At 31.0% G+C, this 144,179-nt stretch overlaps 11 protein-coding genes, 1 non-coding gene and 1 pseudogene across 14 annotated transcripts; 9 read left to right on the top strand and 4 right to left on the bottom strand.

The window, feature by feature from the left end:
• Positions 1 to 768: 768 nt before the first annotated feature.
• On the bottom strand, positions 769 to 5,614 carry LOC114756692 (L-galactose dehydrogenase). Of its 2 annotated transcripts, XM_028945632.1 has the most exons (6): positions 5,223 to 5,614; positions 4,103 to 4,334; positions 3,691 to 3,990; positions 2,728 to 2,856; positions 1,254 to 1,322; positions 769 to 1,115 (listed from the first exon to the last, which is right to left on the bottom strand). In XM_028945632.1, exons 1-6 carry the CDS (start codon positions 5,402 to 5,404, stop codon positions 1,053 to 1,055), a joined length of 975 nt encoding a protein of 324 aa, XP_028801465.1. In that variant the 5' UTR covers positions 5,405 to 5,614; the 3' UTR covers positions 769 to 1,052. The 2 variants fall into 2 exon arrangements, with proteins under 2 accessions (XP_028801465.1, XP_028801466.1); XM_028945633.1 differs by lacking the exon at positions 769 to 1,115 and having other exon boundaries at positions 1,315 to 1,339.
• A 23,939-nt stretch (positions 5,615 to 29,553) lies between these two features.
• LOC114756696 (transcription factor bHLH18-like) lies at positions 29,554 to 33,759 on the top strand. The gene is made up of 5 exons (XM_028945637.1): positions 29,554 to 29,643; positions 29,828 to 29,904; positions 30,330 to 30,977; positions 32,173 to 32,568; positions 33,196 to 33,759. Exons 2-5 carry the CDS (start codon positions 29,866 to 29,868, stop codon positions 33,268 to 33,270), a joined length of 1,158 nt encoding a protein of 385 aa, XP_028801470.1. The 5' UTR covers positions 29,554 to 29,643; positions 29,828 to 29,865; the 3' UTR covers positions 33,271 to 33,759.
• A 9,091-nt stretch (positions 33,760 to 42,850) lies between these two features.
• TRNAV-AAC (transfer RNA valine (anticodon AAC)) lies at positions 42,851 to 42,924 on the top strand. Its single transcript has one exon. It is a non-coding gene; the product is annotated as a tRNA-Val (tRNA).
• Positions 42,925 to 43,790: 866 nt separating this feature from the next.
• On the top strand, positions 43,791 to 46,576 carry LOC114756687 (uncharacterized). Its single transcript, XM_028945627.1, has 3 exons — positions 43,791 to 44,000; positions 44,324 to 44,671; positions 45,525 to 46,576. Exons 1-3 carry the CDS (start codon positions 43,884 to 43,886, stop codon positions 46,254 to 46,256), a joined length of 1,197 nt encoding a protein of 398 aa, XP_028801460.1. The 5' UTR covers positions 43,791 to 43,883; the 3' UTR covers positions 46,257 to 46,576.
• Positions 46,577 to 46,866: 290 nt separating this feature from the next.
• LOC114756689 (malate dehydrogenase 2, peroxisomal) lies at positions 46,867 to 50,156 on the bottom strand. Its single transcript, XM_028945628.1, has 9 exons — positions 50,003 to 50,156; positions 49,521 to 49,736; positions 48,681 to 48,995; positions 48,500 to 48,589; positions 48,333 to 48,416; positions 47,689 to 47,724; positions 47,478 to 47,567; positions 47,298 to 47,392; positions 46,867 to 47,204 (listed from the first exon to the last, which is right to left on the bottom strand). Exons 1-9 carry the CDS (start codon positions 50,072 to 50,074, stop codon positions 47,132 to 47,134), a joined length of 1,071 nt encoding a protein of 356 aa, XP_028801461.1. The 5' UTR covers positions 50,075 to 50,156; the 3' UTR covers positions 46,867 to 47,131.
• Positions 50,157 to 64,519: 14,363 nt separating this feature from the next.
• Positions 64,520 to 68,510, top strand: LOC114756698 (receptor-like protein kinase 7). Of its 2 annotated transcripts, none has more exons than XM_028945640.1 (3): positions 64,520 to 67,376; positions 67,890 to 68,273; positions 68,311 to 68,510. In XM_028945640.1, the coding sequence occupies exons 1-2, from the start codon at positions 64,814 to 64,816 to the stop codon at positions 68,237 to 68,239; spliced, it is 2,913 nt and encodes a 970-aa protein (XP_028801473.1). In that variant the 5' UTR covers positions 64,520 to 64,813; the 3' UTR covers positions 68,240 to 68,273; positions 68,311 to 68,510. The 2 variants fall into 2 exon arrangements, with proteins under 2 accessions (XP_028801473.1, XP_028801472.1); XM_028945639.1 differs by having other exon boundaries at positions 67,890 to 68,276; positions 68,314 to 68,510.
• A 4,587-nt stretch (positions 68,511 to 73,097) lies between these two features.
• LOC114756681 (transcription repressor MYB5-like) lies at positions 73,098 to 74,547 on the bottom strand. The gene is made up of 3 exons (XM_028945623.1): positions 74,379 to 74,547; positions 74,100 to 74,229; positions 73,098 to 73,431 (listed from the first exon to the last, which is right to left on the bottom strand). The coding sequence occupies exons 1-3, from the start codon at positions 74,545 to 74,547 to the stop codon at positions 73,098 to 73,100; spliced, it is 633 nt and encodes a 210-aa protein (XP_028801456.1).
• Positions 74,548 to 78,012: 3,465 nt separating this feature from the next.
• On the top strand, positions 78,013 to 80,173 carry LOC114756680 (transcription factor MYB114-like). Its single transcript, XM_028945622.1, has 3 exons — positions 78,013 to 78,184; positions 78,493 to 78,622; positions 79,888 to 80,173. The coding sequence occupies exons 1-3, from the start codon at positions 78,013 to 78,015 to the stop codon at positions 80,171 to 80,173; spliced, it is 588 nt and encodes a 195-aa protein (XP_028801455.1).
• A 1,654-nt stretch (positions 80,174 to 81,827) lies between these two features.
• LOC114756690 (proline iminopeptidase) lies at positions 81,828 to 89,089 on the top strand. Its single transcript, XM_028945629.1, has 11 exons — positions 81,828 to 81,972; positions 82,284 to 82,486; positions 83,280 to 83,378; positions 83,449 to 83,559; positions 83,642 to 83,704; positions 83,807 to 83,900; positions 84,303 to 84,400; positions 84,734 to 84,835; positions 85,728 to 85,841; positions 87,636 to 87,710; positions 88,567 to 89,089. The coding sequence occupies exons 1-11, from the start codon at positions 81,843 to 81,845 to the stop codon at positions 88,666 to 88,668; spliced, it is 1,191 nt and encodes a 396-aa protein (XP_028801462.1). The 5' UTR covers positions 81,828 to 81,842; the 3' UTR covers positions 88,669 to 89,089.
• Positions 89,090 to 89,511: 422 nt separating this feature from the next.
• LOC114756693 (uncharacterized) lies at positions 89,512 to 94,624 on the bottom strand. The gene is made up of 10 exons (XM_028945634.1): positions 94,459 to 94,624; positions 94,168 to 94,232; positions 94,010 to 94,071; positions 93,084 to 93,914; positions 92,931 to 92,997; positions 92,631 to 92,723; positions 92,412 to 92,522; positions 90,926 to 90,997; positions 90,608 to 90,819; positions 89,512 to 90,191 (listed from the first exon to the last, which is right to left on the bottom strand). Exons 1-10 carry the CDS (start codon positions 94,610 to 94,612, stop codon positions 89,930 to 89,932), a joined length of 1,929 nt encoding a protein of 642 aa, XP_028801467.1. The 5' UTR covers positions 94,613 to 94,624; the 3' UTR covers positions 89,512 to 89,929.
• A 7,342-nt stretch (positions 94,625 to 101,966) lies between these two features.
• LOC114756654 (squalene monooxygenase) lies at positions 101,967 to 108,854 on the top strand. Its single transcript, XM_028945609.1, has 8 exons — positions 101,967 to 102,334; positions 103,934 to 104,045; positions 104,710 to 104,884; positions 105,523 to 105,691; positions 106,042 to 106,260; positions 106,679 to 106,954; positions 107,577 to 107,855; positions 108,518 to 108,854. The coding sequence occupies exons 1-8, from the start codon at positions 102,101 to 102,103 to the stop codon at positions 108,623 to 108,625; spliced, it is 1,572 nt and encodes a 523-aa protein (XP_028801442.1). The 5' UTR covers positions 101,967 to 102,100; the 3' UTR covers positions 108,626 to 108,854.
• A 12,073-nt stretch (positions 108,855 to 120,927) lies between these two features.
• LOC114756679 (germin-like protein subfamily 1 member 17) lies at positions 120,928 to 123,047 on the top strand (annotated as a pseudogene).
• An 11,593-nt stretch (positions 123,048 to 134,640) lies between these two features.
• LOC114756691 (germin-like protein subfamily 1 member 18) lies at positions 134,641 to 135,841 on the top strand. Its single transcript, XM_028945630.1, has 2 exons — positions 134,641 to 135,005; positions 135,093 to 135,841. Exons 1-2 carry the CDS (start codon positions 134,879 to 134,881, stop codon positions 135,638 to 135,640), a joined length of 675 nt encoding a protein of 224 aa, XP_028801463.1. The 5' UTR covers positions 134,641 to 134,878; the 3' UTR covers positions 135,641 to 135,841.
• Positions 135,842 to 144,179: the final 8,338 nt, after the last annotated feature.

Below are 144,179 nucleotides of genomic sequence, written 5' to 3'. Positions count from 1 at the left end.
ATCAAGTAGAAGAGGAAGAAGAGATATTAAGAAAGATAATTATAGTGTTTTGGAAAAAAAATATGTTATATTTCTTATAATTAACTAACTTACCTAACTTTTTTAATCTAATCAAATTAGTTAAATGGGTTTTATATTAAATATCGGAGAAGTATTACCTCTTCACAGAAGTAGTACAAATATAGAGTAAAATATATTAATCTCCCTTCTATTTAACCTAAATTATAAAAACATCTTTTTTTATTTTGAAAACCTGTATAAACCTCCTTTAAAATTAAAATATATATTGCATTCACTTTCTTTCTAATTTTAAATTCAACTATCATCTACCCAAACATCAGTTAATCGTTAAATCATAATATTCTCCAATTATTTTGACCAATTAACACAAATACTAAATAATTATAACCTTATCTTTATCTGAAATTTAAAAACAATTTTATTTTAATATTTTTTGTTATACTTCTAAATCCATTACCATATTACAAATTTAATTAACCTTCTAAATATAATCTTTTATTTTCAATGAATTTAAATTTTCAATCTCATTTATTCATTAAAACTTACCTGTGATGTAATCTTTTAAATATATATGTTGGCTGAAAATATTTTACAATTGTATATATGTATTTTTAATTAATAAAATTATAAAATGATATAATTTTGAGATTCCCACATTAATGTGTTATAGTTCACAATTTTTAAATATATTTCATAAAACACATCTTTATTAAAAAAAATTACTCAAAATTTCGACCAAACTTAAAATTTCAGGAAATAAAAATATTGCTTATATTTAGAACCAACTCCAATCCTAGAAGCCTAGCTTGTTAGCAAGTATGTCTATAGGGGCAATGAAATGAGGACCTTTGACACTAAACAAATGGTTGGGGATAAATAATTCAAACGGTAAATTTGCATCTGTTAAAAAGTGTATTCTCATACTGAACAGAAGCAGAGGAACTACAACACAAACAGGGCAACCAGAGGGTCACCTTAATTGAAAATACCAGACAGTAGAAGTTAAGGCAAATTACAAAGCAGCAAGAACATTAGCTCTGCTGGATTCCACTTGGCCATGACTGATTCTTTACTGGCTTTAGAATAGCTTCAACCTCTGCTAAAGCTTCTTCATCAATCCCTGAAGCTGCAAGCAGCAACATTCTCCTCCACCTATTTTGTCAGACATGCTAACGTAGATCAGTTTATTACATTGTCAGCTATGCTCCAAATTGCTTTAGAATAGCTTCAACCTCTGCTAAAGCTTCTTCATCAATCCCTGAAGCTGCAAGTTCTGTCGCAGCAGCAACATTCTCCTCCACCTATTTTGTCAGACATGCTAACGTAGATCAGTTTATTACATTGTCAGCTATGCTCCAAATTGTTCACACACAAATCTTGTGAGCGGTACAGTCCCAGTGATTCATTATTTCTCAATCTTATATTGCTGCTAGTATCAGTATGAAAAACAGATATACTACCTCCAATCCTCAATATAAAAGACAGCTAACAAATTTGCAAATATTAAAAAAATAGTTAAACTAGTTATTTGTAATAAATGGGTACTAGCTTTCCTAAAATACTTATTTTAATCACATGCATTGGTATCACCCTTTGATTTAATATGTGCGATCAATGAGGATATTTTTAGGCAAACATTATAAATTTAGAAAACAAAATGAATTAAAATCTTATATTGAGGACTGAAGTAAACCCCTTACTTAACTCCTATATTAAGTTAAGGGCAAGAAGGAGTATTCCATTACGTCATCAACTGAGGATGCAAAGCAGGAATAGCAGAACCATGTGCAAGTGGTCTGAGTAAAAAGAAGACTGCCAAAGAAATATCCTTGCAGCATAAAAACTGCTCCTAAATTTTTCAAATGGACATAACTTAAAAACTAATCAATATCAACGTTGACATAAAATATGAAATTTATAGCAAGTTGTACTATTCACAAATCATAACCAATGTAACATTCTCCTTAGGTTCTGTGCAATACATGAGAAGTCCACCTAATTTGTTAAAAGTTAAAAGATGCCGCCCACAAAAGCCAAGGGGCTTCTATTGTCTGGCAAGTCATTTAGCACCACAAGCTTCCACCAACACGTGGGATTTCAAATATTATTGCCCGGTGCCATAGATTTATTAAATTTGCTCCTACACTTTTAGGTTTTTGATGTTCATCCGTGACTTTTAGAGCAGAATATGGACAGAGTCTACTGATAGAGTGGGGCAAAAGATATGATCACCAACTCATAAGAATCATAAGGGGTACTGCCATAGTAGAAAGTCACATTCACATTTTTTGTAAAAGAAATATGACCAAATTTCTGAGTAGATCCTGGCAAACTTCTTAATGAGCTCCTAATCGTATAGTGGTTGGTGTATAAAGTTATGGTACTAAAACCATAAATACCGTATCAATCAACAGCATCTTTAATGTGAATGAGATGCTAATTGTGTAGTTAGTAATTTGTTGAACATGGAAATGACAAATGTCAATATTTTCACATTTTCTACCGGGGGAAAACTGTCCAATATCCTTAGAGGGAATAATGCAAAGAGACAATCAATTCATTCTCAGATGAATACGACACATGATAGGTTCACATCAAAGGGAGACCCATTACCCATAAAATCAAATAGATACTAGATTTAAGAAAACAGACAGATGATTATAAATGATTTAAATGTGGCAGTCCAGGAAGATGATGAAACAGAACCTGCTTAACAGACTTCATGCCAACTAGCACTGATGTGATTTCTTTATTTAACAAGCTATACTGCATTGCTAACTTTGCAATACTCTTCCCCTTTTCTTTGCAGTAGGCGGCTGCAGCTTGACATGCAGACTGCAAGTATCCAATACATTAAAGCAATTTAATTAAGATTAAATATCATATGTTACATTGATATTAAGAAAAGTAATCCTAAGCATTTCTAACAGCTTCAACTTTTGAGAAGTAATGATCCTTGATATGGTGTTAGAGCTTCTATAATTAAATTATAAAATTTCATTCTTGGTGTTTCCATTTTCCATTTAAGCGCTAGGTGGACTTGTGCTTTATTCAAGCTTCAATTCCAGAGGGCTTTCACTCAATAGGGAAGATTAATTAGAATGTATTATTAAAACCAATCTTGAGCTTCCCCCCGTAACTTCCAACTTTTGGGATGGAACAGGACTTCCCATAACATAGTACCAAAAGAGACATGCTTATTTGGAAGCACTGGCGATGGTTGAAAAACAGGAAGGAAAAAGATGATTTCCAACTCTGGCAAAGGTATGTTGAAGGTCATCTCTATTCTTTCAATAGTTTATTCAGCAAATGAACCCCCCAATAAAAAATAAGAGGTTGACCATTTTGGTCACACCCATTTTTTTTCTTACTCTATACCCTTTTTTCCGGTTCTTAGTGCCCATCATTGTTATGCACAAGCATTTATAAAAAGTTACAAATTGTGATTGGTATAAGCATTTTTATCTAGTCTCTCTCAGTTTTATTTATTCACCGTGGGAGAAAATTTGTGTGGTTATGACTTCCATTCCAAGGGTCTACTATGATCTTTTTTTGGCAACTAATATGATCTTTGTTAAACTTACATAATCTGATTTAATTTATTACATTCTGATAATTGCAAGTTTGTAAGAGAAACAGAGTTGTTTATTTTTGAGAAACTAAGCACACCTTGAGTTCAGGTGAAGCTGGATGCCATTCTGGAGGGCCGCTCTCAGTGAGAAGCCCCATTGCTAGAGGAGAAGCATTGACAATACCAACACCTTTGCTCTTTAGATATGGTATTATGTCCTCCAGGGTTGAATCATTTATACAGTAATGGCAATATGATAATATTACATCCACTGATCTAGGTGGTACACGATCAAGCACGTAAGTATAAATATGCAAAGGAAGCCCAGTAATACCAATGTAACGAGCTTTCCCAGCTTCCTTTATTTTCTGAAGGGCAGGGATTGTTTCCTTAACAATCTGTGTTCAGAAGAAAGCCAACATGTGTTAGAAATTAAGATTAAGAACAAGAACGCACCAAACCCCACATCGATAAGCTCAAAGATTTGCAAATATTTCAAGAAGAAATCACCTGATCCAAAGAACCAAATTCAATATCATGGCAGTATAGTATGTCAACATACTCCAGCTGCAATCTTTCCAAGCTCTCATCAATACTCCTGGTTACTCTGTCTGCACTGAAATCAAAGCCCTCCTCCTTGTATCGTCCGCATTTTGTTGCAACAACATACTCATTTCTTGGAACACCCAGAGCTTTTAGCGCATTGCCTAGAACTTTCTCTGACAATGTCCCTCCATAATAACTTAAGATCAGAAAATAAAAGATTAAACCAGTTAAAATCAACTCCTTAAAAATGAAGACAATAATTATCCCCTCAACCTGATTTATTACTGCAAATGGATTATCTTCCAAACCCAGAAAAGGCCAAGAAAATATTTCACCAAATTTATGTCAGCTAGAACATTGGATAAAGCTTATCAAATAGGATTAGTTTAGTACAAGAAGTAACTAGTAAACCGTCTAAGAAGATAAAGATATAAGGTAAGGAAAAAAATAAGAACTTGAAATCATCCACCACTCCTTAGTCAAATCCACAATTATATAGTCCAAGTTGATATATTAACCATGTCCTAATCCTGTGGGTCAGATAGAATTTTGTTTTCAACAGCAAAGCATAAAAATAATAAAGCAACCTTATGGAGCATCTTATATAAATTCTAAGTTTCTAACCCAGACTTCACATCTTACTGGAAAGCCAATTTGTTGAGAGATGAGATGACTCTGACGAAACTATCAGGCTCTTTGAATTTTACTCCCCGATAGAAACAACAGCCATCCCCAACTCCGAAAAAATGAGCTAAAAGATACCCATTTCCGATTTTCAGTGAAAAATAAACAGGAAAAAAAAAAAACCAAGACGAAACCTTTCTTGGGGAAAAAATTATGTTCCGGGTCTCAACATCAAACGTTTGAACCCAAAAGTTTCAATTAATCTTATCTGGCTTTTTAACAAAATAGTGTCATATTCAAGTTGTGAGCAGATCAAGAATCATGACGTGAGTGCACACTCTTTTAAGTCATTGTTTCCTTAATTTGCTTTTTTGAACTATCTCTTCTCCGATTCACGCATCATACAACAACATCCAAATAAAGCACAACCACGAGTTGAAAACACAAATCAATCACATACGGAGAAGTGTCAAAGAAGTTAACTCCCAGACGAAAGGCTTCACGGACAGCAGCATTGGCCTCTTCGTCAGAAACGGTGCCGAAGACATTGCCCAGAGGTGACGCTCCAAAACCCACGCAGCTGAGCTTAAGCCCGGTGTTCCCGAGCTCCCTAAGCTCCAATTTGGGGGTCGCAGAAGCCATGGTTTCTCCGGTTTAAGAACAGTGTTTTGGAAGCGAGAAAATGAGGAAGAAGAAGGGGGTGAAAAATACTCGCGAAAATCTACATACTCCGTCTTTGAGAGTAAAAAGACAATGATTAAGTGGCAGGGACGGTGCAGAAGATCGAACAAGAAAGGAAGGTGCTCGCTATAGACGATGTTGGGCTCAGCAACCTCGCAATTCAGGTACAGACAAACGTACCCACACAAAAGTTTTAACTTGCTGGCAAAACGGAATGGAGAAACTGACAAATATGGACCCCAAAAAGCATCAAAACTACTGTTTTAAAATTACTTTTACAGTGTATAAAGTAAACATACAGAGAAATTTATCTCGATTTGCTTCTTATCCAAACAACCTCTGGATCCCAATCAACAACTTCTTCTTTTTTTTTTTTTTTGACTCACAATCAACGACTTCGAATATTGGAAAAATTAATTAATTGTCCCATAATTGACAGCTTTTCAAAAATAGGTCAGTGCAATGAATTAATCCCGTAAATATGAGACACAACTAACCATATCATCTATATTATAGAAAATAATTAACAACTTGATATAGTCATCATCAAGATTATAGAAAATAGTTAACAACTTGATATAGTTGAAATATTATATGTAGTTTTAAAATAAGATTAGTTGAATGTTGGATTTTGTCATAAATATAAAACCTTAATCTACTTTATGTTCTAAATTTATAACACAGCTTCTAAAGTATCACTATAATTAAAGGGAATTAGGTAATTATGATTAAAAAAAATATTTTAGAAAAAATAATTAATATTTGTTACAAATAACCATAACTAATTTTTTTGCCAAAAACTAACATAACTGATTGAAAGGTGAAAAGTGAGTTTCAAACTATATTTAAGTTAGACTAAGATTAAACAATTTATAAAATACGAGAGGTAAGCATGTAAAAAGAGTTTTGTATCGGTTTATACATGTGAAATGTGTTTATAAATTATTTTAATCATGATTCCAAACAGGGCCTAAGACTATTTCTAATTTAAGCTCCTTAGTTATTTGCATATTAATCCCTTAAATTTTAACTCCTTCTTCACCTTTCAGTTTATCAAACTTACACTCATATAAATCAGATACTATAATGGATGGAAAATCATAAAGTATTCCTCAGATGAAAAAAGAGATAAAAGCAAAAATATTTCATAATTAAATTCTAAACATGAAGTCAGTGTATAAAAAGGTAAAATGAAGTTACTCTCAATGATGAAGTTAATCACATCCTATCCTTGATTGGGAAATTTAATCACAATTAAAAACCGAAATCAATATCAAAACAAGGAGTAGTATGATCACATAACAACCAAACGTTGCATTATTATGGAGTGTGGCCCTACAGCTAAGGGAAAGTATTTCTTTATTTTTTTGTGCAAGGGAAAGTATATTAATTGGATTCTTCTTCTTTTTTATCTGATTTTTTTTTCTTTTTCCTGAGCTGCCAGGTATTGAATCAACATGCGTATTATTATGAACATTTTTTTTTTAAAACTCAGCCATAGTTGATACTGTTAGAGTCAGTCACCTAGAGAGATTGAAAAATGAGTTAATACATTTCTGAAATAATTGAAATTAATCAGCCAACTAAGGTAATTAACCATAAGCATAGGGACTAATCAAATGCTTTTGAAGTGTCCAGGTATGTTTGAAAAAATGTGGAAACTATAGGGACTAAATAATTAGTTTTTTGTTACATTTTAAAATACTCAGTATCAATATAAATTATAAGGGATAAAAGTGCATTGAACACCACAATCTTTTTTATGATGTATTCAGAAACTTAATCTAGTTTTTTTTTTGTTATTTTTTTAGTTACATCCAATATCATAATTTTTAGAATGTTAAATGTACCATAAAAAAGATCAGAATATTAAATGTATTTGGGGGGGAAAAACAGATCATGGTGTTGGACCTTTGCTCAATTATACAATATTTAATAAATTGTATCATTCATATGTGTCAGGGTTTTGAATATCAGTATATTTTATTTGGAATCACCTCCAGTGCTTATCACTTTGATGAGTACCTTAAACTTATCAGATCTAGACGATCTAGATTTCACTTGGATGATCTAGATTTAATTTCTTTTTTCTTTTTATTTGTTTGAGATAATTATTTTAATAGGTATAGAATAGAACTAAAAATAATCTCTCAACTATCATTTTTTGGAAAAAATAATTTTTCTATTTAAAAATAATTAATTAAAATTTTAAAATCTGAACCATTCAAATTAGATCTCAATGATCAAGATCTGATAATTTTAGGATGCTCATCAATGTGCTGAGTACTAAGGGGGTGTTTAGCAACCCTCAAAAGTGCTTTTAAGAAGCAATTTTCAGTAAAATGAGGTAAACTTCTCTACATATTTACTTCGTAAACTGTAAAAGTACTTTTAAAACCATAATTTGGTTTCTATCCAAACATCCCCAGAACATATTCCTACTTTGAAGTCTTTTTTTTTCCCCCCTTGGGTACAGTCGAAGTCCATTCATTTCAAAATGCAATAAAGCTTTGTCACAATGGGCCAACTAAAATCCTGAGCCCATTAAATTGAGCGGCCCAAGAAATGATTAATATGTATAATTGATATATATTATCATATCACGAGAACAACTCAATCATTTCAAATTAATTTGATAGTTAGCTCAAGTTTTTTATATTCATTATATCAAAATTCTTTATTCTCACATGGCCATATGTCTCTTTTTTTTCATATGAGTTTATAGTTAAATGCTAGTATTTCAAAAATTGAACACGCAATTATATATGATCAGAGAACTTGATATAATAAATATAAGAATTTGATGTAAATATTATCCTAATTTGAATATGTCATTTCCCATAGCAGACTATAGTATTGTTTACATATATATATGGTTAAAGTATACTTTTAGTTTTTTAACTTTACATAAGGTTTCATTTTAGTCCCTTAACTTAAAAAAAAAAAACTTTTAGTCCTCTAATCCTAAAACCGTTAACAAAAATAATGATATTGAGCTTTTAAATATCGATAAAATATTACTAAATACTAACATATTAAGTTTAATTTTTAAAAGAACCATGATTGTTACAAAACATTATCATTTAAGACTAACAATTTTAGGATTAAAAGACTAATAGTATACTTTTTAAAGTTGAGATCAAACTGCAACCTTATATAAAGTTAAAGGACCAAGTATATACTTTAGCTTATATATGTGTGTGTATATATATAAACCATCTCCAGAGATATGTTCCCTCCCATCCTTTTCGTCCGGTGTCTATTATCGTGGAGGCCTTAGTGATCTGAGCTTCATCGCATGCACGTGGCCGTCCTATAGTTTTGATTATGTGCGTGTTCTATATTACTCCCTCTCATCGTATGTTATATAGAGTATCTTTTAGGCTCTGGCAAAACAGGAAGAGGTATCTTTTAGGCGTTATTGGTCTTTTTCACAAAGCATTTGATAATTTTAGGGAATATGTCATGTACCAGTGTTGCTTTTTCAAGGCCTTCATTGATACTATCCTCCTGTTATTGATATAATAGTTTGTTTGATTTTTATATTAATCTTAAATATAAGACCCCAATCCATTTTGTACATTTTTTTTTTTTAAAAAAATAGTCCTTGTAATAATAGTAATTTTAGCTAATACATTTGATTAGTAATGATATTTTAAGAAAAACAATACTTATTTATTACGAATAATTAACTTAATTGGTTTTTTTAAAATCTACTCAAATTAATCAATTAGCTCTTATAGTAAGGACCTAAGGTAGTCGTTCACTCTTCCTCCATATCCTTTTTCTTGTTCTTTCATTCATCTCCATTGGTAAAGCTAAGCTAGTTTTGCGCCCTGAAACGGATTGATTGACTGTGGATCGTTCCAACTTAAACAGTGTTCTCATGTTTGAGTCCTAGGTGCGCAGCTGTGATAATTACTTCATGGTATCAAGGTTCCTTCATTTTGGGGCTGTATTCTTGTGAACCGGGCTAGTACGTTTTTGTTAGTGTCACAGTGGAGAATCCAAAGATTATTAGTATTTTTTTTGAGTGAAAAGGAATTTATTGAAAAATAACAGCAACAAACTTACAGAGGGAACTTTAGAAAAAGCAAAAACTACCAAGAGATTACATAATGAGCTGTTTACGAAACTCAGCAAATCTTATAATTTGATCAGTCAAAGAAAAACCTTCATTAACTAGTCTTGGAGGCTATGGGTCGCTTCATGATTGAAAAGTCTTCCATTGCGGGCATTCCAGAGTTTCCAACAGAGAAGATCAAACATCACGCACCAATTCAGGTTGTTCTTACTCGTGTCCAGATTCTTCTGCAACCATCTTCCGAAGGGTATACTTAGAAAACGCGGAAGGTGATGCGGGGGGATTACAAGGCTCCAGCAGACCTGAGCCCAATGACAGCTCCTTAAGACATGGTCTAAGTCTTCGACTCCGTGGCCGCATGATTCACATTGGGTGCTATGGGTCATGTGTCGTCGGTAACGTTCAGCATTAGTTAGGAGCTTGTTACTTAAAACTAACCAGAGGAAAGATCTTACTCTCTGTATTCCTGGCCATTTCCGTGCTAATTTCCAAATTGGATTTTCTTCATCCCATTCATTCTCCATAACCAATTGGTAGGCTGATTCAAGGCTGAACCCATGTTGAGAGGTTAGCCTCCAGTAGCAGCTGTCTTTTCCTTCCGTTGGGTTCGGGGGGCGCATCTCTGAAATTTGGCGTAGGATATCTTGCGGGAGGTGTTCAGAGTATTCCTGCCAGTTCCATCTTCCATCCGTAGGATCCAAAGATTATTATTATGTATTCCATCTCCCTTCATATATGTTATTATAGACTAGAGTTAGGAATACGGCCAGGCTACCATATCCACCAATCTCTCAGTTTTTTTTTTTAATTTTCAAATTAATAAATAGTGATCCAAAATTTCAAAAGCAATCATAAGTCTAAATCATGTTTAATCACAATCATAATAGTCAATACATATAAAAAAAAAACAATACATTACAAACATATAATCAACATTCAACATCTTCAAGTGATAAATTTACAATCTTTTCATATGATATTTGATACAAAAAAAACTATCTCTTAAAAAATAAATCAGAAATGCATCTTTTTTTTTTTTAAAGTTCATTCACCATGTTTTTCTTAAATTTTTTCCTTAATAATATTGTCTTATACTTCATTGTAGTTATTAATTTTATTTATAAACATAGTATGCTTATATTTTTTGTTTAGATATGTAACATGAAAGTTGAAATGTAGAAGAGGAAATAAAATTTTTAAATATAATAATATATTATTTATGTGAAAAAAATTTAGAAAAAAAAAGTGACAGGTTAAGCAGACCAACTTAGCAACTCACGAGTTATATGGTGTGGGTTGCAATAGGTGCAGGCTAGCAAAACGCCAACCCCAACCACCCTCTTTATGGCAGGTTAGTGGGCTGGCCCATGAGCCCCAACCTATTTTACCAATTCGAATATAGACAATATTTAATATTAAGGTTATTATATCCATTATGTCAGGTTCTGCAATCGCACATATTCATGTGTTCTGTTTTCAAAATATTATCATTTTAATTATAAACTTGCATGAAAAAAAATATAAAACACATGATAATATGTGATTGAAAAATTTGACTTATGACTATAAGGAATATGATTGCCTAAATTACTTGATGGTATCAAGGTTCCTTCATTATGGGGCTATACTCTTGTGAGTCGGGCTAGTCCGTTTTTGTTAGTGTTAGAGTGGAGAATCCAAAGATTATTATTATGTATTTTGTCTCCCTTCATATATATGTTATTATAGAGTAGAGCTAGGAATAGGAGCCAAGTTGCCACAACCCGTGGGTTAGTGCAGATTGGAAAAATACCCACCCCAACCCACCATGCCCACCAATCCGTCAGTTTTTTTTTTTAATTTTTCAAATTAATAAATAGAATCCAAAATTTTAAAAGCAATCATAAGTCTAAATCATGTTTTATCACAATCATAATAGTCAATACATATATAAAACAATACAGTACAAACATATACTTAACATTCAATATCAACTCCTCAAGTGATAAATTTTACGATCTGTTCATATGATATTTGATACAAAAAACTATCTCTTAAAAAATAAATTAGAAATGCATCTATCTTTTTTTTTTTTAAAGTTCATTCACCATGTTTTTCTAAATATTTTTTCCTTAATAATATTGTCTAATACTTCATTTTAGTTGTTAATTTTATTTATCACATAGTATGCTTATAAATTTTTTTAAATATTTTTTGTTTAAATATGTAACATGAAAGTTGAAATATAGATGAGGAAAGAAAATTTTTAAATATAACATATTATTTATGTGAAAAAAATTTAGAAAAAAGGATGGCGGGTTAGGCAGACCAACTTGGTAGCCTGCGAGTTATGTAGGTTAGTGGGCTGCCCATGGGCCCCAACCCATTTTACCGATTATAATATATAGACAATACTTAACATTAAGTTTATTATATCACCAACAGGGGTTGGGTCTAGCAGAAGAGATTGGTCCATCATAACTTGACGAACCAAGGTTTGAATCTTCATTGGAAGAGACACCCACATTTAGTACCCGATAATATCTCGAATATGATTGCCTCCAATAAGAGAATACCTATGCTTTAGCAAAAAAAAGTTTATTATATCCATTATGTCAAGTTATGCAATCACACATATATTCATGTGTTCTATTTTCAAAATATTATCATTTTAATTATAAACTCACATGAAAAAAATATAGGTCACATGATCATGTGTAATTGGAAAATTTGACTTATGACTATAAGGAGCTTGATTACTGAAATATTTTCCCATGGTTATTGCATATTTTCTTTCCAGTACCAATAATTCTCAAGGCATAACAAGTATTGAACTACTACCTCTGGTTTTAATTATAAAAACTACTTGACTAATTTAAGGAGATTGTGAAAATAAGTTAAGTTAGTTATTTATAATAACTAGGTGTGTTTTTTTAAATATCCTTGCTAATCAATTGTATTGGCTAGAGCTACCATTGTTGGAAGGACTGCCTTGAAAAAAAGATGCACAAATATGAGAGACAAACTGGATTAGAGTCTTATATTTAATATCAAAATAAAAGTCCAGTAAGATCTTATATTAAGTTACGGAGGTAGTATAATTGTGTCATAACTGTTGCAAGTATCAATGATGATTAATGCATATGTACACAAGTGAGGAGTAACGAGATTGGGGTGATTTAAATGAATCATATATCTCAATTTACATATCATAAATTTATGTATTCCCTCCTGTAAAAAAAACTACTTGGAAAGCTATATTTGATCACAAATATAATACCTTAATTCATTTTATTTTTATATTTAGCATATTCGTATTATATAGTTCTTTAATTTTATTTTTGAATCATTGAATTATTATCTCTGATAGTAGTGGAAGAGATTATGATCACTTACCTACAAACTTTTGAGCTTAAGTCCGAAGAAAATATTTTTAAAAAACTTAAAATTTGTTTAGCACTTCGACCTATTTCTTAAAGAGCATTCAACGCCCTAAACTATTTAGTGTTGTAATTATGCTCCCAAAATAATAAAAATATATCAATCAATTCGACCCTAAAACTAATAGTCCATTAACGTTTCCGTTAAGAGTGGACAGGTAAGCAATTTTTTTGAAAGTGATATTAATTAGTCCTCTGGTCAAATTTTTCTTAGATGATGTAATGAAAGTGATATTTAACAAACTTATTTTATGTTATCTTCATTGATGTTAATGTGAAAGTAAATCATCAGCGAGTAGAAAACCTAAGGAAGAAATCAATTAAATACATAATACTGATGAATGAACTGTCAATATTATGGTTACATGTGGACTTAAATTCTTTTAGCCATCCTAATTTTCTAGAAGAATTGAATTAAATAGAGATTGAAGTCAAAGTTTAGACCAATTTACCTGTGGTGACTAGTTAAAGTTGGTAAAACCAGAATAACAAATCTCTGTCACCTTTTAGTGACTGAATGATATGTGTGTGTGTGTGTGAGTAATATAAAAGGTTTTAATTGACCAGAAACAAGTAAAAAGTCTTAAATCTAAATTTTTTTTTTTATTTTCATCTGGCTGTATGTTACCTAACGTAAAGACAAGCAAGCATGGATTTTACTTATGACAAGTAACCAATTAATTTTTTTAATTTAAAGACATAAAGAACTTCGAATATAGTTTTCGAGGAAGGGGTCACCTCATTAAATCCCTTTTTCATAACCAAAAAATGAAGTCTTTACTTTCGCACTATGGCAATATGTACTTAGCTTCTTTAGGTATTTATTATAAGATATATTCTAGAAAATATAAATGATTCTTATTATGAATCATTTAATGAGATAGTAATTAAATTTTTCTAGGAAAATTTTTTTAAGGTCATGTGACCTGATTAGGAGTTTGACAAATTTAATGAGCTAAATAAAAATTTAAATTATTTAAGTATCTCCCATTTAAAGTCATTAATTATAAGAGAAAATGTAATGCAAATTTAATTTTTTTTTATTTAGATATGGGCAAAATTGAAAATTTATTTTATCTTCAGATAATATCAATGGACTTACCACATTTTTTAGTTCTGATAAAGTGGTTAGGCGTGTCCCATAGTAGGGACTAGAAGGAATACATACATATAATTTGATCATATATATTGTAGAAATTGTCTTTTTAAGATGACTATAACTCTGTGATTAAATTATTATATACATAATAATTTAGACAATCTAATGTTAGAAAATTATCGCTATCGCATGATCGTGATTTGAGTAATGAATGGATCTGGGGTCCTTTAACTTGTTGTAAATAAAAACCATAATAATAACATAATAAATATTATTTATATATACAATTTTGTGTATTATTGAAAAAAAAATACTCCTCCGGTTCTTAATATAAGACTCATTTAACCAATTTATTAGATTAAGGAAGTTAGGTAAGTTAGTTAATTATAAGAAATGTGATATATTTTTCCTAAAACACCATAATTATCTTTCTTAATACCCCATCCCCCTCTTCTACTTGATTATGGTTGAGGAAGTATCTCTAGGAATAATTTAGAAAAATTGATAAATATGAAAAATAAGTCTTATATTTAGGACCAAAACCAACTCAAGAATTGGGTCCTATATTGAGGACAGGAAGAGTAATATTTTTTCCACTGATATTGGCTGTTACCAAACAATCCTAGGAGTATTGTCTATGCCTAGCTAGAGTGGCAGGATCTACTAGCAGATAATGTTGAGATTAATTAATCACTAATAACTAATTAGAAACTAGCACAAGCCCGTACTGTAATTAATATATATAATGTTTTAAACTTTGAACGTCAGCTATAGACATCGTAAACTACACTACAATACATTTTTACTTAGTGGTATGTCATGAATCCTCCATTAGGAGGACAATCAAAAAGGGTTACGCGTGGAGAGTTGTAATAGGTTGGACGCTAAGTGCTATAATGTGGAGTTATTGGGACGTCAGCTCTTGAGGGAGTATATTGTCATGATGAGTCCCATATTGAAAGAGTACCTTGCAAGATGGGATTTATAAGGTTTTGGGTTCTTCAGCTCCATCAGTTTGCTTTTGGAGTATGATTTTCTCAAGAACTTGATCTTGTTAATAGTCCTTAAATCTGAATTAAAATGGCACTCCAAGCCAAACCGATCATTAATGAGGTTTGTTTTCATTTTGAAAATCACAAATTAGCCAGTTTGGTTCAGATTTTGGTTTTGAACCTCTACATCCTAAACCAAATTAAATCTATTTTTTAAAATAAAAATACTTATAATTGTCTACTTACAAAATCCTCATATTGTTCTGTCAAACAGGGGGAAAAAGTACAAGTCCTCACACCGAACCACAACTTTTTTAATTTTTAACACAATTTTATGCAAGCCCAAATGACCTTCTTATTTAGATAATTTTACCTACATATAGGAACTTGAGTTTTTTTTTTTTTTTATATTGAGAATGAGTAATATTTTATTATAATCTTCAACCCACAGTATAATGAAATTTAACTCCAGCTACTCGTAAATACATATTCCAGAGTTATTACCAATAAAATTAGACATTTTATTTTGTATATAATGGTATTCAAAATTAAAAAAAAAAAAAGCGGCGTCATTTAACATTAAAACTAATTTATTTGAATTCGATGTTGATGATAACAATATGAAAAATATAATTTCGTTAGTGAAGAAGTGTAAAATCTTTTTAGCATACCATAATTTTAAAAGTGCTTTTATGGTATATGATTTAAATATGTGGAGGAGTCTGTCTTGTTTTGCGGAAAAATATTTCTGAAAAGCACTTTTCCATCTTGCCAAACACCTGATTTTACAGGCTTGAAACCAAATTCAGTGATCACATATAAATTAAGTTCACGACGGAGAAATAAAAAGAAAAAGCCAGGGGAAGGAGGAAAAAATATGCTTAGCATAATATAAGTATATATAAATTTATTGAAACATGATCATGAACCAAACCAACTTTATGAGAAAAAACCGATCAAGTTTCATTCCTGCGTAAAACCAATTGATTTGGTTTGGTTCAGTTTCTGTTTTAAAACCATACCAAACCAAACCAAACCTTACCTTTGAACATCCTTAATTTTACCCATCAATTCTAAAAATGATGCAAAATTTCTCAATCCTTAATAATATAAGATCTATAAAACTATTTGAGGATACTAAAAAAAATTAATTAATTTGGTTATTTGTAACAAATGTGTGCTAACCTTCTCAAACTATTATTTTTAATCATATGCATTGAAATCACCCTTTGGCTAGATGGAAGTCCTTTGCAATTAATAAGGATATTTTGAAAAAAAATTATAAATTTGGCTAACAAAGTAAATTAAAATCTTATATGCAGTAGAGGTATTCACGGGACAAGATCGGATTGGGATGACCCCATCTTGTGTCCCGTCCCATCCCAAAGCCATCTCGATTCCAATTGGGCAAGACGGGACTGAGACGTCCCGCATGATTTTTTTTTAAAGTTTTTCATTCAAAAAAATCATATCACTATTTTGATTTTAATTTTTTTTATACCAAAAGTAATTAACCAAAGTCCTATGCCCTTCGAAATATAGTTTTAAGTATCCAAACAACATGTAATTAAGTAATAGTAGTGAATATTTGATTTAGTTGCCAAAATAATCATGCTATTTTTTAGTTTTGATAAGTAGAAATGTATTACTTAAACTTGTTTTTCTTTTTCACGTTTCAAAATTTTTCAAAGTAAATGTTACATGTGGAGGTCATTATCTGATTCCAATTAAGTCTAAACATATGTTGACAAAAATGCATTCTCATATCATATTGATTGAAGCTTGTTGAAATTACATTTTTAAAAACATTTTTCTCTTTTTTTAAACACCAAAATGAAAAACTTATTAAAGATGTCAATTTTATTTACTTTTTAAAACTTAATATTTATTTTTTTTATTGTTAGAATAGATAAACAAAAATAATCTATGACAAAAATTTTAAAATAATATATATATATCCTGGGACGGGACGAGACGGGATGAGGCCGTTGCACATCCTGTCCTGTCCCGGTCCCATCTTGGTATGAACAGCTTATATACAACTAAATATTATTTTCAACTAACTCTTATATTAGAAATCATATAATTACCATATCTCTGCAATTCTCAATTATTCAATACAATAATATTAATTACTGTCAATGTCATATCATAGTTCAAAGTTCGCAGTCAACTTTACAACACAAACTCATCATACCGTTCAAAATCAAAACACATAAAGTCTGTATTTCATATCTCAACATAAGTATCAAAAACTTTGAAAAGATAAATTCACAGACCTTGGGATAGAATAGAAGCTAAGATTGTGATTGATATGATGTTAAATTATAATTATCTCTAATTATTTTGTTATTGGCTATTGTGGCCCTGTATGGTGCCATGAAGCTCAAGTTACAATTGAAGAAGCAATCAAACAGAAGACCTTTGGACTACCCTTGACATTAACAAAAACCTAGCGTAGATTATGTGTGTATTTTAGGGTGGGGCAGGGAGGGAGCATGCGTGGAAAATAGATGACAAGTTCATGGTCAAAATTCAAAACCCTATATAATCTACATATCTAATAAATTTATATAAAATTTTATAATTCACAACCTAGCTGGGTATACATGGTGTTTCTTGCAATATAAGAAATCACACATACCATCTAGTTGCCTTTAAGTCCTATTTATTATAGGGGATGCGCTGGGATATGGGACACCATTTTAGAGATTATTTATTCAATTTAATGTTAATAAGGATTATTTCTTGTCAGAAATTTAATTTGGATATCTCTAAGATGTATATTTTCCTTTATTTTAGAAGAAAATAAGATTTTAGGATCATCTTATCTAATTATTTTCAGATGTAGTTTATTTACTTATGTTATAAGACAATATAATTAAATTAAATTTTATGAATAAAAATATGGCTTTATATGTGCTTTTTGGGTACGGTGACACTCTTATGTTCTTTTTATTTATATAGGAAAAAAAGGAGAATAATCATTTTAATGTGAACAAATAAAGAAAGAATTAATATTTTCATTAAATTTAATATTATATGTATATAATAATATAAAAAATTACATGTATATAGCTTCAAACAAATTTTAAGGAAAGTATGCTTTGCCAAATATTTTGTCTAAATATAGCTTATGGTTTAAATTTAATAACAAGAGAAGGAAGATTTCTCATGATTAAAACGATATTGTTTTATTTCATTTTTCAATTTCACGATCGATGTGAGGAACTCATAGATTATTTATTATGTGTTTGTAAGGGATATTTGAACCATAAATTTGTTCAAAACCCTATTGAGTTTCTGAATCCAATTCACCAACGTTTTTTTTAAAAATCATTCTACATGCACCAATTCAATCATATATAAAACATTGATATGATGGTTAGGATTACATTACTTGCCAAAAGAAAATACAAAGGAAGAGGTCTTCAAGAACCCTTTTTTAAACTATCCAACCTATTCTTGAAGACCAAAATTAAAATTCAATACCTAATCACTAATGAAATAATTCTAACTTAACAATTCAAATCAATTGATATGTCTGAATTTTCTTATGATCTCTATCATATTGTACGACACAATTATATATAAAGTAGTATTCCAGGAAGAGCATATATATACTAGCCTCGACTTTAACTAATTTTCTAATGAAGAGATTTCCAAATTAAAGCTAGTAATTTAATCATAGTGGTCATATTTTACGCTCAAGTTTGAAAAACTTTTCACACCTCCTACCATATATTATTACTTGATATACTGTCGTCTGTTTCGAATGATCTCTCATGTTAAGAGTAGAAACTTTTGGACTAATTAATCAAGAAGATGATGATAAATAGACTAAATTTCGTGTGTTTATCAAAGTAAAAGGACACATGTTTTTTTATTTAACTAATTTTTTTATCAGAAAATGGGATATATGTCCAGTGGGCTCCCTCAATAGCTCCAACGGATATTAATCATTAAAGCATGATCTAAGTGGTAAATTATCTTAATTTGTTTTTCAAAAATCAATTTGTAATCTCTTAACATCATTAAATATTTAAATCACAACCTGATGATCAATATTCCTTAATAAAGAATCAAGGAACTACTCAGGAATATACATGTCCTGAATTTGGATTTTCTCAAGTGAACTCCTTCAATTTAATTAATTAAGACATATTAGGTACTACCTCTGGTTCTTAATGTGAAAAACTGGTTATTTTGGATAAATTAAAAAGGTCAAATAGGTTAATTATAACAAATGTGATATAATTTCTTTAAAATACTTTTCTATATAATATTAAATTATATATTAATTTATAATTAGATAAATTAGTTCAGAAAAAAAAAAGATAAATATGAGAGATAAATTAAATCAAAGTTTTATATTTAGAAGCAAATTCAACTACTTACAAGCATTTTTTGACCAAAAAAAAAAACAACTACTTACAAGCATTTATATTAAGGATAAGAGTTAATATAATATTAACTATTAGATTATAATCGAATAGTGTTGTGGTAAATTAAATTTGTTTATTTTAAAAAACAAATTTGTAATTCATCTTAATACCATCAGATTATAATATGATAGTTAATATAATTGACGGACCCAAATAAGTCGTGACCCTGGAATATACTCAAGTATCTTTTCTTTTCTTTGTTTTTATTAACAACTAATTTGAATTATTTTAAGTTTTAATTCAACGAGACTCTTAAATAATAATTTTCAAATTGGAACAACTTGGCATATATATAATGTCTCTGCCGACAATCTCACCCCACTTAGCTTGTTTTAAGGGAAGTCGAATATATATATATATATATATATATATATATTTCCAAATGGAGGTCGAAGCATGTTTTAAGGAAAATATGTGGGCCAGGCATTACATGATATTTTAAAAAAAAGTTATCACATAATTATTTTTTTGGCCAAATAATTAATTTATAACTTATAATTGGGTATACTTCCTATGAATGTATACTACTTCTTATTGATTGATATCAGTGGACCGTGATTATGTTTTCTCCACTGTTTGGGGAATTATATTTATATAATGTAATTCAAAAAATATTATTCAAAAGAAGATAAAATTTAAAAATCAATGTAGAATCGTCTTAATTAATTGTAATACGCTCCTTTTTTAATTTTTTAACTTGATTTTGTGAGCTATTGTCCCATGCATTTATATTACTATCTTCGCTTTTATTTATAAGACAAAATTTTCTATAGTGAGTGATTTATTTCTATTTATAAAATAATTATAAAATTGAGATACATTTAATATTTTTCTGATATATTGATTTTTTTAATGTATGAAATGACTTGTTGTAAATGACGTTTAATTTTAAATAAGTGGAGAACTGAAAAAAACGAAAGTAAGTTTAAGACATAAATGAGTTAAATCAGCTTAATTGATATATAAAAATATAATGATGTAATTTGATCGTACAAATAGAGAAGGAAAATAAGATAGTAAGATGTGCTTGTCAGGTCTGAAATGAGGTCCCATTTTCCCTTTTTCCCAATTGAATAATTATTATTATTATTAGTTTTCTTAATGAATGTCCACTAGCTATTTTGATTGTTGTTGGTTAAGTCTTATTGCATTATTTTATTAACTAAAAATATTAAACATTTTATCGATAAAATTATTTTTAAAAAAAACAAAGATATGTTCTCCAATCCTTCTGCCGCCATAGTTTTAATTATTTTTTTATGGGAGTTTTAATTAATTTTATTCACTGAGAGTTGACACTGTATCATTAGTATTGTTATATTATTTATACACACACAGATATATATATATATATATATATAACTGATTGATTGATTTGGTGCCTTAATAAAGCGAGGAGACACTACATGAATTTCTCAAATAAGTTTAGTCATTTTAAACCAATTAATATCTTAAAATAAGCTAACAAATCATAATTAAAACATGTTTTCACGACAAACCGGATTTAATTAATCTTTTGAAAAGCGCGTCAATATTATTCATGACAATAGAATTAATATTAAGAAAATATACTGATTAATGACATGATGATGATTTCAATAAAATGAAATTAAAAATTCTCTGATCAATGGCATGATGGTGATTGCGGCAATAAAGGTATTGAAAAACAATTAGTTATTTTAAAGTTAATTCATTATTTAAAATAAAAGATGTACGTTTAATTGAAAATTGAAATCCTGAATTTAATATATTTTGCTTGTGAAGTTGGAATAAGGTATTAAATATTTATAATATTTTCAATGGCTAAAACAAAAAATGATTTGGTAACTTATCAAGAAAGGTAAGATGACGTAAATTGGTCCGGCACATATTACACGAGAAGAACCAGAATAGGCTGGGAGGTTTTTTCTTCTTCCCAACAACCATAAATCTTTAGTTAAAATTTAATTATATAAAATGAAAAAAATTATACAACTAAAATTAGTATAATAAACTTCAGGAAATGTGGAATTAATAAAATATCAATTTTAAAGAGTGATAGGAAAAAATTGGAGCATGGAATGGAGATTCTTTTTCAATATGCAATTGAAATTAGAATGGACATCACGATTACAACGTAAATTCTTCTTACATGTAATGGTATTGATGTGCGGTTTAGACATATAAAAATATCGAGATAACTTAAATAACTCAATGTAGCATCAATCTCAAACCGAATTTTTTTAAAAGTAGATTCGAAGATCACAGTCTCACCCATCTATATATTTGAAAGCACTTGGTGGTAACAATTATTTTAAATACTAAGCTCAAAAAAGATTAGGCCTTACTTACTTGGTTGCATTATTCTGAAATATGTTAGATTGATAGGCAGAAGCTCTAATTAGCATTTTGTAATTTGTATAGCAGGCAATATATGCTACCTATCATGATGGTAAGTTAGTAACTTAGTAGGTTAGAAGAGTTTTGTTATTAATTAATTATTATTCTTTTTTTTAATGAAACATCAAGGTATCCACCGGCAGACCCGGTAACTAATCCCTTCGCTGGCTTGTAGACACCTCAATAAGTGGGACAGCTGGCTTGTTATTAATTAATTATTATTCTTTTGATATTATTTATAAGTTACTTCTAACAGGTTTGACTAAAATCAAGAAAAACTTTAGATATTATTAATTCTGTCTTAAAATTTAATAAATTTCTAACTTTATTATTTTTATACTTTGCAAGTTTCCTTCCAAACAAACACCATCATCTCTCTCTCACTTCGCGCACTCTCTCTTCCCACCACTATTGTTTTCTTTATCTCCTCTTGCATAACAAACAATGGGGATCTAATAGAAGGAAGAAAAAAACTATAAAAACCTTATCTAAAATTTGGTAAAAGTATAAGGACTGTCAGATTAGTTTCTCAAATAACAATCTATATAATAATAAATGAAGGATAAATTAAAAATTTAATAATGTGACTCACAAATAAAAAATATTTTCTCTCTACTTTATAAATAGGATTAGATGAGTACTAGATACATATATACATTACATCAGTAACTCATATCTTGAGTTCATAGAGTGTCACATATGTTAAGTAGAATTGATATTAAAAAAACTTAATTAACCCTATCATATGACAATATGTGACATATAAAGATGATGTGGTGTGAGTATAATGTTATCCTGAATGAATGAATTAGGTGAATTAAGGTTGAAAAAGTTGAAACAAACTGTGATTTAGTTGTGATATGGATATGGATGGTCAAAGCAATATCTGTATGACATTAAAAAATTCATAATATAAACAAATTATAAATAATATGATTTATTCCTTAACACACACACACACTCCCCACAGGCTCAAAGGCCAAGAAAATTCTTAAAAAGATGCGAATCTATCAAAACTTTTTGAAACGTATTGGTTATATGAAAAAAAATCCGTCCCACATTGCGTTTTGTGCGATTTTAGTTGGTTATTATTATACAATATATATCTCAACAAGCTAAGGCATATTATTTGTTTTTTTTATTAATTTATCATTCATTACTGGCTAGGTTAGCATAGCAACGAGGGCTCACTCTTGGCTTACTTATCACGTTAAAAAAATTTAAAAAAGTTGTTTGATGTCAATCAGATTACAATTCTAAAAATATTAAGTCTATGTTTTGTTACTTATATATTCACCAAACCTTATCCATCTCGTAAGTTCACTAGCTACTTCTCACCATGTCAATTTACACTTGTCTTCCACAACGTCAATATCTATAAAATAAGGAAAACTAAACTTAAGTATCACAAAATATTTCTTAATTAGAAAAATTTTGATATGTGTTTTATTTATAATTTATCTTATAAGCATAACTATATTTTTATTATCTATAAAAATTATATTTTTATTATTAATATTTATTTTAATTTATTTTAAAATTTAAAATTCAGTTTTCATATTTTAATTAAAAATAATACTAAGCATATAAGTTTAAGTATCTAAAGTTTTTCTTACATAAAAATATTTTTAAAAAAACCTAACCTTAAATAGTAATATTTTACTTTGGGAACTGCGATCAAAAGCATGAAATAAAAAACTAATAAAATAAGAACAAACTTTTGAGTTTGAATTTGTATGAATGCTGTAAAAAAAATATTCCAGAACAACTTTCAATTAAACATTATAATATTAAAAAATTAATTTAGTACTAGAAGATAGTATTATATAGTTATGTTAAGTAAAAGGATTAAGACGCAAATCTACTTAAGAAGTATTCACCAAAGCACGCCTAGCATTATAATGTTCACTTAGATACAAAAATGAATATAAAAATTCCCCCAAAAATGCTTAAATGTCAATTCCGTTAATTTAAGTAAACATTCTTTAATATTGAGAACGTGAACAGATGTAGGGCCCATAATTAAAAAATACGGAATATGTGCTTAAATAAATGGCTGTGACATTTTTGCATTTTTTAGAATTTTTATGAGCATTTTGACATCTAAAGTACTTATCCAGTACCAAATGGTTTGATTCTACTTATTAAATAATCCTCTAATTATAAATGTAAAACCCATTTTATAGTGCTGGTATAAAAAACCATTTTATAGTCTAAATTAAACACAAAAGGGGTCTTACATTTATGGAAAAATATTATATGTTTGCAACATATAAATCAAATATATATGCGATATCTTCTTCTCCTTCTGTTGTTGTTTAATATTAATTTTTGGTAATAAATCATAAAACTTTGCATTCTTATGGCATCCAAAAATTCATGTCTTTAGACTTAAAAATTTAAAAGAATATCTGTATTTTATTCATAATTTATTGAGTAACTAACTCTTTCTTCGGTTGACTTTTGGGGTATCATCCGCAATCAATCAGGGCTAACCCCTTGCTTGGGTTGGGAGAAAATTAGCCATGACAGAAAACTAAAAAGAAAAACAAGAATTAATGATTTTTTCCTTACTTAGATGGGAGAAAAAATGTGGGAGGAAGCAAAAGTGGGGGACAAAATAAGGCGGATCCCATGTTTCATTTTCTCTTCAAATTTTATCTTCATATATGGAATGATTTGGGAAAGGAAACAAAAAAGATTTTTGTGATTGCCCCTCATCTCTCTCCCTCTCCTTATTTATTTTCTTTTACTATAGTTAAAAAATAATTCAATTTTTATTTTTTATCTTAAAACAATATTTTCATTAAATTATTTGGTTTTACAATATAATAATATGAAAAAATAAATAAACCAAATAACTTGATTTTAAATTATCTGATGATGCTAATGTTAGTATAATTTTCTTATTGCAATATTTAATTTGATTTAATTTTAAATATGCTATATTTTGATAAAGATATTTTAGTCATTTGGATATTTGTTCATTTTCTTTCCTTCCTATTTTCTCTCACCTATCTAAGCAAGAGGAATGACAACACTTATCTCTATTTTCTCCCATCCTTTTTTTTTCCTACTAACTTTCTTCCCATCCAAGTAGAGTATAAGGATAGTATCAACACTGTTAATTTATTCCAAAACAGAAAATTCACTTGCACTAGTTTAATTAAAAAAGATTAGAATATACTATTAGTTCTTTAATATTATACAAGCTTTGACTTTGGCCTTTTAACTTTAAAAAATATATTTTAAGTCTTTTTAACCCTAAAATCATTAATCTTAAATGATATTTTTTATAACAATTGCAGTTATTTTGAAAATTAAACTTGATATATTAACATTTAATTTGATATCTCAATATCATTATTTTTTGTTAATAGTTTTAGTGTTAAAGGAGAAAAATATACTTTTTATAATTAAAGAACTAAAATAAAATATTGTATAAATTAAAGGAATAAACGCATATTTTAACCATTAAAAAAATACATGAAGTATATAAGGTTAAGTATCTAACTTATTTAGGTAAAACTATGGAGATAAATTGACCTTTCATAACAGTATATCCTTATTGAAGTAAAAAAGCATGAAAACAAAAACTAATAAAATAAATCTAACAAAGAATTTGTACGATTTAATAATTAAATCTCAAGTAGTCATTCTATTCATTATAAATTATTAATTAATTAATTACTATAGGTTTGCATAGCAGCAAGTGGTGATTCTACTATTGGTCTAACAAAATCGTACAACCTATATTCCATTGATACGATGAATACTAATATCCATGCTTTGACCTTAATTAACTTCTCCGATGAAGACCAGATCTGCCAGCATCTTTCCTTTCTTTCATTCCTTTATTATACTTGTTCCATTGATTCTACCTATTAAACAACCTATAATTCTTATATCCACAAATCTATTCCTTCTCATTATACACTGCTACCAAAAAAAAACATTTAACGGCAGTTAAAATGAGCTTTTTACGACGGTTTTGAGAGCGACGTCTATGCCATCGACATAAAATGTAGAGGATTTCACGGCGGTTTAAGAACCGCTGTAGTAAATGACTTTTCACGGCAGTTATATAAATAACTACCATGAAAAATGTTTTTTTTTTCCTTTCAAGTCTACGTTTCACCTTGTTGATTAGGGAACGGGAAAACAAAGCCTCAAAGGAAAGGATCTGAAAATCAATTAACCAATAATCTCTTACCAGTTAAAAGCATTTTGATGGAACAAACGTAGATTCTTTCTTGCCGTAATAACACCATTTAGCTTCACCTTCAGCTACCAGATCAAAGCCACTAAGATTTAATAAAGATAAAATCAAATACTCAAGTCTAATAAAATCAAATACTGAGATCTGATTAAAAATCAGATCTCTTCAAACCCAGATTAAACATCATATTTTTAACCAAAGAAAATAATCATATTAAACTACAAAAACTATGAAATTCACAGAAAGAATGGAGGTGAAAAACTCACAAATAAGAATGAAGAGGATGAGGCGATGGCGATGGCGATGGCAACAGCGACAGTGACAACGACGGTGATGGAAGAACGTGGTGGAGGTGATAGAAGCAAAGGATAAACGCCGACAAAGGTAGGAGGAGGGAGAAAATCGTGTGAAGACGGTAATAGGGGACTATGAGCTCTAACTCTGAAAAGTAAAAACTATCACGCAATGGATTTTAAAATTATGATAGACTTTAATTTTTATGGTGGTTATTTAAAAACTGATGTTAAAAGTATTTTTTACGGCGGTGTATTTTTTATGGCGGTAAAACCGCTGTAAAAAAATACTTTTAACGGGGTTTTTTAAATAACTGTCTTTAAAAGTATACTTATAATTACAGAAATGCCACCGTCATAATTTTTTATAATTTTTTTTCTAATAACCTCCGTAAATTGGCGTCATAAAAACTCTTTTTTATAGTAGTGATAGCCTCTTTTTTGTGATCTTCTTTGTTTTTTTTTAAATAATTTTTTAAAGGATACATTCTCATAAAATTAATCAACTTTTTCTTCATATTCCATTCTTCTTCTCATTTTATTTTATTTTATTTTGCAACTATATATACCAAATGAGCTAATAGTAGTGTATCTTCGTGGAATTTGAAATCCAAGTTTTTATACTGTACAGGTTTGAAAATTGACGACCAAGCCGCGTAATGGACGTGGAAAGTCCAAGGTCACAAGAACATTTAAAGATTTATTTACACTGTTGGAATGATTTGATACGAATATATATATTTGTTGGCATTACAACTCATCATACATAGAATCACAAGTCATTGATCTATGACCAATTTATGTTAAAAATGGATCTCGTTATTGCTTTAAGAAATCCAATCGGAAGATAATTGAATTGATAATACCAATTGGTTTTCAAAAGTTAATATTATTGAGCCAGATTTACTCAGATCCAGTCAAGTTCAACCACATGAATGTAAGATACTGCTAGTGGCATTTTTTTCCATGCACAAGACTCGAACTTAGAACTTCTTTTGTAAACCTTATATGTTTGGATAGAGAGAAAAATAAGAAGGGAAAAGAAACTATAAGAGAAAATAGGAGGGGTAAAAACGATAATACCCTATTTGGATAGCAAGAAAAAATAACAAGGGGAGAATAAAGGAAAATATATATAAGGGCCACATTACATATTTTTCAGAGATTTCAAAGGAAAAAACTTGCTTTTCAGTCAATGAAAATTGGTTTAGTTCACAAGGATGCAACTTAAATGACCTATATCTCAAGGAGACATAAGTATAAATGTTACTGTCGATGGAGAATCTTATTAGTGGTCAAATTATAAGTATTTCTATTAATACTATTTGTGTTTTAAGGTATGTTCTAGTTCTAGTGAGTCGTTGAACTCAACTTACCCCGCCAAACTGTTAAATTTGTAATTAAGGAAAAACTTCCTTTCCAATAAAATCATTCCAAATAACAGAGGAAAGAAGCGTGGGTTCATATTTTATTCATATAAGTATTATTGTCATTATGAAATTAATCACTTTTTTCAGTATATTTTTCATGTTTATCCAAAAAAAGAAGAGAAAACATCTTCTCCTTACTTTTTTCCTCATGTATGTCTTCTTCCTCTCTCATTTTCTTTTTTTTGTTTTTTTGGCTTTTATCCTTATCCAAACAAACTATAACTGGGGGCAAAAATGTATCAGGTCACTTGAACCAACCACTCAGTGGTATGGCAAATGATGATTTCAACATTAGATTAATTAAAGTTGGGCATTTTTTTAAACTAGAATTATTGAGATGAGGCACTTACAATAATGACACCAAAAATTATGATTATTTTACGAAAGACGTTGATCATATATTCATACACGTAGTGTTCTCTGGTTTGCCAAGTAATTTCTTTTTTCCCTCTCTCACCGTATCGTTTGGAAAATTATATAAAATTAGTTAGGAGGTAACATGATTGATTGTATTTTATTTTTCTGAATTGGATGTCACGGTTCACACATGGAGACTTGGAGATCGAGTAAATGCGATCAAGATTTAGTAATCAACAAATTAATATATCAAATGACATATATAACAAATCCTATTATTTATAGTATGAACAATATGTCTAACAAAAGTATGAAATTAACATCTATTTTCTTGCAAAAGCTTTTGTCCCTTGACGGACCCAATAATTTCTCTTAGGTATGTAGAACTATGGATTGATTACACACATATATGTATATATATCTCATGTTAGTAGAGTTTCTTTGAATCCATGAGTAGTTAAATCTATTTGGGTAGTACCCTCTTCGGGTTGTACTCTCTTGATCATATATGTAAGAGTTAGATTATGGGGATATGTTTTTTTCAGTTTTAAATTGAAGATTTCGATACATTGTCTCCGAAATTTTTTTTTTTTTTACAAACTAATCACGTATTAAAGAAAAGTTTTATATGAGATAAATTTCATTGCAAATTATTAAGCTCTATTTCCTAGTTATCTATCTCCTATAGTTAGTACTAGAGGAAGTATTAAATACTATCTCAGATCCTTAATATAATAATTAAATAATTCATTTTAAAATATTTTAAAAAATTAGTTAAGTTAGCTTTTATAAATATATATTGATTTTCTTAAAATACGCTTTTTAATAATGCGTATTGAAACTACTTTTAATAAGAATTTCCTTTAATATGTGAAATAGGATGCTTTGTAAAACGACTATAAATTTGAAAAAAAAAAATGAATTGAGAACATAGTCTAACTCCTATATTATATTTTAGACCCGAGGGAAGAGAAAGTAACGTATGAATGAAGGACCGTAGTGAAAATGAGAAATTAGGCAAATAATATAGCCTTTAGCACGTAGATCAGAGGTGGTGGAGGGAGAGGAACCATAAATCTAAAGAATGAGTCTTTTCATTAGCAAAAAACAATCATTAATTTTCTTTAAAAAAAAAAGAAAAATTGAATGACTGGTTGGTGAAGAACTCCACAAAGTCCTCAAAACGACAAAAGGTGGGGTATTAGAAATTTGTCATCTCAAAAGCGACCCTCAATCATATATACGAAATCGCTATACATCTCTAGTGAATCGCTTTCAAAATACATATCTTGGTAGGCATCTTTGCTTCCCTAAGCCCTTTCACATCACCCCCCACATAATTCTCACTGTTCAAAGTTGGAATTCAATTCAGGTATATGACATATAAGAAGGTCTCAGACCAAAACGAGAGGTTGAATTAAGCATCTGCACAGCGCAGCTTCTGAGAGGACGTACGTCGGACAGCTTCGATTTCGTTTAACGAGTAAGCCAATTATCTTCTGTACCTCTCGCAGCATACTTCTAATATCTGGGAATGGTTGAATGTGCATGTGGGTGCTTTTAGTCTTCCACGGGCTTGTGTTTATGTTTGTTTGAAAGGTATATTTTGAGAACCACAGAACGAGCTGATGGCCTGTGTTCTGTTGATTCTTGACTTCTTTCTGCAGGAAATTATTCTCTTTTAATTGCATAAAGGAGTTCGAAGATGGAGATTTCACCCATTAGAGGGTTACCTGATCAAATGGTAAGATTTTTAGCTTCTCTACTTATAATGGATGGTTTGAAACTTGGTGTTTAGTTGGAAAACAAGGCAAAAACTCCAAGAGATAAACTATTGGACGATCCTATATATGTTGCTCACAAATAAATACAAGTAACCGATCAACTCAAATATCTGTTGACAGGACTTTTTCAAGTTTCTAACAAAGAAGAAGTTTCAATTACAAAAGAATTAACAGAGATATGTTATTTTGGTGAAACCATCAATATCGATATAAAATGTGAAAAAGTCTATAAAGTTTTACTATTCATAACACAACAGTTTTTCCTTTTCCTAATGCACAGATCCCCATATCTACTTTTCATGTATTTCGAAGCCGCAGAAGTTCTGGCTCCAGTTTAGACGACTCCGTACAATTAATTAATGTGATTTCTTTTTCCTGTTTGCAGGGAATAACAATGGAGGATCCTAGTTATCTTCATGAATGGCACTTGAACGCTTATGAGGATCCAACCTTACTACCCATAACCACTTCTGCTTTTGGAGAGACCTTATTACAGCAACATTCTTACTGTAATAATATGAACTCAGACCTTAATCCCAAAATCAGTTGCATGCAAAATTCTTCCTTTAATGAAAGACCCACAAAGCAGATCAAAACCAGCAACACTTCATCATGTTGGAGTCCCAATACTCATGAGAGTCCAGATCATCAGACATCATCAGACCAGCTGCAATTTGCTTCTTCGTGTCCAAACCATCTTTCCTTTGTGAACCAGGACTACATAAATCACATGGGATTCATGGGGAAGACCGATAACAATAAGGATGAGACAATATTATTGTCTCCAGAAGTCAATGGCGCCAATAATGTTGCTGATCATGTTTTGATGTCTCAACAATCCTTGGGGAATCCGAACTATGGGTTCAAGACGACAAGCCAATTAGATCAGGCCAGGAAGATTGGGGCCATGATTCCTAATAATAGTAGAGTTTCTCAACCAGTGCAGGACCACATCATTGCTGAGAGGAAACGAAGAGAGAAGCTTAGCCAGAGGTTCATTGCTTTGTCTGCCCTTGTTCCTGGTCTTAAGAAGGTAAAAACATCCCTAATCTGATGATTTTTGAATTTTTTATAACCTGATATATGTTCTGCACCAAAAACTTTCAACAGATCTGCAAAACAAATGAATAAATCAAAGAGATATACTCCTCCAGTTCTTAATTTATGAAATAATTGTGGAGTAACTCTTAGTCCTAAATATAAAACCTATTTTCTTCAAATTACGCTATTGATACTCCCTCAAGTAGAAGAAGGAGGGAGGGAGGATATTAAGAAAGATGATTATGGTGTTTAAGACAAACATTCTATTTTTATTATTATTAACTAATTTAGTTAACTATCTTAATCTAATCAGACTAATTAAATGGGTCTTATATTAAGAATTAAATGAATATGTTATGGATTTTATACAGTGAGCTTTTAGTTTTATTCTATCTAAAATTGCAGTTTTTCATTTGAGTGAGACAATACTTAAATGCAATGAATGGTTGATATATTGAAACATGACAATATTGAAACCTCTCTTAAAAGTTATGGAATCTAAACCGAAGGGATTATTTGTTTTACTTGTTTACTGATAATTAATTTGTATTGTTAAGTTCTGAATTTGTTTAGGTAGGCTACTGTACGCCTACCAATTCAGATTATGGATCCCACCACATGGAAAACTACTAAATTGCTTTGATATGTAACAAAATTGCTTTGAATCTTATATGGCCAACTCTCTTGTGTAAGTGGGTGGTTTATATGCATCTATACAAATAAAATAGAAGGCACCGGCTACCTCGAAATCCAGATCTACTTTTTCGTAAACTAGATTATTTTAAATTTTTTTCTGATTAATCTTTGTTTGACAACTCCAATAAAATGAAGTAAAACTTATATTTGTTTGCAATAAGATGATTCTTTTTATTTATAATTGTTTTTCATTTTTATATCGAATAAGGCCTTAAATTTAAATCTGAACCTTCTCAGTATGATTTGAAGAATAAAGATAATAATACTAATAATAATTATGAAAGGACTAAAATAAAATGCAGACACAAAGACCTCTTCTCAATAACTTTTCAAATGAAATGATCCGTTCCTTGCTGTTTCACGTCAAAACACCTTCCCTCTCAGCCCTATCAGAAACCCTAATAAAAAGGCTGCTTTGTATTAATTCAAAATTTTTCCTTCTTATTTACTGTCAAACAAGCTGGTTATTGAATTTGAATTTATCAAAACAGATGGACAAAGCTTCTGTGCTTGGAGATGCTATAAAGTACATGAAGCAACTGCAAGAGAAAGTGAGGATTCTTGAGGAAGAACAAACAAAGGCAAAAACAGTGGAATCTGTGGTGATTGTGAGGAAATCTCATTTTCTTCCTTCTGAAGCAGCAGAAAATTCTGACTCTTCTTCAGATTCTGGTGGAGCAGGATCGTCTTCCTTCGACGAGACAGTGCTCCCAGAAATCGAAGCAAGGCTCTGTGAAAGAAGCGTTCTCATAAGAATTCACTGTGAGAAAATCAAAGGAGTTCTGGAGAAAGCAATAGGTGTGATAGAAGATCTTCATTTAACAGTCACCAATAGTAGTGCCATGACTTTTGGGAGTTCTGCTCTTGATATCACAATTATTGCTCAGGTAATTGTACATATTTCTTCACCTTTATTAATTAATTAATAGGTGAAAATAATAAAGGAGTCACACAATAAAACGACTATTTGATTTAATTAGACATATTTCCATGTACATTAATTTCAGTTTGCTGTAGATTTTGAAAGTTCATATTTTCTGAATATACCAAATAATGGTTAAAATAGGTGTTTTGTGACTGCTTGGAAAAAAAAGAAAAAGAAAACTTGCCGGCGTTAAACATTACATATAGGTTAAGTCCCCGTGCACTGCAACTGGCTTTTATTTTATATTTACCTAATGAATATGAGACAAGATCCAACTCATTCTCGTATAGTTTGCCTAACTCACATTCTCTAGCAACTTTATGGTTCAAAACTTTTTATTCCCGTCCGTGAGCTTTACTATACCTTCATTATGAAGCTTCATAATATTAACGTCCTCCTCAAGAATATTATATATATATATATATGCATATATATAATGCTCATATGGACAAAATTTACTACCTTCATTGAGATTCGAGCAACGAGGGGGCTGAGAGAGTTAGCTACAAGTAGTAATTATATATCTTGCAATATTACTGTATTCTCTCTATAGTTATTAAAGAGCGAGATTTTTTGTTATACTGTACAGATGGATTCAGAATTTTGCATGACTCTGGAGGATCTTGTGGGAAACCTACGCTCAGCCTTTAAATCTTTCATGTGAAGAAATAACAAGTTCCAAAATAATCAAGCAGCCGAAGGCTTCAGAACTTGAAAAGAAATATACTTCACAGTAAAATGTTTATATATATATATATATATGTATGCTCACACACACGCACAGCAGCTCAAGTTGTCAAGTGTATGTTGCTATATAAGTGTCCTGTTCTGTGTTTATACAACGTACGTAACGCCTGTGATGTCGACCATCTTCTTAGACCATCCACACCAAACGATGTTTATATATGGATCAAGTTTGTTTGTATTAGGGTTTTTTTTCCCAGCAAAAGACTGTGTGTACTGTTTATAACATGGTCACTCGCAAAAGCTGGATTTTTTTTTTAAGGATCTGTTTGGCAGATTTGTGGTTGAGAAGTTGAAACCACCTGCTTTCTGTCCCCTTTTCTGAATAGCTTGATCTGTAGAAAATAAATGAGGTTTTTAGGGTGTCCTGACAAACAGTGCCTTCATCATTTGGTAGCTTTTTCACTTTCAAAGAGCTAAATATGATAATGTAAAAGTTTGTTTCACAGTGTCGGTGATGGATAATGATAAATAATGTTATTTTTTCCCCTTTTCTCTTGCTCTTTCTCTCTCTCTCTCTCTCTTTTTTTTTTTAAATATTAAGGTGCAAATTTGTCTCAGGCACTCAGATGTTTTTTTTAGTATAAATTTACCATAAAAATTTAAAATCGCGACAATTTTTAAAGTGCAAATTTGTCCCGGAAAGTTTTTTTTTTTAATAGAAATTTGCTCCGGAAGTATAAAGGTTGTTCCATTAATACATGTAGGTACAAGAGTTTCATTTAACCTGTCAAAACTTGAAATTGAAACATAAACATTTTGGAACTGATGTTTCAAAGTGCTATCCTCATGACACCCAAAAAAAGAGTCGGTACTGAATAGAGAGAATGAAATAAAATTTGTCTTTATTAATAAATAATCATTAAAAATAATTAATATTTTTTAATATTAGCATAATAGATAATCATACAAAAGTAATATAATAAATATTATACAATGTTTTCTTCTTCTTTTTTTCCTTTTTTCCCCAACAAGACTGAATTTGGTGTTTCCACGGCAAGCTGGTTTCCACTTTCCAACTGATGGCTCGTTTAAGAAAAATAATAAATTATAAATGTCAGGAGGTGAGTTAATTTTCAAATTTTAATTAATGATAAAGAAAATGTCTAGAGTGAAACGTGTGGTTTGAAATAGATAATTTTCATTGATGCAAACGTAAGTCTATTTAATTAGATATATATCATATTAAAAAGAATAACAATCACACGTCTTTGGCCTTTGGGCATCATTTTCACCTTCTATAGATACATGTTATTTGATTTGCATTAGCCAACTCTGGTATTCCAGATTTGCTGGAAAGCAATATAATTAAGAATGTTAATATATAGTCCTCTTGCTTTGATAAAAAGTCGGTTCATAACTCATAAAGTCATGAGCTTGAATCCTACTGCTAATATGAGACCTTATTGGTGGACAATCTATATGCACTTTTGTAAGCACTTTCTGAGCCTAGAAGCATAGCTTGGCCTTTGTGAACCTTTAAGTCCCAACTTACCAAAACTTTCTTTGATAAATATATATACACACATATATATAGTCCTCTTAATTCGTCAAAAGCTAGTTCTAAGCTATATATCTATCTATCTGTATAGATATAGCGCCTTCTTCATTTTTTTTTTAAAGATATGAGGTTTATATATGTAATTTGTCTATACATTATGAATAATATCTCATATTATATATTTATTTACAAGTATAATTGAAAGGACAGGGAATAATATAATAAATTAATAGTCACAAGTGTAATAGTAATGCGTAATTAAGGCAGAACAGCTCATGATTAGTTAGCGATATTTGGAAATGATCCTATCATTTATGTGAGATTATATATCATATGACCCAACGAGTGTCCACGTTCACTATCAATTATTGGATGCACGTAATAGATTTTTTTTTGGAAAAATAAAAAAAAACTATAATATTGTACATCAATTAAATTTTAAAATTATGATTTGTATTTCACCCCAGCTAGATTTTTCTTTTTTCATATCAGATACCTTTAGATCGGACCAACACACCAGTTAATTAGTTTCGATTTCAATCTGATTTCAAAATATTCGTACACGCGCTCACACACACAAGTCCCCAGCTACTTTTTTCACTAACGAAAAAGCCTTATACAAATGAATTAATTCATTTGTATAAGGCTTTTTCGTTAGTGAAAAAAGTAGTTAGGGTTTTTAGGGTTTGTTTGGCAGATGAATAGTTGACGGATTGAAACCCTAATGCTAGCTTTCCGTCTCTTTAATATGTCTGTGTGTGTGGCTTGAATTATTGTAGAAAAGAAACGAAAATCAAATTATATATATATATATATGATTCCGGCCAATAGGATTCCAATATATGTAATACTACCTCCAATCCTAATTATAAGAGCTAGTTGACTAATTTGAGGAGATTGAGGAAATAAGTTAAGTTAGTTATTTGTAATAAATATGTGTTGTTTTTCCTAAGATATCCTTATTAATCAAGTGTATTGACTACAACTACCATTATTAGAAGGACTACTTTAGGAAAAAATACATAAATATGAGAGACAAAGTTGATTAGGGTCTTATATTTAATATCAAAATAAAAATCAAATGAGGTCTTATATTAAGGACCGGAGGTAGTATATATGTTGTATACTCAAAGAATATTACGTATTCCTGATTCTTCTCTAGGGTGGTGGATTATTTATTTATAATTAATTGGATAATACTCCTTCGCTTCTTAATGTAACTAATTTGATTAGATTAAAAAAGTAAGATAAATTAGTTAATTATAAGAAATATAATATGTAAGTTAGTTAATTATAAGAAATATAATATGTTTTTTCTAAAACACTATAATCATATTTCTTACTATCCTCTTCTACTAGATTATGATTGAGGTAGTATCAAAAAGTATAATTTACAAAAAAATTAATAAATATGAGAAATATATCTTATATTTAGGATCAAAATTAATTTAATAATTAGGTTCTATATTAAGGACAGAAGGAATATAACATCTAAGGATTGAAATTTGAACATCTTTGAAAATCTTGGTCAAAAAACATCTTTGAAAATCAATGTTAAGAATAAGCCATTAACAGTTTGCTAATTACCTCAAACCATATATACACAACATATGTCAGGAAAATGCGTGTAGTTTTCTTTTGGTTTTTTTCCTTAACAAAGTGCATATAGTTTAGGTTAAATGAAGTGGTATTATAATTATTTTAAAGAGCCCCAATTATTTATAAAATATATATATATAATGAAAAAGATGGGTGCCCAATGAAAAATAAACAAATACATACACGCATAAAAGAGTGATTATGCAGCCGAAGTAATTTATTACTCATACTCCAGATTAAAAAAATGATTGCTAAGAGATTTATATTTTAATTTACAATTTAACATTAAATTCTATGCAACGATGTTTTCTTCCTTTTAACTGAATAGTGCAATTTATTAATACCAGAAATGATTAGGTGTGGGGGGCGTGTTTTGAGCGAAATTATAGACTAATAATTAAATTTTTAAGAAGATTATTTAATTTATTTCTATTTTTAATTTAATAGGATTTGATCAAGGCAATACAAAAATTATAAGGCCTACACTAAAATCCTTGCAAGTGAATTATTATTGAATAACCATTATACTTAATAACTTATTGCAAGGTAATTCAAATAATTTCCCGTATCATGAAAAATAAACAGACTAACAGGTCAATAAAAAATGTCTTAAGTACCATTAGATGTCACCTCTGTTTTTGTGGAGCTGAAGAGTGTATTTTATTATTGTGGAATAATTTTTGTCTCCATTAGATGTCACCTCTGTCATCTACCATTTTGGCAATACGTGAGACTTGGAGTCATTTAAATTTTTTAGTCCATATACAAATGAAACAATCACGTTCATAATAAACGTTTGAATAATAATCAAGTTGAAAATTAAAAATTTACAAGAGATTTGAGAAATTAAATATTTTTATCATCATTATTTTAAATTATATTAATCTATTGAACCAATATACAAATCACTTCCTGATCTGATGATGCAGGCTGTTACAATGTCGTGCTTCAAAACAATATGACTTATTATTTATCCTTGTATTAAGAAAGACTTTATTGAACACATCAACGTTTATATTTACTTTTTCCCAATATATTGATGTATAAAATGTCTAGCAAGTGATAAATAATAATATAATGTTCTCAGCAGTATAATTTAGTATAACATTCATAACTTATGATTTAACGCTATCTACCTTCACTCCGTCCGGTTCTATTTATAAGATTCAATTTTTTAAATGGTTAAAGTATGATCATTTTTATAAGCTTCATTTGAGAAATGTCTGAATATTTAATGTATTTTTTTATTACCTCTAATTAGTTATATCTCTTTCATCTATTTTATTTTTTCCCCGTTCTCTCTCCCATCCCACAGAAATGAAGATATTTTTTAAGAAAATAAGTTACATTTTTTACATATTTATTATTTTTAATCAATTTTAACCAACTTTTTTTATTTAGTTTAGTTATTTGAAGTTTATAATAAGCAATAGAAGCAATATATCATTTACAACATAATGCAATATAAGAGACAATTTATTACATGTACAACATATGAGGGATCAATAAACGTCTTTCCCTGATGAAAATTTAGTTTAATTTTTCTGTACATAATCACCATCTCTTAATTAATACTACCTCCGGTCCTAATTATAAGAGCCAGTTAATTAGTTTGAAGAGATTAAGAAAGTAAGTTGAGTTACCTATTTATATTTGGATCAGATAATCATTTAATTAAAAGTTTATATAACACTTAATTGATGATAGGTGTCATCTCTATGGAATACATATATGACCCGTGAAAGATACCATGGCCGAAAAAAGACAGACACAAAAACACGACAATGATATGAATGCATTTAGATTCTCTCTAATAATTGCTGATGAAAAAATTAGTCCACTTAGTTAATAATAATAATACAAATCATATAATTATGAAAAGCGTTTACTTAGTAAATCCTACCATCTCAATATGACAACTTTATTAATAATCCTTTGTGTCCTAAAAGTAGGAGTTAGATAATTTATTTATGGAGATTAAAAAAATTACTTGAGCTAGTTATTTGTTAAAAAATATGTGTTGATTTTTATTAAATACCCCTTTAATAATTTGCAATGAAAATTATCCTCATATATAATAGCTTGGCCATACCTCCTTCTTCAATATGTGAATTAAAAGGAATAGTTTGGCAATAAAATATTACAAATTCAGGAGACAAAGTGTATTGAAGTCTTAAATTTATGATAATATAAGAAAAATATTAAATGAAAGAGATAATTGGATCAAAGTTGTATATTTAATGTCAAACCAGATCATCAACGAGGTGATGCATTTAGGACTAGATTAGGAAGTAACTATAATCATCATTATTCTCATTCTATTCTTAATATTAATATAAAACCTACTTAATTAATTTGGAAAGATTAATAAAGTTAAATAAATTGCTTAATTATAATATATGTGATTTGATCTCCCTAAAATATTCTTGTCTAACATTGAATTATTTATTATTTTATAAATTACATAAACTAGTTTGGTAAAAATGATAAATATATGGGTAAAATGGATTAAGATCTTATAGTTAGAATTAAAATTAACTCCCTAACTAGCTTTTGTATTTAGAATTGGATAAGTATTAACGTTGCCTTTATGGATCATCATTACAAGCCTAAAGAGAATACACACACACACACACACACATATATATATATTAATTATAGGTTAGAAGTATTACTTAATCACATGCAGAATAAAAAGCAATGACATACACATGAGTCCAAAAAATGAATCCCATTAATTATATATTAAAGGTGATTCCTTTTCATGCTGACGAAACATTATTATTATTGTAGAAATTAGAAATAGACAAATATTCTGGCAAGGAAAAAAAAAAAGGGAAATAGACACATGTATGGAACATGTATAATTTAATTAAGAAAAGAGTTCTTTGATTAACTAAGCACTTAATTTAATTATCACAGCCAAATCATCAAAAAGTTAGGCGAAGTTCGCATCGGAGGAGGACAAATTAATTAATGTTGTTCATGAAACGAAGTACGGACGAGGAATCTTCGCAGCCTAACGTTTCTGCACATGAGAATCAGATAATTTCTCTACATAAACACTACTCCTCTAGTCCTATTTATAACACAGAAAGAGAAAGTGCTTTCTGATCCTATTTATAAGATACTGAGAAAATTTTTTTGTATGGATGTACAATTTTAACCCTCATTTATTATTGTTTTGACTTTGTTTATATGAGATATAATGTATATTAAATAGGGATAGAGTTGGAAAGTCATTAAATTTTAAATGAGAGTTAATGAAATTTAAAGTTTTCTTTGGTCTATGTGAAATATACTGGAAGTGCCTTATAAATAAGACCAGAGGAGTATTTCTTAATTATAATATAATATGCTTAAATAATCACTTAATTAACAGCTTATATAACACTTAATGATACGTGTTATGTGTCAAACAAGAAGTGAACATATTGTGTGTGTGTGTGTGTATTCATCACTATATATTTGAGTGTTTTGTCTTTTGTATTACTACTTCCAGTTCTTACTATAAGAACTAGTTGACTAATTTGAATAAATTAAGAAAATTAATTACATTAGTTATTTGTAACAAATATATGTTATCTTTTCTAAAATGTCTTTGTTAATCAAGTATATTGATTAGAACAACTATTATTATAATGACTAGCTTAAAAAAATGAGTAAATATGATAGACAAAATGGATTAGAATATTATATTTATGACCAAAATAAAAATCAAACAAACTCTTATATCAAAGATCGGAGGTAGCCATATATGGATAATGCGTGCAGATTCTCGCCAATAAGTGAACATATATACTACCCCCTTTTAAACAATTTTTGGTTGGTTGATTGTATGTATCAGCTTAAGCACAATTCCTAAGTTTAAAGTAGACTAACCATTTGACTCATGTTTTATTTAAAAATCCTCAATATAGGGCCCTAAAAAAAAAAAAAGAAATATCGAATAGCATACTTTATTAAAGGTTAAGTATTCGAATGTAATTATATTTACTTTAAAATGAAAAATTAGAATATCTTGAATATTTGAAAGATTATTAAATAGACTTTGATCGGTATATTCATCATAAGTTATGAGTTTTTATTATATAAAATTCATTTATTTATACTTCAAAATACATGGATATTCATTGTAACATTCCTTCGCATTACTTGCTTCATGTTAGAGCATGTAAATGGGATCCGGTTTAAGATGGGTATCCAAGACTCATCCTCTTTAGACCGTTCAAAATTAATATTTTTAATTAATTATTTTTAAAATAAAATTTATTTTAAAAAAATTAATAATTAAAAAATTATCTTTATTTGAGATTTTTATCCATTAAAATAATTATTTTAAAAAAATAAAATCTAAATTTAAATTTGGACGAGGGGATGAGTTAAAAAATGAGCTTCTAAACTGGTTTCCATGTGAACGTGAGCGATGCTCACGGTTTACAAAAATGACTGTTATTCCAAATGCATTTTGTAAATTGAAGTTGAGGTAAAATTGTTGTACGAGAATGTTGCTCTTTGATCAATGAATGTGTTCCTCTCCGTTATTTGTTCTTGACTTCTTGTTATTTTCTATCGTTGGGAAAAGACGCTGGCTACTTTTCATTACTAACCTAATGATTTCCATGGACCTACCCTCTAAAGAATTCGATGGTGTGCCTACTTAGGCCCATGGGTGAGCACGGCCCAAGCATGGCTAGCCCAAAAGTTTTGGGGGGAGGGGGTTGATCAAGTTCGTTGACTTTGAACGGGCAACTTGAGCCCACATAACAGACATTCCTTCTGGTCCTTGTGGAATTGAAAGTGATCAAAGTGGTTAAAAGTTGGTTTGTCATACCCACAAACCCATGATATCATCTACTAATAGGAGTTAAGTATAACGAAAGAATTTAGTCCTTCACAACATGACAAACTGAAGTTTGGATTCCCACTATGAGAGGTGCCTCACATTTAATGCTAAACAGTGCTTCGAATAGAATCGTCTCCAATCAGAAAACAGTTATCCTTAAAAAAAAATGATATCATCTTTAATTAATAATATGCCCATTTATAATTTAAAAAGATTTGTATATGAAGAACTCGTTGTCCATATCTAAGAAGAAGATAAAGAAGTTCTCCATGACTTGGAGAAAACCAGACCAAAGAGCCATTGTCTTCATGCCATCCTCCATTGTCATTGGCTTTCTTAGAGAGAAAGGGTGATGGGGTAAAATGATCCCAATCCTGTCATATTTCATGGAATATTAATATAAGAGCTACTTAATTAATTTAGATAGATTTAAGAAATTAAATAAATTAACATACGTGACATCATTTCTCTAAAATATCTATGCATAACATTATATTGTATATTAGTTTATAAATAAGTTAAATTAGATTGGGAAAAAAAAATTAACAATATAAGAGATGAAATGACTTAAAATTTTATAATCAATGACCAGAGTTAGTAATTAATAAATTCAGTAACATTTTTTTATCATCAAGCCAACAATAATACAAATGGAGACATAACTAAATGGATTAGTGCATTGCTCTTAAATTTGCTCTACTTAACTGTGATAAATTTTCTGGTTATAATATTAGTATTGAAATGGATTGTGAAGAACTATTAAGAACAATTCATAGCAAATCATTAGATAAAGTGGCATGGCAAAGTTTTTCAATTATTTCGAGATCTTTCAATTGATTGAACTAAAATCAAGGAAATTGTTCAGGAATTGGATAATATGGCTGTTTTGCTTAGTCTCGTTTTGTTGCTGTTTTATTGTAGCTGTTTTTCTTCGGTTGTTCTGCTTTATGTATTAAATATAGGATAATGATAACTAAAACTCATTATCTATATTCATTTTATGGTATAAAATATGGCCTTATATGTTTATTTTTGGAAGATTTATGAGGGGTTAAAATAAAACGTGGATTATTTCTAGAGAAATAGGGAATGAAAGAGCTATTTCTATTCCATATACATAAAATTAATTAGTTAGTTATCTCAACCATGATTACTTGATCATATATTTCTATATTATCATGAGAGGGGGAATGCATCTTTCTTTCACATATAGAAGAATATTATAGGAGCATTTCGTTACTCACAAAAGTATTTTTTAAAAATATTTTTACGTAGACTGAAATAAAACTTTTCTCACATGTTTATTTTTTATACCATAAAATTATTTTTAAAATATGGTTTGGTTTCTATTCAAACACATCCTATATCATATTAATGTACATGCTTTAATATGATTCATTTAATCATAGAAAGAAACAAGAAATTCGTACTTTTGTCAATTTATTTCAAATTTAATAATGATTGAGATTATTTAATTGGGCCAGTAATAGGTATAATCATTTGAAAAAGTATAAAAGTTAATTGATATTACCAATTGCGGGGAAAATACAACAAGGTGTCGTGGTGTAGTTGGTTATCACGTCAGTCTAACACACTGAAGGTCTCCGGTTCGAGTCCGGGCGACGCCATTTGTGTTTGCAATTTTTTAATGATCATTTTAGTTTTCCCGACGCAATCAAAACGTTGTCGTGTTGATGTGGAGCAACTTTTCCCTTTACGCGCCGACGCGCCGTGTTCAAAGCCGCGTAATTCTCACGTTACCGGGCCCCACATAAGGGACCCGAAGAAATTGGCCGTTCGTTCCTTCGTGCTTCCAACGAATCCCACCCAATCACATTCGTTTCCATACAACTTCCTCGATTCTCATTGGCTTGTTGACTCCACGTCATCACTCCTCGAATCTCTACCACACGCCCTGCAATTACCAGGGAGATTCCTCCTTGATCCCAACTCAAATCTTGATTTCCCACAATGGTTAACCGAGTAATAATTCTATCTTCTAATATCCCAAAAAAAAAAAAAAAAAGATATCCAGTTTTATACTCCTCCGGTCCTAATTATAAGACCCAATTGACTTATTTGAGGAGATTAAGGAAGTAAGTTAAGTTGGTTATTTATAATAAATAAGTGTTGTTATTCCTAAAATATCCTTGCTAATTAAGTATATTGGCTAAAACTATCATTATTAGAAGGATTATCTTGGAAAAAATGCATAAATATAAGAGAGAAAATGGATTGGGTCTTATAATTAGGACCAAATAAAAAGTCAAATTGGGTCTTATAATAAGGATCGGAGGAGTATTATCTGTTAAAAAGGACTGTTTTACGCCAATTAACGAAATGCAGGTGATTCAGTGATTGACTCTATTATTATTTAATTTAAATTTAAAGTTGATTAATTTATCTTTTTTATCTTAATTAAATTAAAATTAAAAATTATTCAAAATATAGCTTGGGCTATAAATGGACCACCCCGCAATATCATGTTGGAGGGTTCGAGGGGCTTCTTTGTGGGATTTCGGGTGTCTTCTTCTTGTTTCAATCTTCTTCCCATTCTGTGTCAATTCTTCTGTGTTTTTGCCACGAGATGGGATTGCTTCGCTTTCGGATCAGTGCATTCGCTTTGCTTTTCTTTTCTTCCTTCTCCTCGGCTTTGCCTTCCACCTCCGATGTCGTCAACCCGCCCTACCCCAAGGCGATTGCTGTATGTCGGCTTTGTTTTGGATTTTCTTCTTCTTCGTATTCTTCTTTTTGCCTCCTTGTGTTTTGTTTCCCGCAATGTGATGGAGAATTATGAAAGAAAAATTCTTCGTTTATGATCTTTTAAGTTTTCGACCGTTGGAGCTTTGGATTTTTTTTTTGGGGGGTTAATCTGGTTTTTCTCTTGAACGGTGCTTTGCAACCGGGGAGAATTATGAAAAGTAACTTTGTTCTTGCGATTTCTTTTTTCTGGGTGTTTTAACTGATTTCTGTAAATCAGCTTATTTGTCGATACGGTTCTGATGATGGAATACGCGGTATTTACAGGATTTAAAAGAGGCGATTGTGAACGGATTGGGGTTTCCGTCGGAGGATTTCAAGATAAGTGGGTTTGATCCGAGGGATGCCCAAGTGGGGCATTCTGTGGCCTATGAATTCGACCTGGAGATTGATCAGAAGGTTATTCCGTTCAAGTTCTTAGAGGACGTGAACCGGTGGGATTACGTTGATCTTCCGATTTTCCGGATTGAGGAACCGGCAAAACCCGGCGAAGAAAAGGCTCTGGTTGAGAAGAGGAGATCGGATAATAAGTTACCAGTTTTGGCTCCGTTCCGATTGGCGGGACCCATGGAACTCTGGCTTCAGGACGCCAAGGATATGAGGATTTCTCTCCCTGTAAGTTTTTTTATTCCATTCTTATAATATTATTCGTCCTACATATGACAGTTGCCATTTTTGGATTAGACACACAGTGTAGCACAACTTGCATGAAATCTGGTGAATTGATATAAAATTTAAGAGATGTTGTAATATCGGTATTGATATATTGATGTATTGATTGATGAGTCCTTTCATGTGAGACCGGATGTAATTTGCATAATAATATACGACTGGAAAGGAATTATAGTCTGTGAACGAATACGTTCTTGCCAGATGCATTGCAACAGACCACATTGCATTTAGGAGTTATGTGTGATCATGTTTCTGTATTTTTGTGCCAGCGTCTTGTGTCTTGTATCCATGTTAGAATCTGTACTTTTCATCTCAAATGTAATTAAATTAGTGGATTTGTACAAGAATTGAGATGACATAGTGGATAATGGCGATAATTTAAACTTTAGTGCTATTTACGTTTGTTATTGATCTTATCTGTCTCACTCAAATATTAAGGATTTAATTTGTTCCCAAACCTGTTGGATTTTTTATACAAGTATATTGGTGTGTTAATACTTAGTGACTCTGTTTTAGGTTGGTACCTTTAAAGCACCAACACTTAAGAACGAAATCAGGTCATGTCAGGATGTGCCATATTTCAAATTCAACTTTAATATTTCAGTTTTTGGTTGTGTTGCGGTCTAGTATCCATGCCAGTAGTGGCTATGATGGCAAAAAAATGATGTATTGTGATGGAACGAAGAGTAATGTAATCTTCGGTCAATCTGCATAATTAGTAGGACATCCCTGTCAATGTGTATGGAATGAGATGGTTACTTCCTCCCTTTTAACTAGAACTCGTATGGTTTTGCAGCATGATGTTGATGCTGGCGTGCTCAAGAAAGTCATACTAGCAGATGGTGCCGTTGTCACTGTCAAAGGCGCAAGATCAGTTAGCCTTCGTAAACCACTTGATCTCCCCCTCCCCTTAAACAAATCACAGAGTGGATTTGCCGTTGGTCTTATGGCCTTGGCAGAGCAGCTCCGCCACACATCTCGCTCCCGCACGCAGGATGACCCTCTTCTCTCACTCCGCATTGTTGGTGCAACATCACTTTCATCCCCTTCCTCATCGACAACCTCTTCACATAACCGGCTCAAGCTCAAGCGCCTCGCGCCAGGTCTGGTGGAACTGTCTTCCCCGTTAAACACTAAGGCCATTGAAGCACTATCCCCAATTGATATCCAAAATGATGCTCCAACTCTGTTGACGCCAACTCAGTTTGCCACAATGTGGCCTATTGCTTCCATCAATGGATCAAACGCTAACTTGTTGGGTTTTGAGGCTCTCTTATCTTCTGTGTTGGGTCCTAAGGCAAACAAGAAAGGCTCCTTCAAGTTGTTGAAGGCAGATGTTTCTGCTCAGACATTCGTGAAGATAGGGTTTCAGGCAGAGAAGAAGCTGAAGGAAGGAGATGGCGATTTGTTTAAGGATTTCCCGGAATGGAGGACTAAGCCAGAGACTGTGAAGATGCATTTTGAGGTGCTAGCAAAGGTTGATGGTGATAAAGTGATACCGGAGAGAGTGATGCCTGTAAACCCGTGATTATTGAAGACACTGTGGCCCCAATTTACTGACTGGAAACGTGAGCATGTCTAAGGTACCAATAATCTACACTCCTTCCAACCCCTTCACCTTGTAAGATGATGAAGGAGTTTGATTTTGTTGGAGTCAACGAACGGAATTGTAAAATATAGGATGTTTTTAATTTTTAACTTGATTATATTCTTTTTCTTTCTTTTGAAAGAACTTGATTATATACGTAAGCATCACGAAACCTGTAAATATGTATTTTGATGAGATGCGATGTTCCAATATACCATCATAAAGAATTAGAATACGCGCAAGAGCTGCACTTCGTTTGACTTGTGACTCTGAGGGTGCGTGGGATTTTTCCTTCATGTGGTGTATGTTGGCACAAAAGCAAAATAGCTCACAGGGTCCCAGAAAATCTGTGAAGTTCCCCCATTGAAAACGAAATTGGATCTTTTGGAATAACGAAGTGACACACATGGAAGTGAGCATATGATCTAATATTTTTCCTTTACAAATGACAGATTGTCTTAAAGAGGATTCACTCAACAGACTCTTGTAGATGAGAAGTAATACCAGTTTCAATTTATTATATAAATAAATAACTATTCATGAACTTTTAAGACCTTACATCTACAGTTGTGCACTTTATTTCGGATGTAAATTGTACGAAATTAATATAGATAGTTCATTGTGTTGAATCCGAAGTTCAGATCGCCTGCTGAACTTACAATATGGTTTTCCAGTATGCTCAAATTTCATACGATTGGTAAAACCGAAAATACACGAGGAGGATCGAGAAAAATCTAATATGAACAGGGGGATTATTATTATTTCACAAGGTCGTTGTCGTTGATACGAAAACCAGCCAACTCCTGACCTCTCATTTAACCTCTGATGAAGTCAATCCCTTTCTGGATGCTTCCTGCCAACTCTTTCTTTGCTTTCTCTAAGCCCATCCTATGAAAGCAATCAAACAAAAGTCAGCCTTCTGCGTTGCTTGGTGGTTCCAACAGAGAAATTAGCAGAAAACTGGATGCTCGAAAGTCATACCTTTCGTACTCATTCAGGGGACCAAGTTGATAAACTTCCTCTGCTCCGGCACGGCCAATACGTACCTTGGTTGCGAAAAAGGGGAGTTCCGTAACCTATTAAAGAGATCATCCATTATTATCAAAACAAGTCCAAAAGCAACGTAGGAAGTGTCCAAGGCAAAGGACTGGAATGTCAGACCTGAGAAGCAACAAAAGCACACTCTACCACTCCGGCTTCTCCTTTCAAGCCTCGAAGACATGCGCCAGCAAACTTGGCAGCGGCATATGCCTGCATGATCAAAAGTGAACTTTCTAGTTCGTTAGTTTGTCCAATAGGAGTAGGTAGGATTCACTGGTGCTAGTTAATAATAGTTTCTGAAATTGCAAATATTTTAAGGAAAGCTGCTGACCATTGATAGAGTAGCAGAACCAGCCCCAGCCTTTGCCTGTAACATGAATGGTTGCCATTAGATTATGAGTTCATGATGAGCAGATCACAACCACAACTTTGTTTTTTTTTTTTTGGGGGGGGGTTGGTGTTTATAATAGTGAGACTGAACCATTGTGAATATCCTTAAGAATAACCTAGGTTGTAGCTAAGAGCATATAGTCAAATCAAGAACAAGCTTGAATTATTAATATCTTAGTCAGTCAGAACGTTCACTTGAGCAAGGATTTTATTTTATCGTCGTCAAGCATCCATTGAGAAGGGTATAACTGGTGCAATTGGGCTCTTACTTGATCTCATCATAGAAGCACTAATACCTGCCAGTAATGCTATCAATTGTTTTTTAATTTAAATATTTGATTGAAATTTCACAACAGCAATATGGCATCAATCAGGTGTCAGAACCTTCTAAAGGGAAGGTATAGGAGCTCAGATGATCATCTTGATGAATCCTTTCGAGGGGTATGGGAGAAGTATATTAGAAGGAAAGAGAGAATAGGACTGGAGATTATCAATATAGCCAGCAAAGCCACAAATTAAGATTAATTAATCAAATTTCAGTCTACTTAAATCAAAACTCTAGATAATCGAACCCTATAACATCACCTCAACAACTTCTGTTCCACCATTTTGGATGCGGTTGGTAAGGTAATCAACTTCCTCAGGACTGAAGCTACTAGGAGGCTTAACCTACAAAAAAACCAAGTTAAGAGGATCAATTGCCCAGTTGTATCATCCAATATCTGCATCAGAGGGACTTTCAAAGGAAAAACCTGTGACAACAGAGGCAATATTGTGACTCCTGCATGACCTCCCACAACAGGAACATCAACCTCTCGAGGATCAAGACCCAGTACCTCTGCCTGCAAGAAAAACGAGAAAGTTTTTACATCAAGAACAAAACGAATGATGAATTAAAGGCTTTTTCCTTTGACGGTCCTAACTTTTGCTTACCACAAAAGTGTTTGCCCTCACAACATCAAGAGTTGTAACACCGAGTAGCCGCTTTGGATCATATGTGCCAGCTTTCTTAAAAACTTCTGCAGCAATCGCGACAGTGGAGTTCACTGGATTGCTAATCAAGTTGACAATAGCATTGGGACAGCACTTGGCAATTCCTTCACAAAGAGTCCTCACAATTCCAGCATTTATTTTAAACAAATCATCCCTTGTCATTCCGGGTTTCCTAGGAACACCAGCTGGTATAATCACCAAATCCATGCCAGTGAGCGCACTCTCAAGCTGTGGTTGGCCCAAGAAGCCACGCACCTAGAAAACTCAAAATGAGTTGCAAATAACTACCCTTAGCTCCTTAAAACAAAGAACAAGTTACAAATACAGACTTTTAAACATGCCCTACCAAGCATTCACTAAAAACATAATAAATAAACATTTTCCCCCGTGCATCAGTAAATTACTAACTTCTTCAAAAGAAATCTCACGTCATAATTTGACTGAAAAATGTGATAGCAAATACACAAGAATTTTGGCCGAGGTTTTCTTGCAAGAATAATCCCGATACATACCCAAAAAAAGAAGAACGACAATGCAAAAAAAGGTTATTTAATTTTAAGATTCAAAATCAATTATTAATCAACAACGAAATACACCGAAAATAGGACACAACACAAAAAAATATGCATTGTGTAAGTGCAATTTGGGATCCAAAGCTATCTCAATTTGGTCAAAGTATACGTGCTTCATAGATCAACTTAATTTGGCCCAAGTATACGCGCTTCATAGATCAACAATTCAGTAATAAGATTGCAAGTAGCAGCCATGTAAGAAATTTACCACAGCTCCAGTGTCCATGTGACTAACATCAGCCGTGACACCAGGGGCGTTTACAACATCGTAAAGATGAAGAACTGAAACTAGTGGGTTCATCTTCATCAGCAAAGCAAGGGGTTGGCCAATTCCCCCAGCAGCACCTAAGATAGCAACTCTGAATCCAGGGGACCCACCTTTCGCTCTGCAATCAACTCTCTTCAGATGAACATCACCTCCTTCCTATCAAATTCAATATGCAAATAGCATATCAAATTCACATGATAACGCAACAATTTTTGACAACTATGTTATAACGAACCATTACGATAGATTTAGATTTAGTTCTAGGCGTTGCTAGATTGAGAATTAAAGCTTCAAATTTTGTCATTTGGTTGTGTGAATTGTCCGAGTTTGAATTTCTTACCAAAATCGAAAATCAATACGAGCTTTGAAGAATAAATACCAGAAGAGGAGACAAGAATTGAAGCGAAAAAAAGGGAAGAAACCTGGAAACTAGGAGGCAGAAGCTGATTCGTGATTGTTGCAATGCGGCGATTGGCCTGTGCATTAGCTTCCATTTCTCTGTTCTTCCAGCGAAAATACAGACAGGGATGGGGAGTTCCGGTGTAGAAGAGCTATATATGAATTGGGCTAAATAATAATATCATGAAACAAGACAAGAATAATCATGTTCGTTTCTTTTCTGTCGATAATCTCGTCTTTGGCCATGCATGAATTTTTTGTGGAATGGGATTTTCTGATCCATTATCCTATCTATCTCATGCCCAAAATGTAAGGCTCTCAGAATTTTATCAGACAACTTCCACAAAACCTATTTTGTTTTGCTGATCAAGACCACCATGTCTGGTAGTGTCTTGGTTTTTTTTTTTTTTTTTGAAAAAAATTAATAAACTCATAAATCACGATGCCCTTTTTCCGGATGCATCCCTCCTGCTGTTTTTTTTTTTTTTCCGTGCCGGGAGATCTATCTCTCCTGTTTATAACTTGATTAAAATACTTTTTAATTTAATTTTAAACAAATTGATGAGTAGATATAATATTTTAAATCTACATTTACAAATATAAAAATTTAACAAGTCAAACTATTCCTGAGGTATAAAAAATATAGTTTTCTTTTTCATTAGAACCCTTTAAAAAATTCACACTAATTTTTTAATAATCCTATTATCTTGATACCTTGTCTCAAAGATTAAGTCAATTATTAATAATAATATAACTTGCTTCAAAGTTTAAATCCCATGCAAAGCATAAGGTCTTATATAGTTATATATAATCCAACTGATATCAAGCATTTTTCTTAAGTCTATTTAAAGCATGGTACCGTGAGTTCAAACTTCTAGTAGAGGATCTAATGAGTGCGTTAATTATGATAAAAAAAAAAATCCATGCAAAGGAAGGAAAAATTATCATGAAAAAAATATAGCAATAGCTATGAGGGGTGATGAATAGGGGATCCTAATAAAAGAATTTAATTACTAAAAAATTCTAATAACAATTAGCAGTATAAATTAATTGTTATTTTTTATACTTGAATTCGTCATTACATTCTCCTCCGTTGACTTCATGATAATTAAATGTCTTCTTTGGAGCTGATTGCAATTCCCCGTGAACATATGGGATCATATATTATCAAAATACGTGTGCGCCCGGAATCATTAGTATCATCAAAGCTACGTACTCGGTACTCCTCCGATTCTTAATATAAAACCTATTTAACTAATTTGATTAGATTAAAAAAAGTTAGGTGAATTAATTAGTTATAAGAAATATGACATATTTTTCCTAAAATACTATAATCTTCTTTAATATCATTTCTCCTCTTCTACTTGATTGATTATGGTGAGGGAATATCCATAAAAGTAATTTAGAAAAAATTAATAAATATGAGAAATAGGTTTTAATTTAGAACCAAAATCAAGTTAATAATTAGGTCCTGTATTAAAGACCGAAGAAGTATCTCCTTCATTCGAAAAAAGCTATCTATCTACCTCCTTTGGGCCCGAAAGTCCAAATGAATAGGAGGGCCCATTTCTATGGTAAATGGGGCGTCTTTTGATGGTTTATGTCTTCATAGTCACAAATCACAACCATAGAAGCGTGACATAGGCTGATTCTTAGGTTTTGGGCCCAACAGTCTTCTTTATTATTCCTCTATTACCTATTTATACCGATTATAAGCAGATGGTGCTAGTTCTTGTGGCAAACAAATATTCAAATTTTTATTAGGAGAGAAGTATTATATTTAGTATCCGATAATTCCTTTGAAAAGAAGTGTGATTTTGTAGGAACAAGAACCAATGAACATAATTTTGTAAGCTGAAAATGCAAAGATATGGATCAACTCACATGTTTGACAATAATATATGAGACTCTTTTTAAGTATTTTATTGTGATCGATGGCCAAACAAAGTATTTTATTGTAATGTTTTGTTTTTTGTTGAAGAACCCGTGTACTTTGTTTACTGTAATAAATGCTTTTACCATAATAGCCTTAATTAATGCTTAGTTAATGATCCAAAGTTAAATTTGCTTAAAAGTCATTACTTAAGAACTTAAGATACTCTAGCTCATTAAATACTCATGTGATTCTATTTGTAAGATACTTTTAATATATTTTATACAGATTAAGAAAAATTTCAAACTATATTAACTCTTCACTAAAATATAATAATTTTTTTAACTTTACCACTATTTAATATATATATCTTTAAAAAAACTATTTACATTATAATAAATAAAAGATAAAATAGTACATTCAGAATAAAATTTTAATTAAGTGACTTATAAATAAGAGCAAGAAAAAACTTCTATTTCTACTTTATAAATAAGACTAGAAGAGTATATACTAAGGATATTTATTGAAGAATAAGGCAAATAATTGACAAGATTATTAATTACCCATAACTAATTTTCTTAATTCTTGTAAATTAGTTAAAAAAAAGATATTACATACGTACGAGAGGAGAAAATGCTTGAATTCTAACATGAAAAGACTAAAATATCCCTGGAATTAATTTTGAAAATTGCTTCTTGTACCTTCCAGTTCTGTTGGCTGTAATTCAAATGGAGTAGTAATTAATATTAATCTTTTGAGAGGACACTTGCTTGTCGGCGCAAAACCTCTCCATTGCAAATCCTCTCTATTTAGCCTCCATTTATATAAAACTCGGCGTTTTATAATTTAAATAGTTTGCAATCATGCCATGAACAAAAACAGTAAAAAAAAAATCAATCAACCATTTAAAAAAAAAAAGGGTCTTCTTCCTCTTCGGATGAAAAACTTTCAAAGACTCACCCCCTTCAAATTCTTTTTCCTGAGGTTCAAACTGAAAGTCCACTAGCTTCTGCAACATCCAGTTTCCAAAACAATGCTGGTCAATCTCCGAAGAAGCTTGTGTTTGTGTAATGAAAGAAATGACGTCACTGCAATGAGAAGCCTCTTCCTTCTTTTTTTTTTTTTTTTCAAATGGTTGATTGTGTTTTTTTTTTTTTTTTGCCTTTATTTAAGATAAAATCAGAACTCCAAAAAACACAGTCACTAGTCACTGTAATAGGTGGGGGTGAATACAAGAAGCTGATTGGTAGAAAGAAAGAAACGACCTTGTTTTGGTTAGTGGAGAGAATTGCTTAATGTAGAGGTTCCACACTACTTGTTAGAAGGGTATTAATTTGTTAACTGCTACTGGCGGAAAAGAATTAGTCTCAAGTCTAATAATAGTAATTTTTTTAAATGTATGTAGTAGTTAATTAGTATCTTAATTAGTTAAATGAGTATGATTCAATAGTCAACATTGGCAGCTGCTTTCTAAACGTGATGACCCATTGGTTATAAAATTTTATATTTTGTTTGTCTCTACTTGTGACCGTCTTCATCTTAATTAATTTTATATATGAGTGACATAAGTTTGAATATATATATATATATATATATATATATATCGTGATTTATAACCCCTGCTCTTTGCAATGTGGCTAATGTATGCCGCTGGCATGAACTACAATAATACTTTATGTTAATTCTTCTTTTTGTTGCTTTGATGGGATATGTTTATTAATATTGTACATGATGCAATCTTTCTTACTAACCCATTAGCAAATTTAAATTTTCTTTATTTTGGACTCCAACATCTTGTAATCAAACCATGATTGGATTGTTCATCATCTTTTGATAATATTCCTCCGGTCCTAAATATAAAATCATTTTTGTAGTATAATTTACACTATAAAAATGGGTTTATTTTGGCAAAATTATATTACCAAAAATTTTCCTTAAAGCTTTTCTGAACGTAAGGTTGCGAGTTCGATTTCTCTGTGTAGAGTATGATGAGTGTGTTCTATTATATTAATTGCAATTATTATTATGTTTCATCCGTTTTTTTATCATTATTTTCTCTATATTTGTTTAATTAACAAACAAGATATTTGATGTACATATGATTAGCTGCATCTTTTTGTTCTTTTTTAACATTAATAATACGCGTCTATATAATTCTTATGGGTCTTGAGGAGTTTAAAAATGAATTACATTACTATTCATAGCTTGTATATATATAATGTATTAAAGTTTTTTATATTATATACAGATTTGTAGATTGTAGTTTTGTTGTTGTGGTTTAATATTTTTTTTAATTGTAAAATGCAACGTTAGTTGGCCGGAAAAAAAATTGGAATCGAACTCGTAATTACAGCATATAACATCAAATAATAAATTTAAAAATATTCGATTTATATTTTATCGCTACCTACGTTTCATTTCACCGTTGAAATCTAAGTTAACTCCGGCACTGGCCTCTAGGCAAGTAGGCAGCATTAATTTGCCCATTTTTCTTGAGTTAAAAGACACACTTACTTTTCAATCCCAAAAATACGAACTAGACAATTAATTTATTAAATTAAAAAAAATTAGTAAAGCCAATTATTCATTAAAAAATTTTTGTGTTTGGCTTCCTTAAAAAATATTAATTTTAATCAGCTGCTTGGAAATTACTCATTTGATAAAAAAAAATTTCCCAATACATGCAATCAATAAATAGAATTTAGAAAAAAAAAAAAATTTAAAAAGTAAAGTGGTTCGAAATCTTATACTCCTCTGGTCCTAAATGTAAGACCCTTATACTAGTGTGTAAAGGTATTACATTTAGGACCGAAGGAGTATTTAAATTAAAACAAACTCCTCAGTATTTAAGATGGGAAGGAACATTTTATTGGACTCCAGTTCGTTATATCCCGTACATCCAGTTCACCAATACATAATTGCCACCTGTATTTTTTATACACGTCAGCGTTAACGACGTTAATCTCCGACACTCTCCGCACCCATCTCTGTTCACAAGTCAAAGAATGGTGTTTTTTTCTTGAAAATTCAGCATATGTAGCAAGAGAAGGCAAGACCCAATGTGGGAATTGTAATATTGAAGAAGCAAGACCTAAAATGAGATTTTAAGGCAGGCAGCAGCTGTGAAAATTGTAAACGAAAATGGAGAGAAGGGATTGAAACGGTGTTAAAGCCGATGTGTAAAAAAATCATACAGATGGCAATTATTTATTGGTGAACTGGATGCACACGGTATAACGAACTGGAGGTAAGTTTTCTCCTATCTTATTTCAGTTTTATAGTACTTTTTAACAACTTAATTTTCTTCAAAAAATAAATATAGCCATAACTTCAGAAATTTATGATTGATAACAACTATAAGTTGATTTTACTAAGGACGAGGTTTGAATCAAACCTCTATACATCTTATAAATAAGAGTAAGAAGAAACTTTTTTCTTTATCTTATAGATAGAATGAAAGGAGTATATACTAAGAATATTTGTTGAAGAGTAAGGCAAATAATTGACAAGATTGTTAATTACCAATAACTAATTTTCTTAATTCTTGTAAATTAGTTGAGGAAAAAAAAAAGGATTTTTACATACATACGATAAGAGAAAATGCTTCAAGTCTAACATGAAAAGACAAAAATATCCCTAGAGTTAATTTTGGAAATTGCTTGGCGTACCTTCCAGTTCCATTGGCTGTAATTCAAATGGAGTAGTAATTAATACTATCTCCAATCTTTAATATAAGAGCTAGTTAACTAATTTGAGTAAATTAAAAAAACTAGTTAAGTTAGTTATTTGTAATAAATAAATCTTGTTTTTCTTAAAATATTTTTACTAATCAAGTGTATCAGCTAAAACTACCATTATTATAAAGACTATCTTTAAAAAACATAGATATATAAGAGACAAAATATATTGAGATCTTATATTTAAGACCAAAATAAAAGTTAAACAAGCTCTTATATCAAGAATCGAAATTAGTAGTAATTTTTTGAGAGGGCATTTATTGGTAGGGCTATTCCTTAACTGCTATCAGCTAAAAAATGATTAGTTTCAAGTCCAATAATAGTAGTTTTTTGAAATTTATGTGGTAATTAATTGGTATCTGAATTAGTTAAATGAGCATGGTTCAATAATCAACATTGGCAACCACTTTCTAAACGCGATGCTCCATTTGTTATAAAATTTTATATTTTGTTTGTCTCTATATGTGATAGTCTTCATGCTAATTATTAATTTTATATGACTGATATAAGTTTGAATATACATCGAAGTCTATAACCCGTGCTCTTTGCATATGCCGCTGGGATAATCTATAATAATGCTTTATGTTAATTCTTCTTTTTGTTGCCTTTTTTTGGGTCAAAACTCCTTTTTGTTGCTTTGATTGGATATGTTTATTAATATTGTACATGATGCAATCTTTCTTACTAACCCATTATCAAATTTAAATTTTTTTATTTTGGACTCCAAGATCTAGTAATCAAGCCATGATTTGGCGTGTTCATCGCTTTGATAATAATATATCATTTTGCCAAACTTATAATACCAAAAATTGTCCCTAAAGTGCGAGTTCGATTTCTCAGTATAGAGAACGAGGGGTGTGTTCCATTATATTAATTACGATTATTATTATGTTTCATCTGCTTTTTTATCATTATTTTCTCTCTATGTGTTCAATTAACAAAAAAGATATTTGATCTAGATATGATTAGCTACATCTTTTTGTTCTTTTTTTAACATTAGTACGGGTCTATATTATTCTTATGGGTCTTGAGGAGTTTAAAAATGAATTCCATTACCATTCACATATAGCTTGTATATAATCTAATTTATTAAATTTTTTATGTTATATATAGATTTATAGATTGTAGTTTTGTTGTTGTGGTCTATTTTTTTTTTAATTGTAAAATGCAACTTCAGTTGCCCGGAAAAAATTTGGAATCAAACTCGTAATTACAATATATAACATGAAACAATAAATTTAAAAATATTCGATCATATTTTATCGCCATCCACGTTTCATTTCACCATTGAAGGAGGTATTTGACAACCTCTAAACCATAGTTTCAGAAGTACTTTTTCGTAAAACGAGACAAATTCTTTCACATATTTACTTTGTAAACCGTAAAGCACTTCTGAAACCGTGATTTGGTTTCTATCCAAACACTCCCGAAGTCTAAGTTAATTCCAGCTCTAGGAATCATTAATTTGCCCATTATTCTTGAGTTAAAAGACATTCTCACTGTTCAATTCTTAATATACGAGCCAAACAATTAATTTATAAAATTAAAAAATTAATAAAGTTAATTATTCATAAAAAAATTGTGTTTGGCTTCCTTGAAAAATACTAATAATTATTCATTTGATAAAAAAACCCTTAATACATGCAATCCATAAATAGAATTTAGGGGAAAATATAAATTTTAAAAGCAAAATGTTTGAGATCACATATTTGAAATTAAAACAAACTCCTTAATAAGTTCTTACATGCATTTAAGATGGGAAGGAGTATTTTATTTCGATTTTATAGTACTTTCTGACAACTTAATTTTTTTTTTTTGAAAAAAATACATATAGCCATCACTTCAGAACACGTACTAAATTTATGATTGATGACAACTATAAGTTGACTTTACTAAGGAAGAGGTTTGAATCAAACCTCTATACATCTAAATCAATGACTAGCATATGTAAAGTACTCCAATGCATAATTAGGTGGGAAACAAAGGGATGAATGGTTGTTTTCCATGGAATTTATTCAAAGAAGGTAGGCATATAGAACATGGTTTTGTCTTCACCATTGGCCAAAATATGACGTGTAGCACACAATATACTACACATGCCCACCAGTGGAGATATCAATCTAATCAATATCATTAGCTGCTTCATGGACTATGTACTTTTCAATATTTTCTATTTTGTTAGGCTCACTTTGTCTTGTCACCCTTGTTAATGAAGACAAATATGTAAAGGTGGATCCGCAACTAAAGTATTTTATCGTTGATCTAATATCCTGACCTATTTTTTTTAGTATATACAGTATCCAAAAATATTGTGGTACAATTTTAACCCAAGAATATAAATTTTTTAGGAGCAATTTTAATCTCGTTATTAATTACTCAAAAATTTCATTAAATGAATGTGCATTAAGTATTACAGAGTAATTTTTAGTATTTTCTAAGGTATTAGATGTATTTAGAAAAATATTTTAGAGTACTAAGTATGCTATAAAAAATTTTAAAATACTGTATGTGCGTTAAAAAATACTTTAAAATGCTAACAAACACTAAGCCTATGTATATAATTGTGTGTATATATTTGCGCGCGCCCACTTATATAGTCCAGCTATTCTTTTATATTTGAATTTTGGGAGTGCTTGATGTATATAATTTTATCTCATTTGGTGATTAACAAAGACAACTTTTTTTTCCAATTTTATAATAAAATATTTAATTTTTCATTTCCTTTATTTAGTTAGAGAGAAAAAATGAGAGTTTATCTTATCTCACAAAATTATTTTTATCCTTATTTTCGTGTAATTAATCTCAAAGAAACTGTTAGATCCACCGGGCTGTTACTATAATAATAATGCCAAATTATTCACAGGTGATATAGGTTTGACTGCTGTAACAAACAAATTAAGTTTGAAAGTTTCTTTTAATCTAATCATTTATTAGAAGACAAAGACATTTTCTCTTATTCTTAGTCTTCTTTCATTGCAAATTTTTCTCTATAGTTGTTATTTATTGGTCTCTTTATTCTCTGTTCTTTTTAACTTTTTTTTTTGGGGGGATCCGGTATAGAGAGAAGCGAGACATTTAACCCTTAGTTATTACTTTTTTGTTCTTAAATATAAGACTCACTTGATAGTATAAGTTACACTATAAAAAGGGGTCTTATATTTAGAATCAGAAGAGTACTTCTCTAGTCAATTATATGGTTTGCATATTCTAATAAAATGTTATTTTATAAGGTCTATTTCAAAATTTTAAAATCTTAAATCATGTTCTCAAAAATATTACTATGTTACATATAATTCTACGACAAATTGAAAGATAATTTTTTGATCAATAATTTGACAACTCACATTAAAAAATTATAAAATATTTAATCATGAAATGATTGTAATTAATTAATTTTTATTTCATTAACCACATAAGAATAATGGTTAATTATGACATTATATTCGCAATGATTTACGTTTGACTGATGTAATAAACAAATTAAGCTTGATCATTACTTTTTATTTAATCATTGTGTGTAGAAGACAAAGACATTTTCTCTTGTTTCCTATGTAGCCTTCTTTTGTTGCAATTTTCTTTACAGCTGTTGGATCATTTATTCCCATTTTTTTTTATCCAATTAGTAAAAATTCAATATATGAATATACACGGAGAGAGACCTAATTATATTTTCTCTAGTCAATTGTATGAGTTGGAGATTCTTATTTTCATGTTTGAGTGGTTAGATATGTGTCAATGAACTCGACAAGTTAGATATACATATCTTTCACTTTAATTATTTTATTTTCAAATTCAAATGATTAGCACACCTCCTCCTCCTGATTCATTTCTGAAAAAGGCATAATACTCTCAACTTTTAATTTATTATTTTTTATTTGAGTTCTATTGGGTATTTAGCTTCGAGTGGTGTTATTTTAGACTATGAATGTAAACTCCAACAGAGAGTGAATGATGTATCTGATTTTTTTTTTTGGTCTTTTCTTTAATTAAGGTGCAAATCTACCCAGAAAATATTTTGCCAGAAGTATACGAAGTATCAAAAACTTTTTTGGAGTGCAAAAATACACATTAGGTTTTTTAAATGGTATAAAAATGTCACAACCATAAAGTCAACTAAAGTTGATCGTTTACCAAATATGTAAATTAAGAAAATAGTACAAAAATACAGAGAAAGTTTTCTAGCTGGTGCAAAAATATCATCGCTACTCAAAACCCATTTTTGCACTATTTTGAAAACTTCGTCTTTATTTTGTTACCATTTTCTTAGTTAAATTGTTTGCTAAAAGGTCAACTTTACATGACTTAATGGTCATAGTATTTTTGTACCATTTTAATAACTTTATGTGTACTTTTATATATAGAAAAGACTTATGAAGTTGGGTGCTTTTGATGAAATATTTTGTGAATAGATTTGCATGTTAACTTTTTGCTTTTATAATTTTGCTTCATGTGTGTGTAAAATTATCCATCAAAAAGCTAGTATAAATATAAATTTCTATGAAATTACTTTAAACATCCAGTCGGAGGTTTAATCTTTGGCAATGTGTATGAAGAAAGTCTTATGACCAATCTAAAACCCCTTTAAAAAATTTATGATGAAAGAGAATTGGTCATTTTTTTTAACCGATGAAGAGAGAATTAGTCATTACTTGCCTATATTAACCAGAAAAAAAAATCTATGAAATTAGAAAACCAAATTCTTGTGTTTCCCCCTCTTATGACGAATACAAAAGATAATATTTCTTCGATTCTAAATATAAGATTCATTTTGTAGTGTAATTTATACTATAGAATGAATTTTATATTTAGAAACGAAGGAGTAATTGATATGAAAAGCGAGAACTAATTGTGTAAAAAATTTTAGAGGCGAGCTCTATTAAGTCATGACAAAAATATTAAGAAATTTAGGTTTGATTCTTAGAAAGAGAAAACTTTTGAATTCTGTAAGTGAATCTAAAAGAATATATGCTCAACGAATTATTCCAATAAACAAGTTTGATTAGGCAGCCGGAAAAACAAAACATGATTTGTTATAAATTAAAAGAATGAGAAACTTTGTTCACATTATGAAAAAAATTACTAAAAAGAATTTAAAACTCCAAAATCACTGTAAATCAAAATGTGAAAAATCCGTATAAGAAAAAAAAATGAAGAATCCTTGCAATACCATTATATTTTTAATTAACAATAAAATTAGGCACATTTCCACTGTCCTGGGTTATTAACGTACGCATACTACCATTGTTCATCATCATCATAATCATATTTTATAGGAGTATTAGTGGAATCATCATTATTATAAGCATTAAATGATGCTCTTACTTAACGGTGAAGTCACGTATGGATGCTCCCATATTCAACATACATAATTATATTTAACATTCATGTTATCACTCTAGCGGCATATTAGGTGCTGATATATATCTATATATAACTTTTTAATTGTTGTTTTTTAAAATTCTCTACACTTAAAGTTTCATGGCCTACAACATAAACTGCTCTTTAGGAGTTTTCTTATAATTAATATATACCCCCATCCGTTATGTATTATATGTTTCCTCGAAATCTTATTATATAACATCTTTTAACAGATATTATTGGTCTTTCTTATAAGGCATTTAATATTTTCAAGGAATAATAAATACATTTCTTGTTGTTTTGATTTGTTAATGAATCTATTTCTTGTTTCTTGTAAAGAATTAATCCGTTTGCTGATACTAATCTAGACCCATATAGTGAGACTGTACAAGTTAATATGATGTTTAAGTTTATTGTAGTTAATAAAGATATTAATATAATATTAAAAATTACTTGAAATTTATAATAAATTTAATATTTTTAATTATTTTTATTAGTACATGTAAATTAATTGAAGATTATTTATCCACTATACTTGAAGCAGAGAGTGAGAGAAGCTGACTCATATTTGAAACTATATGCAATAATTTTTCTTTATTTTTCTCATATTTGGCATATTTGATCTCATATATTGTAACACTATATATGCACATTAATCCAACTGGAGTAAAAATTTCTCTTACCAAAAGAAAGATAAAAAACTACTAGTTAAATTCATTATAATGAAAAATATTTTGAGCAATAAAATACTTTCTCTGTTAATTATTTGTAAAACATGAAGGTTCTAGTATTTATAAAGCAAAATAATTTTTCCATTAATTACAAACAAATTTTAGAAGGTTCTACTCTTCCTATTTATGAATTATTTACTAAATTGAGGAAGTGATTATATTTTTCCAAAAATAGCCAATGAAATAGTGAACTTTCAATTAATTAAGAGAGTATATTATAAGAACAGCATGTAAAGAAGAGTTCGTTGTAAGAAGACGATATAATCTTAAAAGGATTAAGTATTATTTTTTTATTTGCGTAAAATGAATAATTTTACTTTGTAAAAAAAATTAATTGATTTTTTTTATAGAAGGGAAAAATATTAATGAAATGTTTTATCTAGTGAGAGATCGGCTGAGGAACGTTGCTACGTGGCAGATCTCGTGAAAGTGAGATTCTGAATGTCATTTTCTTACTTTTTTTCCCCCTTTAAAAAAATCGAATGTCGTTTTTCGGGTAGTCAATTTGTGCGGCCGAACAAAACGACTTAGTCAAGCTTTTCCATTTTTGAAAGTAAACGACGAGCGCTTTTGTTATGAGTCGGACCGCCATCTCCAGTCTCCACTGCCACTAGTCAATCAAATATAAAGCTGCCAGCCAGCTAAGGCAGGTTGGGTGGGGGCCGGTATATATCATGCGCAGAAACTTGTTTTTTTGCGTGCCTCATAAATAATAGGATTAAAGTTGAGTGTGTAAATTTATCCTAAAAATTTTATTTAGGAGTAATTTTGTTTTGAATTTATTTTGGTTTAATGTTGCTTCGAAGATATTGATAAGGAGCACTGTCCCTCCTTATTGTTATAAATGCTAATAGTGAATGTTAATTTTTAATAGTCAACTTTAGTTTTTTAATTGGACCGGACAATATTTTTATGTTTTGAAATTTTTGAGGTGATATTAAACCTACAAAAACTTCTCAAGCAGCGCTGTTCTTGAGTGAAAACTTTTAAAACAAATTTGTATATTAACCTCAAATAATATTTACTCCCCCATGTATTATAATTTTAAACTGATCTTTAATATAAGAGCTATTTGATTAATTTTAATAGAATAAAAAAATTAAATAAGTTGCTGCTCCCTCTTGTACTTTTTACAAGAATTTGATAATTAAATTATATGGTTTAAAAAACAGTTGACATTACTTAAAAGTAATAAATATGTAAGCAATGAACTCCCCCCAAGTATACCTTTATTTATGAGAGAAAAAGTAAGAGAGAGAAATATAGTAATAATGAGAAAAATATGAAAAAAAAAAGGATAATATGCCAAGTTGTCAATCTTTTAATTAATACAGTGTATAAAATTAATTAATGGCAAGAATGGTAAAAACACATTAAATATTTAGATAACTCTAAGTAGGCTCTTATTAAAAAAATCAAGACAATTCAAATTTCAGGTTTTTATAAAAGAACGGCAAGGAGTAAATTCTAACAAATGTCACGTGATTTTTTAAAAATATCCCTATATAATATTAGATTATATATCGATTTATAAATTAAATAAATTAATTTAAAAAAAATATAAATATGAGAGATAAAACAGATTAAGATTTTTCACTTAAGAGTAAGAGGTATTTTAAAAAAAATTGTAAACAGCAATTAAGACAATTAAATACTTAGAAATCTTATTTTCTTAAAAAAAAAAAAGCATGGGCTTTCAAAAATACTGTCAATTACCATAAGCCTTTAATTTCAACATTCTATTAAACATGAAGTGTATTTTGGGATAAAGATCATGAATGTGTCGTTATTTTTTTTATAAGACATCTTGTTTGTAAAAAATAAAACTATTAAAAAAAACCCTATAAAATGTAATGAATGGAGTGTATTTTTTTTAAAAAATAAATTTATACAATATATGTTTCCCGTTGTTTCTGTTTTGAAATTCACATAGATTAATATTCAAAATAAATAAATATGATGCATGTGGAACTTAGTTAAGCAAGAAATTCAAGTAAGTTAAGTAAGAAGTTCAAGTAATAAAAATATCTACCCATCCAAGTTATTACTTATCCAAGTTCAATAGGCAAATTGAATCTAAGAGAAATATAACAATTTTTGCCATACAAAACTTTATAATATAATTAATTTGAATTAAATTACAAAGTTATGATAACGAGTAAAAAATTTAAAATGTAATTACTTTTAGAACTCATTTGGTTTGAAGAAGGACTTCAAATAATTTTAATGATAATTCTTTTTTCAATTTAGTAATAACATTTATTAAAAAAATAAACTAAAAATTATTATTGTTTCTCTCAATTGTAAATCAGGTCCCTAATAATTTATTTTATTTGAATCTTTTTTACCAGCATTTTGTTTGAATTGGACCCTTATTATTTGATATGTTAATTTTAACTTGTAAACTTGATGGAGTTTTATTTATAGAAATGTATAGCCGCTAAAATGGTGTGGAATAAAATGAAGGGGATAAAATCCATGAAACTCGATATATTGAAATTAAGAGTATTTAAAGGATTCATCCTTATTATAATGAATCAAATTATAAGAACAAACAGATTAATTTTCTTTAACATTATTGAAAGTTAATAAAATTTTCTAAATCTGAATTATCATATTTAATATTCTTAACAAAAAAAGTAAAATATAAGTTCTTAATCTTAATCTTACATATAATTTGCATATTTTCTTGCATAATACTCCCCACTTTTCTCTTGAAAAATTTCCTAAAATTAAGGAATAAATAGAACTATAAAAAGATAATGCAAATCCCAACAATTAATAAATCGCAAGATTCACACAATCTTGCTCTTCCCCAAGCAACGACCATACAGTGTGTCTCTTCGCAGGCCAACCACCGCCCCTTTGTCCCCTTAACTTGCGTACTCTTCCTTCCTTCTTCTCGTCATCAGCACGTGATCCAATCTTCTTCTTCTTCGTTGTCTCAGAATCTCTCCGGTCTCCACGTTTCATTTCAATCTTTCCAATTTCCAATCCTTTCTTGTGTTTACTTACTCGTGGTGGACTTTTCAAATCCCAAGTCTTGCTCTTGTTCTCTCTCTCTTCACTCTTTTCCATTCTCACCCAAACCCACTAAAATTCAACCACTTCTTTGTTATTTCCTTCGTCGCCGGCATGTTCGCTGGAGATATTTCCCGGCAATGTCCGTCACACATGATTTTGTTTACTCTTTTTGTTCTCTGCCTGGCTGGTTTGTCCCTGTCGGATGAGCTTCAGATGCTCATTAAGTTCAAGTCCTCTGTTCGAACTTCAAATGCCGATGATGTTTTTGGTTCCTGGACCGAAGCCAATTCTGTCTGCAACTTCACTGGGATTATCTGCAATTCCAATGGACTCGTTTCAGAAATCAATCTCGCCGGAAAAAGTCTCGGAGGTACTATTCGGTTTGATTCACTTTGCGGGCTTCAGTCGTTACAGAAATTATCTCTGGGGTCGAATTCCTTTCACGGAAGCATCAGTGAGGACCTGAGGAAGTGCAGTAATTTGAAGTATTTGGATTTGGGCGGGAATTCTTTTTCTGGGGTAATGCCCGAGTTCTCTAACTTGATCAAGCTTACCTACTTGAACTTGAATGCTAGTGGAATTTCTGGGGTATTTCCGTGGAAATCATTGGAAAATCTAACTAGTCTTGGATTCTTAAGCCTTGGCGATAATAAATTTGAAAAAAGTCCTTTTCCTGTGGAGGTATTGAAGCTTGAGAAATTGTATTGGCTTTACCTCACAAATTGCAGCATCACTGGGAAAATCCCAGTGGGTATTGGGAATCTGACTCAGCTTGAGAATCTTGAGCTTTCTGCTAACCTTTTGACAGGTGAAATCCCAAGTGATATTGGAAAGCTTCAGAAACTGAGACAAATTGAGCTATACGACAACTACTTGACTGGGAAAATCCCAATAGGATTTCGTGATCTTACAAGTCTTGTGTACTTGGATGTTTCTAATAATCAGCTTGAAGGTGATATTTCTGAGCTACGGTTCTTGACGAACTTAGCTTCTCTTCAGCTTTTTCAGAACCGATTCTCTGGAGGAATTCCAACTGAGTTTGGAGATCTCAAAAGCCTCATTGAATTTTCTCTTTATGCAAATAATTTTACTGGTCCTCTCCCTCAAAAGCTTGGATCCCGGGCTGGCTTACAATATATTGATGTTTCTGATAACTCTCTTTCTGGTCCTATTCCCCCTGACATGTGTAGGAACAACAACATGACCGAGCTAGCTATGTTAAACAATAGCTTCACTGGAAGTATACCTGAAACATATGTGAATTGTTCGGCTATGGTTCGTTTTCTTGTTAACAGAAACTCGCTTTCTGGTCGTATTCCTTCGGGTTTATGGGGCCTGCCAAATATGGAAATAATTGACCTTTCAATGAACCAGTTTGAAGGTCCAGTGGCATCTGATATTGCTGAAGCAAAATCTCTTGCACAGCTATTTTTATCTGACAATAAGTTCTCAGGTCAGCTACCCTCGGGAATCTCAGAAGCTTCTTCATTGGTATCAATTAAGCTGAGTTCAAATCAATTCTCTGGTAAAATTCCTGATACTATAGGAAACTTGGAGAAATTGGGTAGTCTTAAGTTGGACGGAAACAATTTTTCTGGCTCTATACCGGAATCTTTAAGTTCTTGTATTTCTCTTAGTGAAATAAACATTGCTGGTAACTCGCTTTCTGGGGAAATCCCTACGAGTCTTGGCTCTCTGCCTACCCTCAATTCATTAAACTTGTCATCCAATAGACTTTCTGGAGAAATTCCGTCGAGCTTGTCATCTCTTAAACTGAGCCTTCTTGATTTATCAAACAACAATTTTTTTGGTCCAGTACCAGATTCACTCTCTATTCCAGCATTCATAGATGGGTTAAAGGGAAATCCTGGCTTATGCAGTGAGACTTTAGAAAATTTTAGGCCATGTTCATTGGGTAGCACTGGCTCTAGTCGAATTAGGAACATTATACTCTGTTTGGTTGCTGGTATAATGGTTCTGCTACTTTCATTGGCATGTATATTCTTCCTGAAACTCAAGCAGAACAAGTTTGAGGAGAAGCCTTTGAAGACTAATTCCTGGGATTTAAAGCAGTACCATGTGATAAACTTCAATGAAAATGAAGTCATTGAAGGGATCAAGGCTGAAAATGTGATTGGCAAGGGAGGATCTGGGAATGTTTACAAGGTTGTTCTGAAATGTGGCAAAGAATTGGCAGTCAAACACATATGGAGTTCTAATCCAGGCGAACCAGGAAGTGGCCGAAGCAGCTCAGCGATGCTGAAAAGAAGTTGCCGTACCCCAGAGTATGATGCAGAGGTGGCTGCTCTAAGCTCCATAAGGCATGTGAATGTGGTGAAGCTCTACTGTAGCATCACTAGTGAAGATAGTAGCCTTCTTGTTTATGAGTTCTTACCGAATGGGAGTTTGTGGGATAAACTGCACAATTGCCAGAAAACTCCTATGGCTTGGGAGGTTAGGTATGAAATTGCATTGGGAGCAGCTAGAGGATTGGAGTATCTGCATCATGGGTGTGATAGGCCAGTTATACATAGAGATGTGAAATCAAGTAACATCTTGATTGATAAAGAATGGAAGCCAAGGATTGCTGACTTCGGGCTTGCCAAGATTGTGCAAAGAGGAGCAGGCAATTGGACAAATGTTGTTGCTGGAACACTTGGATACATGGCTCCTGGTAAGCTTTTCATTTCCTTGTAGATCAGAAAAAATATTCCCCCGGGGGGGGGGGTGAGAATAGATAGCATCCTCTAGGAATTGACAGTTAATTTTTTTTTAACTGCAGAAAATCTATTCCAGTAAGAGAATATGGGTCTTTTGGTATATTACTGAGATCAAAATACAAGAAAGCTTAGGATATTGTATTGACTAGTTTTCATTTTTGGGTTCAGAACATTGATGCCATGGAAATCCCCTCACAAAAGGGCTATTTTATGGTGCCTCAGATCAATAAATTTGGCATATTTTATGGGTTGCTTTTTCTTTCATTTTTAAGTAATAGACATCAAGCTGCAAGAACAAGTTATACAAGACTGAGGTGTTTGAGCTCAGGATGAGTAACATGATTAAGTGGAAAATGCATTTTACCCCTTGAATTAAAGCCAAAATTACAGTTTAATATATTTATTTCAAACTTAATTTTCTGGTTGCTGTGCTTGAAAACTGATCATCTTGATTTTGGAAATGACAGAGTATGCCTATTCATGTAAGGTGACTGAGAAGAGTGATGTGTACAGTTTTGGAGTAGTTCTAATGGAGTTGGTGACGGGGAAGAAGCCGAATGAATCGGAGTTTGGAGAAAACAAGGACGTAGTCCGCTGGGTATGCGGCAACAAGAGGACCATAGAAGACATGGCTGAACTAGTGGATTCCACAATTCCAAAGCATTTCAAAGATGATGCCATGAAGGTTCTGAGAATTGCAACACTCTGCACTGTGAAGGTTCCATACTCAAGACCTTCCATGAGAATGGTGGTTCAAATGCTGGAAGAGGCAGCACCATCTACTCTGACTGATGTTGTTGTGACTAAAGATGGCTAAACTAGTTCCACAATAAAGGCACTGATTAGGGGGAAAAGAAAAGAAAATTTATCAGATCAAGAATCCTTGGGAAATCATAGTGAGGCTGCAAAGTCAAAGTGTAAAAAAATTTGAAGTATCTAGAGGTGAGACTGGGATAGAGGGTTTGGCTTGTAGATTGTACTACGTGGACAATAATTTTCCTTATACGTCAGTCTTTCTGACTTTTTCTCTGCGTAATTGGAATGGCAGGGTGTGAATGACACGTGTAAGTGTCTATAGCTTTTTGAAAGTAATTGATATTTGATCTTGATGGCATTAACCTAAACCTACCTAAATACTATATATGGTCCTTAATACAAGAGTTAGTTTAACATTCAATTTGGTCCTAAATCCTACGTCCAGTCCTTAATATAAGACCTCGTTTGACTTTTATTTTGGTCCTAATTATAATACTTCAATCCACTTTGTCTCTCATATTTATGCATTTTTTTTCTAAGATAGTCCTTCTAATAATGTAGCTTTAGCTAATACACTTGATTGGCAAGGATATTTTAGGAAAGACAATATCTTTTTATTACAAATAATTAACTTAATTTATTTCCTTAATATTCTCAAATTAGTCAACTAGCTCTTATAATCAGGACCGGAGGTAGTATAAGATTCTAATATACTTTGTTTCTCATATTCATTCATTTTTTTAATGTAGTCCTTGTAGTAGTTATGCGTGTTAAAGGTTTCATCAAATGATAATTTTAACTAATATACTTGATTAGTAAGAATATTTTAAGCAAGACAATACCTATTTATTATAAATAATTAACTTAACTAATTTTCTTAATCTATTTAAATTAGTCAACTAACTCTTATAGTAAGGTTCCGGAGAAGTATAACATGAAATCTATGCAAAGCCCATATTCACAAAATTCAGAATCTAAATTGGTGCTTGGTTTATCATTAAATGAACTTTCCTTTCATTTGCAATGAGTAAAACTCAAAAACGTTGTGTTCGGAATTGTAACTCATTAATTAGTTAAAAATTTTTACTTTATCACATCAAACATTTAAAAAATTTAATAATATTATTATAAGCATGTACTTAAGATCTATATCTCTGTCGGTTATTTATAAAATAGTTCACTATAAAGATATATACCAATATATGCAAATTCAGCATATATGAGGAAGAACTTTGGCTGGATCTTGAACAGCATAGCCCCTTTTTGCACATGAATTGGTATGGGCTAAATATTATTGATTGAAATAATTTGAAACCTGGATTTGGGTTCAATGAATTCTTTTGGAAAAATTCATGAACTGTTTTAAAAGGTATAACTTTCCAACGAATTCATGAAAATTTTTTTAAGGTGTGACTCTTTTGTAGGACAATTTTTTTAATCATAATTTACGTACCCATCATATTCTAAAGAGACTTCCAACTCACAACCTTGCATTTAAAAAAAGACCTAAAAGGCTGGCCAAAAAAAAAGAAGACCTAAAAGAAATATTTGGTAGATGTCATTAGCCTCTAAGGCCTCAACGGAAGACAATCTTTAAACATGCACGATTTATAAAATTAATAATTTCCTTCTATCATAGGCAAAATAAGGCTTTATCGTAATTTGGATGGGTAATATATCCGTGATTTCCATTATATTGAGGTAATTATTTTTTGAAGATAGTGATTCATCATGCATGAAAGCCTCTTTATTTTTTATCTTTTATCATTAAAGTATTATGTAACAAGAATCTTTTGCAATTAAAAATAGAGACGATAAAAGTAAGATATCTTTTGTTATTATGCACACATATGATTAACTTATAGCGATGTAATTAACAAGTATAATTAGTTTACACTCAGTTGATTATTTTTGCGTTCTGTATATATAATATGAGGTTAAAACAAGGCGCTATTGATTATAATATATGGTGCAGTAGGTTTGAATTTGATACATATTTTGGAACTATCTATGAAGAAAGGAGTGGAATATCTTGTGCTACGTGTGTGTTTGTGCTTGAAGAATAAACATCATTGGTTTTGCTCTTCAACTTGTCCATATTTTATACATGTATATGCAAATGCATATGTATATGAATTTACACACACACACAACCTTCTGATTGTAAGAGCTAGTTAACTAATTTGAGGAAATTAAAAAAATAAGTTAAATTAATTATTTGTAATAAATAGGTGTTGTCTTTCCTAAAATATCCTTATTAAACAAGTTTATTGACTAGAACTATCATTATTAAAGGGGTTATCTTAGGGAAAAAAATATAAATATGAGAGACAAAGTGGATTGAGGTCTTATAATTAGGACCAAAATAAAAGTTAAACAAGGTCTTATATTAAAGACCAGAGATACTATATATATTGCAGAGTATATATGTTATTGATTATAATAAATAGTGCAATAGATTTTGTTTGTTTCGTGTGAAATATGAGCAATCAACTTCAACACCTCTAAGATTTTGTATTTATTGACTATACAGCATTATCTCTTATTCTTAATATAAGAGTTAGTTAAATATTTAATCTGATTTTAGATATAAGATCTTAATTCATCTTGTGTCTAATATTTATTCATTTTGCTCCCAAATAATTCATATATTAATTATACATGTTAATATTTTTTTATTAAATGGCAGTTTCAATATTACAAATGACTAATAGGGGTATTCTAGAGAAGAATAATACTCATTTATTATAAATAATTAATTTAACTAATTTTTTAATATTGGTAAAATTAATTATCTTATTCTCCTACTAAAGACTGGATGTAGTACAACATCTTAGATTGTGTAGAGTCACATCCACTAACAACTGATTTAGAAAACAATTTCCTCCTAGATGGGCTGTTTGACCGGTCCAAAAAATGCCGGTTTTTTTTTTAAGCCAGTCTGGTCCTAAGTCTGATCTAGAAAGTCGTTTTTATCGTGTATTCTCGTTGCAGGATCTAAATTAATAAGTGAAATTACACAAACACAAACACACTTAACTAAATTAATTCGGACAGCAAAAGTTGTTCAAAGATAGAAAGCCCTTGGAGATGATATTTTATATTGATTTGCTATCTCGCACATGGCATGTGTTTTAAAATAGAAAGGCTATTATGTTGTGGTGTTATGAGAAAAAAGCTTAGTCATATTTCTAAAAAAGGAAACATAAAAAGATGTGCACTGCCGAAAATGATCGAGATAACAATGTTTTCACAGAAAATTAAAAAAAAAAAAATGTATGCATATACATGTTACATAAATGAGTTAGTTTTATAAATAAATTAATAAAAACTCACAAAAATGGAGATGCAAGGGAAGGTTTAATACTTCCAAATTATTTTATTAAAATAGTTTTGATTAATTAACAAGAATCTCTTGCGTTTAAAAATACAGTGTCGATCGAAATATATACATAATAAATTAAAGTGATCTTTTTGTCAAGCATGCGTGGCAAATACAGCAAGTAAAATTCTTGTGTAACTTGCGTATATTATTATATATATATAGTTCATTAATTCTCATGTTCTTTGTATAATATACATAATAAAAATACATAACGATGAGAATATGTACGCGGTCAATATGTTTGAAACAATCTGTGGCAAAGGAAGCAGGGGAATATCTTGTAGTATGTGTATGTCCATGTGCATGCATGTTGAAGAACACACATGATTACTCCCTTCATTGGCAATATATATACACAAATGAATTATTTTTGTACGATTTTATTTTATTTTATTAATGAAAATAATTCGCGACAAGTCATCTTGTTTTAACAAGCATATGCGCAATGATAGCTTTCTTAATATGTTTGTGTGTGTATATACACAATGATAATCTTTTTGTTCCCCCCCGGGTTGCACCGGATATGTGAACCACCTGGGGCGACAAGCTCTCTTGTCAAGCATACTTAACAACTACTGCCTCTGATTCTTAATATAAGAGTTGGTTGACTAATTTGATTGGATTAAGAAAGTTTGTTAAGTTGGTTGCTTGTAATAAATAGATGTTATCTTTTCTAAAATACTCTTGCTAATTTGTGTATTAGGTAGAACTACTATTTGACATGTACAATTATTATAAAGACTATTTTAAAAAAATAGATAAATATGATAGACAAAATAGATTAAAGTATTATATTTAGGGCCAAATTAAATGTTAAATTAGCTCTTATATTAACTATCGGAGATAGTACATGCTTAGGACTTGAATTTGAGATCATTGGTTATACTACAGGAAAATATGTAGTCACTATGTCACCTTTTTTTTTTTTTTGAATGAAGAACTGGATTCATCATAAAACAGTACAAAAGCTATCAGGCCTAGGTCTCATCATCAAACTCCTCCTCTAGTTGCATAAGAGGTGGAGGTTGATTAACAGTACAAAAATTCCCTTTCATAGTGTGGAAGGACTTAGCTAGGAAATCAGCAGTACAAACATTCTCCCCAAAGGTGTGGCTAAATGAAGCAAAAATGTTAAAAAAAGAGAGTGAAATTTTTATAAATAAGTGTAAGTAAAAATGAGCATCTAGTTAGGTTTTTAAATAACTAAGGAAAGCTGATGTTAATAACTATATTTATTCATTTTTTGTTAGACATAGATATCTTCTTATGCGAAACAATCCTGTTTAAAACAGCAACTTCTTCAGCTAGACCCAATCTTTATTGGTAAGAACAATGTAATCTACTTATAATAGTACTATTTTACTCCTTTCTCGTCGCAAAAAGTTATCAAACTCCAATGAAGTTGCTACATCACTATAACAAAAGAAGGAACACATCAGTGATATATATTTCATGGTAGTACTAAGATGTTATGGAAGATTTAAGGAGATGACGATCCAAAAGTTAATCTGCCCGTACATTTACGTACGTCAAGCTAGTTCAATTCTAGGAATCTACTAACCCACTCCAAATTTAAGGGACCTTCATCGAAGGAACTAAAGAATCCATTCTCATAAAAATGGGACTTGGTTGAATATTCTTGATCACCTTCTTCTACTGTTGGCTCTGATTCTTCTGCAGGATTAAGCTGGATATCTTCCACCATCGCCACCCCTTGTTCGTCTTTGTGATCTTCTCTCCTTGAACATTCTATTTGATTGATCTTCTTCTCTTTCTGCAGCTTCATTTTCTTGCGCAAATGAGAATTCCAGTAGTTCTTTATCTCATTATCTGTTCGTCCTGGTAACCTTCCAGCAATCAAAGACCACCTACAAAATAATAATCGATGCTTCAATCACTTAATTACATGGGCACTGTATGATATGAACACAGTCTAAAAGAAGAGTTTGATTCCAAAAAACTACTATATTAGGAGAGAGAGCCCTCTGATTGGTTCCCGATATAAACTCATAACAATGCACTTCCTTCAAGAACCTCGCCCTCGGCTACTTTACACTGTAATACTTCACTCAACCTCCTTTCGGTCGGATTTGGGGTATCAGCTGCACCCTTTGCGGCCTCTTAATTTTTCCCTACTTCCCAAATATTTTTTCTTTGGTTTCTTTATTATTAGATTCTATATAAAATGAAAATTCATTAAAAAAATTGAAAAGTGCACCATTTTTTTTGCAAATAATATATTAAAATGCCATTCATTTTATGTAGAATCTAATAATAAAAAGAAACCACAAAAACATTTGAGAAATAGGAAAAAAAGTAAAGGTCAGCTAACTTTCCAAATCCCTTTCAGTTGGACTGCTTCATGGGTAGCCTTCTCTATGAACATCAAACTTTCAATGTAAAGAGAGTCCAATCTCCAAAAACTATGTTATTATTAGAAGGGAGAGCCCTTTGATGGGCTTTCCCAATACAGACTCATAACATTGTATTTATATACACTTATCATAATCTGTGACACCAAATGGTTCTAATTAACCTGTTTCCAAGGAGTTTGTGAAGCCGAAGTATCAAATCCTCTTCTTGTTCTGATATGTTCCCCCTCTTGATATTAGGTCTCAGATAGTTCAACCACCTCAGTCTGCAACTCTTCCCATTCCTACTCAGACCTAAAGATATATGCAGTTTTTCGATTAACAGAATCAGTACCCATCAAGGATTAAAACAGTATACACACATATTATATATATGAGGAACTATATATGTATATATATAACTATATATATATATAACCCTAAAACTCATGATCATATCCTACCTGCTCTAGCTGCAATGAACTTCCACCTTTTGGCTCCATGAAGTGCGATTGCTTCAGCTAGGTTGGCGTCTTCCTGTGGCGTCCAAGCTCCCTTTTTGGGAGGAACTTTTGTGTTGGCTTCAGGTGGATTCACTTTGCCGTTTATGGAATAATGAATTGTTGAAGCCATTATAAGAAACTTTCAGTGGACACCTTTTAGAAAGAAAATATATGACATTGAAAGAGACAGAGAGGTTTTGTTGTACGTATAAGCACTTTTGTGAAAAAGGTTTCTCTAACTTGTTGTGGGAGAAGAAGCTCCTCAGCTATATACTGCTAGATCATATAAAGGCGATGGATTTTGAAAATGAGACTTATAATTTATTCACGGGATTGATTACTCATGGATAGAGACGCAGAGTAAAACAACACTGTGTGTTCTGCTTGATTTAAGAGCTTTTTTTTAATTGTTATTAAAGTAATTAAATTAAACTAATATTTATTTGCAAGTTCTCTTGAGTTCAAATATATGATTAAAATACTCTTAAAACGAATATTGGTTTGTAAAAACACAGCTTTTTCTACACACATTTTTGACCAGTTGATTCACTTCCACCTGACTCAAATAACATTGGTTTCGAAAACCTTATTTAAGAATACATATTTTATGTTGAATACAAATTTATTTATTTTTAAATTAAAAATTAATTTTTGCTTATTTTTTTGTTTACATAATGCACCCAAAATAGAAATTTTTTTTTTCTTGTGCAGTTCTTTTGTAGTTTCACATTATTTTCAATCAAGTCCTTTTAGGTTTTTTATTAGATCCTTATAGTTTTTTAAATTATAGGCATTGGTCCCTATGCTCATAACCTATTAATTTGTAGATGTTGATGATGTGACCCTCACTCAACATACATCTAGATTGATAATACCACATGAAGCTAAATAAAATCAAAACCAACTAGATTATATATTATATATTGATGCAAGGAAACGATTATAAGTATTATAATTTTTTATTACATTGATAATGAATAAATTTTATGCAAGAAAACAATTACAAGCATCCATATATCAGCCGTAATTAACAGTTTATATATGAATATTGGGGTTAATGCCTATAATTGATGAAATTATTATTACCTACAAATTAATTTTAAGAATGATAACAAGAAGTGAAGTGAACAATTACTGATTTTGCATGACTGATGAGTGCATAAGTGGTGTTAACTCTCTCATTCACTCTTTGTATGCTTTGTGCCTTCCTCCTTGGAAGCTCTCTTCCTCTCTCAATTGTTAATTCTTACATTTTTTTTCAATGAAAGAAAATAAAAAGAAATCTGAAAACGGCCTCCTTTTGTGCACCTTTTATCATTCCAAGAAGTGTGAGAAGCGTGAGATTGTAAAATTGATTATAGATAAACTTCAATTTGCATATCAAATTGTAGTTTTTTTTTCACCCCTTTTATTATTATTTTATATGTTTGTAAGTCTGGAAGGAATATTTGCTTCCATATACATACAAATTAACAGGCTGCTGTCGCACAAACGATGAATTATGAAATCACGCAATTAATTTAAAAAAATGTAAACATATAGGAATCTTTCATTTACAAGTGAAGTGATATATAATTAGAATAAAATTAAACATGGCGTAGTGTGAATTATATATAATAATGTATTAATTAGATTGAAATTGAAATATAATATATTGAAATATTGCTCTGGATTCAAGAAGGAATCTTTTGAGACAATCTATGAAGGAAGCGAATGAAGAGCAACCAGCTGGTCCTGGTGGTCTCTGATCTACGTATATGCAAGTTAACGCTTGGCCATATATATATATATATATATATATGTATATATAATATTCACATGTCTAATGTGTATATATATAGGCATATATATAATGGGCATATAATTATTGAAATGAACGATCAACTATCGTTAAAAAAGAAAACGCTGTATACGAAGCTGTATATTACGAAAACCAAAGTTCTGAGGCTTTACAGATTTGGTATGAATTGGGAAAAAAAAATATTTCAACATGATTTTTAAAAAAATTTATTAAATGACATAGTAAACAAATACAGATAATTTGTTTGAAACTATTAAGAGCTAGCTTATTTTAATCCTTCACGTTATTGTCATTATCAAGAGAAGTGGCGCCATTTCCTTGACTATATAGCATTTTGATAAAATGCTCTTCTTTATATTTGATGAAAATGAACTTTCTAAATTATAAAAACTACAATGGCTACCAAATACTTTTCTGGTCTTATTTATAAGTTACTTTCAACATATTTCACAAAAAACCTTAAACTTCATTAACTCTCATTTAAAATTTAATAACTTTTTAATTTTATCCCTATTTAATATACATTATACCTCATTAGAATAAAGTCAATACAATATTAAATGAAATGTAAAATTATTCATTTATATGAAAATTTTCTCTCTCTATCCTACAAATAAGACCAAAAAATTACTTATCTATTTGTCTTATAAATAGGACCAGAAGAGTGTGTGTGTGTGTATAGCACGAGAGATTCTTCTTTATGTTTATTTGTTAAAAACTATTTTCTTCCCTATCAAACATATGCCCTTAGTGAGATTGTGATTCCATATACTTTCCCATGATGGAAATCGGAAATCCTACTCTCCCTTTAAAATTAAGCTTAGCCGTAGAAAGCTAACCGATAATTAACTAATTGAAAATTCATATATAGTTAATACATATACATTACAAGAAATTGAAAATTTACTTACTGAAAGCTTCTTGCCATAATCATTCACTGAATTTTCTCATTAAGAAATAGAAATTTTTTGATTTTTTTTGAAAGAATAAGTAAAATAACTAACTCAGATCATACGAGTTGTTCTAAATATATATCTGCCTTTTGACAACAGATACGACAAAAGATACCTTGGTCATATCGTCAATCTATTGGTTTCTAAAAGAGGTTCTTATTATAATTCTTTTAATAAACCTATTTTATGTAGACATTCCCATGTTCAACAGCTAATTATCTCTCATAAAGAGGACTTTTCTTCTTATTTTTAATGATCTTTTTAGGCACTCTTGTGTTTTATACCACCTGTGATCTTTAATATAAGAGCTCATTTGAATTTTATTTTGGTCATAAATATAAGACTCTAATCCACTTTGTCTCTTATATTGATCCTTTTTTTTTTCCAAAATAGTCATTGTAATAATGGTAGTTCTAACCAATACACTTTATTAATAAGGATATTTTAGAAAAGATAACATCTAGTTATTACAAATAACTTATTTAATTAGTTTTCTTAATTTACTCAAATTAGTTAACTAGCTTTTATATTAAAGACCAGAGATAGTACTAGACTATGCATGTATTGTAGCAGCCACTTAGGTTGTCGTATACACAGTGAGAGACATTACTTCTTTAGTGTTCGCAGAACATAGGAATCTAGGGCTTAATCATCAATCTCATGAAGCAGTTCTCTTTTTTGAGGAACTTATATTGGCATGTTTTATATATAACAGCCTGTGCGTTTTGAAGCTCTCTCTTCACATCCACCAAATCTGAGTGTACAACAAAATCAATCTGTGTGTGTCTCTTTCACTGTCTTATTTTGTATCTAAAAGGTGCTAATTTAGCAGAACTTAACAATGGCTTCTAGGTCTGATGTTTCTATAAAGAGAAAAGTTATGAAGCCATCGGAAGCAATTCCAAACGTGCCTACCTGCAAGGCAGCTTGGACTCCAGAAGAAGACTCAAAACTAGCTCAGGCTATTGCGCTTCATGGAGCTCAAAGGTGGAAGTTCATAGCAGCCAGAGCAGGTATCATCATCATCCTCACTCTCTCTCTCCCCCCCTCTCTCTCACACACACACATTCTTGTGAGTTTTTATAATTTTCTGAATATACACGGATAGTTCTTCACAAGGTAGCAGATTCTATGCGATATTCAAACAGACTCTTTTACATAATATTGGATAGCCGGATACATAGGTGTCAGATTTCTTCTCTTTAATTTCTGCATATGAAAGAGCTGAGCTTGTTGTTTAGTTTTTACAGTTTTTATAGTTGAAATTTTATATAAAAATGATGAATGATGAAGCTTATTGGATTTTGATTTCTATATACAGGTCTTAATAGGAGTAGCAAGAGTTGCAGGCTAAGATGGTTGAATTATCTGAGGCCTAACATTAAGAGAGGGAACATATCAGAGGAAGAAGAAGACTTGATAATTCGCCTTCATAAACTCCTCGGAAACAGGTGACTTGGTGTTAGCATTGCTTTCTACATCTGGTTGCTATGTTAACGTACAGATGTAAAATAGCTTTTCAACGCATGTTTTTTAAGCAAAGCAAAAAATGCCTTTTCGTAATTTCAAAAATGCAACCGCTTTTTTTATTATATCCGTTTTCAAAATAATAGATGTAGATTAACGATGTTAAAATGTGACTCAATCCAGCATAGTTACATTGGGAGTTCATTGTGACTTCTAGCTAGCTAAAAACTAGTTGATATCACTACAAATGTAATGTAGACAAGTGTTATAAATTACTTTAGGTTAAATCATACGGGGAAATTTGTATCCAAAAGAAAAAAATCATACAGGGAAATACAACTAATTTTATTTAGTGTAAGAAGATTTTTTTTTTAATACAAATTTTAGGAAAGCGGTTAGGCTCACTCACGATCTAAGGACATGAAACCTAATGCTTAATCTACTAGGACCTATCCCTATGGGCATGGGAGCATGACAAGCAAGTCCTTTTTTTTTGGCCCAATAGGTAGGAATCTCCCAGATTCACTACATTGTGGTGATGCCTCCCTCAGCACCGCGACTGGAGCCATAACAAAGTGGCACTCCTCAAGATCGAACCCCCTCCTTTTGGTGAGAGAGTCCAACCCTTTGACCAGCTAAAGCCACAGATGAGGGTAAGAAGATTTAATTTCAATAATCAAATTATATAAGGTTGCCTATCAAATACTATGGGATCCGGTCCTTCCCTGGCCTATGTGTGAGCCCGGGATGTCTCGTGCATTGGGTTCTCCTTGATATGCTCACTGTAATAAGTAAACAACCCTTTACACATCAGCTTGAGGCCATATTTGATATACTACTTCCAGTCCTAAATATAAGAGTTGGTTGACTAATTTAAGGAGATTAAGAAAATAAGTTAAGTTCGTTATTTATAATAAATAAGCGTTGTGTTTTTTAAAATATCCTTACTAATCAAGTGCATTAGCTAGAACTACTATTATTAGAAGGATTACCTTAGAAAAAATAGATAAATATGAAAGACAAAGTGGATTGGGGTTTTATATTTAGGATCAAAATAAAAGTCAAACGAGATCTTATATTAAGTACCTGAGATAGTATGTTCTATTATAGATTTCCTTTTTACACCTCAAGTAGTCCAAAAGCTAAGGTACTCCATAATGTTATTGTTTGTGAGAGGTAATTATTAGAATAGGCTTAATCAATCACGAATGTCGGCTTAACAACATGTTACCTTTTGTAATTTTATAAGGTGGTCCTTAATTGCGGGAAGATTACCAGGAAGAACAGATAATGAAATAAAAAACTACTGGAACTCTCATTTGTGCAAGAAGGTGAAGCCAAGTGATGTATTGCGCCCAGATAAAAGAGAAGATAAACAAGAAGAGATCATAATGGTGGTGGAAGAAGATAATTCAAATATTGACTCATCAAAGCTCCATTTTGATTATGTGGATGATGATGAGTTCTTTAATTTCTCCGAAGAAGAGGGCTCCCTCAATCTGGAATGGCTCAGGGAACTCCTTCAATCCAACTAGCTACACTACTCTTCTAAATATTATTATTAGAGCTTCTTCTTGTTTGGTGAATTTTGGAATAAAATGTGAGTCTTTTTGTTACAGCCAAGTCGCAGGACCTATATATATATATATATGTATATATAATTATTATTATGTCACAAAGAATAAATTATTATCTTGACTTTTTCTGGTTCCTGGAAAGGCAACATAATTAGAACTGGACTGAGAATTACGCTTCTTCACCATTGAACAACCTTAATATTTGGTACGTAGAAAAGTTTTTCTTTTTATTTTCTTTCTCCATTTTTTAATATGCGTATATATATATGTATATACATAGCTACATGGAGGATTTTTCCAAAAATGGTTTTATACTCGAACTTGAGATCTCTTATTTAAGTAGCCAGAATTTCTTCTATTAGGATTAATATGTATGTTCATTTTGATTTTCGCTTTAGAATAAAACACTTTTTCATATACCAAACATTGCGTCAACTTTTCATGAACTAAGGGTCTATCTATTAAGAGGAGGCTTAGTCCAATTTATAATAAGAATAATCTTATGATCCAATTGGGACAATTCTTTCCTTCTTCTTCCTCCTCCTCCTCCTCCTCCTCCTCCTCTTGTTTGCTTATTTGATTGAGGTTGATGAGCCACTCTGTCAGGGCATGCGGAAGAATCTAAGTTTGGCTGAAGAGAATCAAAAATTTTCAACTCAGTTTAAATTTTTTTTTTTTTAAGACGATGGATTCAGGACTTGAAAAGAGTCGTCTTATATAACATAAAAGTAATAAAATTGATCAAACAGTCACGCAAATACCTATTTGTATTAGTTGTAAAATATATTTTCATATTCAAAAAAATAAATATATGAAATGAGTTTTATTTGATATTACTTCTGGTGCTAGATATATATTTATAATGCAAATATATTGTAAAATGAATTTTATATTTCTGATAGAAAAATGACATAAAAAGAAGTTGAAAATTACAATATTCTAATTCAAGTACTTAAGACTTCAAAATCCCAGAGGAGAAAATAATGCTTGGTGGGTTGTTTTACAAATATAGTTAAATGATAAAAATGTTTTTGTATCAAAAAGTTTATTAACAAGTTGTAAACTGACAAATATTGAACAACAAATAACAAGAAATGTACTAAAAATGACAAATTATTTATTAATAAATTGTGAACTGATAATGATAAGTGTTAAACAGTTAATGATAAGAAACTTAATGATAACGATAAATTTGATATTTTATTAAAAAATTAATATAACAATATTTTAGTCATTTGATTATATTTGTAAAATGTCAGATCAGACACCACTTCTTTCTCTGATATTTTGAACTCTTATATGCCTGAATTGAAATATTGTAATTTTTAAATTTTTTTAATGTCATTTTTCCTATAACTATTCATGATGCCAATGAGTTCAGTACAACTTTATAAGACTTTTTTAATTAAGGAATAACCTGTCTAATCAGGAATTTGGGATCAGACATAAAAATTATTCCTAGCTTGTATGCACGCAAGGAATAATCAAGTTATGGATTTTTATATATCTCACAACAAGACAAGATCATTGGTCATTTGTCGTTTAAGGGCCCCGAATTCACGAATGGGCTACTGTTGTTATTGTTACTTTATAGGATGCGCATGTGATACTCCCGAGAATCCCAACGATGAAGTTGGGTTTTGTTCCGAACGCCATTTTAAATTCCTCCTCGTCACCTCGCCTATTTTTCACTCTTCCTCTTTCTCATCCCTTCTCTGCTCAATCCTCACCTAACAAAATCACTTCCTCAGGTTCAGGTGTGTTGTGTATACATATATCTCCACCCGAGTTCCTTCTCCTTCTCCTTCTTTTAGATTTTTTTTTAATTATTTAATGCTGTTTGATGAGTCTCTGTTAAATTTCTGTTGGATGCTAGTTCTTTGGCTACTAGATTCCAGTTTTCTTTTTTGTTTTTTGAAAGCTGACACTCCTAGTTAGTTATTCATGGTGATCACCATTTAAATACTTTCTTCACATGATGCTGGGAGGTTTTTCAATTTATTTGAGTTTTTTTTTTTTTTTTTGGTTGGATTTGCTGAAAGTTGTGTTCTTTTATATGGTTGTGTAGGGAGAAAGGACTCGATTTTGTGTGCGCAAAATACTCATCATAAAAGTGAACTGATACCCAGTTATTCGATGGCTTCAGAGCAAGAATCTCCGGAATTTAACAGAAATCTTTACCCACTTATAGAGCCCTATAGTACAGGGTTTTTGAAGGTTTCGGATCTTCACACAATCTACTGGGAGCAATCAGGAAACCCGAATGGGCATGTGAGTAGTAACTGCTCTATTTGCTGCTTAAAAATGCAAAATTTGTTTAGTTTTGTTTGGAGTTTAACTTTTGAAACTGTATTTTGAGCTTGTATGCTTGTTCGATTGAGGCTGCAGCTGACTGGGTTAGGAATATAGCTGTCAATGATTCTATTGTTAAGTTAATGAGTCTATTAAATATTAATTTCTGATGCAACTGAGCGAGCTTTCAATGTTAAATTATTTCGTGGATCATCCTGTAAAATGGAAGGTAGCCAATTGTGAACACTTGGTGTCCTTTTCTTGATTGGATATCAATGCATGCTTCAGAGTTGGAAAAAGATTCCGTTTCCATCGAAAACATTATGAAATACCGTACTCACTTTTAGTGCTTGGTGACAGTATCTTGAGTGGATTATTGTGAATTTATGGACTTTTTATGCATTCTTTAATTCTGATAGCTTGTTAGGGTTTGGGAAGGATTTTGAGTAACTTGTTGGCTGGTATTCTGGTTCGCTTATCATAAGTTACCACGTCTGATTCTACTTGCGATTGAAACCATGTTTGGGGTGGACATGAAACAAGGGTTTGTTGGCCGTTAAAGCCCATTTACACACACTTGAATGAAGGGATCTAGCGTTGTTTTTTTTTTTTTTTCCTTTTTCCTTTTGCTTTCTATTCATAATTTGGATTGACTGTTTTTTCTGATTTGATTCATTTCCATTGTTTTTATATTCCAATCATTTGACTTACCAAAAGAAAAGAACCATGAAAAAAAAAATTGGTTAATCACAATGAAGCATTGTTCTTGCAGCCTGTTGTCTTCCTTCATGGGGGCCCTGGAGGTGGTACTTCACCGAGTAATCGGAGATTTTTTGACCCTGAATTTTATAGAATTATTCTATTTGATCAGGTTTGTTTCAGATTGTATGTTATAATAATATGTTATACTTTTGCATGATGATAAATGCCTTCTTGGTCAGCGAGGTGCAGGAAAAAGTACACCCCATGCTTGCTTAGAACAGAACACCACATGGGATCTTATTGATGACATTGAGAAGTTAAGGGAGCACTTGCAGATTCCAGAATGGCAGGCAATAGTTCATTTCTGGTCTCAGAATTTATTGGTGATTCTTATATGATAGGCCATTATATTCTCTTCCTTAAATCATGCAGGTATTTGGTGGGTCGTGGGGAAGCACACTTGCCCTTGCATACAGCCAGTCACACCCAGAAAAGGTCTGTAAGTTTGTGTCGATATTGGTTGATGAATAGTTTATTTTCCTGCGGTTGTTGCTCACTTCTTATGATATATATGTATATTTCTAATTTTGTTCCAAGGTTACTGGCATAATCATCAGGGGAATTTTTCTTTTGCGAAAGAAAGAGATTGATTGGTTTTATGAGGGTGGTGCTGCTGCAATATTCCCTGACGGTATATACCACATTGTGTTCATTTGTTTCTTTGCCTGGCAAATTCCTTGTGTTGTGAATGCACGTCATGCACCGTAAAATTTCTTTTTAAAGATTTGAAGAGGTTTCTGTTGACGGAAAAAAAAAAAAAAAGTAGAACAATAGGTTTTTTTTTTTGGGTTCTGTTGGATGCAAGCTTGCTGGAGCATCATGTTATGTCACCTTCTTCGCATGCTGGGACTAAAATTTTTCAGCTAAGGCCATGCAAATATCATTGTTTTTATTCCCAATCTCTTGTTAATTTGGTATTCTTGGTTTCTGATTTGCATAAATCTCATGTATGGTTAAATGTGATGTTTGGCTTTTTTGGTTATTAAATTTCTAAGGAATTAAAGTGGTTGATGACTTGTGCATGTGATTCCAGCTTGGGAACCATTTAGAGATTTAATTCCAGATAATGAGAAAGGATGCTTCGTTGAAGCCTACAGGAAGAGATTAAATTCTGATGATATGGAAACTCAAGTGAGTGTCTGTCTGGTTTCCTCTACATGGCTTTTCTCGTCCTCTGTATTTTCTCTTGTTGGGATTTGATTGTCTAAGCTATATTTCATCTTTTGGCCTGAATTCTAAAGTGTCAAGTGTATGAAGAGTTAAAGAGATTTGAACTATTTAGAATTCTGAACCAGCAAGTCACCTATGGCTTCTGACTGAAATTAATAGAGTATTTTCTTTTGTATATTGATGGCCAGAAACAAGATCTTTCAGCAGGCTTTTAGTTGTTTGCTGAAAGCACAGGAAATTGTAGTTGCATAATTTTGTTGCCTTCTTATACTCTCTTCAATCTTCATCTCGTAGTATGCAGCTGCTAGAGAATGGACTAAATGGGAAATGATGACTGCGCATCTTATTCCAAATGAAGATAACATCAAAAAAGGGGACGATGATAAATTTTCACTGGTAGGTTTAACAGATGAGGAATAGAAGACATCTCCTCATAGAGCATTTTTTATCAATTGTTTTATGAAGAATGTCTGGCGTAAATTCCAGAATCAGCTTCATTTGCTTTATTTGGGATTTCATCTTTACTATATTCATCTACTTTTGATCTTAATCTGATGTTGCTTGTGTGCACCTTTACGGAATTGAGGTAATCTTCCAACACATTTCTTATAAAATTGTCACATTTCTAAAATTGGAAGTGCAAAGACTCAACTATCCACTGCTGGTGCATATGGAAGAGGTCATATAACCATAGTAATTTTTCTGTGGTTATGAATTCCAGTATTTGTTTACAGAACCTTTTGCCTCGATAAACAAGATTTTGACATTTCTAAAATTTATGTGGGGAAGCTTAATTGTTTTGGTCTCTGAACACCCCGGCATGTGCTTCTATATATTGATTCTTGATTATTAAGATTCCTGCATTTTATTGGTATTCTTAAGTGCACGGACTCAAATACATAGAGTAATAGCAATTTTTTTGTGGCTATGAATTTCATTACTTGTTTACCGTATAAAATCAATTTTGTTAATTCCATTTCAGCAGTAGCAAGTACAGAATGTGCTAAAGAAAGTGGAGAAGCTAAATTCTTTTGCTACCCTGCTTGGCCCAAATATATTGATGCTTAATTATTACGAGGCCAATGTTTTGTTTGTATTCTTAATTTTGGAATCTTTCATACTTCAATAGCATATTTTTATTTGTCCATCACTGAAAAACCAATTTATTTTGAGACTTTCCCTTCTTAAATATTTCCCTTTCTTTATTTGGGATTGATATATGATTGTATGTTCTTGTGTTTCATAATTGGGAGTGTAAATTGTGCTGATGACATTATTGTCTTTGTAGGCATTTGCACGGATTGAAAACCATTATTTTGTGAACGGTGGATTCTTTCCATCAGAATCGTTCCTGTTGGATAACGTTGATAAGATAAGGCATATCAACACTGTAATTGTACAGGTATATGTAAATTCGTCATTGCACCTTTGAATTTCTCACTTTATTTAGTTTCTGAAATGATTCAAAAAATTAATTCATTTCCAAATTTTCATTTATTAGGAAATATACGGTATATTACTTTTGACTTTGACTGCCAATAATCACCATAAAATGTCAAAAAGTGTATGGAATTGCATTGTTTATGGCTCATGAGTAGTTCAGCTCGTAGAAGGCTTTGTGGAGATACGCAGGATCACTCTGCGTTATTATTTTGATCTTTTACTAATCATTTTTAGACATTCTTGTGAGATTACCAAAATGCCATTGGTCTGGTTGAAACGCTGGAAATATCTTTTTGGAATTTTTCATTTTCAAGCTATTTTACTAAATGTTGAGAAAATGTGACCACATAAATTCTATCATTCATACTTTCTGTCATGTTTTTCAATGAAAAATGTTGACAGGGGAAATTTGGTCTTTCTTGTTTTGTTAGATGGAAAAGATTATTTTTCTATCTTTGTAATTATGTTCTTGCAATTATTTAAGAAGTATCTATCTACATTTTTCTTGGGAAAAATTAATCTTTTCGTCATTTAATTGTTTAATTCACTTGAAACTCAGTCCCTTAAGTATGACTTAATGTGGCTCAATCCCTGAACTTTTGACTTAGTTAAAACTCAGTCTTTAAACTTTGAATTATTTATATTTTTGTCCTTTGTCATCCATAATTCAAACCCAGTCATCATTGGGTCATCCTAGTAGGCAAAATCATATGATGAGTCAGCAAAGAGAAAAACAAAAAATGAAAACAAACAAGAAAGGAAGGCCGAGAAGGCAAACTCAGATTAGAGGAGACCACATCTTGCATCTCTCACTACTTCATGTTTAGGACGAGAGAAAGGACCAGATTTTGACTGAGGCATTTCTCTCTAATGCCGTTTTGACCTGGGTGAAATCTCTCTACAAACAGAAAGCAGTTGCCGAACAAACTTGTTTGAATTGAATTCTGATTCATTTTCTTGAACTGCTACTTTCAGGCTCCATGATCTATAGAGTTTTCAGATTATTTTAATCCTTTAATGGAATTTAATTTTATTTCTTCAACTATCCTTTAGATTTCCTTCTCGGATTTCATTTTGGGATCAACCCTTTTTTTTTTAAATTAAATTCCTCTACTGATTCATCATTCATGATTTTCAGGGTTGAAGTAGATTAGCAGAGTCATTACGGCAGAAGTGGGGTTTTTTTTTTTTTGGTTTCTTCAAATACTATTTTTATCCCTCGTGTTTTACTTTAGCTACAACATTCTGTTTAGATTGAGAAGTTCTGGAATCAACACAGCAAGTTGGGACTTTATTCTCCTCCTGCCTTTTCTTCATTTGATTTAATCTGAGTTTGCCTTCTCTGATTTCTTTCTCGGCCTTTCCTTGTTGTTTGTTTTCTTTTTATAAGTTTTTCTCTTTGTTGACTCATCATATGACTTTGCCAACTAGGATAGCTCAATGATGACTAGGTTTGACTTATGGATTACAAAGGACAAAAATATAAATAATTCATAGTTTAAGGATTGAGTTTTAACAGAGTCAAAAGTTCATGAATTAAGTTGCTCTGAGTTATACTTAAAAGACTGAGTTTTAAATAAGTTAAAAGTTAAAGGATTAAAAGATTAATTTTTCATTTTTCTTAAAACGTTTTTACAGAAGGGATATGAGTCATACTTCATTTTCTTAATAACTTTATTAATTCTATTTTCCATTCCTTTTCTGTCCGTTTTGCGGATCAAGTGGCCGTAACTTGTCATTCATAACTTTGCAGGGAAGATATGATATCTGCTGCCCAATGATGTCAGCCTGGGATCTTCATAAAGCTTGGCCAGAGGCAGATTTTAGGGTAAGAGCGCTGCTGTTCTATGATTGCTTTTCTGAAGCTCCATAAATAAAGTCACATTCTGCAGTCAATAATGTCATGATGAATTATTAAAAAAATGCCAACATGTAATGTTCTTATCACAAAACTTGATAAGAAACAAATTAGTGTGTCTGATATGCAGAATCTTTAATAGTCTAGAAAGGGAAAAGAATGAGATTATGATTATAAATGACCCCGGAGCCCTTGCATCAAAAAGTGATGAAAAGGGACAGATACTGTTGAGCAATAAGAATTAAAAAGTTATAATAGACTGTGTAAAATAAAAGATAAAGAAAAACAAAAAAGCCATGTATTCCATGCATCACCGTTCTAATTGCTTTTCCACTAGCCAGCCAAATGTAGACTGGGAATTTTACCCAAGTCTTGCCCCCACACCAAATTCCTCACCGATAGTTCTGTTGTTCTATCTCTGGCCCTAAAGAGGGGGTTTGTTTTGGTTTTTAATATAAGACTTCATTTTACTTTATCTCCTAAATATATAATTTTTCCTAAGGTATCTCTATTGATTGCACATAATAGTAAGGAGGCTTCTATCGAGGGGTAGTTACAATATACATTATTAGAAATTGTATTCTAAGAAAGCTAACAAATAAATAACTTAACTAATTATTTTAATATCTGCAAATTAGTTATCTAGCTCTTATATTGAGGATTAGAGGAAGTAGTATGAAGAATTTGCATTGTGAGCATTTATTTTTCCTTTTTAAGGAATTTTCTTGTGATTTTTTCCAAGAAAATGTTTCTCTGGAACTTTGATTACTTCTGAGCTTAGATGCATAATATGGTCCAGTTAATGAATCATACTATGATGAAACAGGTGGTTGCAGATGCAGGCCATTCAGCAAATGAACCGGGCATATCTGCTGAACTTGTGGCTGCAAATGAGAAACTGAAATACCTCATGAGCAATAAAGCCTGAAGTGACTCAAAATACACATGCAAATGCCTTGGTGACATAAATGGTTATTGTTAAGAGTCACAGGATGGTGCAGCGTAAATCTGTATTGCAGGAGAACCGCTTCAGTTTTAATAAACAAATAAAAAGCCATCTGGTCTGTGATTTAGAATAAGGTGTGGAGGGTTGTTCTCAGTATCTGATGAAGCTTGATTGTGTTAAATAGACTTGGTATTGTAATGGAAGTGCTTTGCCCTACAATATGATTATGATCACATAGCTTTTGGTGGTGTGTTCCCTCAGATGTTATATCAGTGAAATGTATGTTATTTTCTTTCCTTTTTTTTTTTGTTTGGTTCTCAGTTCAGATATGATTTCTTTTCTGATAGACATCTGATGTTGTGATAATTTGTTATGAATTATAATGATTTATTGCATTGTTTGATGCCTTTGCTTCTAATTAGTTAAAAGAAGCTTACTGATGGGAAACTACCGAATCTTTGATCACGAGCCATCTGCAGAAATTCAAATAGATAGTGATGATGGAGGCTAATTGTTTTCCCCTTGTGTTTTTTCTGTTTGTTTTGCCTTTTTTTTTTTTTGGCAGTTCTAGTTTAACCTTTTGGTCTATTCGTAAATTTTACTTTGGTTTTAAGTTGTTAATGCAAGTTTTCAGTTTACGGTAAAAAAGAAAAAAAGAAAAAAAGGAAAAAAAAAGCTTACCAGCTCGTCAAGAGTCTCCATAACTTAAGTTGCTCACTTGTAGTTGTGTATTTTCATTCCGTTATGGGTTGCTCACTTGTAGTTGTGTATTTTCATTCCGTTATGGGGCATTCAAAGAAAAGAATGATGCAAGAATGTCTTGACAAGTTGCTAGGGCTAAATGCTGACAACTTTCATTTGTTATTTTCATGATGATTCTATTAAAAAATGGTACATGGGCACAAAGTGCTTCCCTGCTTTTTTCCATAAATAGCCTCAATTTTAACTTAGAACGCTCAAAATTTACTTATATTCTTTCTGTTTCAGAAGTACACAATGCAGTGGAAAAAATCAGACCTACATCTAAAGTTATATCATAAATAAACACAACAAACAATTACAAATGAATCAACTGTTACAACAAAGATGTATCTGAATCAACAAATTTGCCTACGCCTCAGTATAAGATGGCCCCAGAACAATCTTCAGAAAGCCACTATCATGAATTCAATGATGTTATTGAACATTAGACACACAAACAGCCAGAAAAGTGGGCCAAATGAAATGGTGTAAAAAAAAATTCTCAAGTCAATTTTTTTGTGCAGCTCTTTGGCACATGAAGACTCTGAAAGTTTGGTTCCTTTGGAATGGTTATAGCCTTTTTTGGTCTTGAACGAGACCTGGAATTGGCACTGTAAGCTTTTCTTATAGACGAATCGCCGTTATTACAAGCCTTTACTGTTTCTTCCTTGGGCTGTAAATAGGATGACTTTTCATCAATTACACTAAGTTGCTTCTTATCAGGTGTTACAACAAGACCATTCTCTTTCTTCCTCGACAAAGCACTGCGAATACAACCAACATATAACTCATTTACCTTCTACGCTAAAATGGTTATCATAAATAATGAAGATGCAAGAGTAATTTAAAGGAATCTTGAGGCTAAACTGTTAACTTGTTCTGATAAATACTTGCTCCCCAGCCCCCCCCCCCAAAAAAAATGTTTCTTCCCATTTTACCCATTTTTTTCAGTTTTTATAAGGATGCATTCAAAATATGATTTAGGATGAATGTTAATTTTTGACAAAAGGTAATAACTAGAAACAAATGTTATTTTTTTAGAAAGATTAAAGATAAAACAAACTTTTCTTAAGATGCGTGAACTACTTAGATTGCCCTATATTTAGGATGGATGGAGTAAATAGAGGGAACAAATTATAATTACTTCCTTGGAGAGAACAAAGTGAGTATAATAACTTACCTTCTAGGCCTTACAACTAGCGTGGGCTGCGTCATGTGGGATTTTCTTTTAAACTTGTCATCCAATTTTTGAGCTGCTTTATCTTGTCGTTTTGGCCGTTCAGCCATATCAACAGGTTTCTGAAGTTTAGGACCAGTACTTCTTTGTGGAGTGGCATATAGTCTGTTCACTTTCATCTTGGAGTTTCCATGGACAGAACATTGAATGCTTACCTACATCAACATTTAAGATGTTTCAGCCTTCTTTATTCTCTAAAATTTCATAAAGCAATAACATTCAAATGATACCATCCTCAACATCCTCTGCACATCAACTTACAGATTTATCTTCTTCAGTTGCATGGTCTGTTCCGTCTTCGCAACTGTTATTATCAGGGTCTTGTTCCTTCTTCTGATGGAAGCAAGGAATGCATAATTTTAGGTCTTCATGTACAAGTAAAATTTGAAGTTTGTAAAAAGGATACAATACGTTCTAGAGATGATTCGTATCTTTTGAAATATTTTCATTTCAAAGCATGTCAATCTATTACAACAACCCATACTATCCGCAAGTTTGTTGGGCCCCAGGAGTATTAGGCTTCGAAATAGAGGAGAGTCCAATCTAGAACATGAGCAATAGGAGAGACTCCAAGTTGGATAATGAGTAATGTGAAGAGGAAGGACATAAGTGGAATCGACACACATTTTAACTCAAAAGATCAAGTCTCAAACTTATTATTAATCGCAAGTCTATTTGATGCGGGACTTTCCACATCAAATTAAGTATACTCACGCCTGACATCCTAGCATAGTTAATATTTAATTTGGGCCGGGGGAGAATCATGCCTCAAAATAAGAGAACCCAATAACATGAGTCATGAGTAATGGAGAGAGTCCAAACTAGGTCATGAGCAACGTGATAAGGAAGGACATAAGTACAATTAATGATACGTCTCGAGTCTGAGGGTGTGCATTGTTAATATTTTATTTGAGCCTGTGGAGCATTATGCGTCAAAACATGGAGAGTCCAATATTATGGGTCATGAGTAATGGAGAGAGTCCAAATAGGTCATGAGCAACATGATAAGGAAGGACGTAAGTACAATTAATGATACGTCCCGAGTCATGAGTAATGGAGAGAGTCCAAACTAGGTCATGAGCAACATGATAAGGAAGGACATAAGTACAATTAATGATATGTCCCGAGTCTGAGGGTGTGCATTGTTAATTTTTATTTGAGCCTGAGGAGCATTATGTGTCAAAACATGGAGAGTCCAATAATATGGGTCATGAGTAATGGAGAGAAGTCCAAACTAGGTCATGAGCAACATGACAAGGAAGGACATAAGTACAATTAGTGATACGTCCCGAGTCTGAGGTTGTGCATTGTTAATGTTTAATTTGGGCCTGAGGAGCATTATGCCTCAAAACATGGAGAGTCTAATAATTTGGGTCATGAGTAATGGAGAGAGTCCATACTAGGTCATGAGCAGCATGATGAGAAATGACATAAGTACAATCAATGATACGTCCCGAGTCTGAGGGTTTACATTGAGTATGATGGGAGAGTTTGAATTTGAAAAACACGAGGGAATTCAATCTGAGCCATAAGCAACAGGAAAGCATCCAAGCTGGGTCATGAGCAACGTGAAGAGGAACGATATCAATGAAATCGACGTCAAATCTTAACTTAAAAGATCAAGGCTCAAATCTATTATCAATATATTGTTACCCGCAATTTTATTTGATGTGATACTTTCCACATCAAATCAAGTATGCTCACACTTTGAGATTCTAACATAGCTAATATTCAAAATGAAACTCACCTGATTTAAATCGTGATGTTTCCTCATTGTGTTGCCTCCTTTAGTAGCGGTTTCTTTCAAGGGTGAGAGAGGTTTCTTCTCCAAGTTAGCTTCTTTTAGAATTCCTCTTTCCTGGAGGAAAAAAAAAACACCCAAAAAATCATGAACAAAAGATTTAATTACCATAACTTCCTTTAAGATTCAATCTTCATGAAACCGATAGGAAGAGAACATCCTTACATCTGTTCTCAGCTTAAAAGGCTTGGGATTCGTTGGCTTTAACTTTTTGTATTTCACAACTTGAGACCCAGTTGTTGCATTAGACGTAGGTTTCTGGTTTGAAGTCATAATCATCAAATAAAGTAAGCATAAAATTTGAAGCAAGCATAAGAATTGAAGTCATTAATTTTATGCATTTCATAAGTTGAGACCCAGTTGTTGCATTAGACGTAGGTTTCTGGTTTGACGTAGTCTGGTTTGAAGTCATAATCAAATAAAGTAAGCATAAAATTTGAAGATTGAATCTGAAACAGAACTTACCTTCTGCGTTTTCCTCGTCTCTTCATTCTTGGGCTTTTCAAGGTTGTCATGATTAATAGCCAGCTTTCTGAGGAAAAGATGATTGGATTATGAAGATCAAGAAGCAAGAGATACTCTTAATATAATTAATTTTATTGCAAATTAAATCTGTACCTGTTCTCATCAGGGGCTGAAACATTTTCCCTATCATCATTTTCATTGAGTTCCCCCTCATTTTCTTTATTATCATCATCACACACCACACAATTCTCTTTATTGTCGTTTCTCTTTGTTGCTTCCGGGATTTTCCCTCTCTTCTCGTCATTTTCTTCGCAACTCTTCTTTTCTGCCCCTTCTGAAGCTGATGATTCATGACATATTTCAAGAGATCCATCTCTTGATTTCCCATCAATCTCCATGTCACTAGAATCACCATTATCATGGGTGGCTTTTCCTTCATGAATGTGAGAAGGACCCTTTAGTTTCTTTTCCTCTTTCAAACATCTGTTAGGATATAAAGAATCAAACACCCGGCTCTTAACCTCACGTCCCTTGATTTTCCTTCTTGAAGCTCCTTCGTTCTTCTTCTTTACGCTATCAATCTCAAGCTTCTTCATTGCTGAACACAGTGATTTCATGGGTGTCTTTTTCAGTTCTACAGAGCTCTTGAGCTTCACTACTTTTTTCGGCGAGTGAAATACAAGAGTTTTAGCTATAACTCTGTTTTTAGGCACATCCACATTCAAAGCTTTTTTGCTTTGAACAGTTCTGAACTGAGCAAGATTCGAACTTTTCTTCTGATTCCTGGGAGTTGTAAAAGCCTTAGCCGTAGCAGATGATTGCTTTACCGTAGCAATTTTTGGGGTTGCATGAGCCTTAGAAGGAGGCCTAGTTCTTGCTTTGTCATCAACAATCTTTTTTGAAAGTGACGAGATCAAAGCCAATCGCGAAACCCTTGGCTTCGAAGATTTAGCGGGAGCTGTGTGTGGGCATTTCAGATTTGCACTAAGAACCAAAAAATGGGATAAATCTTATTAACAAAAATTTTACTTAAAAATGGTCAATAAGATAGGGGAACATTAGCAGTTCTGTTTTGCTACCTTGCTCCTCTTTTGTTCATTGCTTTTCTGAGGCGGACATTGGGACTTCTGGCTGCCATAACCTGCAAAGCCAAAAGTTACCATCGTGTCCACACTGGGAATTTTGTCAAATATCAGTGAAGTGAAGTTCAAGTTAGAAGAGTGAAACCAGAACCCACCCGAAGGACAAAATTCTTGTAGATTGCTTCAGAGTCCAACTCGTCTTCATGATTTCGGTCACATCCTGCTCACAAGTATAGAAGATTTCATTAACACAAATCTTAAACTTATGCTTCTAAGCTATCCTCGAAGTCTTGAACTTTGTCCATGCTACTCGGACTTGATATATTTGGAAACTTTAAAGTTCTTTCAGTCTGATCGAGAAATCTAATTTCCAGTTAAATTGCAAGAAAAGAGTGAAATCTAAATTTCCAATAAACTCATGGGACGCAGCTAGGAAAATAAATTACCAACACGCAGGCAGAACCAGTAACGGTCATCATGAGAACGACGGATCTCCGGTGCGGTGAAGTCCACGAACTTGGGCGCTTCGATCTTCTCATAGAACTCATCGTCTATCTCTTCTTCTTCAATCACCGGCAACGAAGGAGCTTCTGTAGCCATATACTATCCAAAGTAGAGAGAGAAAGAGAGAGATAAGAGAGAAAGCAGAGGAGCGTGGTGTGTGGCGAGATGAAGGAAGTTGAAGGATGGAACGAGAGACAATTTTAAATTTGTTAGTTCTGTAAGTAGCCGTTGGAGAATTCGGACACGCTGGTAAGAGGAACGGCATTGTAGGGGTGGTTTTGTAATTTCATTATTGCAGCCATTTTGGGCTGACGCGCCTAATACTTTCCAAAGAAGCCCAATTGGTAATGAAAACAGTTCTTTACGGCCCCATAATAGTTTGACACATCTAGTGATTTTCTCTAAACTAATACTAACTTGGATTCTAATTATAAGATGTAGTTTGTAATTTATTAATAAATTTTATAATTAGGATGAGAGATGGTAATTTAAATTTTTTAAAATATTATACTTATTTTTCATTTAATATTTAAATCTTTCTGAAATATGTATTTAAAAGGTGTAGTGAATACAAAAAATTGGATGGATTCTTATAAAATGTGTGAAGAACACTTGAAAAAAAAAAATGAACAATTAGAGTCCAAAATTAAAGTATCATTCGTTATTTATAGGGTAATTACTAATATATTTTATATTTGTGATGGATCAAGAATTTGTAAACTTATTATTGGAAAAATAAAAAATGAAACTCTGTTTTTTTAAAAGCCACTTGGCGAGTAATCTGAAGTTTTTTTACTAATTAATTAGAGGGTAATCTGGATATTAATATTTGTATAATATGAATCTGAAGTTCTTACAGCTCTACTTACTTTTATAATGCATCAAATTCGAAGATAGAAGAACAAGTACCCAAGAAGAAAAGGTGAAAACCCACATGAGATATGTTCTCTCTTTTACTTTAAAAAAAATATTCTAAAGGTTTTTAATCTTATCTTATTTAGTTCCCTCTTCTTTTACTTTAAAGATACTTCATCAACTTTTTATTTCAAAAATTTCAAACGAATGTAGTTTATTTAACACTACTGTTAGTGCCTATAATTCACTTGCATTTTGATTTTGGTTCTTATAATTTCAAACCACTGATTTTAGCCTTTTAAGGAGTGTTTGAATATTTTTTTAAAACCTTGATTTTGAACAAAAATCATGATTTTAAAAAAAAAAAAACCATCCAAACACCTCCAAAAATTTAATAATTGATTAATATACCAAAACCATGGTTTTTCAAGAAGCCATTTTTTTTTTTTTTCAATGTTTCTTCCTATGTGGTTTCTTAAGGAATTGGCCCCAGTGTTAAATTTGATGACATGGCAGTAACACCTCAGAGCTGCTAATGAGGCTGTCGACGGGATAAAATTGCTGGTTGTGCTGATGACATGGCGTGTGATATTTTTTTCCTCAAAAGTATTGGATATTAGAAAGTTTTTTAAGTATAAATTTGTCATGAAATTTTGAAATCATGGTGATATTATACCGTTAAAAATGTTAATAGTCAATATCATTATTTTAATAATTAACGTTAGTTTTTTAATAATAGAAAATAATATTATTATGATTTTAAATTTTCAAAATAAATTTATATTTAAAAAACTTTTTAAGTGTTGCGTGTTGCGAGTGAAAACTTTAGGGAGCAAATTTGAATATTAACTCTTTTTAAAAAGAGAAAAACGAAGACACTTAAAACGTTCTCATCCAATCCAAGCATCACCGTCTAGATCACTGCAGCCACTCCGGGGTCATCATCTGGCTTCTTCGATTCCTCTCCATGACTTTCTTATTGCCTCTGGAAGAAGTGACTGCAGCGTCTATCATCATCTGCAAACTACAATTGATTGAGACTTGAGAGCTCAGCCTCGAGATATAATTAATGCTGATTCAAATCATTAAATGAATACTAGTGTTTTTAATTTAATATTTTTAGTTAATCATTATTAAATTAAGTAATCTTTTTTTTAATAAAACGGTAGTTAAGAGACTGTTTTTATTTTAAACTCTATACCCATTAGAATAAGAATGGTTATTTTTTTTAAAAAAAAATCAGCCCCTAAACTGGCTCCCTGACCTCTTCTGACAGCCCCATCAGCAATTTTTAACAGTGCTACAATCATGTCATCAAATTTTAATATTGTTAACTTCGTGTCCAAGTCTGGGTCCGAGTACTTATGAAGATACCAAAGGATTAAAAACCATAATTTGAAACAATACGAGTTAATTATAAGGACCAACAATGATGTTAATCCAAAACTATCCCGATCCTTAACATAATACTTGGATAAATAATTTGTTACGATTAAGATAATTAATTAAGTTAATTATTTATAATGAATAGATATTATTTTTTTAAAAATAAAAAATATGGAAAATATATAATTTTTAGTTCTTGAATATTTTCTTAATTATCAATTCAGTTTTTAAACTTTGATTCAGAATAATTTAATATATATAATTCCCTATCTCAAAACAACTTAACTCGATGTAACTTAATCCTTATAAATTTTTTATTTTGATTCAGTATAACCTAATCTTTATACTAATTCTTTAACTTAACAAACTATAGGGATTGAATTGTACTGGTTAAAGTTTAAGAAGTAAGCCGATTATTGAGAAAAAATTTGGACACTAAAAGTTACATGTGTCACAAAAGTATATTAAATGAGTTTTTAGACCTTTGCATTATTAGGAATAACCTTGATAAGTTTGCGCCTTCAAAAGGACGGTTGAGTCACACTTTTTAGAGAATATTTTGGTAAAATTAGTTAATTCGTACTCTCTTCAATCTTGAATATGAGGTTTTTATGAAAACTTTATTTGTTTTACTTAAAATTACAATAAACAAATAATTTGTGCATTAATATTAATTAATGTTCTAGTAACAAGTTGCAGCCCATATACTCTTCTGGTCTCATTTATAGGAAAGAGAAAGAAGATATTTTTTGGTACCATACTGAGAGAAATTTTTTGTGTTGATATATAATTTAACCTTTTATTTATTATTGTATTGATTTCGTTTATATCAAGTATAATGTATATTAAATAGAGATAAAATTAAAAAAAATTTAAAATTTTTTTTAATCTGTGTTAAATATATTAGAAGTAATTTATAAATAAGACTAGAAGAGTATATCCTATTTCATATATAATAAATACAAGGGAGGGAAGGGGTTGTGGAAAAAAGCGCATGGGGTCGCCCTAATTAAAAAGAGAAAAGATACGAAGCAGCGCTAAAACGGTTGAGCATTAATTAAGGAGATGCGAAAATACCAACTTGTCTGATGGGTTGCGTGTGGTGGATACTGAAACTTCATTCAATTCCTATCCAACCGTTGACTTGGCATCACTTAATCCTCAAAAGAGGCCTTTTCAATTTTTTTTCCGCCAACTTCTTAAATTAATTCTTACAGATATCCAAAGTAACAACCAATATTTTAAAAACCAGGCCGGATATAAAATCAGAAAGGCCAGCATATCACAATTCAAACAGTTGGATCAGTCAGATCAGTATAACATAATAATTAAATAAAAATAATATTATATATAATATATAAGAGTAAAATTTTAAATAAATTAAAAATGAATGATGAAAAACAAACAAACAGTGCCTTTACTCCCATTTAGCTCTTTAATCTCACCCTCCACACTCAATCATGTTTTAATACTAGAAAGGATACGATAGATTTATTTTAAAAGTAAAAAAAAAACTATATAATTTAAAATTTTAAATAATAATAAAATAATGAATATATATATACACACAGCCAATGAAAAGGTGAACAACAGTGAATTTTGGCCAAGAAAAAAAAACAATCGTGAAATGCTTTACATTATATCAATAAAATATATGGTAATAAAAAAGAAAAAATTTAAAAAAGGAGAAAAGACTAGCCCTCACATTTTACTAAGTGTCATAATCAATGGCTTGAATCACATCTCCCTGCATTTTTCTTCTTCCCTCCGTCGCAGGCAACTCTCAAATCTGAAGTTTGCAACTTCTTTCTCTATCGTCGCAACCTTCTAAAAACCATGGAAGAAGGGAAAGAAAAATGATCGATAGGTGTGTTTTTAATTGTTCTTGTTCTTCGTTTTTTCATCTTCCTTATTATCTGTGTCCTTTTTTTTTCCTTCATCATTCTCGTTTCGTCTGGTGTGGGAAGTTGCAGAAAAAGAGACTGACACCTTGACAGCTTCTCATCAATTTAACACAATCGAAAAACCTTATACATGTGTGCGTTTATATGTGTCTGTATGTAAACTTATATTGAGAAATAAGTCATCTAATTAAAACAAATATTATGTTATTTATTAAAAAAAAAACAAATATTATGTTATACTGCATCTAATACTTTGTATAAAAACTAATTGATTAATTTAAATATACTAAAAAAATTAGTTAAGTTAATTATTTATAATTAACATATATTGCCTTTCTTAAAATATTATTTCTAATTAAGTATATTAGCCAAAACTATCATTTGATGAACTATTTAACATGTATAACTATTACAAGGATTATCTTAAGAAAAAAGATAAATATGAGAGACAAAATGGATTAAAATTTTATATTTAGGACTAAATTAAATGTTAAACTGGTTCCTGTATTAAGGAGTGAAAGTAGCATTATTAATATTTGTCATTTAAAACCCTAAAACAAAGTAAAACTTTTCATGACAGACTTTCTTTTCCCCCTAATTTTCCCATTATTAATTAGCTAGGCAGGTGGTTTCTAAATTTTATGAAACATTTGGAGCATATAAAAGGTTCAAGTTTTTAATATTCTTAAGAATAAAATACATTCACCACCCACTTGTCTCATTTAAGTTGAAGAAACCTTTCATCTACTTTTTTTTTTTTTTTAACCGAGGCCTTCACTCTATTTTAAAAATATATCTAAATATATTAAAATTAAGTTGTTATACAAATTTCTCTTTTATAATTGAGATTCAATTTTTAAACATTTAATTATTAGTTGACTATTAAGTTTAATTCTTAAATTTTTATTTTATCAAAATATCCTTCTTTAACATAAGGAGTATTCTAACGTTTATATTTTCCAAGAAATAATTTTTTATACAATCAAAAGATAATTCTAATACACGTATTTTTTTTCCCCCTCAAACTTTTTAATATGCCATAAATTGTATTAAGTTTGATTACATGATAGAATTTTATATTTTAAATTTTTTCTCACGTTTATTAGAAGTTATTTATTCGGGTGTATTTTTAAATAACTCAAAACATACCTTGAACATATTTTTATTCATCATATAACATAAATTAAATATTTAAATATAAAAAATTTAAACACATTTTTGGTTAAAAAAAGTTATAAACAGATTTACTCAATTATATATTTATTAAAAGAATCAATCAAATTTTTAATCAAATTTTTTATGTCTCCACTAACTAATCCTAACATATCTTGGCCATTAATGTTAACGGTCCAAACTAATTGTATAAAAAGATTTTTCCCATTGACCTCATCTTCAACAGAATTTTAATGAGGTGGTTGAAGTCAGTTTTGAAAATATTTTTTATTTTCTTTTTCCATACAAATCATTTTAAATACTCTTTCGATTCTTAATATAGGACCCAATTGTTGAGTTAGTTTTGATCCTAAATATAAGACCCATTTGTCATATTTATTATTTTTCTTTACACTACTTCTATGGATACTCCCTCAACCATAATCAAGTAGAAGAGGGAGATGGTGTATTAAGAAAGATGACTATGGTGTTTTAGGAAAAATGTGTCACATTTCTTATAATTAACTAACTTACCTTACTTTTTTAATCTAATCAAATTAGTCAAATTAGTTAAAGGAGTATAATATTACCAAGTTATCTTAGAGTTATTTCAGATCCAATTACGTAGCTCTTCCCAACATAATGTAAAATATTGAATATCCCAACAAACTTAATTAACAAATACTTCCGATATATATATATATATATATAAAAGAAATAATTAACTATTAACTATCTTATGTATCTTAATTCCAGTAAATTTTAGCATGCAAGGTAAATGTAATAATGACTTTTGATTCAACCATATTGGATTACTAAAGACTATCTCTATAATGGGTGTGTGTGTGTGTGTGTGTGTGTTTTGCCAGCCTATTACGAGTACTTATATATATGTCGAAGGTTTCACAATATGAATTGAAAGTTGATTGAACTTACGCGTATAATATGTAATCTTGGTTCTGGCCAAAAAAATATGTAAGCCTGTTTTAAAATTATATGTATTTTTTGAAAAAATGATACGCATTTCAGCCTTAGGCTGCAAAGATAAAATAAATTAAATTGAAATTCAAACTCCCCTAATATAATGAAAAATAATTATATGTTCACATATATATATTTATAATTTATAATTTCCAACAAGCAATTTTCAGAATATAAATCTATAATGCACGAACTTATTAATTTTGAGGAAAAAAGAGAAATTAAAATAAGGAAATTTAGTGTACAAGTATCGATAATTTCACCTCATTTCCATTGAAGTCTTTGTAATTTTTTCCTTTTTATTGGGTTCTTATAGTTTTCTTAATTATAGGTATTAGTTATTATACCCATAATTTGTTAACTTGTAAGAGAAAGAGAGTTAATGCCTGATGACTTCGATCGGCATATATTTAAATTAATTTTGTCACACGGATCTAAATAAAATTAAAATTAACCATATTACAGATTATATAAATGCAAGTGAGGACAATTATAAGTGTAACAATTTTTTTCCTTTTATGAATAATAAACAAATTTTATTCCATCATTTTTTAAAAAAATACTTTTTTTATTATGTGCTCATTTTATGACAAATTATGTATCTTTTAGTCGCCATCTACATCAAGCTCGATGTATAAACTAAGTATAAACCCTAATTTCTAGGGGAAACAGTAAGAACCCAACAAAAGGATATAAGGACCTAATTAAAAATTAGGTAAAACTATAAGTAGTGCTGAATTAGAATTAAGGAACTAGCTGTTTCAGTGCTCATTATCACATTGCTTATCAGATCTCAATCATTTAAATTTAATATAAATGACCAAGATTTAATATTTAATATTTTTTTAAAAAATATTTTTCTTTTAATAGGTACATAGTCTAAAATAAATGTAATATCTTAATTATAAGTTTTTTTAAAAATAAATTTTTATTTAAAAATTACTAGTTAAAAATTTTAAATTTGAATCACTAAAACTAGTTTTAAATGGTTTAGATTTCACCACAGCGATGAGTATCATGCGCTTATCACTGTGATGAGCATTAAGACTAGTTTGATTATTTAATTTCCCAATTAAAATATGTGAAAGTGATGAGAGTGGGAAGTTGGTGTCTGGCTATAAAAAGGAAACGGCTGGAATTTGTTCCAGAACACGTCAAAGCCACATACAAAGCCAAGTACAGCGAGGACAACTTGCGTGCATCCCTTTTTCTCATCATCATCATCATCATTTTTATTCACCACAACTTTCACTCAACGTCTCTACCTGCTTTCTTTGATTTTCTGACGAAAATTTCACCAACTGATATGGATTATCAGTATCTTCTGGGAGGAATCCTAGCTTCTGGTTTAGTGGTTGCGTTTCTTCTTTCTGCGTCAAAATTTGCCAAAAAGAGCAAGCTGATCAAGAGTTCATCTATAAAGGTGCCAAAAACAAACGGTTCTGCAGAATCAAAAGATCCAGAGATTGGAGAAGATACCGATATTATCATTGTGGGTGCTGGAGTTGCTGGTTCAGCTCTGGCTTACACGCTTGGAAAGGTAGGATTAATGGTAGATTTCTGTTGATTTTCTGGGTTTTTATGAGAACTCTGAATTAGATCTGTTTATATATATTCTGGATATTTCTGGAAGTAAAAAGTTTTCATTTGGTTGTTTGAAGTTCAATGAAATTGTTCAGACTTCAAGTTCGCGGCTATATGTAATTAAGTACGTATTCTCAATCTTTTTTCTAGGAGAAAAATGCTTGAATATGTTTTTCCATTTCAGTTTTCTCATGAAACAAACAAGAAAGAAAAACGATGGAAATTTGTGAAACCCATTATATTTCTTGATTTTTCTGATCTGGTTCTCACGATTTAGATCCATTTGGAGTAGTAGGAAAGTGACAAGATATGTTGCAGCTAAGAAAGTTCTTGGCATTAATTTCTACGATCTTCTATATCATCTACTTCTTCTTCTTCTAGTTGTAAGACACTTTTTTTCTGACAAGTTTTTCATTATATAAGTTACTTTGCAATAATATGTTTGAGCATTTATAGTTTTTTCCTCAGATTTGCCCTCTATCATAAATACGAATTTTGGCTTTATGTGCAAAGAATTAAAGAGAACCCCACATGCTATTTAATACTACCTCTTATCTGTGATATAAGAGTTAGCTGACTAATTTGAGTAAATTAAAAAAACTAGTTAAGTTAGTTATTGAAAATAAATTGGTGTTGTCTTTCCTAAAATATCCTTACTAATTAAATGTATTGGCTATAACTGCCATTATTATAATGACTACCTTTAAAAAATAAATAAATATAAGAGACAAAGTAGATTGTGGTCTTATATTTATGACTAAAATAAAAGTTAAATAAGCTCTTATATTAAGAATCAGAGGTAGTAACTTTTAATTAAGGATAATTTTAAAATTTTATGAATAATCTTATCAATAGGATCGGATGAAATATTTCCATATTTTTCTTATAGTAAAACCAATAGCAAGCTCTCTAGCTAATGTAACATTTTAGAATTGGAGAGATTATGATCTATTTACATAGTATTTTCTTCAATAAAATTTCTGAAAACCCCTCTGTCTTGCTAATAGTAGGAGAAATTATAATTTGTAAATGAAGACTGCATAATGAAATTTATTATATATATAAATGGAAGCTTGTATTTCTGAAATTACTTTCAAGGGCCTTGTTTTTTTTTCCCCTCTAGGGAAAAAGTTTCTCATAAATAAAACTAAGGAAATAAATTTTATTTTCATATTTTTCCTATAAAACCTCTAGCTAGGTAGCACTTAATAATCTTGCTTGGCAATAGTAATTATATTGAGTTCTGTGATTAGTGCTGAAAACAATAACCAAACCATACCAATAGCGGTGGTAGTTTGATTTCACTTCTAAAAATTGTTTTTCCTCTCTATGCATGAGATAAAATATATATATATATATATATATTTCGTATATAGCGAAATCGTAAAATCACTTTTCAGCCGCAGATCCAAACAGGCAGGCATAGACAAAAAAAAACAAACAAACAAACAGGCAGGCATATTTCTTTATATGTGATTTTTCTTATTTCGGGTTTCTGGAAATGGAAATGAAATTAATGGCCGACAAAAGAATGAATAAAGATGGGTTTTTGCAGGATGGAAGGCGAGTTCATGTGATTGAAAGGGACTTAAGAGAACCTGACAGGATTGTGGGTGAATTGTTACAGCCTGGAGGCTATTTGAAGTTAGTTCAGCTGGGCCTTCAGGGTAAGATATAGCAGCAAAATTATACTTTAGTTATTAATATAAAAATAAGTTGACTAATTTTTTTTAGTAAATACAGGTATCTTACTATTAGAGCAATCCTGTTTGAGACATTATTAGTTACTAAATATATGTGGATACCTCTCCAAATGGAAATTCAAACCTTGGTTTACCACGTTGTGAGGGATTATGTGGTGAACCAAGGTTCAAATCTCTACTAGGAGAAGTGCCCACATTTAGTGAACTAATTTGAATATAGTAAAAAAATTAGTTAAATTAATTCTTTGTAATAAATAGGTGTTGCCTTTTCTAAAATACTCTTACTAATCATATGTATTAGCTAGAACTAATGAAATCTTTAACACGTGCAACTATTACAAGGACAATAACTATTTTGAAAAAAAAAGAATAAATATAAGAGACAAAGTGGCTTTAAGTTTTAATTTAGGACCAAATTAAATATCAAACTAACTCTTACATGAAGGATTGGAGATACTATATTGCATTAGAATTTTGAAAAAAGAAATTGTAATTATCCGATATTACAGTACGGTTTGGCTTTATCTTGCATATAAATATGTAAAAGGGGCCCCAGCTAAATGTCATTTTCTGGGGTAATTAACGTGAAAGTGAAAGCTCTTGAGGCTGCATGTATGCATATATGCAGATTGTGTGGATGAGATAGATGCTCAGGAAGTGTTTGGTTACGCTCTGTATAAGGATGGCAAAAGCACCAAACTCTCATATCCTTTGGACAAGTTTGAGTCTGATGTCTCTGGCAGAAGCTTTCACAATGGCCGTTTCATCCACAGAATGCGACAAAAAGCTGCCTCTCTTCCCAAGTATGGATCCTTAGTTGTTACTCTCAGCCTCATCACTACTTTGATTTTGAAACTCGTCTGATTAATTAATTAATTACAAGTATCTCAAAGTTCAAAATGCTGCAATTCAACTAGTTAAGGGTTGTTGCCATATCCAGTCCCTGAAAGTTGACCTCGTTTTGATTTTAGTACCTAAAATTTGAAATCAGTAAATTTTAATACATGAAAAATTTGATTCTATTTTAGTTTGTATAAAGACTTCTTGTCTTTGAAACAGTATTTTTTGTCCAGGAAACAAGTACCAAAACCAAAATGAAGTTGGAGACTAAAGATGCTATTAATCCATTAATTGATACTTAGTGTCATTGGCTTTATAACCTACTGGCATTTGAGCTCCCATTCAAGTCTCAGGTTGTTGGGTTGATTTTGCTTTTAAATTCAAACAGTTAACACCCACCCATTAAATTAAAAAACTAATTAATTAATGACTATATTAGGTGATATACAGCTAGAATATGATGTATATTTGAAAACATATCTTAACTCGAAAATTTAACGCTGAGTTTTTTTAGTCTTTCTATCTCTTTTTATTTAAAAATTTTATTCCATCTGAGACTTCTATATTTTTTTCTTTAACCTTCCAAACAAATAACTTGCAGCGTAAAACTAGAACAAGGAACGGTGACATCTTTAGTTGAAGAAAAAGGAACCACCAAAGGAGTTTATTACAAAACAAAGAGTGGAAATGAGCTCATGGCGAAGGCTCCCCTTACCATTGTTTGTGATGGCTGTTTCTCCAACTTGAGGCGTTCTCTCTGTAACCCTAAGGTGCGTGTGTAATTGGTACAAACTAAACATAAGCCCTATACATTATACACAGTTTGAGACATGAGTCCTACTATTAATTAATAACTTATAAAGATATTTTTTATTTAGTATTTCCCTCTCTTGATATCCCTTTGTTTTTGAATTTCTTGGTATATTTATTACGTATAACGATCCATACGCTTGACCCCATATAGTAGGATAATGCTTGTTGTTATTGTTAGTATAATTACTTTGTATTCAAATAGTATTATCTAATCCCAATAGTAACTAGCTAACTCTTTTAAGCAGCATAGCTAGCTTTATCTGACCACAAGTTTTGAATCATTGATTTGTCTCATTAACGAACGCAGGTTGAAGTGCCTTCTCACTTTGTGGGTCTAGTGCTGAAGAACTGTGAGCTTCCATATGCAAACCATGGGCACGTAATATTGGGTGATCCTTCTCCCATCTTATTCTATCCAATCAGCAGCACCGAGATTCGATGTTTGGTTGATGTTCCTGGCAAAACACTGCCTTCCCTTGCCTCTGGTGAAATGGCTCATTACTTGAAAACTGTAGTAGCTCCTCAGGTATATATAATTTGGAACTAGTTTTTATGAGCATTCTAAGCTCATCAGATCTAGACCATTTATATCTCATTTGAATGATCGAGATTTAAAATTTTCAATTAATTATTTTTTAATAAAAAACTATTTTTTGAAGGAATGATAATTAAGAGATTATCTCTATTTTAGATTATATATATTAAAATAATTATTTTGAATAAAAAAAATAAAAAAATTAAATCTGGACCATTCAAATGAGATATAAATAATTCAGATCTGATGAGCTTAAGACCGAAACTGATTCTCATATCATTTACACTATAGTCTTCAAATTTGTTAAAGTAGATCTTATATTGAAGACTGAAAGTAGTAATATTGAATTGCATATTGAGTTTCCTTCTCTCTAAGCTTCTCTCCTGACTCTTTCTCTCCTCTTTCTCAGGTGCCTCCGGAGTTGTATAATAATTTTATAGAAGCTATAGAGAAAGGGAACATAAGAAGCATGCCAAACAAGAGTATGCCAGCGTCTCCATATTCCACACCTGGTGCTCTTTTAATGGGAGATGCCTTCAATATGCGTCACCCTCTCACAGGTGGAGGCATGACTGTGGCTCTCTCCGACATTGTCGTTCTGAGGGATCTTCTCAGACCTCTTCCTGATCTCCACGACGCCTCTGCTCTCTCCAAATACCTCCAATCTTTTTACACACTCCGCAAGGTCATTATTCTTTAACTTTCATCATCTCTTTTTAAAGGTCTTATTAACATACTTCATTACTGAAAGAATAAGGGAATTGAAACTGTCTCAACGAATCCAGCTCCTCCAAGTCTATGGTCTTCATGAGACTAGGTATTGTGCACTAAGGATATAAAATGGTTGGGCTACGAATTAAGAGATATGAAATGTGTAGGGGTTGCTAGCAACATGCTTTATTGATTATATTAATTCTTACCAAGAAACTGGTTTGGTTGATGAATTGTCGGAATAATCTTGCAAGTGTAGTTCAAATACCATAAAAGTCATTCTATACTATATGAGATAAGTATGTAAAAAGAATTTTGTCTTAACTTATTTAAAAACAGTTTTTTTAAAGTGCTTTTGGGGTTCGTCAAACTTTAAGATAGCATCAATCATGGTCATAAGAGTCAACCTTATAACATAACATATATTTGTGAGTTTCTTCGGTTGAGTGAAGAATGACAAAAAAGGGAAAAACATGAGTATGCGTGAGTTCATATACATCGCAACTTTCTTTTTCGAGCTTGATGCAATGCATATATATGGTGTGTGAAATCTGGTTAGATAACTGGAAGGTGTATGATTGTATGCTGATTTGCAGCCAGTGGCATCAACGATCAACACACTAGCAGGAGCACTGTACAAGGTGTTCAGTGCATCACCAGATCCAGCAAGGAAAGAAATGAGACGAGCTTGTTTTGATTACTTGAGCCTAGGAGGTGTCTTCTCAGAGGGACCAGTGGCCTTATTGTCTGGTCTAAACCCTAAGCCTCTCAGCTTGGTCCTTCACTTCTTTGCTGTTGCTGTCTTTGGGGTTGGACGCCTGCTCTTACCTTTCCCTTCTCCCAAACGCATTTGGATTGGTGTTCGATTGATCTCCGTGAGTATATATGTATTTTCACACTTTCAATTAATTTGGGGTTAATATAATCTTTGTTGCTTAAGTTTGCCCTCATTTTGATTTTGGTCCCTCAAATTTTAAATCATAAGTTTTGGTCTCTCAAAAGGCAAAATGGACCAACTTTTTATTAAATTATAAGGACCGATATTTTAAATAAAAATAAAACTTGAAAGTTAAAAACTTATGATTTGAAACTTGAGAGATTAAAATTAATATTAGAGCAAATTTGAGATATGAAAAATTATATTAACCCATTAATTTGAGCCACATTTGCAATTAAAAATTGGTCAAAAAATACCTATTTAAATTTTTTATTAGTCACAATAGGTACCCTCTGATATGATTTTATGTACAGAAAGTACTGACACTATATGCAGGGATTTCATACACAAAAAAGTACCAGTGAAATTCAAAATATTTTCTCTTAAAATTTTGATTAAATGAGAGAACCTCCAAATTACATGAACCAAAATGCGAAGTTGCTCTATATCTTCCCATATATGATATTAGGTTTACAAAATGAATATATAGTCCATATATATTTGTTGCTTGTGAATGACTAACTTGTTGTATTACATTTTAGACATAAATCAATTTGTTTTAGTCTTCAATAATATATTTATTTCTTTGTTAAATGTCAGGCCGCATCAGGCATCATATTCCCTATAATAAAGGCGGAAGGAGTAAGGCAAATGTTCTTTCCTGCGATTGTGCCTGCATATTATAGAACAACTCCTGTTCAAGCATAGAGTATCCAATGTAACATCACATAATACCCAATTAAGCTTACTATCTATTATGCATATACATTAATTCCTATCCCACGGTTCATCTTTGGTCATTAAAAATTAAAAGTGTCTTGGTGTATCCCCCCCCCCCCAAATACTTTAGAGAGAGAGAGAGAGATGAAAGTGTAAATTTTTGAATAATTCTTATTCAAGAAATAATGGCTAAATTATAGATAACCTATTGAAGTTAGCTTCCATTTTGTTTAGGTATTTACAATAAACTCCTTAAACTCTTACATTTCTATAAATATCTCTTTTAATATGGCCAAAGGTTTATTTTTGTATATGATTTAAAGCATGTTTAGATAGAATTTCCACACACATAACTCAAATTTTGATAACTGAAATAAGATATTGATACAACAAATATAATTTATTACTGAGATAGTGCATATAAACTATTCAAATTAAATTTGAAACATCTATATCAATATATTATTATTTCAGTGATAAAATATGAAATACTGTTTCTGTTTATCAAAAATGAAATACTGTTTCTTATATCTCAAATAAACTGCAACAATAAATAATACTCTGACTATGAATTTATATAGTAGTAGTAGTAGTAATAATTTTAACCTAAAATATATAAACATGACAAAATTCAAATATATTGATATCAAATTTCAATAACCACCCCCGTTCATGTTTGGTGTTATGAATGAATCAACCACACGTGGAGGGAGTACAGCGCCAGATTTTAGGTCGGGACGACACGGCTCATAAAGACAAATACATGAGATATATAATAATTTTCAAAATCTTAGGATACCGATATATCTATAAAATAAACTCATTAAAATGTAAAATTAATTCTGAATATTTTAAAAAGAATCCCTCTGGTCTTTATTATAAGCTTCAAAACAAGAAGTTAAAATTAGATAAAAGTAACAAATAGGTTAAAAATATAATTTTATTTTCAAATATGCCCTTATAATAAATGAGAAAAAGAATGAAAGAGAATGTATAGGAAAATGTGACAAGAGAGTATGGTAAAGGAGAAAGAATAAATAACTAAGGGCAAAGTTGAAAAATATGCATTTAATGGACATACCATAAATTAAATCTTATAAAATAGACCACACTTCTTTTCAAAATTGAAGGTTATAAGTAGGACAAGAGGGAGTATAACATGAATAAAGTCTTCATAAGAATTTATTATATTTACTACCGAAATTTAAAGTGACATATTTGGTGGGTAATAAATGACTCCATCCATTTACAGCCATATATAAATATAAACGTCGAGAATATCGTAACATCACGTATTTGAAACGGTTACCTATATGCCCACTCCTCTTATTCTTTTTTCCAAGAATTAATGGAGAATTGATATGTAGAGAATTAAAAAACTTATAAAGATACAAATCTATATATAGGGGAAGATTCATTTATGATTATTGATCAAGGAAGACATCAAGCCGTTGGGATAGTTTTAAGTCAATTATTGGCTTTGTTACGTGCCTGCAGGAAATTTATGCCCAACTCCTAACCGGCCAACTACTAACTAATTGATTGATTACACAAATAACACACACATACTAAAAGTTGAATTTATAGGGCAAAGAGAGAATATATTTTTTGATCCTATTTATTGGGCAATGAGAGAAATTTTTTATATAGATATACAATTTTATCCCCCTTTATTATTATGTTGACTTTGCTTATATGAGGTATAATGTATATTAAATAAAGATAAAGTTGAAAAGTTATTAAATCTTAAATGAGAGTTAATAAAATTAAGGTTTTTCTTGTTCTGTATGAAACATGTTGGAAATACCTTATAAATAGGATCAGAAGAGTAATAAATAGGACTACTGACCATGTAAACAGATATACAGATAATTGATTACGAGATTCATTAAAAAAAAAAGGCTATATGTCTTCCACGATTCTACAAACGTTATGCGAATTCTCGAAGGTTTAAAACTTCGCTAAAACTTTTTCCGCAAAAGAATTAGAAAAAATCTAAAAAAAAATACCTCTTGGATTTCAAAATCCCAAATAAAAAATTATTTTAAAAATGTATTGTCATTTACTTTTTAAGTGTAGTCAATTGCTATTAAAATATAGTAAACAAAACTAATTTAAAATTTAAGAGGTATTTTTTAAAAATATTTTTTCAAAGAATTGCTCTTATTTTTTATAGGCTACTATGGAATCGACATATTCCTTTTTATAAGTGGTTCCACTTTAGATTATATATTACTCTTCTGATTTTAAATGTATAAACCAATTTTATAATATAAATTATATTATAAAATGGATTTTATATTTAATACTGGAGGAATATTTGATAAGGTAGAGTTTTTTTACCTTTAATTTTCTCATTCTCTATGTCTTGCTTCTCTTCATTTAAAAACAAAGCTATAAATTTTTACACTCAAAGCGTTCTGCCTACCAATAGGATGATAGGCCGGGCATGAGTGGAACAAACTGGCTGGTCCACTGTATGTGGGCACCGATTGGTCCCGTGAAGATGTACCACTTCAACCATGTACACGTTAATTTAATTACCATGCTGTAATTAAGATGATAAAAAGTCTAAAATTAAATATGATAGTCTTCTATGAAAAATTAAGTTGAAATTATCGATGTTTAAAATGACTCTAGCTAGTTATCACTGTATATTACTACTTCTGGTCCTTAATATGAAAGTTTATTTGACTTTTATTTTAGTCATAAATATAAAATCTCAATCCACTTTGTCTCTCATATTTATTCATTTTTTTAAAATAGTCCTTATAATAATGATAGTTATAACCAATGCATTTGATTATCAAGGATATTTTAAGAAAGACAACGCTTATTTATTTTGAACAGACAACGTAACTAATTTTTTTAATCTACTCAAACCAGTCAATTAGCTCTTATATTAAAGACCAGAGGTAGTATTTGAGTGTTTATCATATAGTTTATATATAACTTGCACAACGTTATAATTTTTAAATTACTAAAATAGATAGAGAGAATTGTTAGAAAGTCCCAAGAAATAAACATAGTTGCTAAAAAATTTCAATAACAACATGATAACCTGTAATAACAAATTTCACTGTAAAAAATAATAAATTTTTACTTCTCATTAAAACTTTTTGAGATTATTTTCTGTTCTTGAGATCTAATCGTAATTCTTTCAAAAAAGATTTGCCTATCCCAGAACAATCATATCTCATAAAGGGCCAACGTGTATAGAAACTTTAAAAGTAAGCATGCAAGACTTGTTTTATGGAGGACGTCCAGAAAAGACAAGGACATAAAAGTAACAAAGTAGCACGCGAAGAGAGAGATTCAAAGTAATTAATTAAGAAAAAGGACGGTGAAAATTTTCGTTTCTTAAATTTGTTTCAGCCATAGCTCCTGAAATTTAATAATTATTATCAACGAAGATCCTAAAATTTTATAGTCTTTGGATAAAATTTTAACTCAAGTTGCTTATATGCATTTGATCAAATTTATATATAAAGTTATACATGTACGTTTGCATTTTAATAATTAAAAATAGCAAAATAATAAATGTCCAGATTTTATAGATAAATTTAGAAGTACGCATACGCATTTTGATAGACAATGACCAAATGACAAGTATTCATATGAAATTTATTAATCCGAATTTACATCATAACAGTGGATACAGAAACTTCAAGTATTCACTGCTACAAAAAAAAGGTCCTCATAGCATAAATCTAGTAGCATTATTGCTTCAACTAAATATACCTCTTAATTATAATTTATATTTTGACATTTTTGTAAAGATTATATTTACTACCACCTAAGGGATATAAGCAATTTGATTTGAAGTTTTGTGCAAGTATAATTACTTCTTATGATTTGAAGAGAACGTACTGTATATAGATTACAAGAAGCTAGGAGTGTAAATGGAAGATTCTTGTGAGCACAGTGACTAATTCTTTAATGTTTATTTTGAAGACATGAAATCGTAGGAGAGGATCCTATGCCTCAGTCTTGGCGAAGCCATTTTATTAAATCCATGTTATGTGAGTGTTTTTGTTGGTCTCAACTCTCAAGTATCTCTTCTTCAGTGGAAGTAAATAACCAAAATATGTGTCTCACTGAAAATAAATAAACACGATGCCATCTCCTGTCCTTAATATGTCCTTAATATGATAGTTAGTTAATTAGGGTTAGATTTAGTCCTAAGTATAATATGTCATTCTATTTTGCCTTTCAAATTTATTAGTTTTCTTCAAAATATCCGTATTGAATGTAAGGGATTCTCATCGAGAGGTAATTTCAATGGACATGATTACATGGAGTAATTTAAGGAAGTCAACACATATTTGTTATAAATAACCAATTTAACCAATATTTTTAAATTAGTTATTTTAATTTTTTATATTAAAAATGGGAGGTAATTTGGAGTAACTGAGAGATTATTATCAGGAACAAGAGTGGATGATGAAGTCCATTTAATTTGAAACTACACAATTTTTTTAATAAATAACTAACTTAACTAAGTTTTTTTTTTAATATTTTCAAGTTAATTATCTAACTTTTTATATTAAGAACCACAGCTAATATTTTGGAGTAATTGAGAGATTATTATCAGGAACAAGAGTGGATGATGAATTCCATTTGAAACTACAAAAATTTCATCATTCGGTGGCACACTACTGAAACTTGTAGATCGATTCGAACAAGCTGGTACAAGAATCACCATAACATTCTTACTTGTTCTTTACTTCTCAGCAAACTACAAAATGGTCCTTCAATTGGAAATTAAACAAAAATCACTGGTCCTTCCATTTCTCATCATCTCCCAGTTTCATCATTCCTCCAAAGCATGCTTCAGTTCATCTATCTCTCTCCAAATCTATAAATTGAATCCATTATTGAATCTCCCATGGCACAAAAACTCAAGAAATTAACATCATGAAGGCTGCATTACTTGCACTGTTTTTCCTTCTCTTCGCCTTGTGTTCCAAATCTGAAGATGTTGTGCTCGACATAGAGAAGAAACCTCTTCGACCTGGAAAACCCTACCACATTCGTGATGCCACCAACTGCGAACACGCAATTTCACTTGATCTTATCGGAAACCAAACATGCCCTATTTCAGTGGTCATGGCCATTGACCCTAAACAAGTGATTTTTCGCCCTATCAGACGCCCAGAAGCAGAAAACATAACTTCAAGAGACCCGTTGGACATCGAATTCTGTTGGGTATCTGAATGTGCAAATCCACCAAATTGGAGAGTTCAAGTTGATCCTTGTGCTGTGTATCCTCTAGTGGTTGGTCCACCTGATAAACGTCACATTCCGGGTTCGTTTCATATCAAGAAAGCTAAAATGAAACTGATGTGTATAATCTCGTCTTCGTTCTCCATGAAGTTGATGAGCATGTTGTTTCAACTCGAAGCCTCAATGACAAAGAAGATCTCTGTGTTTTGAAGCTGTGTTCTGAGGAAGGGCTTAAGGTCAAGTTCTACCCTGTTGGAGGTTATTAAGGAACCCTAATGCAAAAGAGAAGCAGTTACGAAATTTGATAGATGTATCATGCGATAGTGCTGATACTGTTTAATGAGCTCTTATAGATATAGCTCTAAATAAATCAGCAAAGGTCATGATTGTGTTATGAATGAATATGGGTCGTTTAATTACTTATAATTTCTTGTCGACATTATATTATGCCTCCCTCGCCAGTTTCCTTCTTTTTTGTATTTGCTTGAATTTTGATTGAATGAGAGAAACCAAATTGGAATTCGTAAGAAAACTAATGCAAATTACTTAAATAGAAAGTTGTATTAACAAAAAGGCATGTTTATAAAAAATTATCAGAAACGCGTATTTTCTTGTTTTAACAAAAACTTGATAGATTTCCAGTAGGGTTCACATGAATATATCGCAATTGTTTGAAGGAAAAAAAAAAAAAAACAAGAATAGCGTTATTGTATAGTATCCATTTGGATTAATGGCAAACAACTGTTATTTTAGATGATTATGATTTTTTAAAAATGACATTAATTAAAAGTGATATTAGTTAATTGTGATTTTTGTTTAGATACTTTTTCTTATAAATGACTTTGAGAATATTAATTATGTTTAGATTCCATTTATTAAAATTATTATAGATATATAATTAGACTTTATAATCCCTTATTTCGACTCAAACGCACTTATCTGTACTCTCACTGCTTAATCAAATAATTGCTTAAAAAATCATTTCAATAGTGAATAATAAATTATTTTAATTGTACATATATTGCCAAAAGATTTGTTTCTAGATAAAAACGTATTTTTATCCTTTAATTGCATACAAAATTTCATTTTGATCTCTTAATTTTATAAAATCATTTTTTCCAAATTTCTAATTCTAACAAAATTAATTTTCTTAACTAAAAATGTCATTATTTAAATGTTAAATGTTAAAATATTAAGTTTAATTTTTAAAAATAATAAAGACTAACACAAAAAAAAATCATTTGAGATTACTAGTGTTAGATAAAACAAATAATAAGATAATTCATAAAATTAAGAGACTAAACTAAAATCGAGTATACATCACGTGTATCACACGAATTAATAGTATTGTAGAGAAAAAAATAGAGAGAAATATGGGTTTTAATTGGCGTGACGTTAGTTTTTAACTGAAGAGGATTAATAAAGTGATGTGTGTTATTTATAGTTTTCACTTATATGACACATGATTTGGGAGAAGTCAAAAATGAAGAAACTTCGGAAGAACAAGTATGAACTAATTACGCCATGCGTGTCCTGAAAGATGAACATAATTAAACTGCACTTTTTTTTCCATGGTAAAATTGCATTCTTAATTTTTTTTTTATTACATATAGGTATCCTTTATTAGAAGCAATTATATTCGAAGTATTATCGACACTAAATGTGGACATTTTTTCTAACAAGAATTCATATATTCATTTGTCATTTTGTGAGGTATTAGTCTTTCTTACTGCACCGTTGGTTGCACTCTTAATCTTTTAATTAATATAGCCGAAAATGTTGGCAGGCTTGGCCCATAGTTCATCACAGGCCGAAAGAGAAGTGGGCTTAGTTGGGCCCAACAGATCCAGCGAATTGGGTTGGATAGTCGTCGGAAAATTAGGAAGCCACCGATGATAATTTTATTAAATATAAAATTTGAGTGATTCAAATTTCAGTTTAATGGTTATGGTTAAGATGGAAAGGGAGAGAATCCGAACCTGTAAATAATACTCCCTCGCTCCTTAATGTAAAAACTACTTAACTAATTTGCATATATTAATTGAGCTAACTATTTATTTAATTCCAATCAATATGACATGATCTTTCTAAAGTACCTGAAGTTATATTCTATATAAGTTTAATTATAAGTTAGATAAATTAGTTTGGATTAAATAATAAATATAAGAAATGAAATGGATAGTATAACATTTAGGACTGAAACAAACTCTTATATAGTCATATTTATAATAGGAGTACTAAATTACAATAGCATGGCCAACACCAATACACGTTTTAAATACAACACATTTTATGATAAGTAGAACAAAGCAATTTCCAAATTTTTTTTGATATTGGTACCATATATATATATATATATGAATACATGATAATTTTTAAATTTCTCAGTTTTCGCTCACAAATATCATAGTGGAATGCAAAAAATTTTCATCTTGTAGGGTTTTGCAGATTCTTCTCCAATATTTGCAACTTGAATCAAGAAATTTACAAATTAAACGATCATGCGTGTTTTTTTTTAAAAGAATTATTCAAGGGAATATTAGTAATAACTCAATTTCAGAGAACCTGTTAGTAATTAATTTGAATTTACAATTTTTCCTTTGAAATATCATTTAAGTGGATACATTTTACATAACGAACCAATTTTTGTTACCGTCACTTTTGTACGCACGTAAATGAGACATTCTTGTTATTGATTTCACAAAAAGTTAATGCCATAGAATTGAATATATATGTTTATAAAAATATATTACATTACTTTCTCTAATCTTTATTATGAGAATATTTTTTTCATTGCCCTTGATATGAGAATCCTTGTTAAAAGCAATAAAGAATTGGGAAATGAGCATATGGATCAGTCCGGGGCTTCTGTTGAGTCAGTTACTTTTAACATCAACATAGAAGTTTTTAAGATACTTATGAAGAGGACTTATTTGGGTCAGTCACCTTAAGTATACTATTAAGGAAGCACATGACTAAAACAAACATTTACGTGAATTATTCATGAAATTGTTCCAGGAGGTAAAGTTTTGGATTCAAATTTACATCTTGTTTGGTACTGCCTCTAGTCTTTAATATAAAATTTAGTTTGTAATTTAAATTGAACTACAAATTAGAGTAGTGCCTCTAGTCTTTAATATAAAATTTAGTTTGTAATTTAAATTGAACTACAAATTAGAGTAGTATTATGGGAGAGGTTTTTTTTTTAATTGAAGTAAAATTGAAAATGAAGGAAGGATACAAGAAATAGAGGTGGAATGAAGGTGATTTTTAAAACTATGTTTGTTATAACAAGCGAAACCTAATACTACCTCCGGTCCTTAATAAAGACCTTGTTTGACTTTTATTTTGATCCTAAATATAAGACCCCAATCTATTTTGTCTATAATATTTATGCATTTTTTCCTAAGGTAGTCCTTCTAATAATGATAGTTCTAGCCAATACACTTGATTAGCAAGGATATTTTAGAAAAGACAATACCTATTTATTACAAATAACTAACTTAACTTATTTCTTTAATCTCTTTAAATTAATCAACTAGCTCTTATAATTAGGATCGGAAGTAATATTATTAAACACTAAATCAGGTTCTAAATATAAGATTCACTTTGTAATACAAATTTTATTATAAAATGAATCTTATATTTAGCATCATTATTTTGATGCATAAATGTAATTTTGGTATGTACGGAAAAATATTCAAAACGGAAATTTCAAATATTGGTGTATAATTTTTAAAATATAGCAAATATAGCATGTTAGGATAATCAAGCATGTGTTCGACATTTTTAATGAAACAACTAATATATTACTATGTAGTATACACTCCCTCCAATTATAAATGTAAGAGCTAACTAACAAATTTACATGTATATATATTAAAAAATTAATTTAGTTGTTATTCATAGGAAATTTGTTTTAGTTTTCCTAAAATAACATTTTCATCATTATCCTAATTGATCAAAAATCCCTTTAATATATGCATTTAATAAGGACACCTTGAAAAAAAAAAAAGTAAATTTAGAAGATAAATTAGATTGAAGTTTTACATTTAAGATCAAGAGTAAACTCTCTAAACTTTTATATTTAGATTCAAAGGGAGTAATGGCCAAAAGAAAAAGATTCAAACGGAGTAATAATATTTAACAAATTAAATGATTGAGATTGCAAATTAGGTAAACATTTGATGCCTTTTGTAACGGAAAGCACTAAATTCCCAATCTCTTTCAAACTACTGTTGACACGTAAAGCTTGTTCAGATCATATACTAGATTGCAAAAAGAAGAGTTAGCGAAATTTGGCTAAAAAATAGTGTTTGGCATCAAAGAAAGCCTTGTCTTTGCTTGCATAGGAAAGAATTATTTCTAAATTACGATAAAAAGCATGATGAAAAAAAAAATCAAAGTTACACTTTATAAAAATCAATAAGTAGAAGGTTACTTTAGTTAGTTAGTAGTTAAGAATACCAGGTAAAAACTTAATATTTTAGATAAAATATTTTTTCACCTTTAAACAAAATATATTATATTATGAAACATACAGGAAATGCTTATAATAAGAATGAGAACAAGTATAAATAATAACATATACAAATAAACAAAAGAACAGGCGGATGAGGTTTGGTATCACAGGTGGATGAGGTTTGGTATCTACGCCGTGGCATTAACGATTAGAAGGGGAAAACTGAAAGATTAGAAGGGTCGTGTAGTTGTTATTAATTAATGCAATTAATAATTAATTGACACCGTAATATAAATATACTCTCTCCGATCTTACATATAAGAACTGATAAAGAAGTTTTGCTTTGTTCCTAAATATAAAGTCTTATTTTATTTTGTCTCTTGAATTTGTAATTTTTTTTCCTTAACTTGTCCCTACTAGTTACACACAATAAGAGTTCTAGTTAAAAAAAAATAATTTCTCATGCAAATTATTTAAAAAAGACACTTTTAGAAAATCAATATACATTTTTATACGAAAAATTAATTTAAATAATTTTCTTAATTTTTAGAAATTATTTATTTATCTCCTATATTATTATATTTAACATTGAACCGAGTACTTCTATGGATCACCGCCCGCGGGTAATCATAAAAACAAAGCAGAGCAAGTGGATGAAGTTTCATATATGAACGCTTCTTAGTGTTCGTCGAATATATGTTTTGGCATTTTTAAAACAAAAAGTGAGACTGTGGGGACTTGTGATTGCTCATTAAGGGCTCAGTCGTCATCGAATGTTAAAAATACAATAATTAATTCAATAATTATTATTGGTTACCGTAATATGGATATATTTGTTTTGATTAAGCTGGGCCAACCAGAAAACAAGGCAATAATTGCTGGAGAAGTTGTTGAAAGGACGAAGAAAACATATGTATAATTGTGTGGAAGAAAAGAACACCAACATGAGCAGCCATGTTGACCAAAATCCTACCAGTCGTTCTATATATCTCTATTACTAATAATACAAACAAATAAAGGCGATGCATATTTTTAAATTTACATTTAGTTACATAACACCCAAAATATTTTCATTATATATTCCTTCCCCAGTTTTGGTGCTTGAATTTAGGATATTGATCGCTGCAATCATATATATGAAGAATATATGGACTTATTTTTTGTTATTTTTTCATTTATTATTCTTCGCCTTGTTCTTTTAGATAATAATTTGTTAATGCTGAGGATACGGCAAACGGTTTCAGCTTTAAGGTTCATCTGTGGTCTTAATGCTTGCCCTCCCCCCCCCCCCCCAAAAAAAAGCCTATGATAAGAGACAATCTAGAAGAATTCAGTGGTGATCCTTATAAGGCTAAATCAGAAAAATTAGAAATTGGCATCATGAAGCTTTGCATTAGGAAAATTATTAACTTGAGGCCTAGAGTATTGAAGAAGAGTGATGAAAAATTTAATTCAAATCTTAACATCCAATATAATTCTGAGAAATCAAGGAATGACAAGGAAGGAAAAAGAAAAGAAGAAAGAACTGAGAACATAAATAGTGCAACATAGCAAATATTATTATCTTGTGTAATAAGCGCATACGTAACGTCGGCGAAAGAAGGAAAGTTAAAATAATCAAATAATGAAAGGCCAATGGGAACAAAGCATCTGAATTGTTAGTTTTTGAAGCAGGTGAACAAGAAGGTTGAAGATACTGCCAAGTACTAAGTTGCCTCCTCCCCAGAATCAATCAATGATACTCTTTTGGTTCTATTTATAAATCACTTCCATCATGTTTTACATAGACTAAGAAAAACTTTAAACTTCATTAGCTCTCATTTAAAATTTAATAATTTTATGACTTTATCTCTATTTAATATACATTATACCTCATGTAAACAAAATCAACGCAATAAAAAATTAAGAGTAAAATTGTACATCTACATAAAATGCGAGACTCTGGTGTAACCTGGAATGCAGATGAATATTTTCGGTATCCACATGGAATCCGATCACATAGACAGAGTCAGATTTTTGTTATACAGCAAGTACACTTTTGAAGAGAGAATGAGAGAATGGGAGAGAGGAGAGTTGAAGAGAGAAAAACTTCCAAGTATGTGAAGTGTTTCACACCTACGTATACATCATGCTTTATTCAGTTTTTCTCTTGAAAACTAAACATACAACCGTTTCCTCCAAAAGACAAAAAGGTTTTTTTACAAGTAAAAATCCTTAGTCTTTAGTTTATTATATTTTAGACCCCAAACCTTATGGGGGGCCTCATACACCGAGGGTGCATCAGGCTAAATCCAACATAAAAAATTTCTCGTAATACTCTATAATTAGGACCAAAAAATTATTTTCTTTCTCTATCCTATAAAGAGGACCAGAGGAGTATAAGTTAATGTTATGCTTGTAACTTTAGGCGTAGAGTTGTGAAGAAGACAATTGAAAAAGTCCAAGTCAAATATTAATTAATTGCTTTAAAAAGCCTCCAGACATGGACTAAAGATACTATTAATAATTTCTAGAATAATGTGGACGTACTTCTTTAATTAAGTCGAAACAATAAAATAATACAAATTAAAAAAGGAGGGCTGCTCCCCTGAGCTATAAATAGATGGCAACCACAAATGCATTTGGTCATAACAAACTCACAATTCAAAGAGAGGATTTGAGAAAGATGAAAGGCTCAATACTTTTCTCACTTATTGCCCTCTTGGTCTTGGCTTGCTCCATTGCTACTGTCTATGACCCCAGCCCTCTTCAAGATTTCTGCGTGGGCGTCAATGATCCCAAACTTGGAGGTACATACGCACAAAAAAAATGCATATTATATCTCTCTTTGTATATCTCTCATCATTGAATAGTAATAATGAATTGGTTTTGTGCAATATTTGTGAATGGGAGATTCTGCAAAGACCATAAGCTTGTGAAAGCAAAAGACTTCTTCCACATAATGTAAGGCAACACATCAAATCCATTGGGCTCCCAAGTGACTCAAGGGTCTGTAGATGAATTCCCAGGACTCAACACTCTTGGCATCTCTCTGATAACCTCTTGAAATTCCTACCAATTTAGCTTGTTTTAACACTCTTTTGTGATTTTTGGAAGCAAATTGTGTAGGCCTACTCCCTTAAAGTTGGAAAATATGATTTGAAAATGTCAAGCTTGATTTATGCTAATATTTAGAGATTATTTGTACAATGCTTCTAAAATTCGTGGTGTAGGAAGTAGTGAGGCTGGAAGATAAATGATAAGGAGAAATATTTAACCTATTTTGGTTGATCCAAAACTGCATAATCCATCGCAGCAAAAAGAGTCTGCCTCTGAAATAGAAAAGAAGGAGAGGCATTCTGTACAAGGGGCCGCAGTGCTTAGCTGAATCCGTCACAGTGCCCAATCCTTTCCAAAGAGCTTCTCTCTCTATGTAATTTGCCATGGCGGATGAGCCAATCTGTCTCGGCGCTTGTCCCTATGCAAGTATATGTTTTGCATTGTAACTTAATATTTAACGCATATAAAATTGTTTAGAGAGTTCTCTACTAGGGTTTGAAGGTTTTGAAGCTTGGGAGCTTTGGGCTTAAAGTTTAAAGGAGATTTGGAACTTCTTTCCTCATTTTCCTTGGTTCTCTTTTTCTCTTCTCCTTTGTTTCTGTAGTGGCTGTGAAATACCCTTGTATTTGTGACTCTTTGCTGAACATATATAGCTAGAGTAGTTGTTCTAGGATTATTTTGACCAATTGTATGTACTAAGAATTGTTTTAACTCTTTCTTTACTATTAATGATAATGTTATGTTTTTACCTTGGGCTTAGTGCTTTCTCGTCATTGGCTACTATATGGAGTGATTTGTTTGATTTGTTTAAACTTGAGAAAGTTAAATTGATCTTTGAACTTGGGTAAAAACATGTTAGAACCGAAGTTTATTCTATTAAATTGATGGTTTTTTGATAGAATAGAGATATATCTATTGACCTAGCATTGTCCAAAAAGGGTTTCGGTTTTCAAAGTGTAATCTTTTCAACAAAAGCAAGAGATAGTGAAGGTTTATTAGGATTACAAAATTTGGTTTTGACTTGAGAAAGCTTAATCAACGTTTGTGAACCTCGGACTGACTTAACTTATCATTAAAACACTAAATGAGAAGTTTCTAAATCAAGTTTTATGAAGTACAATAGTGAGAAATAATTCTACATCCTTATTTATCTCAAAGTCAATTTTTTAACTTTGATTTTTACCTTTGTTTTCAAAGTACCTTGCTTAAACAACACTTAGCCCAGTCATGAGCACAATTGCGATTTTTAACTCGTCTGGCTTTAGTCTCTGAGAGAATGATACTTTTTGTACTACTTACGATCTGTGCATTTGCCGTTAAACTAAACGGCAAACACTCCCTTCCTCGTATTGATTATGCTCCTTATGGTTTGAATCCTCCCCACATTCATCCTCGTGCCATTGATGCGGTGACCGTCTTGGAAGGAACTCTCATGGTTGGATTTTTGGCTTCCAATCAAAATGTAACTGCCTCTTCACCGAAGTACTCAACAAAAGAGATGTGTTTGTGTTTCCCTTTATCATGATTCACTTTTAGCTCAACATCGGCCATTACAATGCTGTCGTACTTTCTAGTCTAATTAGCCAAAATCCAGGAGTCATTACCGTTGCTAAGGCTATCTTTGGATCCAATTCCCCCATCTCTCGTGACGTTCTCTTGAAGGCCGTCCAAGTTAACAAGAACATACTACCTCCAATTCTTAATATAAAACATTGTTTGACTTTTATTTTGATCCTAAATATAAGACCCCAATCCACTTTGTCTCTCATATTTACACATTTTTTCCCAAGGTAGTTCTTCTAACAATAATAGTTATAACCAATATACTTGATTAGCAAGAATATTTTAGGAAAGACAACACCTATTTATTACAAATAACTAACTTAACTTATTTCCTTAATATTCTCAAATTAGTCAACTAGCTCTTATAATTAGGACTGGAGGTAGTAATTGCATATCTTCAAAAGCAACAATGGTACGAGAATAACTAAACGTCCCATTCTGTAAGAAATAAAGATGATATGCATGCATGCATAATCAATTGTCCTTCCTCATGTGAGTTCATTTATATATGTTGGAATAACTAAATACTGTGTGTTCTTGTTTACCTTGTTCCTTGTTCTCTGCCAAATTTCATTTGGTTTCCTGTACATGTCATAGTGTTTACATCAATAATAATACTACTTACAATTCTGGGAACCCAACGTCGAACGTGTTGTTTGTTATATACGTAGTTTTACTTTCCAAAAACAAAAAAGGTAATCAATATTGTTTCCTTGTTTTAATCCCTACCCTAACGGAACTAACTGCCTCCTCGTCCTGCAACGAATTTGTCAAGGAGTGAAGTAATAAAGTGTTTTGCATATTCTGATTAACAGTTACTCCCTCTAATCTTATTAATAAATTACAAAAAACCAAATTACGTAAATAAAAAAGTTGATTAAAATTGGTTAAAGGCAATAGATGTATAAAAAATTATTTTCTCTCTAATATACCCTTATTGTGGAGATGGTGAGTAAGAGAGGAAATGAGTGGGCAAAGAGATGAGAGATAATGAATGGAAAAAAAAAAAGAGAAAGATATGTAATTAATTGGGGGTTAAAAAAAAAAAAGAGAATTAAATTATCAGATATATACAAAGTGTAACTTATAATGATTTGGTTAAAACGATATATCAATTTTTTATGAAGGACTGAGTTTTTGGTTAAAACGAATTTATCAAGCAGATATCACTACAAAATACATGATTAAGAATAAAAATTACTGTACGGGCAAAGTAAATTTCTGCTGAAAAGATTTGAAATATTTTCAGCAAACAGATGAGATTATTTTTGAAATCTTGAAATCTTATAGTGATTTGGAAATTATTCAGTATAATGATCCTCAAACAATTATGGTCAACACAAAATTAATATTAGAGTTAGTAACTTATTGCTAACCTGTTCTTGTCTATGCACTTAACTTCACTTGATGCTCGGACTCTTGTGGGCCTTGGACAAAGATAAAAGCCTACACATCAATGTAATCCAATATAATGCATAGAAAATACTAGTCATATTACATGCATCACGGCTTTAGGAAACAAAGGCTTCCCCATACTTTCAACTTGAACCTTACCTTTGCACTTTTAATTTCATTTGTTTTAAAATATATCCAACATGCTTCTCCCCATTTCATTTAGATTTCATTTTTAAGAAGATACTGATATTACAAGAAGGATCCCAAAAAAGATGGCACAATGAAGACTGCTTCAGATTTACTGCACATTCTTGGTCGTTTTAGTCACAATATTCGTCACGATATTTCCCAAAGATAGTTTTAGTCTCAGATTACAGTGTAACATAATGAAAACATATGGAATGTTAAACATAGGACCATGGTCTAGGGAATATTGTTAACAAAAAAAAAAAAACAATATCTGTTAATTTCCAGAACACTAAGTCATCAAGTCACATTCCCTTTAACTTTTCAGTTATCTCTCTCTCTCCCTTTCAGTAATCGTCCTTTTTCTAGCTCATAACAACATCTGCTTAAGTCACCAAATTTGGCACGTAGTGAGAAGACAATAAATGTGGTGTTCTTTGGTACTCTCTGCCCCCCCTTTTTTTTAATAAATAACAATTACTATCCCCTATTTGTCTTCAAATACCAACAATATTTATAAGTTGTTTTAAATTTTTATAACAGATTTTCTATTTTACTCCCATTAATTACTTATTTTAATATTCAACATATTTATTATCTTATTTTCCAAACTATCATCTCTCTTCACTACACATTCTCTCTCTCTTATAATTCTTTTTTATCATAATGATTTTCTTATTCTCTTTCTTATACTCTTCTCCCCGTAAATAAGAGTATTTTGAAAAAAAACTTTTAATTTTTACCAATTTATTATCTTTAACTAACTTTTTAATCTACGTAATGAAATCTTATGTTGGTTATAATAAGAAGTGGAGGGAGTAATTAAAGAGGCGCTGTCACAGGTTTGGGATATGAACAGCCTAAAACTTTTGATACTCGACAAGGAAAATAAGGCCTCAATCTTTACTTGTAATGTCTTTTATAATAAATATTGTTACTTATAATTTGCGTCAAAGTTATATACTCTTGTTTCCACATTACGAGTGCCGCCTTATTATCTCGTCACATTTTCCGATCGATTGCTTCTCTAATTGACATAATTAGTTGCTCTACACAAATTTTACAAATAAACGTCATGACATCTCAAAATGAATTCATTATATAGTACTCCCTCCGTTCCTTATTATAAGAGACATTTGATGCTTATAGCATATTCCAAAATATAAGAGACACTTAAAAGTTGTCTCTACTTTTTTGTGTTAATTTCCTATTTTACTCATATTTATTGTCTCCAACTCACACTCTCTCTCCTTCCCACTTCTCTTTCTTTTAAGAATTTACTATTGTTCTCTCTCATGCTCTCTCTCCTTATTAATGAGGGCATTTTTGGAAAAAAAATTATACTTTTTACACATTAATTGTTCTTAACTAATTTTAACTGTTTTTTTATCAACGTAATTCGGTTATTCGTCTCTTATAATAAGGAACGGAGGGAGTATATACTATGAGTTAGAATACAAAAGTCACATCCACATAGTCCTGAGAAAAACCTCTACATGTTTTTTGTTTATTTTTTGTTTTGTAAATGCGAGCATTTTTGTCATTTCATTCCAAATTCAAAATTACATTTTAGGATTGTGTGGTTTTCTACGATTATGCTAAGTCAGGCGCTCGCTTTGGGATTTCACATTTTTCAGGCTCTTTATTAGTCATTTTCGCTTTTTATAAGCTCCAAGTAATAATTACTTTATCTAAGTGGTAAAATCTAAAAATTACCATATACTAAAACCATTAACCGGAGAGTTTAATTGATTAGTTAGGATGTTTTATAAGTAGTTAGGCATACAAGGTGAAAAAATAAATTAATCATTTAGATGCACATATTACTCCTCTGGTCCTATTTATAAAGTAGAGAGAGAAGATTTTTTTTATCCTATTTATAAGTTACTTTATTAAATTTTCAGTATGAATCTATTATTTTGTTCTTCATTTATTATAGTGTAGGTAGTTATCTCTTTTTAAATGTGTATATATTAAATATGAGTAAAGTTGAAAAATTGTTATATTTTAATGGAGAGTTAATGCATTTTAAGGTTTTTCTTGCTCTGTGTGAAATATGCTGAAAGTGCTTTATAAATAGGACCAGAGGAGTATATTATAAAACATGCCAGAGATACTTATAAGAATGGAAAGGAGGACAATCAAACGTTTGTGTTCCTATTTGTAAGTTGTGGAAAGAAGCTTTTTTTTTTTGGGCTCATAATTATAAGTCATATCATTGAATTTTTGACATTAATGCACAATTTCACCATTCATATTATTGTGTAGACTATTATTCTCTTGAAAAGTACATATACTGAATAGGAATAAAGTTAAAAATTATTAAACTTTAGAAAAGGGTTAATTAATAAGATTTAAAGCTGGCAAAAAAAAATTTAGCAAGGTTCAAAATTTTTCTTGATTGTGATAAAATATGATGGAACCCATGTGCAAATAAACAAAATAGCGTGTGGATGGGGTTTGGTGTATCTGGTGTGGCATTAATTATGAAAAATGAGAGCCGCCTGGGGTCGAGTACGTAGTTGTTAATTAGGCGTCCCTCATCGACTATAAAAACATTAGTAATTAATTTAATTAATATTTGAGATGGATAAATATTTGTTTTGATTAAGATCATCCGCCTAAAAGCTGGGTGATAATTGGGGGGGGGGGACAAGCGAGTAATTGCTGGAGAAGTTTTTGATAAAGGATGAAGAAAGCAGCCATGTTGACCAAAAGCTCACCAATCTTTCTATATATCTCCATTACTAATAATCCAAGCCACAAAATTAGGCGATGCATATTTTTAAATTTACACGTTCTTAGGTAAAACCCAAAATACTTTCATTATATCCCTTTCCCCGTTTTGGTGCTTGAATTTAGGATATTGTTGCAATCAAATAGAGGATATATTGACTTATTTTACGTTATTTTCTTCTTATACTTCTCGTCTTTTTTTTTCCTTAAAAAAAATAGTTTGTTGATGGTGAGGATATATGCGGCTTATCACTATTCCAGCCTTAAGGTCTCAAGACGAAAGGGATACAAACACACACTAATCCAAATTAGGCTAAATCAAAAATTAATTTTGGCATCATGAAGCCTAGCATTAGGAAAAAATATTAACCTGAGGCCTACAGTTGTGAAGAAGAGTGAAGGGAAAAAATCAATTCAAATCTTAAACTTCCAATTCTCAATATTCTACCTCTCGACTTGAATACAAAAGTCAGACAAGAGGTTTATTTTAATTTTAGATATAAGACTTTAATCAACTTTATTGTTCGAACTTATAATTCATTCTTCAAGGTATTCTTATGAATTGCGCATGATAAGTGGCTTTCAGCAAAGGATAATTAAAATTTATATGATTAGAAATAGTATTATGAGAAAACCGACAGCCATTTGTTATATATAAACTCCATACATACATAATACCTACTGTCCTTAATATAAGACCTCATTTGACTATTATTTTGGTCTTAAATATAAGACTCAAATCCATATTATCTCTTATATTTATTCATTTTTTTCAAGATAGTCCTTCTAATAATGATAGTTCTAGTCAATAAACTTGATTAGCAAGGATATTTTAGCAAGGATATTTTAGGAAAAAAATACTTATTTATTACATATAACTAATTTAACAAAGTTAGTCTACTCCAATTAGTCAACTAGCTTTTATATTTAGGATCAGAAGTAGCGTGTGTGTGTGTGTATGGAATTAAATCATAAACTCCGAGTTTTAGAATATTGAGTTAAAAGCAAGATATGCGGTTTGCTTCCACCTTCCACTAGGCATTGGCCGTTTGTTCTCTTCCATTTTTATGGGGACCAGTGCTTCTTAGACTAACCAATCCGTTAATTTTCTTGTTAGTTACACTACCAAAAAACATTAAATTAGTAACAGAAGTTAGTGACAGAATTTTCATCGCTAATCAAAATTAGTAACGGATTAGTGATGGAATTTAGTTAGTGATAGAATTAGCAACATAGTTTTTTTCATCACTAATTCTACAGTCACTAATTATGTAGTGATGGAATTCCGTCGCTAATTACTGCCGGATTAGCAATGGAAATTAATGACAAAAATTTTGTCACTAATCTGCCACTAATATTCCATATAAATTTTGTCACAAAATGGTAATAGATTTATGACAAAAATTCCTTCACAAATTTGTGACAGAAATTTTGGTCACTATTCCATTACTAATTTTTTTATTTTGTAATTTTAAAATACCATGTGGGAACCAATGATTGCCGTCATGTTAAGCGAATAAGTGGGTCAAGAAAGTTTATTTTTGGAAAAAAAAAAGGGTAGATAGATTAAGCATTGACCTATCTCTTGATGAACTTAAAATATAGGATTCGACATCTGCCCAAGCCTATTATGGAGACAAACAAGAAAGGATTGTGGAGAAGGTAAATTGAAGGAAAGGTCAATATGTAGTAACTTTTTCTCTCATATACTTATACAATAGTTCTGCATGTCTGTTTGTGCCATGGTACCTATATTCTTTAATGAATATATGGTGGTTTTGATTACAGGAGCTGTGTGCTTGATTATGAATGGTGGTTTTGATTATGGGAGCCATGTGCTCGATTATGAATGATGGGTTTTGATTATGGGAGCTGTATGCTCGATTATGAATGGCAGTTTTGATTATGGAAGCTGTGTGCTAGATTATGAATGATGGTTTTGATTACGGAAGCTGTGTGCTCAATTATGAATGGTGGTTTTGAGTACAGGGAGCTGTGTGCTTGATTATGAATGGTGGTCTCGATTACAAGAGCTGTGTGCTCGATTATGAATGGTGGCTTCGATTATAGGGGCTAGCTATGTATGCTTGATTATGAATAGTGGTAACTCGCAATCTATGTGAATACTGAAACTATGTGTTCTGTTAAACTTGTATTCTGTGTGAATGTAAGAACTGCATGTTTCCTTAAACTCGTATTCTATGTGAATACTGGAACTGTGTGTTCCCTTAAACTCATATTTTGTGTGAATACTAGAACTGTGTGTTCTCTCAAATATGTGTTTTGTGTGAATACTAGAACTGTGTAATCCATGATGAATTGTATATGCTATGTGAACTTTGCTAGATATGTTGATCTACTAAGTTCTTATTATATAGCTTGTTTTGCATGCTTTGTGAACTTATATACATGTATGGTAGACTGTTATTACTATTGGGATTCTTAGAATCTCTCCCCTTTCCTTCCATGACATACAATAAAGGCAAGTGGCTCGAAGGGCAAGCATGTGGTGATTGCAGGGAATTGAGAAGGTTGTACAAAGAACTAATTTGTATAGTTGGTCATCAGTTTATGCTTTTGTAGTTCGAACTTATAATTTTTGATCAGCCGATTATGGCTACCACTCAGTGTATATAAACATGTAGATATGTAATCATATGAGCCTATGGAATGTAAATTCCTCTATAAAGAGGGAGCTATGACTCTTGAAGTTGACGGATGAGTGCCATCTGCTTTGATAGCTATGTGGTAGTAGATTAGTTTACTATATTATTGAATGAGGTAGTTAAGGGCAAGTGCATATATCATGCCCGTAAGCAATAAATAGCAAATATGGTGATAGCTGGTATTAATTGGTTAGCTAAGAAATGCTTTATTAATGTTAAAGCTGAGGATTTGAAATAACTATGCCAAATTAGGGGAGAATGATTAAATTGAGAGTTTGAATCACTAAATAGATATTTTGAAAAATAGCTTTTAAAAAAAAGTTTTAAATTTTTCAGAAAATCTCATTCTTTATACAGGATGGAACCCTGTGTATAGGATAAGTTTACATGAAAATTTATGCATGAATATTATATTCTCAAGATCAAACCTAGCTTAGTGGTTCAAAGTTATCATAAATTGACCTAGCTGGCATAAAAAATTAAGGTGTTACGGCTTTTAATAAATTTTAATTGTTTTCTTAGACCACATAATTTAGTTAAAAGAATCTTATAAAAAGCACAAGACAGAGAGTGCTATGAAAGAGTTTCTTTTTATTGAAATGGAATTGGAAATGAAAGTAGGATATATGATGTAGAGGCAGAATGAAAGTAGGTTTTACTAACAGGGTTGAGTCTGGCAGAAGAAACTAGTTCTTTACAATTACAATATAAGATTCGAATTCTTATTGAGAAATGTGTCAACATTTAGTGCCTGACAGTGCATAAAATATGATCGTCTCCAATAGGAAAATACCTACGTGTACAAAGAAAAAAAAAGAATGAAAGTAGCTTTTAAAAATATGTCTGTTATAACACACCGAAACCTAATATAATTAAATATTTTGATGCATAAAAGTATATAATTTTGGTATAAACCGGAAAATATTCCAAATGAAAAATTCAAATATATTGCCGCATTTGTGTATGAAAAGTTTAAGGAAACAACTAGGATATTATTATATACTATCTCAGCTAATGTTTGTAAATGTTTAAGTTAGATAACTAATTTACATACATTAAGAAATTAGTTAAACCATTTATTTCTAACAAGTTTTTGTTGATTTTCTTAAAATAACCATGTTATCATTATTCCAAAACTCCCTTAAATATATCATTTAATAGGGATAGCATGGGAAAATATATAAATTTGGGAGATAAATTGAATTAAGGTTTTATATTTAGTACCAAAATAAACTTTCTTATTAACTCTTACATTTAGAACAAGAGGGAAGAAGAGCGATTAATACTATTTTAACAAATGATTGAAATTGCAAATTAGGTAAAACATGTGACGTATTTTGTAACGAAAAGCACTAAATTACCAAACTCTTCCAAGCTACTTTTGACATTAAAAAGCATGTTAAGATTGATCATATACTAGATTACAAAAAGAAGAGTGAGTCAAATTTGGCTAAAAATTAAAGAAGTGTTGGTTGCTTAAGAAAGAGTTATTTCAAATTATGATATTGAAGTTCGATGAAAACAATAAACTCAAATCTTTCCTTAATTTTTCTTTTTGGGTACCAATTATTACTGCCTCCTAACTTTTCTGTCTTATTTAGAAGCCCCAATTAATTACTCTGCTTAGTTAAAAAAAAAAAGTTATTTGCTGTACCATTGATTAGAGGAGTTTAATTGATTGGTTAAAAAGTTGTATGCTTAGAGAAGATGAGATGGAGTATTCTGGTTCTATTTATAAGTTATACAGAGAAGTTTTTTTTGGGTATATTTACTCTCTATAGTTATTATTGTAAGTTTTAAATAACTAATTTAGGAATAAAAAATAGTTAAAATAAATTACAAGCAATGAATAAGTTAAAAATATATTTTTGTTTTTAAATATATCCTTATAATAAATGAGAAAAAGGACAAAAGTGAATGAATGTAGGAATGTGATGAGACAGAGAGAGTATAACAAAGGAGAGTTAATAGATAATTAAGACAAAATTGAAAAAATGCATTAAATATTAAGACAAAGCCAAATTGAAGTTTATAAAATGGATCATACCACTTTTCAAATGTGAAGCTTATAAATAGGATTGGATGAAGTTTAAGTCATATCATCAAATTTTTCATATCAATGATAGAATTTTGCTGCTCACATTCATTTATTATTATGTAAACTGTTTTTTTTTTTTGCCATCAATTATTATGTAAACTGTTATGCTCTTGAAAAGTGTGTATATATATATGTTAAATAGGAGTAAAATTAAAAATTTATTAAATTCTAAGACATAATTAATAAGATTTAAAATTTTTTTATTTTGACAAAATATGGTGAAAGTGATTTATGAATAGTAACATGATAGTGTATCCAAATAAACAAAAGGTTGGCCAAAAACGAATCTAAATAAACAAAGGAGCAGGTGGAGTAGGTTTGGTATATCTATCTGATGCGGCATTAATAATTAATAATTAGAAAGGGGGGAAAAAGAGGGCCTCGGGTCGTGCAGTTGTTAATTAAGCGTCCCTCGCCGACTATAAAAAAAATTAATTAATTCAATTTATAATTGATACCGTATTATGGATATATTTGTTTTGATTAAGACCATCCACCTAAAAGCATTAATTGTGTGAAAGAAAAGAACACCAAAATGAGCAACCGTGTTGACCAAAAGCCTACCAATCGTTCCATATATCTCTTTTACTAATAATACAAACCAATAAAAGGCGATGCATATTTATATATTTACATTCAGTTGCGTAACACCCAAAATATTTTCATTACATAATGCCTTGCCTAGTTTTGGTGCTTGAATTTAGGATATCGCTGCAAGCATATGGAAAATATATTGATGACTTATTTTTCTGTAGCCTTTTTTTTTTTTTTTACATTTATTCTTGTTGTTGTTGTTTTTAGAATATTTTGTTAATTGTTAACGCTGAGCATGTGGCTAGCGATTCCAGCTTTTAAGGTTTCATCTATGGTCCTAATACTTGCCCAATTTTTTTTCAAAAGAAAAAGACACGAAAAAGCAAATGGTCTTAAGACGAAAGAGGTATATAATGGCAAGAGCCAATCAATAATAATTCAGTAGTAATACGAATTAGGCTAAAGTAAAAACTAATGTTTGCGCATCATGAAGCCTTAATATAATTAATTAATCTTTTTAATTATCAGGATGTCAAAGTGTGAGCACAACTTAGTTAGATATTACGAGTTCCACATTAAATATAATTGTGCTTAATATCTATATATACTGCTTTGGTCCTGTTTATGAGGTAAAGACTATGTTTTTTTTCCTATTTATAAGTCATATTATTAAATTTTTAGTATAAATATACTATTTTATCTTTTATTTTTTATAACGTGAATTGCTATTTCTCCTGAAAGGTGTGTGTACATATATTGAATAGTGATACAAGATAAAAGTTGTTATATTTTATTACAAAGGTAATGCAATTTTAGGTATCTCTTGGTCCTTGTAAAATATGATGGAAATGTCCTATAAATAGGACTAAAAGAATACTTCGCTGGTCCTATTTATTACATTTTTAATATGGATGTTATTTTATTTTTTTATTTATTATTGTATAGAGTGCTATTTTCTTAGATTGTGCATATATTAAATAAGAGTATAGTTAGAAAGTTGTTAAACTTTGAGACAAAATTAATGAGGTTTAAAGTTTTTTCTTTTATTATAGTAAAACAAGTGTCTTATAAATCATACTAAAAGAGTACCACGCCGATCCCTATTATTATAAATACCACTCTGGTCCTTTTTAATTATCACTCAGTTTCTCATACACCAAGAAAATCATTAAATACATAAAATCTTTTATTTTTATCTTTATTAAATAGCTAGTATATTTTTTCTTACTTATTCTCTCTCTTTTTACCTTTACATTTGTCTCCCTTAATTAATAGGAGCAGAATTAGTAATGAAGCATTAAAAAGGATACAAATAACAAATAAAAAGGACCAAAATCCCACCTACAAGTAACAATTAAAAAGGACTGAAGTGATAACTTTTAACTTACTCTCACATACCAATAAATCCATTAAATTGATACAATTTTTCAAATTTGCCCTTATCAAATTTTTTATCTCTCAATATTTACAAATCATTCTCACCCCCCTCTCTTCTTTCGCTCTTTTCAACATAAATTAAACACGGGTGAAATGAAAAAATAACCATTGACAACTCTAGAATGGGCTTATATTGGAAAGAATTTTTTTTTAATACAAATGACTTATAATAGGAATCAAAATGATGTATACATGTAAAATTGGACCCATAAACTCGAGTCCTGGGGTATTGAATTAAGATGCCGTGTCATTCCATTGTTCATGATTTGGTTATTCTATTCCACATTTTTTTGGTCCCATGCCTCTCAAACCAACCACTCCCTTGATTTTTCTTATTGGTTATAAACTAATTTTAAATTATGTACTAGGAATCATAGAATGCGAGAGAACAAAAAAGAAAAGAAAAAACTGATCGAGAACATAAATAGCGTTACGTAGGAATAGAAGAAAAGTTAAAAAAAAAAAAAATCAAATGTTCAGAACTATGCACAGAATTATAAAAAGGTTATGGGAACGCGGGTGTGTTTAAGAGAGAGAAAGAGACGCGAATAAACAAACCACCATCTAATATGATAATCTTTGCAGCAGGTGAACAAAAAGATTGAAAATTGAACACTTTTACCAAGTCTTAATTATAAGTTGTCTCCTCGTAGGGAATCAATGAAATAGTCCAAGTGAGGTCTTAATTAAACTGTTAATGAACGTCTCCAGCCATGTGCTAAACATAATATCAATAATTGATATGGTAATGTGGATATATTTTTTTACATTAAAGTGGTAACTAAAACAGAATACTAATTCAACAATGATGGCTGCTCCCTTGAGCTATAAATAGACGACGACAACAAATGGATTTGGTCACAAGAAACACACAATTTAGAGAAAGGATTTGAGAAAAGATGGTAAAAGGTTCAGTATTTATCTCTCTCATTGCCCTCTTGGCTTTGACTTGCTCCCTTGCTTCTGCCTATGACCCCAGCCCTCTGCAAGATTTTTGTGTGGGTGTCAATGATACCAAACTCGGAGGTACGTACACACACAATACCATGCGCATTAATTATGAGATCCAATAAGGATATTGATTAGTAATTCTACTGAATTGGTTTTGTGCAGTATTTGTGAACGGGAGATTCTGCAAAGATCCCAAGCTTGTGAATGCAGAAGATTTCTTTTTCCACATAATGCCAGGGAACACAAACAATCCATTGGGCTCCCAGGTGACTCAAGTGTCTGTAAATGAATTCCCAGGACTCAACACTCTTGGTATCTCCCTTGCTCGTATTGATTATGCACCCTATGGTTTGAATCCTCCCCACACTCACCCTCGTGCCACTGAGGTGTTGACTGTTCTTGAGGGAACTCTTATGGTTGGGTTTGTGGCTTCCAATCAAAACAACAACCGTTTCTTTACCAAAATCCTCAACAAAGGAGAAGTGTTTATATTTCCCTTTGGTATGATTCACTTTCAAATCAACATCGGCCATTACAATGCTGTGGCACTTTCTAGTCTAAGTAGCCAAAATCCAGGAGTTATTACCATTGCTAACGCTGTGTTTGGATCCAATCCTCCCATCAATCCTGATGTTCTCGCTAAAGCCTTCCAGGTTGACAAGAAGATAATTGCCTATCTTCAAAAGCAGCAATGGTACGACAATAACTAAACATGCTAGCTATCTTGTAAGAATAAATGCGATGCATGCAACTTTGTGTTGTAACCTCAATCATATGATCTGGTGTGTTCTCTTTTACCTCGTACCTTGTTCTCTCTTCCAATTTCATTTGGCTTCTTGCAAAAGCTGTAATGTTCACCTCAATATATAATACTATTTACAGCTCTATAAAGCCAAACGTCTTATTTGTTATGTACTTAGTTTTACTTTAGTTCTTCCAAAAGAAATCCATCCCACTCGAACTAGGAAAGGAAAAAAAAAAGAGTTGTCAATATTTTTTCTTTGTTTTAATCCCTAATCTAATGCAACTCACTACACCCATCTTCCAGCAACGAGTTTGTTGAGGAATAAAGTAATAAATTGCTTTGCATATTCTGATTAACAACTACTTCCTTTTGTCCTATACACAACTTACAAATACCCGAACTATATGTAAATAAAAAAGTTGGTTAAAATTAGTAAAAGACAATCATTATGTAGGAAATATAGTTTTTCTCAAATATACAATTATTTATGGAGAATGCAAGTAAGAAAGAAAATGAGTGGAAAAAGAGATAACGAATAATGAGTGGAATAAAAGATAAGAGAAACATGCAGTTAATTAGGGTAAAAATAAAAAAATTGAACTGATATTTCAAACAGGTGCAAAGGATAACTTATTAAAAGGATCTTCCCTATCCCAAAAGCTTTAACTTGTGTATAGGAATTAGTTAGTAAAACTACACATGTTTTACTATTTTCTTCTTTCACTATCGCTGAAATTGGAATATTTTATGCCTTAAAATTTGAAAATTATTGAAAAAATTATGATAAAAAATGAGACGCAAAAATGGGGAAAATTTATTATGTGGTCTCAAAGAAGAATTATAATTATTAAAATGTTTTATAAAAAGTGAATGACAAGTTACAGTACATGAAATAATAATAAAATTTATATACTGTTAACTTGTTATTGAGATTTGTTTTATAATTATATTCTATCTTCAACACTTTACAGTGATTCTCTTTGAAAACAGTGCACAGCATATTTATATATAAATTATTTTTACGAAGGACTGAGCATTTGTTTAAGAGAACTTACTAATTAGATAACAATAGTACAGAATACACGATCAATTATAAGGATCACAGTATCGACATAGTAATTTCTGCTGAAAAGATTTGAGATATTTTAAGTAAACACATGGGATTATTTTAAAGTCATGAAATCTTATAATGATTTAGAAATTACTCGGCATGCTTAGATGCTCTGAAATACAATCCATTGGTTCATTGATATTTGAAATTAATTAATTTCTTATATATTTACTCAAGTTTAGTTAAGATATCATTTATAGAAACTCAATACTGTATCTCAGTAATTAAATTGAAATGTACATATTCTAAATGCTTCAGTTTGTAAGCTCAACGCATGATTTAAAACATAATAAGAAATAATTCATCATTTAAATTACTGGACATATTAAAATTTGAACATGTCAAATAACTATTATTTGACTTGTTATACGTTTGTTTACTTTTCAGCATTTACCGCAACGTGCACTGATCCTAACAAGCAACATAATAATTAAAAACAAAAAAATATTGTTCCCGCAAAAATTTTTAAAACCTGGACACTACAAGCAGATTGATCATTTGTGCAAGCGTACGGGATCAACGTATAAAAATCTTAGGCCTTGTTACGTAGTAATGATTTTTCATCAATTGAGATGGATAGAGAGTATGAGAGTAGGAAATATTAGGCTTTTATTTTACTTTTGGTATAAACTAATATGTGAAAGGAATACTAATAGAAATTGAGTTTAGTAGAATGGGTTAGTTTCTTATTATAACATAATAGATTTTTGTTCCAACAGTGATTCAAACGGGACTGTCTTCAATAATAAAAGGTTAAAAAAAAAAAATCAAATGTTCAAGACTATGCACAGAATAATAAAAGGGTTATGGGAACATGTGTGTGTTTAAAAGAGAGCGATGTGAATAACAAACTACCATCCAATATGATAATTTTTTGCAGCAGGTGAACAAAAAGATTGAAAATTGAACACTTTTACCAAGTCCAAGTGAAGTCTTAATTACACTGTTAATGAACGCCTCCAGCCATGTACTAAACATAATATTAATAATTGATATGGTAATGTGGATATATTTGTTTAGATTAAAGTCGTAACTGAAACATGCTAGCTATTTTGTAATGAATAAATATGATGCATTGCATGCCTTGTTCTCTCTTCCAACTTCATTTGGCTTCCTGCAAAAGTCGTAATGTTCACCTCAATATATAATACTACTTACAGCTCTATAAAGCCAGATGTCTTATCTGGCATGTACTTAGTTTTTACTTTAGTTTTTCCAAAAGAAATACATCCCACTCGAACCAAGGGGGGAAAAACAAGTAATCAGTATTTTTTTTTTCCTTTTTAATCCCTACCCTATTGCAACCAACTGTGCCATCCTCGAGCAACGACTTTATGCAACTAACTGCACCATCCTACAGGGCAACGAGTTTTGTCAAGGAATAAAGTAATGAACTGCTTTGCATATTCTGATTCACAGCTACTTCTTTTTGTCCTATATATAAGTTATAAATAACCGAACTATATGCAAATAAAAAAATTGGTTTAAATTGGTGAAAGACAATGAATATGTAGGACTATATTCCTCAAATATACAATTATTTATAGAGAATGTAAGTAAGACAGAAAATGAATGGGAAAAGAGATAAAAGATAATAAGTGGGAGAAAATACAAGAGCGACATGCAATTAATTGAAGGTAAAAATAAAAAAAGTGAATTAAATTTTTAAACAAGTGTCCAATTCCAAAAAATATAACTTATATACAAGACATGAGGGAGTAATAACTACACTCAGGTTTTACTATTTTCTTCTTTCACTATTACTGAAATTGGAATATTTTACGCTTTAAAATTTGAAAATTATTTTAAAAATTATGGTAAAATGAGACGTGAAAAATAGGTACAATTTATTATACAGTCTCAAAGAAGAATTATAATTATTAAAGTGTTTCATAACAAGTGAATGACAAATTCCGGTATAGAAAGTGATAATGAAATTTATACGCTGCTCACTTGTTATTGACATTTTTTTCATAATCATATTCTTTCTTCAAGACTTTAGAGTCATTCTCTTTCAAAATAGTGCACATTGCACAACTATATATATATATATATATGTATATAAAAAAAATTTTTATGAAGGACAGAGTATTTGTTTAAAACGGACTTATTCCTAATTAGATATCAATAGTTCAGAATACATGATCAATTATAAAAAAATCACTGTATAGACATGCTAATTTCTGCCGAAAAGATTTGAGACATTTTAGGCAAACACACTACACACGAGATTACTTTTAAAATCCTGAAATCTTATAACGATTTAGAATTTATTCGGCATGAGTAAATGTTCTGAAATACAATCCATTGGTTACGTTGATATTTCAAATTAATTAATTTCTTATACATTTACTCAAGTTTAGTTAAGATATCATTCATAAAACTCAATGTTATATTTCCGTAATTAAATTGAAATGCTTCAGTTTGTAGGCCGAACGCATGATCTAAAAAATAATAAAAAATAATATTCATCCTTTAAATTACTAGAAGAATTTAATGACGTATTAAAATCTAAACATGCCAAATAAATGTTATTTTATTTGTTATAGGCTTGTTTAGTTCTCAGCATTTACCACAAAGTGCAGTGATATTAATAAGTAACATAATAATAAAAAATATTGCTCCTACAAAAATTTGTTGGTTCTAAAACCTGGTCACTACCATCAGTGTTTAAATAGCTAGACCAAACCAGATAGTCCGACGGGCCTAACCACTGACTAGACACCCCTTTGCTTCGTCCAGGTGAAAAACTTGTTCCAAAGGTTACGCCAGATTGGCCCGGCATTGGGCCGCTATTAAGCTGTCAACCATTAAAAACCCGAGAATCAGAGTGGCCAAGTGAAAACCCTTCAGCCTGAACCAATCCAAACTTCCACCTCTAGAATCTACTTGCAACTTTCACCGAAGAAAATGTAACACCTCAAAATTGGTTTAGAAACTTTAATCACATGTCCCCATTACTCATTCTTTCCTCTATTGTAACATCCTGAATTTTGAGTCTAGGAATGCAAGGAATAGCCTAAAAGGAGCAAGCTACTGAGTCTTTATGAGCTGAAGTTTTGAAACTATAAAAGGAAGGTTAAAGGGTTTTTAGGGACTAAGTGATAAAATGAGAAAGTTCTAGGGACTAAAATATAAATAAAGTTAGAGACTGTAGTGAAGTCTCGAGGCCCAGAAATGGGAAATGGAGATAAATATAGGCCAAAGGTTATGTTAGAGGCCTCAATAAGGTGAATTATGGGGTTAAGTCAAACCAAAGGTAAAATTATAATTTTGCAAAGTGTTGGGCTGAGAAGGACAAAGATGAAAATCATGCTTGAAACGGGGACATGATGTTTAAAGGCCTTGTTGAGAAGATAAATAATGAAAATACCCCTGAGATGACTTTAATGGAATTTTTAAGATAACAGCTCATTTTGAGGTATACAACTAGATTTAGTTATTTGAGTTGTGAGAAAATCTCATAAAAGTAAGTAAAAATAGGGATTTATGAGTTAAGAGCTTATAAAAAATTATAAAATTAGTCTTATCCCAGAAAGCCAGCAGAATGGCTTTAAGAATAATTAAAAGCTAGTTATGCCACTGGGGGAATTTTACGAAAAGTTTAAAAAGAAATAGCTACGGGCTGTGTTATGGTATGAGAAAATTCATAAATTTTTTTTAGAATTAAAGAAAGTTTATGATATGGGCGGATGAATTTTTAAAGCTCTAAATTAAATAAAATGCTCTAGTAAAATATTAAATAAATTTTGCCCCTATATAAGAGGCAAAATCAAAGAAAATATGTAAAAGCAATTATAAGGGCACTGAGTCAACATGATGAGTCGTCAAGGTCCATTTATGACGTTGCTGAGTCATCTAATAAGTCACCAAGAGATATTTATGGGCAATAGAAAAACCAGAATGCAGTACGGGTATGTTTTCGACAGTCATCTGTCTACCCATTATAATGAAATCTCTACTGCGTGACTTAGTGAGGCTAAGTAGCTTGTTAGTGGATCTAACTATTTTCTTCTATTCTCTTCTATGATGGTGCCATATGTGCGCCAATTCATTGGTCAGAAATTCTTAGAAAGCATGCGGGAAAAGAAAAAGGACCAGTAAGAGGTGAATGAGACCAGTAGCTTGGAAGCTTGTTAGAGAAGCTTTCTAATTCTCTTTTGCCCTCCTCTTTCACGCCACATGTAAGGCTTTTCATTGGTAGGAATATTGCAAGAAGAAACTTGGCAAGTTACAAGAGACATGTGGCAAGATCATGAACTAGAAGGTTTAACCATAAAACACATGGCAAGGCATGATGTAAGAGGTGTGATGTCATAGGGAGTAAGCAATGTAGAAGCTCAAACACTTGGCTCGATGAAGATGGAAGACAAGAGGATAAGGGACACATGGCAAAAGATTAAATGGATGGCCAAGATTAAGCCACCCATTTACAAGATCAAGGGCCAAGATTTAAACTTGCTTTTTATAAATACCCCTTACCCTCCCATTTTCAGCCAAGCCATAGAGAAAGGAGGGGGGAGGCTGTGAAGAAGAGGAAGAAGGAAGAAGAGAAAGAGCTCCAAGTCCTATGTAAGATCAAGCTCCAAAACAAGTTATATTCATGGTTTTTGATATAGTTTTCACTACTTTTGTTGTTGTTGACCTTGGTTATGGGTTTTGATGGTTTTTAGAAGCTTGAAACCCTAGGCTACAATGTGGCACAAAATTGTTAAGTTAAGGAGAAGATGAAATTGATGTTAGAATAATGTTTAGAGGCTTGAAAGTAATGAGAATAAAGTGGTTTTATATTGAAATTGGTTGAATTTCATGATTGTATTAATTAAGGGAATTGTTTGGCCAAGCTGAGTCTTATGCCTTAGGGCTAGGTTTTGATAATTTTGATGCTTCTAATGAGTTTAAAATAAAAAATTGTATAGGGTAAAGGTGAAAAAATAAGTTGTGAAGCATCAGAATTGAAAATAAAATTTTTGAGCCCTTGGGCATACCATTTGACCAACTCAAGAAATGGGAAAGGAGTTAGATTTTATTAAATCCATGCTTATATTTGGATTCCTCATGAAAAATTGAGCTGGAAATGATCAAGAGAATGGTTTTAGAAATTAAGAATAAGGAAGTGAAAAGTTAGGGTTAAAGAGGAATCAAACTTGAAAGTTAGAGTTGTTAATGGTTTTCATGGTCTTAATGGATTGGCTATTATTGTGTATTATGAATTTAGGGCCATGAGACACCAAGAAAGAGGAATGATAAGATTGTTCAACCAATTTTAGTGGTTGGGAAGTAAGGGGAGCAAGAAGAAAGCTTAAGGATAAAAAGTAGTGAACTTACCTTAATGTATGCTTGTGTGTTGAAATTGCTTGAAGATGAATGAAAGCATGATTGATCAAATATTTCTCTATTTCTTGTTTAATTCATGGCCATTTGTGTGTTTGAAATATTGAGCATATGAAGATGACATTTTAAAGCATGTCATACATTTGCATTTATCTTGCATGCATAAACAGTAATGTTTGCTACTGAGATTATCCAGAATCTCATCTTCCCTTAACCAATCCAAATAAGTGATAATGACCAACAAGAGGATGCATGAAGGGGAGTCAAGGAAAAGAGGAAAAGAATTGAGGAAATGTATCATTAATATTATAGTATGTTATACAATTTGTATGCCAATGTATGATGTGAATGTATCATTAATATTATGTGATGATGAATGATGATAATGGCATGTATAACTAGCTATGTTGATATGTAGGAATGGTTACTGCATGAGTGGAATAAGAATATGCAAAAAAAGAATTAATTATGAATTATTAATACAAATAAGGGGGATAAGTCATTCCTAAAGGAGACACGAATTTGTTACAAAGTAGAAGTAAGGTAAATGAACGAATTTGCCCATAAAATTTGGTGAGCATCCAGAGCAAATCCTAAGATTTAAAATAAGTGGTAGATCACCTAAATTAAATGTGTGTGCTAAAAGTTATGATTTCTCAAATGAGAGAAGAGAATTGAAAAATACTGTTTTGACCAAATAAACAGTAAATTTTCATGAATTAACTGTAAGAATTGGCAAGGGTTATGTCCATATTGATATTTTTTCCTTGTAGAGAATCAAAAGAGCTTCAAAGAGAATTTTGAATCACCTCAATACTATTTTTTTTATAATTAGTTATGAATTTTCGAAGTTGGACAGAAAATCTGAAATTTACTAATGAATAGTAACCCAAAAATTAACTTTCAAAATTTCAATCTACGGGCTTGTTTCGTGAATCGCTTGAATCATAACACTTCTAAATGTATACTAAAAGGCGTTTAAGGAAAGATGTTTCATCTGTCATGGGTATGGAGAAGAAGAGAAGGAGAAAAAGGACATAAAAAGAGAAGGAAGAAGGGGGAAAAAAGGAAGAAGAGGAATGTCTCACCAGATTAACACTGATTACAGTAAATTGATGTGGTGTTTCAGCAAATTGACAGATTAGACTCGTTAATTTTTATTTTAAAAAGATAAGAATTGCCTTAACTTTCATTTATCCCCTGCATCTATCAATTTAATCCGGTTTTTTACCTTTTTTTTCTTTCTCCAACGGCCAACACATTCCCAATACTGAACATAGAAGACTTGTAATTATACCATCCTGTGTACTTAGCTACTAGGCATCACCTGATGTACAGCCAAGGAGCAAAATAATCCATTATTTTTGAAATTTGAAATGCTTAATATGTGGAAATTATGAAATTAATTCTAATTTTGGATAAAAAATTGATTCTATAAGTGTCTATATATATTCTATTCTACTATAATATTTTTTTTTGTATTTGTATACATATAATATTATATTTAATTTAATCATTATATTACTAGTCCAACCAAACGATCTAACTGATCTGATCGTTTGAACCATGACCTGCTAGTCTCTCCTATTTGATATTCAGTCTAGCTTTTAAAACATTGACTACCAGCAAGTTGATCATTTATGCAAGTGTACGGGATCAACATATAAAAACCTTAAGCCACATTTGGTGCAAAGGATTGATTTTTGATGAATAGAGATTGAGAATGAGAGTATGAGAGGAGGAATTATTAGGCTTTTCTTTTATGTTTGGTATAAAGTAATATGTGGAAGGAATGCCAACAAAAATTAGGTTGAGTAGAATGGATTAGCAACGTCACAAATAAATATTTGAATCCCGAGAGAGATATATGCTTGCGTTCAGTATCTGGCAATTACTCAAATATTATTACTTCTAATAAAAAGATACATGTGCCTAGCAAAAAATTTGGTAGGAATACCAGTGGGAGATGATGTTTCCATCGTTATGACCACCAGCAACAATAACCCTCTCTACTCATAAATGACGCTTTCTTCTTTTTCCTTCTTCATAAAAATAGTAA

This window comes from Neltuma alba, unplaced genomic scaffold (genome assembly GCF_004799145.2).
Source record: "Neltuma alba isolate B1F8T4 unplaced genomic scaffold, ASM479914v2 tig00010452_pilon, whole genome shotgun sequence".
NCBI lineage: Eukaryota > Viridiplantae > Streptophyta > Magnoliopsida > Fabales > Fabaceae > Neltuma > Neltuma alba.
The sequence above is the reverse complement of the archived record's forward strand: the minus strand, read 5'-3'. Positions and strand labels throughout refer to the sequence as shown.

What these genes read in the sequence shown, in the direction of transcription:
- LOC114756689 (XM_028945628.1), bottom strand. Translation starts at nt 50,074, where the DNA reads ATGGAAGCTAATGCACAGGCCAATCGCCGCATTGCAACAATCACGAAT. An exon ending in TTCTGCCTCCTAGTTTCCAG is followed by an intron (nt 49,737 to 50,002) that starts GTTTCTTCCCTT and finishes TGAATTTGATAG; the next exon opens with GAAGGAGGTGATGTTCATCT. An exon ending in ACATGGACACTGGAGCTGTG is followed by an intron (nt 48,996 to 49,520) that starts GTAAATTTCTTA and finishes TGAGTTTTCTAG; the next exon opens with GTGCGTGGCTTCTTGGGCCA.
- LOC114756680 (XM_028945622.1), top strand. Translation starts at nt 78,013, where the DNA reads ATGGCTTCTAGGTCTGATGTTTCTATAAAGAGAAAAGTTATGAAGCCA. An exon ending in GTTCATAGCAGCCAGAGCAG is followed by an intron (nt 78,185 to 78,492) that starts GTATCATCATCA and finishes TTCTATATACAG; the next exon opens with GTCTTAATAGGAGTAGCAAG. An exon ending in CATAAACTCCTCGGAAACAG is followed by an intron (nt 78,623 to 79,887) that starts GTGACTTGGTGT and finishes TAATTTTATAAG; the next exon opens with GTGGTCCTTAATTGCGGGAA.
- LOC114756691 (XM_028945630.1), top strand. Translation starts at nt 134,879, where the DNA reads ATGGTAAAAGGTTCAGTATTTATCTCTCTCATTGCCCTCTTGGCTTTG. An exon ending in CAATGATACCAAACTCGGAG is followed by an intron (nt 135,006 to 135,092) that starts GTACGTACACAC and finishes GGTTTTGTGCAG; the next exon opens with TATTTGTGAACGGGAGATTC.
- LOC114756693 (XM_028945634.1), bottom strand. Translation starts at nt 94,612, where the DNA reads ATGGCTACAGAAGCTCCTTCGTTGCCGGTGATTGAAGAAGAAGAGATA. An exon ending in ACAAGAATTTTGTCCTTCGG is followed by an intron (nt 94,072 to 94,167) that starts GTGGGTTCTGGT and finishes TTGGCTTTGCAG; the next exon opens with GTTATGGCAGCCAGAAGTCC. An exon ending in CAACTGAAGAAGATAAATCT is followed by an intron (nt 90,820 to 90,925) that starts GTAAGTTGATGT and finishes ATGTTGATGTAG; the next exon opens with GTAAGCATTCAATGTTCTGT.
- LOC114756698 (XM_028945640.1), top strand. Translation starts at nt 64,814, where the DNA reads ATGTTCGCTGGAGATATTTCCCGGCAATGTCCGTCACACATGATTTTG. An exon ending in ACTTGGATACATGGCTCCTG is followed by an intron (nt 67,377 to 67,889) that starts GTAAGCTTTTCA and finishes TGGAAATGACAG; the next exon opens with AGTATGCCTATTCATGTAAG.
- LOC114756654 (XM_028945609.1), top strand. Translation starts at nt 102,101, where the DNA reads ATGGATTATCAGTATCTTCTGGGAGGAATCCTAGCTTCTGGTTTAGTG. An exon ending in AAACTGTAGTAGCTCCTCAG is followed by an intron (nt 106,261 to 106,678) that starts GTATATATAATT and finishes CCTCTTTCTCAG; the next exon opens with GTGCCTCCGGAGTTGTATAA. An exon ending in TTGGTGTTCGATTGATCTCC is followed by an intron (nt 107,856 to 108,517) that starts GTGAGTATATAT and finishes GTTAAATGTCAG; the next exon opens with GCCGCATCAGGCATCATATT.
- LOC114756687 (XM_028945627.1), top strand. Translation starts at nt 43,884, where the DNA reads ATGGGATTGCTTCGCTTTCGGATCAGTGCATTCGCTTTGCTTTTCTTT. An exon ending in CCTACCCCAAGGCGATTGCT is followed by an intron (nt 44,001 to 44,323) that starts GTATGTCGGCTT and finishes CGGTATTTACAG; the next exon opens with GATTTAAAAGAGGCGATTGT. An exon ending in ATATGAGGATTTCTCTCCCT is followed by an intron (nt 44,672 to 45,524) that starts GTAAGTTTTTTT and finishes ATGGTTTTGCAG; the next exon opens with CATGATGTTGATGCTGGCGT.
- LOC114756681 (XM_028945623.1), bottom strand. Translation starts at nt 74,547, where the DNA reads ATGGCTTCAACAATTCATTATTCCATAAACGGCAAAGTGAATCCACCT. An exon ending in GTTCATTGCAGCTAGAGCAG is followed by an intron (nt 74,230 to 74,378) that starts GTAGGATATGAT and finishes ATATATCTTTAG; the next exon opens with GTCTGAGTAGGAATGGGAAG. An exon ending in CACAAACTCCTTGGAAACAG is followed by an intron (nt 73,432 to 74,099) that starts GTTAATTAGAAC and finishes ATTATTTTGTAG; the next exon opens with GTGGTCTTTGATTGCTGGAA.
- LOC114756696 (XM_028945637.1), top strand. Translation starts at nt 29,866, where the DNA reads ATGGAGATTTCACCCATTAGAGGGTTACCTGATCAAATG. An exon ending in GAGGGTTACCTGATCAAATG is followed by an intron (nt 29,905 to 30,329) that starts GTAAGATTTTTA and finishes TCCTGTTTGCAG; the next exon opens with GGAATAACAATGGAGGATCC. An exon ending in TTGTTCCTGGTCTTAAGAAG is followed by an intron (nt 30,978 to 32,172) that starts GTAAAAACATCC and finishes TTATCAAAACAG; the next exon opens with ATGGACAAAGCTTCTGTGCT.
- LOC114756692 (XM_028945632.1), bottom strand. Translation starts at nt 5,404, where the DNA reads ATGGCTTCTGCGACCCCCAAATTGGAGCTTAGGGAGCTCGGGAACACC. An exon ending in AATTTGGTTCTTTGGATCAG is followed by an intron (nt 3,991 to 4,102) that starts GTGATTTCTTCT and finishes TTCTGAACACAG; the next exon opens with ATTGTTAAGGAAACAATCCC. An exon ending in CAGCTTCACCTGAACTCAAG is followed by an intron (nt 2,857 to 3,690) that starts GTGTGCTTAGTT and finishes GGATACTTGCAG; the next exon opens with TCTGCATGTCAAGCTGCAGC.
- LOC114756690 (XM_028945629.1), top strand. Translation starts at nt 81,843, where the DNA reads ATGAAGTTGGGTTTTGTTCCGAACGCCATTTTAAATTCCTCCTCGTCA. An exon ending in AATCACTTCCTCAGGTTCAG is followed by an intron (nt 81,973 to 82,283) that starts GTGTGTTGTGTA and finishes ATGGTTGTGTAG; the next exon opens with GGAGAAAGGACTCGATTTTG. An exon ending in CTGATGATATGGAAACTCAA is followed by an intron (nt 84,401 to 84,733) that starts GTGAGTGTCTGT and finishes TTCATCTCGTAG; the next exon opens with TATGCAGCTGCTAGAGAATG.